The sequence below is a fragment of the Oncorhynchus gorbuscha genome, linkage group LG10 (assembly GCF_021184085.1).
Source record: "Oncorhynchus gorbuscha isolate QuinsamMale2020 ecotype Even-year linkage group LG10, OgorEven_v1.0, whole genome shotgun sequence".
Classification (NCBI taxonomy): Eukaryota; Metazoa; Chordata; class Actinopteri; order Salmoniformes; family Salmonidae; genus Oncorhynchus; species Oncorhynchus gorbuscha.
This window is the reverse complement of record NC_060182.1, coordinates 66279705-66423883: the sequence shown is the minus strand read 5'-3', so window position 1 is coordinate 66423883 and position 144179 is coordinate 66279705. Positions and strand designations below refer to the sequence as shown.

At 44.2% G+C, this 144179-nt stretch overlaps 1 protein-coding gene across 3 annotated transcripts; it reads left to right on the top strand.

Annotated features, from left to right (window-relative positions):
• Positions 1 to 25351: 25351 nt before the first annotated feature.
• On the top strand, positions 25352 to 101747 carry runx3 (RUNX family transcription factor 3). 3 transcript variants are annotated; one of them, XM_046366687.1, is made up of 8 exons: positions 25356 to 25962; positions 26530 to 26651; positions 60083 to 60324; positions 61348 to 61504; positions 62750 to 62869; positions 82656 to 82820; positions 92994 to 93065; positions 100157 to 101747. In XM_046366687.1, the coding sequence occupies exons 2-8, from the start codon at positions 26594 to 26596 to the stop codon at positions 100663 to 100665; spliced, it is 1323 nt and encodes a 440-aa protein (XP_046222643.1). In that variant the 5' UTR covers positions 25356 to 25962; positions 26530 to 26593; the 3' UTR covers positions 100666 to 101747. The 3 variants fall into 3 exon arrangements, with proteins under 3 accessions (XP_046222645.1, XP_046222643.1, XP_046222644.1); XM_046366688.1 differs by having other exon boundaries at positions 25362 to 25962; positions 62750 to 62854; XM_046366689.1 differs by lacking the exon at positions 92994 to 93065 and having other exon boundaries at positions 25352 to 25962.
• Positions 101748 to 144179: the final 42432 nt, after the last annotated feature.

Genomic DNA, 144179 nt, shown 5'->3' with positions numbered 1-144179 from the left:
AGGCAGGTAGTAGGCTCCGGTAGATCCTGGCTGGCTGATCTGGAAGATTCTGGTTGACTAGCATATCTGGAAGATTATGGCTGACTGGCAGATCTAGCTGCTCTATGCAGACTGGCAGATCTGGAAGAATCTGGTTGACTGGCAGATCTAGAAGATCATGGCTGACTGGCGGATCTAGCTGCTCTATGCAGGCTCACAGCTCCTTGCAGACTGACAGCTCTGACTGCTCCATGCAGGCTGACAGCACCCTGCAGACTGGCAGCTCCTTGCAGACTGACAGCTCCTTGCAGACTGACAGCTCTTTGCAGACTGACAGCTCTGGCTGCTTTATGCAGACTGAAAGCTCTGGCTGTTTCATACAGACTGACAGCTCTGACTGCTCCATGCAGGCTGACAGCACCCTGCAGACTGGCAGCTCCTTGCAGACTGACAGCTCCTTGCAGACTGGCAGCTCTTTGCAGACTGACATCTCTGGCTGCTTCATGCAGACTGACAGCTCTGACTGCTTCATGCAGGCTGACAGCACCCTGCAGACTGGCAGCTCCTTGCAGACTGACAGCTCCTTGCAGACTGGCAGCTCAGGCTGCTGCGAACAGGTGGGAGGCTCCGGCAGCGCTGTAGAGGAGGAAGGCTCTGATAGCGCTGAACAGGCGGGAGACTCCGACAGCGCAGGAGAGGAGAAAGGCTCTGATAGCGCTGAACAGGCGGGAGACTCCGACAGCGCAGGAGGGAAGGAAGGCTCTGGCTGTGCTGAACAGGTGAGGCGCACTGAAGGCCTGGTGTGTGGTGCTGGAACTGGTGCTACAGGATCGAGGACACGCACAGGAAGCCTGGTGCGGGGAGCTGCTACCGGAGGACTGGTGTGTGGAGGTGGCTCTGGATAGACCGGACCGTGCAGGCGCACTGGAGCTCTTGAGCACCGAGCCTGCCCAACCTTACCTGGCTCGATGCCCACTCTAGCCCGGCCAATACCTACCTGGCATAGCCATACTCCCTTTAAGCACCCCCCAATATTTTTTTTGGGCTGCTTTTCGGGCTTCCAACCGCGTCGCCGTGCTGCCTCCTCATACCAGCGCCTCTCTGCTTTAGCCGCCTCACCTGTTCCCATGGGAGGCGATCTCTTCCGGCCAGTATCTCCTCCCAAGTGTAACAACCTTTGCCATCCAACACGTCTTCCCATGTCCATTCTCAGAATAATTCATCCTCCTTTCGCTGTTCATGCCATCGCTGCCTGTTAACACGCTGCTCGGTCCGTGTGTGGTGGGTGATTCTGTAACGTCGTTCTTCGTTTGTAGAAAGAGAGTCGAACCGAAATGCAGCGTGGTGGTTACTCATGACTTTAATGAAAAAAGTGACACATGAAATAACTATACAAATACAAAAACAACAAACGGAACGTGAAACCTAATTACAGCCAATCTGGTGAAACTACACAGAGACAGGAACAATCACCCACGAAATACAAAGCGAAACCTAGGCTACCTAAATACGGTTCCCCATCAGAGACAACAAGAATCACCTGACTCTGATTGAGAACCGCCTCAGGCAGCCAAGCCTATACTAGACACACCCCTAATCAACCACAATCCCAATGCCTACAAAAACCCCAATACGACAATACAATAACCCCATGTCATACCCTGGCTTGAACAAATAATTAAAGAAAACACAAAATACTAAGACCAAGGCGTGACACAGTTATGAAAACTTAGAACACTAAAGAGGCCTTTCTACTAACTCTGAAAAACACCAAAAGAAAAATGCCCAAGGTCCCTGCTCATCTTCGTGAACGTGCCTTAGGAATGCTGCAAGGAGGCATGAGGAATGCAGATGTGGCCAGGGCAATAAATTGCAATGTGCGTACTGTGACACGCCTACGACAGCGCTACAGAGAGACAGGACAGACAGCTGATCATCATCGCAGTGGCAGACCACGTGTAACAACACCTGCACAGGATCGGTACATCTGAACATCACACCTGCGGGACAGGTACAGGATGGCAACAACAACTGCCCGAGTTACACCAGGAATGCACAATCCCTCCATCAGTGCTCAGACTGTTGGCAATAGGCTGAGAGAGGCTGGACTGAGGGCTTATAGGCCTGTTGTAAGGCAGGTCCTCACCAGACATCACTGGCAACAACGTTGCCTATGGGCACAAACCCACCATTGCTGGACCAGACAGGACTGGCAAAAAGTGCTCTTCACTGGCGAGTCACGGTTTTGTCTCACCAGGGGTGATGGTCGGATTCGAGTTTATGGTCGAAGGAATGAGCGTTACACCGAGGCCTGTACTCTGGAGCGGGATCGATTTGGAGGTGGAGGATCCGTCATGGTCTAGGGCGGTATGTCACAGCATCATCGCACTGAGCTTCCTGTCATTGCAGCAATCTCAATGCTGTGTGTTATAGGGAAGACATCCTCCTCCCTCATGAGGTACCCTTCCTGCAGACTCATCCTGACATGACCCACCAGCATGACAATGCCACCAGCCATACTGCTCGTTCTGTGCTTGATTTCCTGCAAGACAGGAATGTCAGTGTTCTGCCATGGCCAACGAAGAGCCCGGATCTCAATCCTATTGAGCACATCTGGGACCTGTTGGATTGGAGGGTGAGGGCTAGGGCCATTTCCCCCAGAAATGTCCGGGAACTTGCAGGTGCCTTGGTGGAAGAGTGGGGTAACATCTCACAGCAAGAACATGCTAATCTGGTGCAGTCCATGAGGTGGAGATGTACTGCAGTACTTAATGCAGCTGTTGGCCACACCAGATACTGACTGTTATATTTGATTTTGACCCCCCTTTGTTCAGGGAGACATTATTCAATTTATGTTAGTCACATGTCTGTGGAACTTGTTCAGTTTATGTCTAAGTTGTTGAATCTTGTTATGTTCATACAAGTATTTACACATGTTAAGTTTGCTGAAAATAAACGCAGTTGACAGTGAGAGGACGTTTCTTTTTTTGCTGAGTTTAGGTATATGGGTGATTCCAGTGTCATGGACATTACATTCGCACGCAAATTCACAACTTTAATGTCTTACAGAATGGACCCTTTACTCAGTACTTTGTTGAAGCACCTTCGGCAGCGATCACAGCCTCCAGCCTTCTTGAGTGTGATGCTACAAGCTTGGCACACATGTATTTGGGGAGTTCCTCCCATTCATCTCTGCAGATCCTCTCAAGCTCTGTAAGGTTAGATGGGGAGCGCCGCTGCACAGCTATTTTCAGGACTCTCCAGAGTTGTTCGATCGAGTTCAGGTCCGGGCTCTGGCTGGACCACTCAAGGACATTCAGAGGCTTGTGCCGAAGCCAAACCCTGCGTTGTCTTGGCTGTGCGCTTAGGGTCGTTGTCCTGTTGGAAGGTATACCTTCGTCCCAGTCTGAGGTCTTGAGCGCTCTGGAGCAGGTTTTCATCCAGGATCTCTCTTTACTTTGCTCCATTCACCTTTCCTTCGCTCCTTGTCTCCCAGTCCCTGCTGCTGAAAAACATCCCCACAGCATGATGCTGCTACCACCATGCTTCACCGTAGGGATGGCTTCCAAGTTTCCTCCAGAAGTGATGCTTGGCATTCAGGCCAAAGAGTTCAATCTAGATGTCATCAGACCAGAGAATCTTGTTTCTCATGGTCTTAGAGTCTTTAGGTGCCTTTTGGCATACTCCAAGTGGGCTGTCATGTGCCTTTTACCGAGGAATGGCTTCCGTCTGGCCACTCTACCATAAAGGCCTGATTGGTGGAGTGCTGCAAATATGGTAGTCCTTCTGGAGGTTCTCCCATCTTCACAGAGGAAATCTGGAGCTCTGTCAGTGACCATCAGGTTCTTAGTCACCACCCTGATCAAGGCCCTTCTCCCCCGATTGGTCAGTTTAGGAAGCTCTAGGAAGAGTCTTGGTGGTTCCAAACTTCTTTGATTTAAGAATGATGGAGGCCACTGTGTTCTTGCGAACCTTCAATGCTGCAGAATTATTTTGGTACACTCCTAGATCTGGGCCTCGACACAATCCTTTCTCGGAGCTCTACGGAAAATTCCTTCGACCTCATGGCTTATTTTTTGGTCTGACATACACTGTCAAATGTGGGACCTTATATAAACAGGTGTGTGCCTTTCCAAATCATGTCCAATCAATTTCATTTACCACAGGTGGACTTCAATCAAGTTGTATAAACATCTTAAAGATGATCAATGGAAACAGGATGCACCTGAGCTCAATTTTCAGTCTCATAACATAGGGTCTGAATACCAGGTTTGGGTAGGTTACTTTCTAAATGTAATCTGTTACAGTTACTATTTACCTGTCCAAAATTGTAATCAGTAACGTAACTTTTGGATTACACAAACTCAGTAATGTAATCTGATTACATTTAGTTACTTTAGATGACTTTCCCCTTAAGAGGCATTAGAAAAATAAAAAAATGTATGTCACCAATTGAACGACATCTATTGCAGGATAAATCAATGTTAAAGTTTACATAGCTGGCCATATATGGATGTTAAATTGTACTTCATGGGTTGGTTACGTAGGCTTCTTCTAAACCCATTGATTTCTACTACATATAATAACACGTTAAATTATATCTTTTACATTAAAAACCAAAGTCTATCAGAATTCCAGTCATTCCAATCAATGATATGCACCTTGATCTTTAAGAATAGGACTTTAAAATATGGAAGTATAGATTAGCCAAATTGTGTTACCTGAGCACAAACCCAAAACGAAGGACTTATTAGCCAGCCTTACTCTGTTGTTAATGTTTTGTTGTCATGGTGGACTGATCGGGTTCACTGATTTGAGTTGAAATATAAATGCTGCTCTCATGGAATGGAATGCTTTGAGCACTACTGAAAGTGATATTTACATGTGAAAAATGAATGCCATGTGCTGCATTTGATATAGACCTACTGTTTACCTTTTTGTTGGTGACACTTTGATATCTTGATAACATGCAGCTGTTTAAAGAGCAAATCCACAAATGAAACAATAACACAATCATCGCCCCGTCTCTGTTGGCAAAAAGCTGAGGGAGGGACATGGAGAAATGGGACCACTAAATGTAACCACTAACGAATTACAGTTACCATTTCTTTGTAATCCCTTACATGTAGGGGAGTCTTCATTTCTGTTGAAACCTCAAACACCATTATTATTCTGGGTTATCACTTCCAAAGGTGTGCGTTTCAACATTGTATACAGTGGACTTTCTCATAAAGCAAAATGCATCACATTTAGACTATAGACTCAACATGTGCAGCTGTAGACCAGTCTATGAACACTGCTCCTGGACTAGAACAATGTTTATCATTTCAAAGCACAATAATGCAATAATATTCCCCATCCCTGCTGAACACTAATTTAGATAAGGTATTTCAGTTTTTTATGTTTTATAAATGTGCAAAAATGTCTAAAAGCCTGTTTCACTTTGTCATTATGGTGTATAGTGTGTAGATTGATCAGGATTTCTTTTGTTTTAATCCATTTTAGAATAAAGTTGTAACGTAACAAAATGTGGACAACAGGAAGGTGTCTGACAACTTTCCGATTGCACTGTATACCAACTCCATCCAGTGTCCAGACAAGTGGATTGGCAATATAGGCATATTGTATCATTTGCAAAATTTGGTTACAATACTTCAGAGAAATTGTATTACAAAAAACTCTTATATTTGTGTCTACATTCAACTGGTAAATGTTCATTTTGATACATAAAGTGAAAAAAAAAATGGTTTAAGGTGTGTGGCCTTGCTGTCACGTATACTCCCTCTCTGGCCTCGAAGTCATCAGGCTGCTGATTATCCCGCACACCTGTCACCATCGTCTTGAGCACCTGCGCCTCATGACACTCACCTGTACTCCATCACCTCCTTGATTATCTTCCCTTTCTCGGTCACTCCCCTTGGTTCTTTCCTCAGGTGTTATTGACTCTGTTTTCATGTCAGTGGGTTGTTTGTGTTTCGTGTTCATTGTTTCTTTTATTTATTAAAAGAATCACTCCCTGAACTTGCTTCCCGACTCTCAGCGCACTCATTACACTTGCCTTCTATACTATTGAGCCGTCTGCTGACCTTTAAAAACAATCTCACCAAAAAGATTGTCCACTTCAAATCAAATCTAATTTTATTTGTCACATACACATGGTTAGCAGATATTAATGCGAGTGTAGCGAAACGCTTGTGCTTCTAGTTCCGACAATGCAGTAATAACCAACGAGTAATCTAGCTAACAATTCCAAAACTACTACCTTATACACACAAGTGTAAAGGGATAAAGAATATGTACATAAAGATATATGAATGAGTGATGGTACAGAGCGGCATAGGCAAGATACAGTAGATGGTATCGAGTACAGTATATACATATGAGATGAGGGTAGCCTCATCTAACATACATCACTCTTATTTGCTTTATCTCTCCTACATGCCAATATTTTGAAAACGGATATCTTGGATTTACCCCCCCATTCTTTAAGAAATTACATTTGTGAATTTGCGTGCAAATGTAATGTCCATAACGCTGGAATCGCCCATATACCTACAGTTGAAGTCGGAAGTTAACATGCAGATATGTTGGAGTCATTAAAACTAGTTTTTCAACCACTCCACAAATTTCATGTTAACAAACTTTAGTTTTAGCCAGTCAGTTAGGACATCTACTTTGTGCATGACACAAGTAATTTTTCCAACAATTGTTTACAGCGATTATTTCACTAATAATTCACTGTATCACAATTCCAGTGGGTCAGAAGTTTACATACACTAAGTTGACTGTGCCTTTAAACAGCTTGGAAAATTCCAGAAATGAAGTCATGGCTTTAGAAGCTTCTGATAGGCTAATTGACATCATTAGAGTCAATTGGAGGTGTACCTGTGGATGTATTTCAAGGCCAACCTTCAACCTCAGTGCCTCTTTGCTTGACATCATGGGGAAATCAAAAGAAATCAGCGAAGACATCAGAGAAAAATTGTAGATCTCCACAAGTCTGGTTCATCCTTGGGAACAATTTCCGAACGCCTGAAGGTACCACGTTCATCTGTACGTTCATCTGTACAAACAATTGTACGCTAGTATAAACAGGAGACGCGTTCTGTCTCCTAGAGATTAATGTACTTTGGTGCGAAAAGTGCAAATCAATCCCAGAACATCAGCAAAGGACCTTGTGAAGATGCTGGAGGAAACGGGTACAAAAGTATCTACATCCACAGTAAAACGAGTCCTATATCGGTATAACCTGAAGGCGGCTCAGCAAGGAAGATGTCACTGCTCAAAAACCGCCATAAAAAAAGCCAGACTAGGGTTTGCAACTGCACATGGGGACAAAGATCGAACTTTTTAGAGAAATGTCCTCTGGTCTGATGAAACAAAAATAGAACTGTTTGGCCCTAATAACCATTGTTATGTTTGGAGGAAAAAGGGGGAGGCTTGCAAGCCGAAGAACACCATCTAAACTGTGAAGCACGGGGGTGGCAGCATCATGTTGTGGGGGTGCTTTGCTGCAGGAGGGACTGGTGTACTTCACAAAATGGATAGCTTCATGAGAAAGGAAAATCACGTGGATATATTGAAGCAACATCTCAAGACATCAGATGTTAAAAGCTTGGTAGCAAACGGGTCTTCCAAATGGGCAATGACCCCAATGTCATGAACTGGCTCGAAGCCAGTAACAAAAAGGGAGACAACGTGGAGATAAAGAACAAAATATATTTATTAACTGAATTAAAGTTAATACAATCAACACTGGTGTGTGTTTAGTCCGTAGTCAGTAGTGTAAGTGAGTGGTCGCGTGTATACATGTGATAATGAGGGGTGTTGAAAGGTACCAACGCAAACAAATCAAATAGCCACAAAAATGTCAAAAGCAAAATCTGTCTGTGTCTGCATGGAGAGAGTCTCCTCAATGAATGGGGAAGAGGTGCATTTATCCTGGGACACAGCCCAGGTGTGTCCCATTTCACATGACGACCCTTCCAGCTCCGCCCACCGACATCCTATTAAGGAAAACAAGAGCAAAGAGAAAGAATTCGGCAGACAGAGTGGAAGGGTCGTCACACCAAGCATACTTCCAAAGTTGTGGCAAAATGGCTTAAGGACAACAAAGTCAAGGTATTGGAGTGGCCATCACAAAGTCTGACCTCAACCCTATAGAAAATATGTGGGCAGAACTGAATAAGCATGTGCGAGCAAGGAGTCCTACAAACCTGACTCAAACCTGACCAGCTCCGTCAGGAGGAATGGGCCGAAATCCACCCAACTTACTGTGGGAAGCTTGTGGAAGGAAGGCTACCCAAAACGTTTGACCCAAGTTCAACAATTTAAAGGCAATGCTACCAAATACTAATTGAGTGTATGTAAACATCTGACCCACTGGGAATGTGATGAAAGAAATAAAAGCTGAAATAAATCATTTTCTCTACTATTATTCTGACATTTCACATTCTTAAAACAACGTGGTGATCCTAACTGACCTAAGACAGGGACTTTTTATTTGGATTAAATGTCAGTAAATGTGAAAAACTGTGTTTAAATATATTTGGCTAAGTCTAACACCCATCAATAACTTGTCATTCTTTAAACTTGCCTAAATTTCCTTTCTTCGATGTGATGTTGATGTGGATTATACAACATGAGTAAACAAACAGCATAATCAGTTGGTTGGCAGTTTCTCCATCTCTCAGCAGAGATCTGATAATGGTTCAGACTCAGGCAGGGCTGATAAGAAGACAGGCGGGTGTGAGAGGATCATTGTACCAGCCTCTGTGAGAAAGATAGAGAGGTGTTAACACCAGGAAACTGTTGCAGGGGCATTGCATGTAGCTATGTGCCAAGGGCTACTGCACACACAGTTTAAGTGTGTGTGTGTGTGTGTGTGTGTGTGTGTGTGTGTGTGTGTGTGTGTGTGTGTGTGTGTGTGTGTGTGTGTGTGTGTGTGTGTGTGTGTGTGTGTGTGTGTGTGTGTGTGTGTGTGTGTGTGTGTGTGTGTGTGTGTGTGTGTGTGTGTGTGTGTGTGTGTGTGTGTGTGTGTGTGTGTGTGTGTGTGTGTGTGTGTGTGTGTGTGTGTGTGTGTGTGTGTGTGTGTGTGTGTATGCGTGTGTGTGTGCGTGTGTGTGTGTGTGTGCGTGTGTGTGTGTACGCTCTTCTTACAGAGAATCCGTTTCTCCTCCCAGTTTCAAGTGGGGGCAGTTGTTGGCTTCTGTCTTTTTCTCTTTTATTGCAGGGAGTCCTCATTTCTGTTGAAACCTCAAACACAATTATCATTCTAGGTTGTCACTTCCAAAGGTGTGAGTTTTGACATTGTATACAGGAGCTTTCCATCACACATAAACAAACCATTAGCTCATTTACAGTGAACTTTCTCATAAAGCAAAATGCATCACATTTAGACTATAGACTCAACATGTGCAGCTGTAGACCAGTCTATGAACACTGCTCCTGGACTAGAAGAATGTTTATCATTTCAAAGCACAATGACGCTTAATCGTCTGTAGGTCTCTGTTACAGGGCCGCTGATGTTTTCTCACTATTAAAACCAGGCCTGTCCCTGCCTTACCCTGAGCCACCCTAACCCTCCCTGCACTGCATATGGTTTGATTTGGAGAACAGAAATACAGGAAAATACATGTATTGCTATGTAGGAACAGTTTAAAAATCACAGGCACTGTGTGCATTTAGCATAGCCTACACTGAGCATATTTTAGATATTGCAATCACTCTCTGATTCTAAAGAAAAATTGTTTAGCATCTTTTTTGTTGTTGTTGCTGCGCCCACATACATTGACATGAAAAGAAAAGGCAGCATTTTTTGATAATGTAGCTGTTCAGAGGTGTTTTGGTACTTATTTTTTATGTTTCTCAGAAAGGTGAGTCATGTTGTCACCACAATGGTCAAACTTCTCTGGATCTGTTTTCTACGATAGAGAGTGTTTTCTATGGTAGAGTGTGTGTTCTATGGTAGAGTGTGTGTTCTGTGGTAGAGTGTGTGTTCTATGGTAGAGTGTGTGTTCTGTGGTAGAGTGTGTGTTCTATGGTAGAGTGTGTGTTCTATGGTAGAGTGTGTGTTCTATGGTAGAGTGTGTGTTCTGTGGTAGAGTGTGTGTTCTATGGTAGAGTGTGTGTTCTGTGGTAGAGTGTGTTCTGTGGTAGAGTGTGTTCTATGGTAGAGTGTGTGTTCTGTGGTAGAGTGTGTGTTCTATGGTAGAGTGTGTTTTCTGTGGTAGAGTGTGTGTTCTATGGTAGAGTGTGTTTTCTGTGGTAGAGTGTGTGTTCTATGGTAGAGTGTGTGTTCTATGGTAGAGTGTGTGTTCTGTGGTAGAGTGTGTGTTCTATGGTAGAGTGAGTGTTCTATGGTAGAGTGTGTGTTCTGTGGTAGAGTGTGTGTTCTATGGTAGAGTGTGTGTTCTATGGTAGAGTGTGTTTTCTGTGTTAGAGTGTGTGTTCTATGGTAGAGTGTGTGTTCTATGGTAGAGTGTGTTTTCTGTGGTAGAGTGTGTGTTCTATGGTAGAGTGTGTTTTCTGTGGTAGAGTGTGTGTTCTATGGTAGAGTGTGTGTTCTATGGTAGAGTGTGTTTTCTGTGGTAGAGTGTGTGTTCTATGGTAGAGTGTGTTTTCTGTGGTAGAGTGTGTGTTCTATGGTAGAGTGTGTGTTCTATGGTAGAGTGTGTTTTCTGTGGTAGAGTGTGTGTTCTATGGTAGAGTGTGTGTTCTATGGTAGAGTGTGTGTTCTGTGGTAGAGTGTGTGTTCTGTGGTAGAGTGTGTGTTCTATGGTAGAGTGTGTGTTCTATGGTAGAGTGTGTGTTCTATGGTAGTGTGTGTGTTCTATGGTAGAGTGTGTGTTCTGTGGTAGAGTGTGTGTTCTATGGTAGAGTGTGTGTTCTGTGGTAGAGTGTGTGTTCTGTGGTAGAGTGTGTTCTATGGTAGAGTGTGTGTTCTGTGGTAGAGTGTGTGTTCTATGGTAGAGTGTGTGTTCTGTGGTAGAGTGTGTGTTCTATGGTAGAGTGTGTGTTCTGTGGTAGAGTGTGTGTTCTATGGTAGAGTGTGTGTTCTATGGTAGAGTGTGTTTTCCACGATAGAGAGTGTTTTCTGTGGTAGAGTGTGTGTTCTATGGTAGAGTGTGTGTTCTGTGGTAGAGTGTGTGTTCTATGGTAGAGTGTGTTTTCTGTGGTAGAGTGTGTGTTCTATGGTAGAGTGTGTGTTCTATGGTAGAGTGTGTTTTCCACGATAGAGAGTGTTTTCTGTGGTAGAGTGTGTGTTCTATGGTAGAGTGTGTGTTCTGTGGTAGAGTGTGTGTTCTATGGTAGAGTGTGTTTTCTATGGTAGAGTGTGTTTTCTGTGGTAGAGTGTGTGTTCTATGGTAGAGTGTGTTTTCTGTGGTAGAGTGTGTGTTCTATGGTAGAGTGTGTGTTCTATGGTAGAGTGTGTTTTCTGTGGTAGAGTGTGTGTTCTATGGTAGAGTGTGTGTTCTATGGTAGAGTGTGTTTTCTGTGGTAGAGTGTGTGTTCTATGGTAGAGTGTGTTTTCTGTGGTAGAGTGTGTGTTCTATGGTAGAGTGTGTGTTCTATGGTAGAGTGTGTTTTCTGTGGTAGAGTGTGTGTTCTATGGTAGAGTGTGTTTTCTGTGGTAGAGTGTGTGTTCTATGGTAGAGTGTGTGTTCTATGGTAGAGTGTGTTTTCTGTGGTAGAGTGTGTGTTCTATGGTAGAGTGTGTGTTCTATGGTAGAGTGTGTGTTCTATGGTAGAGTGTGTGTTCTGTGGTAGAGTGTGTGTTCTATGGTAGAGTGTGTGTTCTATGGTAGAGTGTGTGTTCTATGGTAGTGTGTGTGTTCTATGGTAGAGTGTGTGTTCTGTGGTAGAGTGTGTGTTCTATGGTAGAGTGTGTGTTCTATGGTAGAGTGTGTGTTCTGTGGTAGAGTGTGTTTTCTGTGGTAGAGTGTGTGTTCTATGGTAGAGTGTGTGTTCTATGGTAGAGTGTGTTTTCTGTGGTAGAGTGTGTGTTCTATGGTAGAGTGTGTTTTCTGTGGTAGAGTGTGTGTTCTATGGTAGAGTGTGTGTTCTATGGTAGAGTGTGTTTTCTGTGGTAGAGTGTGTGTTCTATGGTAGAGTGTGTGTTCTATGGTAGAGTGTGTGTTCAATGGTAGAGGGTGTGTTCTATGGCAGTGTGTTCTCTATGGCAGAGTGTGTGTTCTATGGTAGAGTGTGTGTTCTGTGGTAGAGTGTGTGTTCTGTGGTAGAGTGTGTGTTCTATGGTAGAGTGTGTGTTCTATGGTAGAGTGTGTGTTCTGTGGTAGAGTGTGTGTTCTATGGTAGAGTGTGTGTTCTATGGTAGAGTGTGTGTTCAATGGTAGAGTGTGTGTTCTATGGCAGAGTGTGTGTTCTATGGTAGAGTGTGTGTTCAATGGTAGAGGGTGTGTTCTATGGCAGTGTGTTCTCTATGGCAGAGTGTGTGTTCTATGGTAGAGTGTGTGGGCACGACCTGCTTTTAGGTTAGTTTTACTGACCTACAACTGGGGGAGGGACTCAGAATTATTGTGCATTTGGAAAGTATTCAGACCCCTTCCCCTTTTCCACATTTTAGTACGTTACAGCCTTATTCTAAAATAGATTAAAGAAAACATTTCGCTCATCAGTCTACACACAATACCCCATAATAACAAAGCAAAAACTATTTTTTTGACATGCAAATTAAAACAGATACCTTATTTACATTAGTATTCAGACCCTTTGCTAAGAGACTCGAAATTGAGCTCAGGTGCATTCTGTTTCCATTGATCATACTTGAGATGTTTCGACAACTTCATTGGAGTCAACCTGTGGTAAATTCAATTCAATGGACATGATTTGGAAAGGCAAACACCTGTCTATATTAGGTCCCACAGTTGACATTTTATGTCAGAGCAAAAACCAAGCCATGAGGTTGAAGCAATTGTCCGTAGAGCTCCGAGACAGGATTGTGTCGAGGCACAGATCTGGGGAAAGGTACCAAAACATTTCTGCAGCATTGAAGGTCCCCAAGAACACAGCGGCTTCCATCACTCTTAAATCAAAGAAGTTTGGAACCACCAAGACTCTTCCTAAAGCTGGCCACCCCGCCAAACTGACCAATCCTGGGAGAAGGGCTGAATGCCACCAATATTGAACTCTTTGGCCTGAATGCCAAGCGTCTGGAGGAAATCTGGCACCATCCCTACGGTGAAGCATGGTGGTGGCAGCATCATGCTTTGGGGATATTTGTTAGCGATAGGGACTGGGAGACTGGTCAGGATTGAGGGAAAGATGAACGGAGCAAAGTACAGAGAGATCCTTGATGAAAACCTGTTCCAGAGTGCTCTGGACCTCAGACTGGGGTGAAGGTTCAACCTTCCAAAAGGACTATGATCCTAAGCACACAGACAAGACAACGCAGGAATGGCTTCGGGACAAGTATTTGAATGTCTTTGAGTGGCCCAGCCAGAGTCCGAACTTGAACCCGACCGAACATCTCTGGAGTGACCTGAAAATAGCTGTGCAGTGACGCTCCCCATGTAGATTGACGAGAGCTTAAGAGGATCTGCAGAGAAGAATGGGAGAAAGTCCCCAAATACAGGTGTGCCAAGCTTGTAGCATCCTACCCAAGAAGACTCAAGGCTGTGATCGCTACCAAAGGTGCTTCAACAAAGTACTGAGTAAAGTGTCTGAATACTTATGTAAATGTGACATTTCAGTGTTTAATATACATTTCTAAAAACCTGTTTCCGCTTTGTCATTATGGGGTATTGTGTGTAGATTGACGAGGAAATAAAACAATTTAATACATTTTAGAATAACGCTGTAATCTAACAAAATGTGGAAAGGTTGAGGGGTCTGAATACTTTCCGAATGTACTGTATATCCTAATCTGTCTTTGGTGCCGGTCACGTTATTCTTCACATTACTGTCTCTGGTGAACACACACTATATCAAATACAATCTATGTTTATTTGTCACATGCACAGGATACAGAAGGTGTGAAATGGATACAGAAGGTGTGCACAGGATACAGAAGGTGTGAAATGGATACAGAAGGTGTGCACAGGATACAGAAGGTGTGAAATGGATACAGAAGGTGTGCACAGGATACAGAAGGTGTGAAATGGATACAGAAGGTGTGCACAGGATACAGAAGGTGTGAAATGGATACAGAAGGTGTGCACAGGATACAGAAGGTGTGAAATGGATGCAGAAGGTGTGCACAGGATACAGAAGGTGTGAAATGGATACAGAAGGTGTGCACAGGATACAGAATGGTACAGTGAAATGGTCACTTGCATAGTAGCAATATCAAAAAAAGAAAATGTCTAGATAAAAATATTTTATAATTATTAGATCATGTTTACCTAGACAGACTTGTCTAAATTGATGGGTCATGTGAAATAAATGCTATAACCACCCCCAGCCACATCTAACTAAGCGGATGGGTCGCTATTTTCTAGACATGTTCATGAACGACAATAGATGGCCGTAATCACCCCCAGACACACCTGGCTATCTTGATGGGTCATGTTATCATCTGTCAAAGTGGATTTTTTTTGTTTGGACATGTAGCTAGCTAAACAATGAACCAGCATAATCCCAACTCACACTAATACCAATACAAACATTGTCATAGCTGTAGTATAAATCTGCAGTTAGCTAAAGCTAACTAACTAGGTTTAATGGTAGCTAGCTAACGATAGGCTATAACTAGCAAATGCAAATTGATTTCTGATTCAAATAATAGTACTACACAGATCATAAGCGTAACGTTAGCTAGCGAGCCAGCAAGCCAGCGAGCTAACGTTCGTTAGCGGGCAAAAAATACACTTTAACTTGCAATGAAAACGACTTTCTGACAAAATTAGAAATGTATAATATCTGAACATTTAGCTAGACTCTTACCTGTATATATGGATGAACGCTTCACGGCAGACTGGAACCATTTAACTCAGTTTTGTTTCTTGCTACATCTTGTTTAGCTAGCATTGTGTCAAGTCACTCTGGTTCACACTGACCGTGGAGTGTGCAGAAAGTATCCCATTACAACTTTTTCCAACTGATCTGTCGATAGTCCATCAATGTTGTTGAGAAAAGCAGCAAAACATTTGTAGTTCTCAAAGGCTAATGTTATTTCTTTCAAAAATGCCATGTAGAAAGTGCCATGTAGAAAGCAGCTCACATTATAGACAGAAGCATACTACATGGCAGACCAATCCAAACTCCTCGCCCGGCATGTCCAGCCCACCCATTAACTCAGCCAATCATGGCTAGCGGGAAGGTTCCTGTTTTTTTCTGTGACTAAACCAACTAGGCTCGTAATTTAACCATTGTATTTGTATATACAGATATTTTACACATTTGTTATTGAGGCACATGAAAGTTCACATGTTCCAGAAGGCATTTCTGCCCAAAAACACATTTAAAGAAGAAGAAAAAATATGCTCAAATGACGTGCGACATATGCCTAACTTCCTTAAACGGGTCACATATGGTCATTATTTGAACTGGCTAGCCAGATAACTTAACGTTCAACTAGCTAGCTAACAAGCTAGAAACGAACCAAAACATTGTTTAGAAAGTTGCTTTTAGTTGCCTAGTTTGCAAGACTGACACACATTAAATTAATTTATAAACGGATGGGTTTATTTTGAACCATCAGGCTACTGATGTTATGCAGCCTGTAGGTTTTGTGTTTATACTTTTTCATAACGGCAACGACAAGTTTGATGTCGGACGACAATAGAATGTTCATGACGCCACTGTGACAACTGTCTACAGACATGTCGATAGACGTAGTTTAAACTTGCCTTTAGTCTTGAAATCTTTGTTTGCTTAGTACACTACCATACTCACTCTGTTTAGCACATGGCCTCACATGTGAATCCTTATAGAGATGGGTGGGGCTAAGACAAGAGGGTGTGAACAATTCTGAATGGGTGTAGACAAAGAAGAGCTCTGCAGTAGGTGTTCCAAAACAGGGACATTTTCTCAGGATTGGGGTTAAAGGTTTATCAACTTTCAAAGCAGAATGACTTTACCTTTGTTCCTCAACTGTAGTGTATGATATACCATTTTCTAGCTCTGAGTCTCTACTTTTATCCAATGTAAAAAACATAATTTCAGATTTTGCTACATAAGACCGAATCGAGCCGGTTGGTCACATATGATTGACTGAAAATACGTTTACTCTGAAATGGCCAAAATTCATGCAATTTCCTCCTTAAACCTTTCATATAAAGCATGAACTCCAGCATATAGACCTTAAAGATAAATGTAAACATGGTTACATTTTGGAAATGACTAATTACTAAATGACTTTATTTGGGCATGCTCAGGTTGACTTTCCCACAGAACCGCCCACATCTGAAAGTGACAGTTTTCCGTAACTGCAACTGAAAGTGACACCTGAAGTTTATTCTGTTTTACACATCACCGTTGTTTGTATGAATGGCACCAGGCTCTGCCATACATGCAGAGCCTGACTTGGACAGGAGCTCACTGGAGCTGAGTACCGGCACCTCAAATGTTCTACTGCTTGAGCTCCTGTTCCTCATAGAATATTAGAGCAAAAGTATTGTGGAGCTCCTGCACCTAAATATAAACAGTATAAATAATATAATATAAACAGAACCTATTTCAGTCCAAGTCAAGTACTGTATACATGTGAAAGAGTACAGGCAGTACGTGCACACACGCACGTACACACGTACACACACACACACACGTACACACACACACACGCGCACGCACACAGACACAGACACAAACACAGAAAGTAAGTCACCGTGCAGCTGTCTGTGCACTAATTGAGTAGCTAGCGTGGAGCAGCATCCTGCCTCCACAGACAGACGAGCGTGTGAGCAGACCAGTCTATCACATCCAAACCTCTGTCTGAACCACAGGAAACACGCACGCACGCACGCACACACACACACACACACACACACACACACACACACACACACACACACACACACACACACACACACACACAGGTAATAAAACACGGTCGGCCTAAATGACTTAGTAACTGTGTAAAACAAATGCTCTGCCAAAACCTCCCTGAAAACAGACATAGTGCGCAATTGACATGAGTTACAAGCAGCTGGAAAGACAGAAACAACAATCATGTAGAAGAAGTGTTTTGATGCAAATGCGCAATGTTGCAGCAATGTTTCCTCTGCGTTTCCTGGCAGCATTGTGAGGTTGGTGGAGAGCACCTGGGTTGATGGTAGACCGTATTCTGGTCTGGGTTAGGTCTGATCTGGTCTGGTCTGAGCTGGGCCCGGCCTGGTTTGGTTTAGGGAATGTGGGCTTGGTGTTTTGGGTGTTTGAGGTCTCGGGGTTGCTGGGGATTTTTGAGAGGCTCCGGAGATTATCGACTGTAAGAGATGGAAACCCCACAGAAGGCAGCTCCACCCACTCAGCGCCCATCAATCACTGTTGCCGCCAGTGAAGAGAAAACGACGCTGACACACACACAGCCATTTTCTGTCCCAGGTACAGCTGCAGTATCGCCGTGGCACTCCATAGTATGGTACCCCACGGTGTCGTTACCATCGCACTGATGGTTAAACCAAAACAAATCAAAACCCTTTCCAAATACACGTGAGACAGCACAGCTTCATACAATGACACCCGTTTAATATTTTTAAGTCACAATCCAAAGTACATGCAAACCGTGAATGCTTTGGCGGCTCGTGAGAAGCAGAGAGTTTAGTGTCTCGGTTGGCACACTGTGTCTGAGAAACAGGAAGAGCTAGGGTAAAGCAAGCGGGGGGGGGGGGGGGTGCACCACAGAACCAGAAAATAGTAAAGAGATTGTAACACAACTAATCTTCAAAACTCTGTTTTATAATTCCACCGTCAGTATTGTACTTTATTATACCTATTTTCAACATGATCTATATCAGAGTGTATTAGTCTGGATCCTCTAAAGTTCCCCTCCACTAAGTCCTACTGCTCCACCACAACATAAAACCTGGCTTGTCTTTAAAGAGTTTCTCCTTCTATCCCTACAGTATGTTCCCCTGACAGTGGTCTCCCAGAGTTCCGGCCCTGCCTGCAGGGTCTGTTGTGCAGGCCTAGCTGCCACAGGGCAGAGCTCCCCTATGGTGTGTGATAGAGCGACACAACGGCCTGCTCTGCTCTCTGTGGGCTCACCACAGTCTCTATGTCTGCTAGAGCCAATAAATAAATAATGGGCAGAGTGATCACTTCCAACCACGATACTGAATTCTCAACCACTGCACTGCATCTGGGAGTACCTTGCTTTAGCAAAAACACACAAGGCCTAGCGGCGTGGGCTTGCTCCGTTTGGGATGGTATAACTGCAGTAACAATGCTTCACAAGGCTCTCAATGAGTTCAGGAAAGGACTGACAGTTTGGCTGTGTTTTTAACTGTATGTTATTTTCACATTTTCACACGTTATCATCATCTGCAGTGTTAAAATGTGTCCCAGATCAATCCTTAATAACAACCTGTGTACAAAACTTTATATGCACAGAAACATATAAAAGTAACAAGCACTCACATCTATTTTCTACAATTACGAATGGGCAGTGTTGGTATAGCAAGAGAAGACAAGGTGGTTGTGAACGGTAAGGATACTAAGCCTGACTACTGTCTAAATCCAATCCAAGCCCAGGACCAGTGGACAAAAGGGCGGCCCATATCCCCGCCGGCGATGGATGCAATGGCGGCCACTTCATTATAAAAGCCTTCTCAAATCCCACAGTGCATTCCACGTTTATGGGGAACATATGGGGAAGCCTGCAATTTTTAGACCACAAAATAAGACCCTTTGCAGCTGGACGCACGACCGCACTCGGTCCTTTTTGCCTCCCGAGCCACACCCGAAAGGCGTAGGACCACTGACAGTGATTAAACAACCACAGTTTTCTCAGCAAAACAGGAGTTATATTGAGCTTAAATACAGGGACTTGATAAACAAGGCATGGGCAGCAGAAAAAATGATCCAAAAGACCACAATGATCTTCTGGCCATTTCTCTCACGGTCATATGGGCAGAGCAACTGGGATGCATTTCAAAACACGGAGCAGATGTTTACCTAGGCAAAGAGGAAATACAGAGAGAAGAGAGGACAAAGACAAAGCCTTGAATCCACTCAGTTGAATTTGTGATTGAGCTAGGGCAAGTAGATGGACAGAGCCAATGGTATTTATTGCTCAGCAACAATATGGTCACATGTAGTATAACTACAGTAAGAGAAAGGCTGGGGTTGATTCCTTTTTCTATGTTCCCCCATGGACAATCCAGATGCAATTTCTTCACACACAGCAACAGCAAAAAAAGGAAACTGTTGATTGTCTGAAGTGGTTTTCTTCTTGTAAACTTCCAAAATACCAATATAATTGAAAAGGAATCAATTAAATGTGAATACATAATATATCATTGACATACCACGAACAACAATATTTAAATTATGCATACAAACCACATACACTGTTGTTCCGATGTAAAGTTTAAACATTGTACACCACTTCTGCTACACCCAAACGCATTGCCACAGACCTAGCCGGCAAAGCCCCTACTGTGAGACCAATGATCCTATTACGGTTCTCTACTACTGATCTTTGGTCTCCCCCTCCATAAACACATACAGATGAAACAGGCCAGGAAGCCACAGAGGCCCTCCATTCCAACAGCTCAGGAACAGAGGAGAGTAGTAGAGGAGAGCTGTAAAGGAGAGTAGTAGAGAGTATTAGAGGAGAGTATTAGAGGAGAGTATTAGAGGAGAGTAGTAGAGGAGAGTAGTGGAGGAGAGTAGTAGAGGAGAGTAGTGGAGGAGAGTAATAGAGGAGAGTAGTAGAGTAGAGGAGAATAGTAAGGGAGTAGTGGAGGAGAGTAGTAAAGGAGAGTAGTAGAGGAGAATAGTAGCGGAGATTTATAGAAGTGTAACAGAGGAGAGTAGTAGATGAGAGTAGTGGAGTAGAGTAGAGGAGAGTAATAGAGGAGAGTAGTAGATGAGGGGAATAGATAAGAGAAGAGTAGAGGAGAGTAGTAGAGGAGAGTAGTGGAGGAGAGTAGTAAAGGAGAGTAGAACAGGAGAGTATTAGAGGAGAGTAGTAGAGGAGAGTAGTAAAGGAGAGTAGAACAGGAGAGTATTAGAGGAGAGTAGTAGAGGAGAGTAGTAGAGGAGAGTAGTGGAGGAGAGTAGTAAAGGAGTGTAGTAAAGGAGAGTAGTACAGGAGAGTATTAGAGGAGAGTAGTGGAGAGTAGTAGAGGAGAGTAGTAGAGGAGAATAGTAGCGGAGATTTCTAGAAGTGTAACAGAGTAGAGTAGTAGATGAGAGTAGTAGTGGAGAGTAGTGGAATAGAGTAGAGGAGAGTAATAGAGGAGAGTAGTGGAGAGCAGTATTGGAGAGTTGTGGAGGAGAGTAGTAGCGGAGATTTATAGAAGTGTAACAGAGGAGAGTAGTGGAGAGTAGTAGAGAGTAGTGGAGGAGAGTAGTAGTGGAGAGTAGTAGTGGAGGGTAATAGAGGAGAGAAGTGGAGAGTAGTAGAGGAGAGTAGTAGAAGAGAGTAGTGGAGGAGAGTAATAGAGGAGAGTAGTAGAGGAGAGTAATAGAGGAGAGTAGTAGAGGAGAGTAGTAGAGGAGAGTAGGGGATGAGAGTATTAGAGGAGAGTAGTGGAGAGTAATAGAGGAGAGTAGTGGAGAGTAGTAGAGGAGAGTAGTGGAGAGTAATAGAGGAGAGTAGTGGAGAGTAGTAGAGGAGAGTAGTGGATGAGAGTAGTAGTGGAGAGTAGTGGAGTAGAGTAGAGGAGAGTAATAGAGGAGAGTAGTGGAGAGCAGTATTGGAGAGTTGTGGAGGAGAGTAGTAGCGGAGATTTATAGAAGTGTAACAGAGGAGAGTAGAGGAGAGTAGTAGATGAGAGTAGTAGTGGAGAGTAGTGGAGTAGAGTAGAGGAGAGTAATAGAGGAGAGTAGTGGAGAGCAGTATTGGAGAGTTGTGGAGGAGAGTAGTAGTGGAGAGTAATAGAGGAGAGTAGTAGAGGAAAGTAGTAAAGGAAAGTAGTGGAGGAGAGTAGTAGTGGAGAGTAGTAGAGAGTAGTGGAGAAGAGTAGTAGTGGAGAGTAGTAGTGGAGGGTAATAGAGGAGAGAAGTGGAGAGTAGTAGAGGAGAGTAGTAGAAGAGAGTAGTGGAGGAGAGTAATAGAGGAGAGTAGTAGAGGAGAGTAGTAGAGGAGAGTAATAGAGGAGAGTAGTAGAGGAGAGTAGAGGATGAGAGTATTAGAGGAGAGTAGTGGAGAGTAATAGAGGAGAGTAGTGGAGAGTATTAGAGGAGAGTAGTGGAGAGTAATAGAGGAGAGTAGTGGAGAGTAGTAGAGGAGAGTAGTGGAGAGTAATAGAGGAGAGTAGTGGAGAGTAGTAGAGGAGATTAATAGGGGAGAGTAGTAGAGGAGAGTAGTAGAGGAGATTAATAGGGGAGAGTAGTAGAGGAGAGTAATAGAGGAGAGTAGTAGAGGAGAGTAGTAGAGGATATTAATAAATTAGAGTAATAGAGGAGAGTATTAGGGGAGAGTAGTGGAGAGTAATAGAGGAGAGTAGTGGAGAGTAGTAGGAGAGTAGTGGAGGAGAGTAGTAGAGGAGAGTAATAGGGGAAAGTAGTAGAGGAGAGTAGTAGAGGAGAGTAGTGGAGGAGAGAGGTAGAGAAGATTAATAGAGGAGAGTAATAGAGGAGAGTAGAGGAGAGTAGTAGAGGAGAGTAGTAGTGGATAGTAGTGGAGGAAAGTAGTGGAGAGTAATAGAGGAGAGTAGTGGAGAGCAGTATTGGAGAGTTGTGGATGAGAGTAGTAGTGGAGAGTAGTAGTGTAGAGTAGTGGAGGAGAGGAGAGTAATAGTGGAGAGTAAGAGAGGAGAGTAGTAGAGGAGAGTAGTAGAGGAACATAGTGGAGGAGAGTAGTAGTGGAGAGTAGTAGAGAGTGATGGAGGAGAGTAGTAGTGGAGAGTAGTAGAGAGTAGTGGAGGAGAGTAGTAGTGGAGAGTAGTGGAGAGTAATAGAGGAGATTAGTGCTCTAGGGAAGACCCTTTCTGCGTTGTACACACAGCCCTCAACACAGAGTTGCTCAGTCAGGCCAGTCAGGCCTGATCGACTCTGAGGAGAGACTGACTGCATCACTTCTTCTTCTTTTTTAGAAGAAACATGAATGTATTGGAAATCCCAAATTGTTTGCATAGTCAATTTACAAACACACACTTACCCCACCAGACATGCCACCAGGGGTCTTTTCACAGTCCCTCCAGAACAAATTCAAGAAAGCGTACAGTATTATATAGAGCCCTTATTGCATGGAACTTCCTTCCATCTCATATTGCTCAAATAAACAGCAAACTTGGTTTCAAAAAACAGATAAAACAACACCTCACGGCACAACGCCTCTCCCCTATTTGACCTAGATAGTTTGTGTGTATGCATTGATATGTAGGCTACATGTGCCTTTAAAAAAATGTATGTAGTTCTGTCCCTGAGCTGTTCTTGTCTATTGATGTTCTGTATTATGTCATTCTGTATTATGTTTCATGTTTTGTGTTGAACCCCAGGAAGAGTAGCTGCTGCTTTTGTAACAGCAAATGGGGATCCTAATAAAATACCACATAGAGGGAGCACCCCACTATCCACATCGATGGGACAGTAGTGGAGAGGGTAGTAAGTTTTAAGTTCTGTGAAAAGACCCCTGGTGGCATGTCTGGTGGGATGTGTCCCGACTGAACAACTCTGTGTTGAGGGCTGTGTGTGCAACGCAGAAAGGGTCTTCCCTAGAGCTGGAATCCATATAGCATACGACCTCTTCACAGAACATGTCAAATATGTCTAACTACCGCCCAGGATGTCTTATCCAGGCTCTCTGGTACAGTACATAACAGTTCCACAGAGCTGTAATCCCCTGGTGGCCTGGCACAGCGTGGGCTGCAGAGGTGTGAGAAGGGGAGGCTGTGCTGTGGGTGTGAGGTTTTGTCGGAGGCCTGTAGTGGCCGAGGAGAAGTACTGAATAAAGCCCTGGGGCCGTGCTGTGACCTCAGCCTTCGGCCACACTCCCCAACGCCATGTCATTTTCCCGTCCCCGCGTTGCCGCCTAACCAACGGCAACTGCTCATTTACAGGGCAGTGTGGGCTCTGAGGCGCACAGATACACACTAACACACAGACCAGAGCATGGAGCATACAGCCCTGTCCAGCAATTAGCACATGAGCACGTGCGGGTCACGAGTCATTCACTACACATAGACAAACATGGCTATGAGTCATAGACATGCAAAATGCTGCAAATCCTAAAATGATTTACAACAGTACTCACATATGCATACAAACTCACAAGTAGCATAAAAAGATACATGTGCGGACACACACAAACAAACACTGGTTGCCCAGGGTAACCGTGGGTCACATGACTGTCCAGACAGTGGTTGTGGGTCCTGTTGTCCAGACATGGTTAGCGTGACTGAGAGAGAGAGAGAGAGAGAGAGAGAGAGAGAGAGAGAGAGAGAGAGAGAGAGAGAGAGAGAGAGAGAGAGAGAGAGAGAGAGAGAGAGAGAGAGAAAGAGAGAGAGAGAAAGAGAGAGAGAAAGTTTGGACAGCTTAGCTAGCTAAGGCACACCCAATTACATGACTCGCACATGCAGTGTCTAGTACTTTAGAGGACAATGTCTGTCTGCAACTCTGTCTGTGTGTCTGTCTGGTTTGCATCTTGTATCATCTTGTAACATACACTGAGTGTACAAAACATTAAGAACACCTTCCTAATATTGAGTTGCACCCCCTTTTGCCCTCAGAACAGCCTCAATTTGTCAGGGCATGGACTCACGTTCCAAAGGGATGCTGGCCCATGTTGCCGCCAATGCTTCCCACAGTTGTGTCAAGACGGCTGGATGTCCTTTGAGTGGTAGACCATTCATATTACATATACACTGTTGAGAGAGAAAAACCCAGTAGCGTTGCAGTTCTTGACACAAACCGGTGCGCCTGGCACGTACTACCATACCCCATTCAAAGACACTTCAATGTTTTGTCTTGCCCGTTCACCCTCTGAATGGCACACACACACGATCCACGTCTCAATTGGCTCAAAGCTTAAAAATCCCTCTTTAACCCGTCTCCTCCCCTTCATCTGGACTGATTGAAGTGGATTTAACAAGTGACATCAATAAGGGATGATCAGTCTATGTCATGGAAAGAGCAGGTGTTCTTAATGTTTTTTTATTTAACCTTTATTTAACTAGGTGTAACGGATGTGAAACGGCTAGCTTAGTTAGCGGTGCGCGCTAAATAGCGTTTCAATCGGTTACGTCACTTGCTCTGAGACCTTGAAGTAGTAGTTCCCCTTGCTCTGCAAGGGCCGCGGCTTTTGTGGAGTGATGGGTTACGATGCTTCGTGGGTGACTGTTGTTGATGTGTGCACAAGGTCCCTGGTTCGCGCCCGGGTATGGGCGAGGGGACGGTTTAAAATTATACTATTACATAGGCAAGTCAGTTAAGAACACATTCTTATTTACAATGACGGCCTACCAAAAGGCAAAAGGCCTCCTGCGGGGACAGGGGCTGGGATTAAAAATTACAAATATATATAAAATATAAATATAGGACAAAACACACATCACAACAAGACAGACAGCACAACACTACATAAAGAGAGGCCTAAGACAACAAGATAACAAGGCAGCAACACATGTTTCGTACACTTGTGTAGTTATGCAATATATCAAATGGAGGGCTCTATAGGCTTCTCTTTTTAGAGCCCTGACCAGATTGTGTTTTCTGAAAGTGTCAAAACCACAATCAGGTTAAATCCGGTTTAGATATTTGAGGGGGGGAAACTCTGACATACCCACAATACACTGGAAATATGCTATTCACTCTCAGGCTGTGCTTAAAGCCAAAATGCTTTTTAGTAAGTTATGTAGTAGTGGATCTATGTTTATATACTGTATTTTCTACATATTTCATCAACCTTTGTGTATTGCTCCTTTGTCCTGTATTACAGGTGTGAAATAAATATTCACAAATAATTGTATTGTGTGGTAGGTAAGAATAGACTTGGTGAGAAGCAGAGTGAAAGGGACAGTGTGTGAGAGAGAGGTAGTAAGAATTAGAGGGGACAGCAGAGCAGAGCAGAGCAGCACTGCAGCTAAGATTACGATACTATCAAGCGGTAAGTGAGGGTGGAGGGTTGGTTTTCCAGGCCCAAAACCACCAGCTCTTACAAACACAGATGCGCAGTGAGTCAGACATACACACACAAACACATACATACACACAGTCTCTCTCTGAAAGCGCTCAGAGACAGAACCCTCTCTACTCTGCTCTGCTCCTTTCCTCTCTCTGCGCAGCGGCAAGCCCCAGTCTCCACAGTCAACGCTCTCTCTCGGTCTCTCTCTCTCCCTCACTCTCACTCTTTATTCTCTCTTATTTCTATTTCTCTTAATGCGTGTTCAATGCTATTCTGGTTGTTCACATTGGGTTTCGGCGCCCTCTGAAAGCCTCACAGACTTTGAATGGCGTAGGCCACTGCCTGGTTTGAACTTAAAGAAAACAGAACATTTCCAAAACTTGGCCGACCAATCAAAAGAGAGAGAGAAAAGAGAGAGGGAAGCAGAGAGCTGAAAAAGTAAAAGCAAAGAGGAAAAATAAGCTACACCGAGTAAGAGCGAAAAGAGAGAGGGGAGAGGAGGAGAGGCCCTGTGACCTCATGTGACATGTGACGTGGGCTCCTCCACTCACGGAGGGGAGTTGGAGGATGGCGAGGACGCAAAGAGAGCTGTGGCTTTAGCCGGCGCTAGCTAACACTGACGCTCCAGTCAGGTCACCACCGTGGGACACCACGTCTCCTGACAGAGAGAGAGATTACCTGGCTAACCTCAGAGCCCCTGCCCACTGACGGACCGGACCAGCACAGCACCACACCTCCCTGCCACCCCACCGTGGCCTGCTAACAAGACATCCAGACCCGATACAACAACGGTGAGTGCATTGGAAGGCCAGAGTCCTGGAGAGGGATGGATACCGCTGCATCTCAGTGTCGCCACACTCTCCCTCTCCCTCCCAGCCTGCCATTCTCTCTCTGTCACTCACACTCCCAGCCTGCCATTCTCTCTCCCTCTCCCTCACCCTCCCAGCCTGCCAATTCTCTCTCCCTCTCCCTCACCCTCCCAGTCTACCATTCTCTCTCCCTCTCCCTCACCCTCCCATTCTCTCTCACTCTCCCTCTCCCTCACCCTCCCAGCCTGCCATTCTCTCTCCCTCCCCCTCATCCCCCCAGCCTACCATTCTCTCTCCCTCTCCCTCTCTCTCACTCCCTCTCCCCCTATCATTCCCTCTTCCTCTCTTTCTTTCTGAATGTCTCATACCCCTGGTGCTGCATACTTATACTGCTCTCTTTGCAGGCTTGTGGCGAGGGATTCCTGCGGTAGTTACAAACCCCAAATTCTTGGTTGCAAATGGGCTCCGAGTTCCAGGATCTATCCTTCTCCCTCGCTCTCCTCTCTCTCACTCTTTCGTTCTCTATTTCAACCACCGTTTCTCTCCAAGGTTGGTCGTTATCGACTGTAGAGAGGGCTGACGACGGCTCTGGCACCACTTCAGCCACGAGGACATGGCTTCCAACAGCATCTTTGACTGCTTCGGGAACTACGGCCCCACTCTACTGAGAGGTAAGCACTCTCTCCTCCCCTCAATACTCTCTCTCCCTCTCTCTCTCTCCTCTGTCATGTCTGTGGCTCGAGGCGTCAGAGAGAGAATGATATTGGCGGCTCTGGCGGTCCACCCGCTCCCAGTTGTTTAAAATGTGTGGCCTCGTCTGTTTGGCAACACGAAGGAGTGTGGGGGTGTGTGCATTTTCCAAAACAGCAGGGACAGCAACACTTCTAAAAGAGAGACTTTGTTTTGGTCTTTGAGTAGACCCTCTCTGAAAGGATCGTACCACACACGCTGAATGCCCTAACATTCCTATTAAATGGGTGTAAAAGGAGGCATGGGTCCATACAGTAGCCGAGGCCGTTAGTGACAGGGCCCTTACAGCTGTGGGCCTCAGGGCTGCGTCTGATATAGTCTTGATGGAGCACACCAATAATGGGCTTCTCACCACAGCCATCAAGAGGTTTTTTTTCTAGCTCTCTGGGAGAATAGAAGGAAGGAAGGCTCCATCGGACCGGCCTTTACTGGAACACAGCGATACGATAAAACAGAAAGAGAAAAAAACATTGGTCTGTCTCCTTCACTACTTACAGGAGGTACTCTTGGCCTGTGTGGTGAGGTGAGTGCATTACACTCAGGCTAAAGACTGCTGTTAATGAAGGAGCCATTTTTTTCCATGGTTACCTCAGTCCTGCAGTACTTGGATTAAAGCCTAGATTGAAGTCAAGTTTAGAGAGAATTTTCCCGCTGATATAATAAAACAATACATTACAAGATTATTAATAACAATGTACTAAATTAGATTACATATAGTAATATAAGATTCAATTGTGTTCAAATTAGATGAATAGCAAAATGATACAAACAAATTTTCAAGCAGCTAGAAAGTGAAGAAACCATGTAAAACGTCTGTTCTGTTTGTCACAGGAGAATATCTGACTTCCACTCTAAATCTAACTGTTGAAAACTCTGATTTAACTGTATAAACTGTTGGCTAAGTTTGGAGAGAATTTTCCCGCTGATATAATGAAATAATAAATTATAAGATTATTAAATAACAATGTAATAAAATAGATTACATATAGTGATAGAAGATTCAATTGTGTTCAATTGCGAAAGGCCTCAGCCAACAGTTTATACGGTTAATTCAGAGTTTTCAACAGTTAGATTTAGATTGGAAGTCAGATATTCTCCTGTGACAAACAGAACAGAAGTTTTACATTGGTTTCGTCACTTTCTAGCTGCTTGAAAATGTGTTTGCATCATTTTGCTATTAATTTAAAAAGTCCCCAACCTGTCATTTTATCGAGGGCATGTTGCTGTGAGAGTATTAATCTGAGGAGGTCTGGGAGATTGGTTCCCTACTACATAAAAAATAAACAGCAACAGAAAATCTACCCTCGATTACATCCTGGTTGCTGTGGTAATTAGAGAACCACTGGATAAGCACTACCAGCTCCTAATTGTTTGCAGAATAAATCTTAAAATCTCTGGAGCCCAGTTTCCCCCTCTATAAACATGCGCACAAGCTGCGCGCACACGCATACACATCTGCCGCTCATATGAGAACAAGCCTCTGATATCCCTACTGGAGCAGTGAGCAGAGTGACAGAGGGTGGTGTTTCAGTGTTCTCACAGCTCAGACAGATACTCAGTCATTTATAGTTTCCTCTTGACAAAGCCGCATCTCTGCACCATGTCTTTCTCTCACTCTCATTCTTCCGCATCACTAAATGTTTCTCTCCCGCTACAATTCAGACTGGAGCATGAGGTCTGGCTGTTGATTATTCTCATTTAAAGCATTACGGCCTTACTTAGTGTGCAACCCTCTAATGTCTGAATAAGGACCGAGTTGGGATCAGATCTTACGCTTAGCGGGCCTCTTATGTAAAGCGCTTCGGATGCTTGAATTTGTATTTTGACTGTAGCGACAGGGGAAAACCAACGTGCATGCAAAAGATAGGATGGAAAAATAGAGTGTTTAAAGCTGTAATCACCATTGGAAATCATTAATGAATATGCAATATCCTTTTACAATTTATTCAGTGGAGAAAATGAAAGAAAACTGTAATAGAACAAAAGGCCAAAAGTCATTAAATCCTCCAGTTCAATTTGAAAGCAATTCAAATAGACTGCCTCATGTGAGAGAAATAGTCTGGCGGTGAGTTTAACAACTTGCATTACACAGGCAAAGCAGTTTGGAAAATACTTTTTAAAAATGGACTGAAATTAAAGAGGATATTGTTTGTGGCTATTGTATGTTTCCAATTCCTGAATTTAATACCATGGAAATACATGTATACATGTTTTCAGAAGTCATAGTGTTACAGTTCAACTCTGCCTATAGATTGTGCTTCTAACGTACTTTCTTTTGAAATTAGCTGGTAAACAAAAAGTCAAATGCCAAACATCTCATGTTCTTCGTCATTTTTGCAAGATCTATATCTAATGATTGGCAACTCAAGAGAGATAGGCTACCCATAGATGAATATGCATCCAGACACGATCATCGGAATACATAAATACAAGTAGACAGGAGCCCTGTCCATAGGCAAGTATAGAATGGTATTCTTAGCTCCATCACATTAAGCAGCAGTATATCTCATGCTGAGAAGTGAACACATGTGAGCACGTGATGTGCAACATCTGACGCGCTTTGTGTGAGAAAAGAGTGTGCTTCACCTCAAAAACCTCACTCCTGTAGCACAGAGAAGAGGAGAGAGAAAAGAGAGAGAAGAGAGAGAAGAGAAGTGAGAGAGGGACGCTGAAGCTCTCACGCTATTTGTAATGAGGAAGAGAGCACCTCCAAAAACAGTTGCGAGGCCCTGACAGTTAGCACACTAGGGCAGGCTGTATGTGAGATGGAGGTGCTCTCTAAACAGCGCTAATCTGATGCAGTCTAAGAGAGCTCCTGCCGTTCCCCGATAACCACAATGAGGTTACACCTGCTCCTCTCTCACAACAGACCAATTATCCAGACACACACATATGAGGTATGCTAAATACTCACCGAACTAACATTAGCAGCTTGGTATCCCAAATTCTTGATACGAGTGAAATACCAGGTGATAAGAGTGAAAATAGCAACTATTTCACTCTGTAGAGAAAAATGTAGAAACTTTTATTGGGTTACAAACCTGCCACTTTTGCTGTCTTCAGCGTTTGAGTCAGGTGAGGTTCCTGGTTTACAGTGACTCTGATTGGGCGTGGGTACTGGGTCATATCCTTGGCTTGGTTCCCTGACCGCTTTTCCTCCTAGCTGGAAAGGAAGCTTTTTACCCAATAGGCCCTGTAGACAGGGGGGGGGTTAGAGTGTAACGCTCATGGGAGCCAGTTCCCTTTGTGGCAGAAAAAAGGCCCCAGTTTATTAGGGTGGGAATGGTTTTATATGTTTGGCTTGTTGCACTGTATGAATGAAAGTTAGGGTTTCTGTGTGAGAAACACGCCATGCTTCGCCACAGTAGTAGTGAGTTTATTTTTGGTGGATTCTGGGAGGTGGTCTGGTTAGTTCTACAACTCGGAAATAAAAAGCTAAAAGACTCACAACTGTTAGAATTGTATGAGAAAAATAAACTTTGGGTAAAACCCTCAAATGAATTCTCTCACATTACAGATAAGCCTCAAGATGAATTTAACAAAATGATGAGATCTGTCAACACCTGTTGATGGATAACACCTTCAGGGGTCGCCAACTAGATGGCTTCCAGGTAGAGGAAGGGAGGCGGCATCTGCTGATTATGTGGTCAACCAATTTCCAAACCCCGTCTCCCCTAAATTGTTTGGCTGAGCACGCTAAACTCTATATAACGTTGGTCAAGGTTAAAGTTGTGCTAAGTGTTGTAGTAAATCAAATGTTCTGGTGGTCGACCGGCAACCACAAGGGCCAGATTCTCTGGAGCTGGTCTCCAATCTGATAATGTGGATATTTCCTGTATTGGTCTCTTGGTAACAATTTAGTTTGAACAAGTAATTGTTTCGGAAGGGCGGACAACTTTCTATCAACAAACAGCACTGGACGGGTGATCAACATATGTTTCTGAAATTCATCTTGAAAACAAACTCAAGGTAGACTTTGCGTAGTATGGCATGGCTGGTGTGTATAGTGAGTCAGAAGGCATTGTGCCAGACTGAAGCATTAAGAAAGCTCTGTGTGGCGTCTCAACCCCTTTAGCACAGTTCATCCAGAGTTAGACTTCACATTAAGAGCAGCTCTCTGATTGTCTATGGCAGTTCTGAGAGGACTGACCTCTGTCAATGTCTATGGCAGTTCTGAGGGGACTGATCTCTGTGAATGTCTATGGCAGTTCTGAGGGGACTGACCTCTGAATGTCTATGGCAGTTCTGAGAGGACTGACCTCTGTGAATGTCTATGGCAGTTCTGAGGGGACTGACCTCTGTGAATGTCTATGGCAGTTCTGAGGGGACTGACCTCTGTGAATGTCTATGGCAGTTCTGAGGGGACTGACCTCTGTGAATGTCTATGGCAGTTCTGAGGGGACTGACCTCTGTGAATGTCTATGGCAGTTCTGAGGGGACTGACCTCTGTGAATGTCTATGGCAGTTCTGAGGGGACTGACCTCTGTGAATGTCTATGGCAGTTCTGAGGGGACTGACCTCTGTGAATGTCTATGGCAGTTCTGAGGGGACTGACCTCTGTGAATGTCTATGGCAGTTCTGAGGGGACTGACCTCTGTGAATGTATGGTAAATACATTACCACACCTCCCTCAGACAAGCAAAAAGGAGAAAATACATATCATGCCCTTACTTAATAACTACGGCGTAATTGGTATGGTGAGAGACACAAATGTCCAAGTTTGTCATGATACAATGCACTGGGATGTCAGCGGAATTCATAACGTCTGGACAAGCTATTTTAACTGGGACCCTCCGATGTGGAAAATAAATATCGGAACAGGAACACTAGCATGCAGGCAGGAAAGTATTCAGACGACAAAAGTATTTGGATAACTGGACAAGGAGATGGAAATGATCACAATATCATTTTCTGGTTGTTTTTTAAAAGTCTTATATCTACTGTTTATAGTTACAATATTCCGATGAGTCATTTCTTTACGCTTAATTACGTTCTCTTATGAGATGGTCATATTTCATTAGGCCCTTACTGTGGTATTGATTAAATCCCTGCTATCATGCTTTTAATAACCTCATTGTCTGAGAGAATTGAATTATGAACAAACCCAGGCTTGTAATGTTTTCACAGGGCAGTTGTATAACAGCTGCCCTGAACCACAGCTAGTTTCATACACTGAGGCAGCTGACAATTAGGGACAAGTAACAGTCTAATACCACCAGTGATTATGCATGGTGACCTAAGTTTGGCAATAATTAAGTTACCAGAAGCTTATATAAGTGCTATTAAGTAATTTTGTCATGCCATTAAGTGTTAATTACCATGTGATTAATTAACTAAATGAGACTCTAGTTGTACTAATGAAGGAGATAATAGATCAGATTACAACCAACAACGAATTTACAGGAAAGTAAAGAATGAAAATGAAGATCCTTCTTGAAAATAAATGAATTATATATTGTTTTTTGAACCGTCTTGTCTATCAAAAGAAGCCAACACTAGACAAACAGAGTCCATTTGAAGTGAATTTGAAGCTTCTACAGAATGTTGTTGTTTTTCATAAGGCATGACCCCTCCCTGCTGAGTAATAGCGTTAAACAGATGTTTCCAACAACATCCGATCTGTAGACACAACATGAAGAAGAATCCTCCCATTTAGCATAGCGTATGAAAACTATTTCAGCATAGTTGTATTTTCACATGCAGCTAATTTCAGTTGCCTATATACAGTATGGTACATCTGGTTTTCAACGTGGAGACATCGAACAATTCAACAGCAAAACAGCTCAACAAGCCAGAATGTGAAACCGAACTAAAGACTGAAGCCTCTTCTTCCTTCATTACGATAAATCTCATGCTCAAAATGTCCATAGCCCATCCCTCTTCCCAAAAGCAATAAAGAAAAAAGTTAATTACGGTGGAGCAAAGATGCAGATAATGATAGGATATATAAGCTGCAGGCTATGAAATTGTTTTTGATACAATATTTTCTCCGTTTTCCCGCAGAAAAATGTCAAGTTGTTTGCATTAGTTAATTATCTTTGGTGCAATAAAACATGTTTTAGGGACGTGACAACCTTCCCAAAAAGTAGAAGAGGTTATTTCAAGAGATCATCTTTTCAGAAATGGGAAATGATTACTTGACTTTTTTTGCAACTTGACTTTTTAGACAGGGGCAAATATATGTGTTCATGTATTCTAAAAACATTTTTCAAATCTGCTCCAAATTATGATTCAAAGATGTCTGCAGGAAGAAGGTGTCAGCTATGACATGACAACTTGGGTTTATCATTTTGGTCATTGAACTGCAGTAAATGAAGTGGATTAATGCCTGGATTACAGTAAAGGAATTTCATCATGGGTCCCTTATCTGTGCTACTCAGAAATGCATAGTTATGGACATGAATGCCATTCTCTTCGTGGTCTTTTTGTTGTATGTGTGATGTAAGTGCCTTAATGTGTTTGGAACCCAGGAAGAGTAGTTGCTGCGTTGGCAGGAACTGATGGGGATCCCTAATAGATACAAATACAAATGGGGATGTATCCTAAATTGGTACACAAATGTAGTATCCTCCTCTGCATATCTGGGTATTATTCTACACACTGACTATTATTTTAATGAGCTCTTCCCCCAAACAAGACCAAATTTGGTTGGTCCAGACCATATCTGAACGAATCATAAACATCTATGTTTCACAAATGTGGACATAAAAGTACAGCACAGTAGAGCACAGAACAGCACAGCACAGTAGAGTACATTACAGTAAAGTAGATTAGAGTTCAGTACAGTACAATACAGTACATTACAGTAAAGTAGATTATAGTTCAGTACAGTACAATACAGTACATTACAGTAAAGTAGATTATAGTTCAGTACAGTATAATACAGTACATTACAGTAAAGTAGATTATAGTTCAGTACAGTACAATACAGTACATTACAGTAAAGTAGATTATAGTTCAGTACAGTACAGTATATTACAGTAAAGTAGATTATAGTTCAGTACAGTACAATACAGTATATTACAGTAAAGTAGATTATAGTTCAGTACAGTACAGTACATTACAGTAAAGTAGATTATAGTTCAGTACAGTACAATACAGTACATTACAGTAAAGTAGATTATAGTTCAGTACAGTACAGTATATTACAGTAAAGTAGATTATAGTTCAGTACAGTACAATACAGTATATTACAGTAAAGTAGATTATAGTTCAGTACAGTATAATACAGTACATTACAGTAAAGTAGATTATAGTTCAGTACAGTACAATACAGTACATTCCAGTAAAGTAGATTATAGTTCAGTACAGTACAGTATATTACAGTAAAGTAGATTATAGTTCAGTACAGTACAATACAGTATATTACAGTAAAGTAGATTATAGTTCAGTACAGTACAGTACATTACAGTAAAGTAGATTATAGTTCAGTACAGTACAATACAGTATATTACAGTAAAGTAGATTATAGTTCACTACAGTACAATACAGTACATTACAATAAAGTAGATTATAGTTCAGTACAGTACAATACAGTACATTACAGTAAAGTAGATTATAGTTCAGTACAGTACAATGCAGTACATTACAGTAAAGTAGATTATAGTTCAGTACAGTACAATACAGTACATTACAGTAAAGTAGATTATAGTTCAGTACAGTATAATACAGTACATTACAGTAAAGTAGATTATAGTTCAGTACAGTACAATACAGTACATTCCAGTAAAGTAGATTATAGTTCAGTACAGTACAATACAGTACATTCCAGTAAAGTAGATTATTGTTCAGTACAATGCAGTACATTACAGTAAAGTAGATTATAGTTCAGTACAGTACAATGCAGTATATTACAGTAAAGTAGATTATAGTTCAGTACAGTATAATACAGTACATTACAGTAAAGTAGATTATAGTTCAGTATAGTACAATACAGTATATTACAGTAAAGTAAATGCTTTTTTCAATCTTTACTAACGACATTCCACAGGCTTTGAGTAAGGCGAGTGTGTCTATGTATGCAGATGACTCAACACTACACACGTCAGCTACTACAGCGACTGAAATGACTGCAACACTTAACAAAGAGTTGCAGTTAGTTTCTGAATGGGTCAAAAGGAATAAGTTAGTCCTAAATATTTCCAAAACTAAAAACATTGTATTTGGGACAAATCATTCACTAAACCCTAAACCTCAACTACATCTCGTAATGAATGGTGTGTACATTTAGCAAGTTGAGGTGACTAAACTGCTTGGAGTTACCCTGGATTGTAAACTGTCAAGGTCAAAACATATTGATACAACAGTACCTAAAATGGGGAAAAGTCTGTCCATAATAATTCACTGATCTGCCTTCTTAACAACACTATCAACAAGGCAGGTCCTACAGGCCCTGGTTTTGTCGCACATGAACTACTGTTCAGTCGTGTGGTCAGGTGCCACAAAGAGAGACTTGGGAAAATTGCAGTTGGCTCAGAACAGGGCAGCACAGCTGGCCCTTAAAAGTACCCGGAGAGCTAACATTAATGACATGCATGTCAATCTCTCCTGGCTCAAAGTGGAAGAGAGATTGACTTCATCATTACTTGTTTATGTAAGAGGTGTTGACAAGCTGAATGTACCGAGCTGTCTGTTTAAAATACTACACACAGCTCGGACACCCATGCATACCCCACAAGACATGCCACCAGAGGTCTCTCCACAGTCCCCAAGTCCAGAACAGACGATGGGAGGCGCACAGTACTACATAGAGCCATGACTAAGTGGAACTCTACTCCACATCAGGTAACTGATGTGAGCAGTGGAATCAGATTTTAAAAGCAGGTAAAAGTACACCTTATGGAACAACGGGGACTGTGAAGAGACGCACACAAAGGTACAGACACATGCATATACACACATTGTGATATTGTTGTATGGTGGTATTGAACATTTGTATTGTGGATATGTGGTGGTGTAGGGATGTTACAGCTGAAGTCGGAAGTTTACATACACTTAGGTTGGAGTCATTAAAACTCATTATTCAACCACTCCACAAATGTCTTGTTAACAAACTATAGTTTTGGCAAGTCGGTTAGGACATCTACGTTGTGCATGACACAAGTCATTCTTCCAACAATTGTTTACAGACAGAATATTTCAGTTATAATTCACTGTATCACATGTCCAGTGGGTCAGAAGTTTACATACACTAAGTTGACTGTATGGCATGGCTTATGGCTTTAGAATGATCTAGAAGAAAAAGAAACGCACACCTATTAAGACGAGGTGCTGGCTAGCGGAGTAGAAACTTGAAAATAAAAGAGCAGCGCACTCTAGGAGCTCAGATGCAAAAATGTTAATACCAACGTTTCGACAGCCAAGCTGTTTTCATCAGGGTATAATCACAAACACTGCGGGATGACTCGTTCATATAGTGTCAAAAGACACAGGTGTCTGTAATCATGGCCAGGAGTGGCCTAATATCATTGGTTAATAATCAAATATTAAAATGTCATACAAAGAACAGCATACAAACAAATGGATAGCATACGATCATAGATTAATTTGACTATACAAGTTTACAAACAATTACAATGGCAAAGTCACAATAATCACAAGAATGGCTTGAGATCAAAGTCTACATTGAGACAGAAGGGCGCAAGGGTCTTTAAATTAAAAATCCAGGCAGCCTCTCGTTTTAACAATAAATTATCAAGGTCACCCCCTCTCCTAGGGAGGGTGACATGTTCGATGCCAATATAACGCAGAGACGAAATCGAGTGGCCTGCCTCCAAGAAGTGGGCCGCAAAGTTTTTACACATAATGGTGCTACGATGCTCTGAGATACGTACTTTATGGCTTTAGAATGGCATGGCTTTAGAAGCTTCTGATAGGCTAATTGACATCATTTGAGTCAATTGGAGGTGTACCTGTGGATTTATATCAAGGCCTACCTTCAAACTCAGTGCCTCTTTGCTTGACATCATAGGAAAATCAAAAGAAATCAGTCAAGACCTCAGAAAAACATTTGTAGACCTCCACAAGTCTGGTTCACCTTGGGAGCAATTTCCCATGTTCATCTTGGGAGCAAGGTACCACGTTCACCTGTACAAACAATAGTACGCAAGTACAAACACCATCGGACCACACAGCCGTCATACCGCTCAGGAAGGAGACGTGTTCTGTCTCCTAGAGATGAATGTATTTTGGTGCGAAAAGTGCAAATCAACTCCAGAACAACAGCAAAGGACCTTGTGAAGATGCTGGAGGAAACAAATGCAAAAGTAACTATATCCACAGTAAAACGAGTCCTATATCGATATAACCTGAAAGGCCGCTCAGCAAGGAAGAAGCAACTGCTCAAACAACACCATAAAAATGCCAGACCACGGTTTGCAACGACACATGTAGAAATGTCCTCTGGTCTGATGAAACAAAAATAGAACTGTTTGGCCATAATTGTTAAGTTTGGAGGAAAAAGGGGGAGGCTTGCAAGCCGAAGAACACCATCCCAACCGTGAAGCACGGGGGTGGCAGCATCATGTTGTGGGGGTGCTTTGTTACAGGAGGGACTGGTGCATTTCACAAAATAGACAGCATCATGAGAAAGGAAAGTGATGTGGATAAATTGTGGATAAATTGAAGCAACATCTCAAGACATCAAGTTGGCAAGTTAAAGCTTGGTCACAACTGGGTCTTCCAAATGGACAATGACCCCAAGCATACTTCCAAAGTTGTGGCAAAATGGCTTAAGGACAACAAAGTCAAGGTATTGGAGTGGCCATCACAAAGCCCTGACCTCAATCATATGGAAAATTTGTGGGTAGAAATGAAAAAGCGTGTGCGAGCAAGGAAGCCTAAAAACCTCACTCAGTTACACCAGCTCTGTCAGGATGAATGGGCCAAAATTCACCCAAATTATTGTGGGAAGCTTGTGGAAGGCCACCCGAAACGTTTGACCCAAGTTAAACAATTAAAAGGCAATGCTACCAAATACTAATTGAGAGTATGTAAACTTCTGAAATAAAATAAAATAAATCATTTTCTCTACTATTATTCTGAAATTTCACATTCTTAAAATAAACTGGTGATCCTAACTGACCAAAGACAGGGAATGTTTCTTAGGATTAAATGTCAGGAATTGTGAAAATCTAGGATAAATGTATTTGTATACTTCCGACTTCAACTGTATATGATGTACTGTTTTATCTTTAGCTCATTCAGTACAAACATAGTTCACTGTTTTATCTTTTTTTATATATATGTAATGTGGGTGCTTTGGTGTTTGGACCCGAGGAAGAGTAATGGGGATCCCTAATAAATACAAATACAAATGTAAGTCAGTTTTGGTGGTCATACTGTATTTTACAGGTGATTCAGCTCTACCAGCCACAGGATTTGAGACATGTTCCATGCGCATGAAAAGTTTACGTCCCTGTTAGTGAGAATTTATCCTTAACCAAGATAATTAATTCACCTGACAGGTGTGGCATATCAAGAAGCTGATAAAACAGCATGAACATTACATAGGTGCACCTTGTGCTAGGGACATTAAAAAGGCCACTCTAAAAAGTGTAGATTTGTCATACAACACAATGCCACAGATGTCTCAAGTTTTGCGGGAGCGTGCAGTTGGCATGCTGACTTCATGAATGTCAACTAGAGCTGTTGCCAGATAATTGAATGTTAATTTCTCTACCATAAGCCGCCTCCAATACGTCCAACCAGCCTCACAACCGCAAACCATGTGTAACCCGCCAGCCCAGGACCTCCACATCTGGCTTCTTCACCTGCGGAATCATCTAGGACCAGTGACACAGACAGCTGATGAAACTGTGGGGTTACACAACCGAAGGATTTCTAACAAACTGTCAGAAACCGTCTCAGGGAAGCTCATCTGTGTGCTGTCGTCCTCACCAGGGTCTTGGCCTGACTGCAGTTCGGCTTTGTAACTGACTTCAGTGGGCAAATGCTCACCTTCGATGGCCACTGGCATGCTAAAGAAGATTCACGGGTGAATCAGTGTGTATGGCGTCGTGTGGGGGCGAGCGTGTATCAACGTGTATGGCATCGTGTGAGGGCAAGCGGTTTGCTGATGTCAACGTTGTGAACAGATTGCCCCATGGTTGCCATGGGGTTATGACCCATTATCCATTGTCATGCCATTACCTCATGTTTCAGCATGTCGCAAGGATCTGTACACAATTCCTGGAAGCAGAAAATGTCCCAGTTCATCCATGGCCTACATACTCACCAGACATGTCACCCATTGAACATGTTTGAGATGTTCTGGATCGACGTGCACAACAGCGTGTTCCAGTTCTCGCCAATATCCAGCAACTTCACACAGCCATTGAAGAGGAGTGGGACAACATTCAACATTCCACAGGCCACAATTAATAGCCTAATCAACTCCATGCGAAGGAGATGTGTCACACTGCTTGAAGAAAATGGTCACACCAGATTCTGACGGGTTTTCTGATCCACGCCCCCTACTTTTTAAATTATTTTTACTTTACCTACTTTTCCCCCCAACTTCGTGATATCCATTTGTTAGTTACGATCTTGTCTCATTGCTACAACTATCCTACAGACTCGGGAGAGGCGAAGGTGGAGAGTCATCCAAAGCACGACCCTGCCAAGCCGCACAGCATCTTGACACACTGCTCGCTTAACCCTGGAAGCCAGCCGCACCAATGTGTCGGAGGAAACACCGTCCATCTGACGACGAAGTCATTTGTATTGGTATTTGTAACCAACAGATGCATATCTGTGTTGCCGTTCATGTGGTATCCATAGATAAGGGCCCTGTGAATTTATTTCATGTCTGATTCCCTTATATGAACTGTAACTCACTAAAATCTTTGAAATGATTTCATGTTGCGTTATATTTTTGTTCAGTGTAGTTACCATGGCAAGGCACAGTTTCTGTTAAAAGGGTAGTTCAAAACGAACAACAATGCTGGCATACTGAAACTTAATACTGAAATGCCCATTGACAGTAAACATGACAAGAATTCTAAAAAACTATGTAATATGAGTTGTGCAGAATGAAATATATGAATACATTTCCCCCCCTAAAAGACTGACCTAAGGTAACCTTAGTGTGGATCTGTTGCTGTACTTTCTCTCCAGCTGCTCAGTTCTGTAAAAACTCAGCAGAAAGCCCTACACGAGGGAATCCCCTCTCGACTATGGAGCAGAAGTGGTCTCTCTATCCCTTCCCATTCTCTCTCCCTTCTCTGTCTGGTGCTAGGTCACTCTGTCTGGCTCTGAAACTCTTCTCACGGACACACACACACACACACAACATACAGACACACACATACAGACTTTGAGTCAGAGAGGAGTGATGTACAGTGTGTCAACGTGATGACCATCTCTCTCTCTCTCTCTCTCTCTCTCTCTCTCTCTCTCTCTCTCTCTCTCTCTCTCTCTCTCTCTCTCTCTCTCTCTCTCTCTCTCTCTCTCTCTCTCTCTCTCTCTCTCTCTCTCTCTCTCTCTCTCTCTCTCTCTCTCTCTCTCTCTCTCTCTCTCTCTCTCTCTCTCTCTCTCTCTCTCTCTCTCTCTCTCTCTCTCTCTCTCTCTCTCTCCTGACCTCAGTGTAATAATCTGTAAGAGCTCACAGCCTCCTGCTGCTTTTATCACAGTCAAGGACAACCCACAGTTGGAGTAATCACAGACTTGAAATGACTAATACTGGTGTAGTAAATTTTCAAACCGAATTTTTGAAAACCTAAATTATAACAGAGATTTGATTGTACATGCATATTTATTTTGTTTTGTTTTAATGTATTTTGTTTTGTATTAATGTGATGGAAGCTGTCCTACCTGGCAGTGGTGAGAAATCAGGTACTATCACCACTGAGATTTAAAGCCTCACAAACCAGACCATCACTAGAGTTAAACCACTGAGATTTAAAGCCTCACAAACCAGACCATCACCAGAGAGTTAAACCACTGAGATTTAAAGCCTCACAAACCAGACCATCACTAGAGAGTTAAACCACTGAGATTTAAAGCCTCACAAACCAGACCATCACTAGAGAGTTAAACCACTGAGATTTAAAGCCTCACAAACCAGAACATCACCAGAGAGTTAAACCACTGAGATGTAAAGCCTCACAAACCAGAACATCACCAGAGAGTTAAACCACTGAGATGTAAAGCCTCACAAACCAGACTCCCCTTTTTGCGGCCACACAACCTACACTGAACCTTAATTTCACCATCAACACAAAACCTCTTATCTTCACACCATCTCATCAACCATCCCCTTGGCTTTCATGCACGATAAAGACTACTGCAGGGCTACCTCTGCTAACTTAACCAACCCAGCAGAAAGATGTGTGTTACATGTAGCTAGGGACCAACCGAGGCTCCTTTAATCAGCATAATGACACAGCGAACAGTCAGCCAGTCAGTCAGTCAGCGAGCGTTTGATCAGGCTAATCACCACACGACAAGCCAGACTCTAGCCTCCTAATTTGGTTTATAAACGCTCACTGTCGTCGTCGTTAGCCTGTCGTTAGCCTGGCCCGCCCTGGCGCTGAGGAGCCCGAGGGGCCAAACACAGCAATCAGAGGATTAGCGAGCAGTTAGGGCTCCTCAGAGGCTCTGAGTCACAGAGAGAGTGAGGAAAGTACGCTACATTGCACTGCATGGGGCAGGGTGCTAACCACTCATGGGCAACATCACTAGAGATTAGTCACAAAGATTATGAGAGGAAACATTCAGCCACATGGACACATGGAACTCATAGAGAGACAGAGAGAGCTGCATGCAATGGAGAGAGATAGTGTCCCGTCTGTCCGGACACAGTAAAAGTTCAGAGAAGAGACGAGAGTTCAAGTAAAATCACAGTGATGACAGCTGGTCTCTTCTCTTCTCATGATTTCATTCAAACTCAATTGGGTTCAATTTGATGATTGACAGTAATGATTTTGTGTTCAAAGGAGTGGTTTTATTGCAGGTGATGAAAATAATGTATGTCTGTGAGACTCTTTAAACTCTCTGACTGAGAGGAGCCACACCCTTCCTGCATCGGAATGAAAGCCTTCAGGCCCAGTGCAGTCGCTCGCTGCTTTCAGAGTTGTCTCAAGTCTGCAGTGGAAAGTACCATGGACAGTTGTCAGGAAACAGGCGCCGGGTCACGGTTTTATTCTAGTCTCGCTCTCCAGTGAGCTAGACAGGGCCGAGGAGATTGAACTCCAGTGAAGAGAAATACGTGCAATTTCAATATCTAGAAACTATTTGAGGCGTCTTTACACTTGAATGTGTGACAGAACCTGGGATGACCTCCGTTAAATACCCAAACAAGGATGAAGGAGTTTAACAGGGCAGGGTAGCTACTTAGACAGCAAATGAGATAGTGAGTGAGTGAGTGAGTGAGTGAGTGGGTGAGTGAGTGAGTGAGTGAGTGAGTGAGTGAGTGAGTGAGTGAGTGAGTGAGTGAGTGAGTGAGTGAGTGAGTGAGTGAGTAGGCAGTACAGACAGTGGTGGAAAAAGTACCCAATTGTCATACTTGAGTAAAAGTAAAGATACTTGACTCAAGTGAAATAGTGAAATTGAAAGTCACCCAGTAAAATACTACTTGATTAAGAGTCTAAAAGTATTTGGTTTTGAATATATTTAAGTATTAAAAATAAATATAATTTCTTCAAATATAAAAATAAAAAAAGTTATATTATGCAAACAAGAATGCATTTTTATTTATTTATTTGCAGATAACCAAGGGCACACTCCAACACTCAGACATCATTTACATTACTTAAGTTATACTTTTAAGTATTTTTACTTAAATATATTGTATTTTACAGTAGGCACCAATGTGTTAGAATGTCCTGAAGGCAAAGGGGGTGGTGGCCAGTTTATGGTCCAAAATGTTTTTAACAACATGAACCAAATATTATCATATTGGCACAGTCAGGATTGTTTGGTGAATACCACTCATACGTGACATACCTTGTCTTGTTCCTTCATATTTCCATGGGGACAGCCTATACTCTACAAAAAAATAAAAACATGTGGCTTTTGTTGCAGGAAGGAATGAACAACAGCATTCCGTGAGTAACCACATGAAAGGTTCCTCTGGCCATGAAGGCAGGCTCCCCTGCCTCCTGCTGACACGACTGTGACTAATTAACTAGAGAACAGAACTGACACTCCAGTCTATACATCCTCTTTCCTCTCCACCTCTCCTCCCCTTTCTTCTGCTCTCCTCTCCCCAATCTCCATCTTTCTTCTCTTCTCCTCTCCTCTGCTCCCCTCTCCTCACCCACACTGTTTAATTGTACAGGGCTCCTCTCTGGGTTCCGGCAGAGGGGACAGCCACACACGAGGACAAAGGGGCATTGTCTGCTGGTGAAAATGTGGTTAACAGGCCCGGCTATAATGGCTTGGCGGCTGTTGGCAGCCATGCACACTTCCTAATATTCGGTTCACATGCGATTTCATTTGGGGAAAAAACTGAGTTATGGGGCTTTGCCTTTGTGCGAGAGGGACGCCTCAACTTATTTTCAGAGCCAGCGGGCTAGGGTTCACCCCTCGCTGGGTCTCTCATTGCGCTTCTATATTTGTGTGCGATGTCGAGCTACAGGATCACAGACATACTCCCATTTTGGCAGGGGGAAGGGAAAAAATGTCTCTGTTTGCCAGTCAAACGTGCTTGGCTGTCAGACTGAAAGGCTTCCAGAGCTCCGAGCTGTCTCCTCTTCTCGTCAGGGTGACATGTTTGATCTCTCAGAGACCATTTAATACACCGAGGGAAGTTCAACTGCTGGGTGGTTTGATAGGCAGTGCTGTGCAGCAGGGCACCAGGCAGCAGCTCAGAGAGGAAAGGGTTGCTCACCTCACTGTGGACAGTCTGGATGTAATCACAGTGTCTGTACACTGAATCTATAAATGTCTCATGGCATTACTTTTGTCCCTGCCCACCATAGGTGTGTGGTTACCCAGTGTGGAGTGAGGAAATGCAGCATCAGTGAGCTAACATGTCTTGGGGCTGTGTTGAGTACAGGGGTGGTGATGCAGTGCGTAATGACTTCACAAACGTGGGCCACGTCTAGCCACAGTTACACATCGAGAAGCTGTTTGTTGGATTGGTGAAATGGTGGGCGAGGACTTCATCGACTCATGCCACAGTCTCACAGTACAGTGTGTGGGACGTGGGGCGGAGGTGGAGGGGATTGATATGGTGACCTCATAAACATGCGCCACAATCACACATAGCAAACCAGCGTGGTGGAGTGTTAGAGTGGTGGAGTGTTAGTGGTGGAGTGTTATAGTGGTGGAGTGTTAGAGTGGTGGAGAGTTAGAGTGGTGGAGTAGTGGGGTGTTAGAGTGGTGTAGTGTTAGAGTGGTGGAGTGTTAAAGTGGTGGAGTGGGGAAGTGTTAGAGTGGTGGAGTAATAGTAGTAGAATTTTAGTGGTGGAGTGTATGAGTGATGGAGTATTAGAGTGGTGGTGTGTTAGAGTGATAGAGTGTTAGTGGTAGAATGTTAGTGGTGGAGTGTTAGAGTGGTGGAGTGTTAGAGTGGTGGAATGTTAGAGTGGTGGAGTGTTATTAGTAGAATGTTAGTGGTGGAGTGGTGGAGTGTTACTGTGGTGGAGTTTTAGAGTGATGGAGTTTTAGAGTGGTGGAGAGTTGGAGTGGTGGAGTGTTAGACTGGTGGAGAATTAGAGTGGTGGAGTAGTGGGGTGTTAGAGTGGTGTAGTGTTAGAGTGGTGGAGGGTTAGAGTGGTAGAGTAGTGGGGTGTTAAAGTGGTAGAGTGTTAGAGTAGTGGGGTGTTAAAGTGGTAGAGTGTTAGAGTAGTGGAGTTTTAGAGTGGTGGAGTTTTAGAGTGGTGGAGAGTTGGAGTGGTGGAGTGTTAGAGTGGTGGAGTAGTGGGGTGTTAGAGTGGTGGAGTGTTAAAGTGGTGGAGTGGGGAAGTGTTAGAGTGGTGGAGTAATAGTAGTAGAATTTTAGTGGTGGAGTAGTGGGGTGTTAGAGTGGTGTAGTGTTAGAGTGGTGGAGTGTTAGAGTGGTGGAGTAGTGGGGTGTTAAAGTGGTGGAGTGTTAGAGTGGTGGAGTTTTAGAGTGGTGGAGTTTTAGAGTGGTGGAGAGTTGGAGTGGTGGAGTGTTAGACTGGTGGAGAATTAGAGTGGTGGAATGGTGGAGTTTTAGAGTGGTGGAGTGTTAGTGTGGTGGAGTGTTAGAGTGGTAGTGTGGTGGAGTGGGGGAGTGTTAGCGTGGTGAAATGTTACTGTGGTGGAGTGTTACTGTGGTGGAGTGTTAGAGTGGTGGAGTGTTACTGTGGTGGAGTAGTGGAGTGGTGGAGTGTTAGTGTGGTGGAGTGTTAGACTGGTGGAGTTGAAGAGTGGTGGAGTGTTACAGTGTTAGAGTGATGGAGTGTTAGTCTGGTGGAGTGTAAGAGTGATGGAGTATTACTGTGTTGGAGTGTATGAGTGATGGAGTATTAGAGTGGTGGTGTGTTAGAGTGATGGAGTGTTAGTGGTAGAATGTTAGTGGTGGAGTGTTAGAGTGGTGGAGTGTTAGAGTGGTGGAATGTTAGAGTGGTGGAGTGTTATTAGTAGAATGTTAGTGGTGGAGTGGTGGAGTGTTACTGTGGTGGAGTTTTAGAGTGATGGAGTGTTAGTGGTGGAGTTTTAGAGGGGTGTAGTTTTAGAGGGGTGGAATGTTATTAGTAGAATGTTAGTGGTGGAGTGTTAGAGTGGTTGGGTGTTATAGTGATGGAATGTCAGAGTGGTGGAGTGTTAGAGTGATGGAGTGTTAGTGGTAGAATGTTAGTGGTGGAGTGTTAGTGGTGGAATGTTAGAGTGGTGGAGTGTTAGTGGTAGAATGTTAGTGGTGGGGTGTTAGAGTGGTTGAGTGTTAGTGGTAGAATGTTAGTGGTAGAATGTTAGTGGTGAAGTGTTAGTGGTGGAGTGTTATAGTGATGGAATGTCAGAGTGGTGGGGTGTTAGAGTGGTGGAGTGTTAGAGTGATGGAGTGTTAGTGGTGGAGTGTTAGTGGTAGAATGTTAGTGGTGGGGTGTTAGAGTGGTTGAGTGTTTGTGGTAGAATGTTAGTGGTGGAGTGGTGTAGTGTTAGTGGTAGAATGTTAGTGGTGGGGTGTTAGAGTGATAGAGTGTTAGTGGTAGAATGTTAGTGGTGGAGTGTTAGTGGTAGAATGTTTGTGGTTGAGTGTTAGTGGTAGAATTTTAGTGGTAGAATGTTAGTGGTGGAGTGTTAGAGTGGTGGAGTGTTATTAGTAGAATGTTAGTGGTGGAGTGGTGGAGTGTTTCTGTGGTGGAGTGTTCGAGTGATGGAGTGTTAGTGGTAGAATGTTAGTGGTGGAGTGTAAGAGTGGTGGAGTTTTAGAGGGGTGGAGTTTTAGAGTGGTGGAATGTTATTAGTAGAATGTTAGTGGTGGAGTGGTGGAGTGTTACTGTGGTGGAGTTTTAGAGTGGTGGATTGTTAGAGTGATGGAGTGTTAGTGGTAGAATGTTAGTGGTGGAATGTTAGTGGTGGAGTGTTAAAGTGGTTGAGTGTTAGTGGTAGAATGTTAGTGGTGGAGTGGTGGAGTGTTAGTGGTAGAATGTAAGTGGTTGAGTGTTAGTGGTAGAATGTTAGTGGTGGAGTGGTGGAGTGTTAGTGGTAGAATGTTAGTGGTGGAGTGTTAGTGGTAGAATGTTAGTGGTGGAGTTTTAGAGTGGTGGAGTTTTAGAGTGGTGGAATGTTATTAGTAGAATGTTAGTGGTGGAGTGTTACTGTGGTGGAGTTTTAGAGTGGTGGAGTGTTAGGGTGGTGGAGTGTTAGAGTGGTGGAATGTTAGTGGTGGAGTTTTAGAGTGGTGGACTATTAGAGTGTTGGAGTGTTAATAGTAGAATGTTAGTGGTCGAGTGGTGGAGTGTTAGTGGTAGAATGTTAATGGTGGAGTGGTGGAGTGTTAATGGTAGAATGTTAGTGGTGGAGTGGTGGAGTGTTAGAGTGGTGGAGTGTTATTAGTAGAATGTTAGTGGTGGAGTGGTGGAGTGATAGCGTGGTTGAGTGTTAGTGGTAAAATGTTAGTGGTGGAGTGTTAGAGTGCTGGAGTGTTAGAGTGGTGGAGTGTTAGAGTGGTAGAATGTTAGTGGTAGAATGTTAGTGGTGGAGTGTTAGTGGTAGAATGTTAATGGTGGAGTGGTGGAGTGTTAATGGTAGAATGTTAGTGGTGGAGTGGTGGAGTGTTAGAGTGGTGGAGTGTTATTAGTAGAATGTTAGTGGTGGAGTGGTGGAGTGATAGCGTGGTTGAGTGTTAGTGGTAAAATGTTAGTGGTGGAGTGTTAGAGTGCTGGAGTGTTAGAGTGGTGGAGTGTTAGAGTGGTAGAATGTTAGTGGTAGAATGTTAGTGGTGGAGTGTTAAGAGTGGTGGAGCATTAGAGTGGTGGAGTTTTAGAGTGGTGGAGTTTTAGAGTGGTGGAGTGTTATTAGTAGAATGTTAGTGGTGGAGTGTTAGTGGTGGAATGGTAGAGTGGTGGAGTGTTAGTGGTAGAATGTTAGTGGTGGAGTGTAAGAGTGGTGGAGTGTTATTAGTAGAATGTTAGTGGTGGAGTGTTAGAGTGTTGGAGTGTTAGTGGTAGAATGTTAGTGGTGGAGTGGTGGAGTGTTGGAGTGTTAGTGGTAGAATGTTAGTGGTGGAGTGTTAGTGGTGGAATGTTAGTGGTGGAATGTTAGTGGTGGAGTGTTAGAGTGGTTGAGTGTTAGTGGTAGAATGTTAGTGGTGGAGTGTTAGAGTGGTGGAGCATTAGAGTGGTGGAGTTTTAGAGTGGTGGAGTGTTATTAGTAGAATGTTAGTGGTGGAGTGTTAGAGTGTTAGAGTGTTAGTGGTAGAATGTTAGTGGTGGAGTGGTGGAGTGTTAGAGTGTTGGAGTGTTAGTGGTAGAATGTTAGTGGTGGAGTGTTAGTGGTGGAATGGTAGAGTGGTGGAGTGTTAGTGGTAGAATGTTAGTGGTGGAGTGTAAGAGTGGTGGAGTGTTATTAGTAGAATGTTAGTGGTGGAGTGTTAGAGTGTTAGTGGTAGAATGTTAGTGGTGGAGTGGTGGAGTGTTAGAGTGTTGGAGTGTTAGTGGTAGAATGTTAGTGGTGGAGTGTTAGTGGTGGAATGTTAGTGGTGGAATGTTAGTGGTGGAGTGTTAGAGTGTTGGAGTGTTAGTGGTAGAATGTTAGTGGTTGAGTGTTAGTGGTAGAATGTTAGTGGTAGAATGTTAGTGGTGGAGTGTTAGAGTGGTGGAGTGTTATTAGTAGAATGTTAGTGGTGGAGTGTTAGAGTGGTGGAGTGTTGGAATGTTAGTTGTGGAGTGTTAGAGTGGTGAAGTTTAGAGTGGTGGAGTGTTAGTGGTGGAGTGTCGGAGTTTTAGAGTGGTAGGGTGGTGGACGATGTCTTGATAAACAGTGTTAGAGTGGTTGAGTGTTATTAGTAGAATGTTAGTGGTGGAGTGGTGGAGTGTTAGAGTGTTGGAGTGTTAGTGGTAGAATGTTAGTGGTGGAGTGTTAGTGTCGGAGTTTTAGAGTGGTAGGGTGGTGGACGATGGCTTGATAAACATGCATCAACAGCCCAGCCATAGCCCGAAGCAGCAGACATATCTACCTTTATCTGACCTTAGCTCGATTCACAGAATTCCTCACCAGTGGCTCAATTATGTCTATTAACAATGATTAAGCAAAGAACATTTTATGGAAAGTAACTAAAGGGAATTTGGTCGCAAGAATAACTGTCAAAGAAACGGAATATCGGTATGTTCATAATATCCTTTTAGCCTATTTGTGCGATGCACAACTAAACACATTCTGAAAACTCTACCACACAGACATAGAATTGGAGCTGCCTCCCTGTCCCAAGCGGTTCCCTGGCCCTGGCCTCAGCCTGCGTGTGGTAGCTGAGGCTAGCTGGAGCTGTGATCTGGCTCCGGCACGGCTCTGGCAGTGGTGTGGAATGGCAGTTAAACTGTCACTGGGAGGAACTATAAATCTGCTGCTGAAGGTGAATGTAGCGTGGTGCTGCTGCTGCCACAGGTGTGCTGCCTGCCAGTTAGTTCCTCTGTATTCTACAGCCGTCTGTCTACCGTATCTCCCCCATCCAGAGGAGGCTAAGATCACGGCTCCTGTAGCCGGACACAGTTGGCTGAGGCTAGCCAGAGTGAGTCAGCCAGTCGAGGGTGTGTGTGTGTGTCTGTGTGTTGGGGGTGGGGGTGGGGCTGCTGTCACTTTGGCAATGCCGAGGCACATATTGCAGCGATTACCACAGCGGAAAAATGTTTTTCTGCAACATGCAATTACTACAGATTACAGATTGCCTTCCTTGCATCAGAAGAACTCACCAGAGAGAGGAAGAAACACTGGGATGGGTGCCTGCACAGACAGACAAACTTATAGACAGACAAAGAGACAAAGAAAGAAGAGAAATGATTACAAGTCATACTAAAAAACCTCAAACGATGGATGAGTTGGTGCATTCACGAGACACATTTAGAGACTAAGGTCATGGACAGTTAGGGCCAAGTAAGGATCACTCTAAATACAATCAGCTACTTCACCATGAAGCTAAATATTCCTATTGGAGGATAAACAAGTCTCTTCAAGTTTGCAGAGTGCAGAAGTTGGAGTGTATGATTTACTAATTACAAAATGACGTCAATGTATACAAAACATGGTTCAAAGCCTAATCAGACGTGGCAGTATAACGGAGTTGATGAGGCAACCTTCAGGTCAGGTCATCAGTCTACTGCCCTCAACAATACATCATCCTGGATCCGCTAGCTCGGCAAGAAAGGGCCCACAACTCACACGCAACCAACTGGATCAAAACTCAAGCAAACGTGCTCCTATAATAACACAGCTCTTTTCGTGACTTTATCATCCAATGGTACTCTTAGTGGCTTTCCAATGAATAAACACCATGCATAACCACATCACAGCCTTCTAACTGTCATCGTGGAGCGAGTGTACCCGACAGATGATGTGTGAGGGCGGACCAATGGTGACATGAGAGTTCACAGAGAGAGTCCTCAGGGCAGGCCTGGAGGTGTCCCCTTGAACTGCTACTAAAGGACAGGGGTGACAGGGGTGGGGTCTAACCACGGAGTAAACCCTACACCCTGATCTAAACCTTCAAATCAAACACGCACCACTTGAAACTATTTCTTACACAAGATCTTTGATCTGGTATTGACAAAGCATGTCAATGTGAGGTCACACTACCGACAAGTCAATTGATCTTTGTATACCGATAATGTTCATGCTACCAAATTGAATTATTATGCAATCGTTATGGTGTAGTACTTTTATGTCTGGTTTAGTGCAGCCTTTATAAGAATTGGACACATGCTAGGATGTATCAGAGGGAGAGTATATGAGTACTACTACAACAGAACATACAGTACAGTCACCTCACCCCTAGTCACGTCTGCAGCAGCCCCCTCTAGAGGAGAGGCTCTCTCTCTCTCTCTCTCTCTCTCTCTCTCTCTCTCTCTCTCTCTCTCTCTCTCTCTCTCTCTCTCTCTCTCTCTCTCTCTCTCTCTCTCTCTCTCTCTCTCTCTCTCTCTCTCTCTCTCTCTCTCTCTCTCTCTCTCTCTCTCTCTCTCTCTCTCTCTCTCTCTCTCTCTCTCTCTCTCTCTCTCTCTCTCTCTCTCTCTAACATTGTCAAAGCAAGTGATATACAAAGGTGAAATAAACAATAAAAATTCATAGTAAACATTACACTCACAAAAGTTCCAAAAGAATAAAGACATTACAAATGTCATATTATGTGCAAATAGTTAAAGTACAAAAGGTCAAATAAATAAACATAAATATGAGTTGTATTTACAATGGTGTTTGTTCTTCACTGGTTGCCCTTTTCTTGTGGCAACAGGTCACAAATCTTTCTGCTGTGATGGCACACTGTGGTATTTCACCCAATAGATATGGGAGTTTATCCAAATTTGGTTTGTTTTTAGAATTATTTGTAGATCTGTGTAATCTGAGGGAAATATGAAATATGTGTCTATAATTTGGTCATTGTGATAGTGTTGCGTTTAGGAGGTAGGTGTAGGAGTCAGGCGCAGGAGAGCAGAGATGTCTGAGAAGTGTACTTTAATAGGAAAGTCCACCAACACAAGAATGGCACAATCAAAAAAGGTACAATGCCCTCGACAACAGAGAACCCGCAACAAACGCACAGAGGAACAAACAAAGTTCTGACAATAACACTCTTAAGAATCCATGAAAACAAAGAACGGCATAACCTCACTGAGCACATCACAATGAAAGAATAATCCCGCACAAACCTAGGCAGGCAACAGGGTAAATATATACACACAGAAAATAAAGTAAAGGAAATCAGGTGTGAAACAAAACCAAAGACAAAACAAACAGAAAAGGAAAAAGTGATCGGTGATGGCTAGTAGACCAGCGACCGAGCGCTGCCGGAACAGGGAGTGGAGCTACCTTCGGTAGAAGTCGTGACAGTCATACATTTGGCAGGAGGTTGGGAAGTGCAACTCAAATTCCATCTCATTTTGTGGGCAGAGTGCACATAGCCTGTCTTCTCTTGAGAGCCATGTCTGCCTATGGTGGCCTTTCTCAATAGCAAGGCTATGCTCACTGAGTGTACATAGTCAAAACTTTCCTTAAGTTTGGGTCAGTCACAGTGGTCAGGTATTCTGCCACTCTGTACTCTCTGATTAGGGCCAAATAGCATTCTCTGTTTTTTTGTTAATTCTTTCCAATGTGTCATGTAATTATCTTTTTGTTTTCTCATGTGTTGGGCCTAATTGTGTTGCTGTCCTGGGGCTCTGTGGGGTCTGTTTGTGTTTGTGAACAGAGCCCCTGGAACAGCTTGCTTAGGGGACTCTTCTCCAGGTTCATCTATCTGTAGGTGATGGCTTTGTTATGAAAGGTTTGGGAATCGTTACCTTTTAGGTGGTTGCAGAATTTAACGTCTCTTTTCTGGATTTTGATAATTAGCGGGCATGGGCCTAATTCTGCTCTGCGTGCATTATTTGGTGTTTTACATTGTACACCGCGGATATTTTTGCAGAATTCTGCATGCAGTCTCAATTTGGTGTTTGTCCTATTTCTCTCTCAAATGCTGAGAGTTAAATGTCAAATGTCTCGGAGTGTGTTGATAACAGTGATCAGACTGGCCTCTTCATCGCGACCAATGTCTTCACTCAGTTACTGTAGCTAGCTGTAAGGCCCAGAGACAAGACAGAGACAACCCCAGCCCCCATTATTTTACTTTAATAAGCCCATGGCTACACTCCGCACCTTTTGAAACATGTAGGCTGTGGATTAAAGATGAATGAGCTGAATGTGCTGGTTGTCTATCTCTGCGACTGCACTATTTCAGCTCGTCATGCTTACATAGTAATTAGCTGCTGGTTTTGGAAATGTTACAGGCTCATTCATCAGTTTATGGGATATATATTCTGACTGCCTAAACGGATCCCCAATGAGACCGTGACTTTCTCATGAATCACATGCATATACTCAAGTGAAGGCCTACAGTATTCAATTTGTGATTTACCCCAAATTAGTTTAAAGTCATTAGAAAAGACAGATTGTGTAATCTCAATAAAGGAGTAGTGGTGCTCGTATCTGAGGCAGCTAAATGGAACATCGTATGATGAAGGAGTAATTGGCTCACACTTTAGATCTGAGAAGAAGGTATGATAAAAACTAGCAATGTGGCTCCTATTTGCTGGTCTACATCATAATGGACAACAATGACCACCAACTGCAAACACATTATATAATCATCATTTGAGAAAACATCAGCAATCGGAGATCAGAATCCCCATACAAAATGAAACAATCTTTACTGTTTCTCTGTGAAGGATTACTTCTAAAAGTCTCTCTATAGTCTGTGTGTAAACATCCAAATGCTAGAATATGATTTTGGCTTTGGGACGAGGGACAGAATGCTTTGATGACTTACGTCATGCTTGGAAGACTAATCACTGACACTCTTGTCATATCAAGCTGCAGAAGTCCATTTCATAGCAAACTGCATTTAAAAAAGGACAGCGGGTAAACAGCTCTGGCATTTCAACTGTACCACAGAATCCATCATTGGTACAGAAAAATACCCTGATCCCAAATGTAGAGCTCATTTCATCTTAGAGGAATAAAACTCCATTTCATAGGAGTCGTCCATTCAGAACACTCATATTTCCACTGAGCAGAAAACCCCCGGCTGAAATTCGAGCAGACACTTTTCGGAAGGAATGCGTTCGGTGGGTTGAGGGCCAGACTCGCCCTGTAATTTGTGAATGTACAGAAATGTGCGACCGCCACAGCAGCTAAAGATAGAAATCTTAGTCTTATGTCATCATTGAACCTCAAACTATTTCTAATTGCCCCATAGCCCACTTTTTCAAAAGAAAAGATCCCCTCCAATGGCACATGTGCACACGCCTGAAAATAGCTTGTGTATTTATGTGGTTATTCATATACATATTGAGAATGAACATTTCACTTGTGTATCTCCTCACATATCTGAAAGTGTCTCCCCATCAAAGGCTCTTTAAAGTGACATCAGCCATGGGAGATATGGCTGGGTGGCGGGTATGATAGCGTCGGGTATGATAGCGTCGGGTATAGGTTTACAACTCAAAGGCTTGTGAGGGTTTCTCAGCTAATGGGGATGATATTCAAACTATTAGCTTTTACATTCTGTCTCATTATTAGCCAAACCATATGAAAATGGAGAGGAAGAAAACTTTGCCACTCCCCTTGATCTTCCATGGTTCGGGGTGTTGGTTGGCGACTGCAGGGCAAGGCAGGCCTGAGTACGCTCATTTGAAAACATGCCTCAAGTGGGAATGAAAGGGCTGAAAGTGTGTGATGCTTTCTCCTGTGATTTCTCTTCTGAAACCCTTGATGGTAATATGGTCCTAAGTTCTTGAAAACAGAGAGGGACAGAAGGGCTGGAGGTTTATATACCAGTGCACAGTTCACAGTAAGAGTTCGTATGATTTAAAGGAGGAAACTTAAATGGGAATCTATTCATTTTGGTTGGAGCTCTCCCTAACCATTCTTACTCTAACCCCCCAAACTCTTTCCAAACTGGAGGCATGTAGTGTTTTGACTGGGCCTATAGAGGCTAGTGCTGAAAACTCTGGGTTTTAAAAGTAGAGGGTAAAAACTAGTCTAGCGTCTGCGTGAGGTGGGTCTGGGGTTAGACATCCTCCTGGAGTTCTGCGTTCGGTTGAGCTGAACCCACTTGGATCATTAAAAATCGTTCAGGGGCACGACAGGCTACGTCCTCAGTGTCTGTGTGGCTGAAACTATAGAAACTGCGTGTTGCAATGTAGGAGTATAAATATGACAGGAACCCGAAGCGCGTGTTACCGCTGCGCAGGGTAGCTGGTCGTGTGGTCATATATTAATAATAAACGGAGGCAGGAGGATGACTGAAATGTTGCCAATGTCATTGTCCCACTTTAGTTCTTTCATTGCCTCAAAATAGCGAACAATGATAGGCGATACTTTTGAAGACATGAGGTCCTGAAATATGCACCCTGCAGCTTCAGCTAATTTAGCCTACATTTTGAGATCATATAGCATTTACATTTTAAGATGTTATTATTGTATTCAACAGTTGGTTGAATAGTTACTTTCTAACTACTCAGATAGAAACTCAGAATATCTTAGGCATATGAGTTTATAATTAGAAGAATGACCTGTTTTAGACAAATGTCCCTTGTTCTCCAAAAGCCACAGGCCTTGATCTTTGAGGTAATTTGGCAATTAAGAATTTTCTCTCTTCGTAAAGAAACAGGTTTGCTGACAGCTCACCCCGTTGAGGGCTCACATCACCATGCAGTCTGCACTCTAGACAACCGCCTAGCAGAAGTGCCTTCAGAAAGTATTCAAACCCCATTTTGTTGTGTTACAAAGTGGCATTAAAATGGATTAAATTGTCATTCTAAGATTTGGAAAAATATATATATGACAAATAAAACACTAATATATCTCGATTAGACAAGTAGTCAACCCACTGAGTCAATACATGTTAGAATCAGTCTTTCTGGGTGAGTCTCGAAGAGATTTGAACACCTGGATAGTACAATATTTGCACATTATTCTTTAAAAAATTATTCAAGCTCTGTCAAGTTGGTTGTTGATCATAGCTAGACAACCATTTTCAAGTCTTGCCATAGATTTTCAAGCCGATTTAAAAAAAAGAACTAGTCAACTCAGGAACATTCATCTTGGTAATCAATTCTATTATATATTTGGTCTTGTGTTTTAGGTTATTGTCCTGCTGAAATGTGCATTTGTCTCCCAGTATCTGCTAGAAAGGAGACTGAACCAGGTTTTCCTCTAGGATTTTGCCTGTGATTAGTTCTATTCCATACATTTTTATCCTAAAAAACTTCATAGTCCTTGCAAATAAATGACAAGCAGACCTATAACATGATGCATACACCACCATATTTGAAAACATGAACAGTGGTACTCAGTTATGTGTTGTATTTGCCACAAACATAATGCTTTGTATTCAGGACATAAAGTAAATCTATTTGACACATTCTTTTGCAGTTTTACTTTAGTGCATGTTTTTGAATATTTTTATTCTGTACGCAGCGTTTCCCAAACTCTCTCCTGGGGACTCCAAAGGGTGCACGTTTTGGTTTTTGCCCTAGTATTACACAGCAGATTCAAATAATCAAAGCTTGATAATGAGTTCATTATTTGAATCAGCTGTGTAGTGATAGGGCAAAAAAGTAAACGTGCACCCCTTGGGGTCCTGAGGACCGAGTTTGGGGAAAACTGCTGTACAGGCTTCCTTCTTTTCACTGTCATGTAGGTTAGTAATTTGGAGTAACTACAATGTTGTTGATCCATCCTCAGTTTACTCCTTTCACAGCCATTAAACTGTAACTGTTTTAAAGTCACCATTGGCCTCATGGTGAAATCCCTGAACTATTTCCTTCCTCTCTGGCAACTGAGTTAGGAAGGACACCTGTATCTTTGTAGTGACTGAGTGTATTGATACAACAGCCAACGTGTAATTAATAACTTCACCATGCTCAAAGGGATATTCAATGTCTTCTTTATTTTTTACCCATCTACCAATAGGTGACCTTCTTTACAAGGCATTGGAAAACCACCCTGGATTTTGTGGTTGAGTCTGTGTTTGAAATTCACTGCTTGACTGAGGGACCTTACAGATAATTGTATGTGTGGGATACAGAGTAGCAGAGATGATGTAGTCATTTAAAAAATAATGTTAAACACTATTATTGCACACTGAGTGAGTCCAAGCAACTTACTATGTGACTTGTTAAGCACATTTTTACTCCTGAACTTATTCAGGCTTGCCATAACAAAGGGGTTGAATACTTATTGACTCAAAACATTTCAACCTTTTTTTATTTGTATTAATTTGTACAATTTTCGAAAAACATAATTACATTTTGACATTATGGGGTATTGTGTGTAGGCCAGTGATTAAAAAAATATAAATGCAATCAATTTAAAATTCAGGCCTTATGTAACACAACGAAATGTGGAAAAAGTCTAGGGGTGTGAATACTTTCTGAAGGCACTGTATGGACAGACAATGGCTGTGTGATAATTGTTATCAATGTGTTTGGCGCCAATTCGTGTTGTTAAAATATGATTTAAAATGGCTTCCCTCCTAACGGTCTCGGCCTTGGCAGGCGTGAAGAGTGTATAATTTTCTCATCCCATCTCCCTCGCCACTCTACCCGCAAGACTTTGGCTTCGTATCTGTCTGACTGACATCAGTATAATAAAGAAAATGAAGGGTACATCTAAACCCACTCCCATCTCTTCCTTACCACAATTTCCTTACTATCTCAAATAAAAAACAGAAGAAACGTACACGCGCTACACGCGCGCATGCACGCACACAAACAAACACACACACACTTAGTATATTCAACATAAGTGGGAAAAATACATTTAAATGTACATTTAAATGGTCTAATTATGAGTAGTCTAATTATTGTCATGGATAATTATATATCAAACACTATTAACCTACATTAGTAATCGCATTGGGAATTAACTTCAGTAACGCAATAATATAACAACTAAACAGTACTTTGGAAAATTGAAGGCGAATAAATTGACCTTAGATCCACACTTTGGGAGATAGATTGACCTTAGATCCACACTTTGGGAGGTAAATTGACCTTAGATCCACACTTTGGGAGGTAAATTGTAACAGCTTGCATCAATGAATCGTTGCAAGGTATTTATTCCATCCTTGGATGTGTTTTGTGTTATTCATTTCTGACATAATTCTGATGGGAGCGGTTTTTAATATCTTTGTGGTTTGTGTGCATCTATGGATCATTTAACACCACAAAATAGCCCCAACAATCAAATGCCTCTTGATTTAAAAAACAAGTTATCCACAAATATTTGACATTTCATTTTAATTTTGGATTTGTATTAATATGTACTCTAGGCCTATATCGAATGCGATTGTAGGTAATCACCATAATGTTTTTTGCTGACTTTTGTATGCTTACTAAATAACTGCTATTTGATATGTGGGCTATACAGTCATATATTTGTTTATTCCATAATTTATTGTGCGTTGGACAAAATGGTAAATAACCCCCCATACACCTGCGGTGGAAAAAAGTCAAAATTCTAAAACAAAATCCACGTCCTTAATCGAAATGATCGGCTATGGGAGTAAAACAACACATTTATTCATAACTTCATTAGAAAGTAAAAGGTGACATTAAACGAATAAAGCTTGAGTGATTTTTACTTCCCCTTAGAAGCCTATACATCAATTCAGAAAATAATGTAAATGTTATTATTTGGGATCCCGAGTACAATTTCTGATTAATTTTCAACAACAAAAAAACGTCAAGTTCGACACAGGTGATAATAGGTCGTCTATGACTCACATTTTCTCGTCTTGGTGCAGGTATATAGTATATATGTTGTTATTTCTAATTTCTCTGATGGTATAAATGCCGTTTCTCTATCCAGACCCCCTCTGTACTGAAGGCAGGTCCATTTGACAAAGACAAATTGCGCCAACTAGCGCCTGCGAGCCATCATTGCCTGGGAAGGAGTGAACAGGGTGTGTCGTTTCTTGTGCAGTACATAGTAACCTATTAATGGATGGAATTCCAATTAATAATTGTCTGTGGCTACTGTACTTGGCACAATTGTAGTTGTTATGTAAGCCTATTAGTTTCAATTTGGCGTGATCGAATGAAAGTGATAAGACAATTATATGTAATTATATAGGCTATATTTACAAAGATGCACCTACTATGCATATTGTGTCAAATGGAGGCCAATATTATTTATTTATAGTACTCATCATTAGCCTAATTCAGCTCATTTCCCTGGATATGGGGGTAACAAATCATATTTTAAAAGGAAAAGAAAGAGAACAAAACGTATATTGCTAATTTCACATATTATGTCAATAGGTCTCTAACCCGAGCAGCACTACGGTTCATTTAATCTAGCCCAAGCCTATTACTCTATATTACATAATACTAAACCAAACACATTCATCCATAGATGCCTTTGATGTTCTCTGAAAAAAGCAGGGGTAAATTGCAGGGACAAGAATGGGAAAATCATATCAAATTCACAACTCATATTGATCAACCATATGTCATTTGAAAGGTGCATGAACTCCTGACATGATAAATAGCACATTGCAGTTGATTGACAATTATGCATTCAGATGTAGCATCCTATTCATTTTAGTAAAACTACATTTAGCTAATAGTGAGTATAAGCCCATAACAATATCATAAGTAGACCTACGCTATATTATATGACTGGCCTACTTATCATCAAAATATGAATGATATATGTTTCCCTAAATGTCTCTTCTGCAGTCACCAAATAAATGCGCCAGCTTGAATTATTGTTATCTTTTCACACTGTATGTAAACACACTGCGGTGATGTGCTAATATAAGCAGAATGCATTATGTGATTCTATTTCTTCGAAGGTAGTAGCCTATATAATTTGACCGGTGTCATATATAGGCATACAGAAGGAAGACAGAGCAATTATAACACGACGTTTTTAAAAATCTTCAATAAACAAATAGGCCGAACTTTTATTTAGCATTATAACTTCACCATTCAGCCGCGATGCCGGATGTAATTTCAACACTATAACGAATGCATGAGAACAGTTGTTGTAATTTTACGTATAAATGTAGCCTAACTGTGCAAAACATTAAAACAACTCAGCACATAGTGTAGAAAAGCACAAGATACGTAGTCTGTCAATAATATATCGTGTGAGTATAACAGAGTAAGCAGAGAGCGCTTCACTTCGTTTATATTCCGGAGACGTTGATTGGTCTAATGAAAGAAAGTCCAACCCAGGCGACTCATTGGTCGAAGTCATCCGCACACTCCAACCACTAAACAGTAAAATGACTTGAGTAAATAATATCACGGCAGTCTTCACTCTCGCACCACCACTCAGTCAAGCGCCTATTTCAACCTAGAGAGAGAATAGTTCACAAGAAAATAGTTTTGGGATCTCGAATTACTTTTTAGTTTCATTAAGGATAATATGTGGCAAGTGGCAGGACATTTGATACCGAGGAACAAAAATCATTGAATAAAAAGAAACTTCTTCACTTGACGTCCGCGTGTAACCATCGGAATTCTTCGTATCAAACTCTGCGTCGAGAACTGTGAATTACTGAGTACACTCTAGCCTACTTTGGCGAGACTCGATGAGCATAATTCAATTGAAGGAGCTCATTCAGTCACCGAGGGTGAAACAAGATTGAGAACATTCTGCTGTGAAGTTGAAGCGCAAACAAGCAGCACTCGAATCGTCAGCTTCCGTGAATATTGCAAAAACCACTGGATTTTATAATTTGCCTTAGACCTTTATTTTCTAATATGCGGCCAAAATTGTAGTGTGGAGGGGCGTCGCATCAAGTGCTGAATAGTGCAGAATAGAAAGTGAGCCATAGCATAGGCAACCAGAACAGAGCACAGTGAGAAAGAGGTTAGATCGGAGTTTGCGGTTTCTTGGTTTTGTTGTAGTCAGTGAGAAACAGAAACCAACTTGATGTTTGTCAGGTAGCTACATCCCGAGCAGATGATATAACACGCAACCATTAAACTGTATCGTCTCTGCAAGGTACGACATCTACTACACACACTGGACAGTCCAGGACTCATCGTGATAGATTAACCGGGGGCTGCGTGCGCTCAGCTCCATCATCGCGTAAACCACTGGACTTCGCCGACCCCAAAGGAGCAAGTGTCAGAGAACGAGAAAATATACATATATATTTTTTTTAAAGAGCCCCGAACACTCGTCAAAAGCCCTAGAGAAGTGGCCGTGACCCAAGCTGTTGTGATGCATATTCCCGTAGACCCTACCACCACCAGACGGTTCACACCGCCCTCCACGTCGTTCCCCTGCAGCAAGATTGGAGACGGCAGCGGGACCATGGGCACCCCTGGACCGCTGAGGACACGACCCGAGGCCAGGAATGTGGTGGACGTCCTGTCAGACCACGCTGGCGAACTGGTCCGGACGGACAGCCCAAACTTCCTCTGCTCCGTGCTGCCCTCACACTGGAGGTGCAACAAGACACTCCCTGTGGCTTTCAAGGTAAGGCAAATTACTAATTACAAATGGGCACTTGTAAAATAATGAACGACCTAATGACGTATTACTGCTACCGCAGAATAATTTGAACTCAAGTGTCAAATGCCATTTTTTATGTTTTCTTGAGCTTCATATAGCCAACAGGGCATAAACTGGCATTAGTATTACAAAGTTTACGCAGATCCATGTTATGTAATATAAATAATGTAATTCAATCAAGTTGTGAAAATCCTAGTGGCCTACTAAAGTGATAACTTGGCAGTAGCTTTTTTTTGTAGCTTTTTTGTTGTTGCATTTGACCTAATTGAATATGACATTTACACAGCCTAGTGTTTGGATTTGCACGAACTGCAAATAGGCCTACATACAATGAAGGAACAATTAGCATACAACATAATACAAATAATTATAATTTAATAATAATAATGATAATAATACAATTAATTAATTATATTTGATAAACTAGTTATTATTAAATTGCTATTTTGAAAGGCCTTTCAGTGCAGAATAAAATCTGCATATTTCGAAGCAATGAAACGATGCTTCACTGAACGTTATCAATTATATTTATACACCAGGAAGTGATAGAATTCGTGGGCTAAAAGTGTAATGTTTTGTAAAATAGCCTAAATATATTTTATTGTATCACATCCAAATGTAAAAATGCTTGTTGAGGTCGTATTCTTATTTATTAAAATGTGCTAACATTCTTTTTAAAAGCCATTTGGATATTGGTCGATCAAATGTAAAAGTCATTTCCATAGCTTAAAATATTGTTTCAATTGCAAGCTTGCTTCAAGGAAGCATCTTACCATGTAATTTAACCCACCTATAGCACAATAGGCCTTTATATTTGGACCCAAATATTTTTTTATTAAATATAAAAGTATTTTTTTAATGGATTGGAAATCAGGTGTAATATTTTAGTTTTATGGTGCGTTTTCTTTTCTTCCACCGGATGTGGTTTGGTGTAGTCTGTGTTTGTTTAGCATGGTGATCCAGGTTGACCGCGTTGTGTTCTCACAGGTTGTCGCACTCGGTGATGTGCCCGATGGGACTTTGGTCACAGTGATGGCGGGGAACGACGAGAACTACTCAGCGGAGCTTAGGAACGCGTCTGCGGTGATGAAGAACCAGGTCGCCCGCTTCAACGACCTGCGGTTCGTGGGCAGGAGCGGACGAGGTGAGCGCAAGGAGTCACGCACCTCTATCTTACATCATTAATAATGAAGAGTTTACTTCACATACAAAACACCTTCCTGCATGCGTCATTGCTCTGACTATAGCCTGAGTATACCTCATTTTGGTAATCGATTTTAAACAAAGAAAGTGATCAAATAAATTAATGGATAAAATAAAAAAGTTTAGGGGACGTGAGAATCAGATGAAAACCACGTCGAAATTCATATCCTGGTGTAATAGCTTTAAAGAGCGTACAACCATTACCATTGTTTATTGGAAGACGGGAAATCCAGAGCACAATATAATTATTCCAAATGTTAAGATTTCGTTTGAAAATGCTTAATAGACATAGAGCGAAACCCAATTTCAAACTACAGCCTAATGCTGAGTGAGGCATTACCACAGTTATTTCTATAATTGACCATCACGCACGCCCCTCTCAAAAGATGAGCGGGTTAGTAGCCGCAGCCTGTATATTATATGAACATTATACCATTGTCTTTACATGTCCAAATCACCAAAATGCCTGGACCAGAATATTCCGTTCAAGGCTTGGGACTTGCTTGTTTACACACCTTTAAAAACTAGCGCTCACATAGCTGACGTTCGACCAGAACCTTCTCTCTTCCCTCTCCTTCCTCCTGGCCCGCGCATTCACACTTTAAATAGTTGCTGACTGATGAATGGAAAACGCTCTAGTAGATCCTTTCATTTTTGTAGTCAATTATCCCACCCCAGGATTCCCTTTTCCCCAACAGTCTCTTTAACAAGATAGGCTATGCCTTGTTTTTATTAAAGCGCCGCTTCATAGCCTGAGATGAAAAACGGACCGTTGCATGATCCAGCCGCTCTCCCCACGCCTTTCATGCAGATGGAGAGCTCAAGGATGAGAGCTCAAGTTTATTGTTCAACAATCGGCCTTGTTGAACAATAAACTGTTGCTGTAAGCCTTTCAGAGAATCTGGAATACATTCTCTCAATAATTCAAATCATGCCCACAGTTCAGCTCATCAAAGAGGTGGTCCCTTTAATTCACAAACTTAAAAGGGAGGCATATCAGAAGGCACTTTTAATTCAGCAAGTTGACTGTGGTGGTCATTACCAAAGTGCTTGTTCCACAAAAATCTGCTTATTTCCACAATTAATTACCCATGCCTATAAACCTTCACACATGATGTTCCTCCTGAATCTATGTCTTACTGATGCATTTCACTTACCAAGGCCCTCTATATTCTGTCTAACCCAGGAAAGAGCTTCACTCTAACCATCACAGTCTTCACCGGTCCTCCTCAGGTGGCCACCTACCACCGTGCCATTAAAGTGACTGTGGATGGGCCCAGGGAACCCAGACGTGAGTACTTACAGGGTACATGAGAATATTTGTCTTGTCAGAAGTCTAATGTGCTGCTATATCAGGAGCTGCGTGTAGAGGGATTCACAGAGAAAGAGAGAGGCTATTCTTGGTGTTAGGGGATGAGAGAACAGGGTGCCATCATTGGAGACTAAAAGAGATACATGAGTCATATGCAGATGATACAAGAACATGTAGCCGTGTGAGTGTGTGTCCATGTGTGTGTGTGTCCGTGTGTGTGTGTGTGTGTGTGGGTACGGTCAGTGTGTGGGAGGATCAACAACAGTTGACCAGCAATTGCAGTTAATGGGAGACAATGCTGTGTATTGGATGGTGCAGCAGTGTTCGTGTCTGTGTGGTATTAGGGTGTGGGGAGTGGCACTGTCAGAGGAAACGGTAAAGTGTATTAATGCATAATCAGAGACCGCTAAGAGGAGCTGTGTGTCTCCAAGCAGCTAATACCAAACGCTTATGGCCTCACCCTGCTGCCTCTGGTCAAATGGTCATACCTGGGTGACCACATACGTGGCTCCTTGACTTAATACTCTTAAAGAGATGGTTTATGCTAACAGATTTAGCCCAATATGCTAAAGCCGTTAGAGCCATCATTTGGGTAGTGATGCATATCAAAGTGGTTTAATGTGTGATCATGTGAAAGACTGGAAGATTGTGTTACAAGGATGAGTCAACCTCTAAAGGCTGCTGGTGTGTGTGTGTGTGTGACCATGCATGGCTGACACCAGTCAGATCAGATGGATATAGGGTTTAATGATCCTTCCTGTTGAGAAATCATGTTTATTATGGTTCTACTGTACAGGTTTTTAGTGGCTGCCCCGGATGGGTTAATTGCTACGCTTATTTGGGATAGGGTGGATTCAGCCCAGTCAAAACCGACCAACTGGCCAATGCGGGGAGCCAGGCGGTTCTGTATGCCACATGGAGGGGACATGGGGATCCTAACAAGGGGCGAGGGGGTGAAGGGCGAGGGGTGGCGCATCGCCTGCCAGGCTGGAGGCTATTTGAGGAGGCGTTGAAAATGGAGGAGAACAGTGTGGAGAAAGGGAAGGGGGAGGAATAGATAATAATATCCTTTGTGTTTGTGTGAAATGTGATAGAGTTGCTGGCTATGTCTGTATGTAGTAAATTATATGTACTGCATTTTGTTTGTCTGCGTGCATGCACTGCTGAAGAAAAACAGGCAGTGTGTTGGCTTCCTGTAGTTAGAAACAAGCATGCACATACGGTAAAGCAGTCTCCTCTCTGTCTACATGTCATGTCTGCACTCAAGGCATCAGAGTGGCCTTTTATTCACTATACACCCTGGTGGCCAGGCCCCATCCTGCTATACAGCGACATGGTTTAATCTAGGGAAGGGGAATTTTGTGTTAAAAAGGTTTAAAAGGATGATATGAGTGGACTCAAATAGAGAATGGCACCACCCCGTTTGTACTTTATAATGACAATCCTTACATTATTCCTTCCTAAATATTTCAGTGTAAAAAAAATACATCAAAAATTAAAAACACACAACACAGACTTTATGATATCCTCAGTTAACCAGCTGTCTGCATATACGTTTAAGTATAACATCAAAGCAGATGACCATCCCTCTATCCCATTGTGAGATGAATGAGAGCCTGTTCCCTGGTTGGCCTGCATATGTTCACCTGTCGGTTGGCTGGCTGGCTGGCAGAGTAGAGCGTGTCAGGCTGCTCAGGGCTTTACTGTGTGTTTGTGTAGGGCCTGCATTTCCATGGCTGCCAGCAAAGAGGCTGGTACGGGGGAGGGAGGCGTTTTATTAACGTTTACAAATCCAGCTAGGAAACCTGACGGACAGGAAGGAAGCTCCCCTGCGGCAATGATCTGCCAAACACACAACGCTCACCTCACACAGCATGATCCAAAAACCCATACACAGAAACACACACAAATACACACACAAATGCTTTGCAGACACACATAATTTTTTCCAACTAATGTTGAAAGTATTAGACATTTTCCTCTTCCCCTCAAATACACTATGTTGCTTTTGTGTCACTTCGTCCCAAAACAGTCCACTTGCTGTCCAGTAGGCCTATGAGCAACATTTTACAAAGTGAACCCTACAGCACAGTCTCTTTGATTAGAGCCACCCCGTGCTTTCTGAGAAGCAGCTTTGTGTACGTCAATGTTCTGCTGACGATCAGAGAGAGAGAAGGAAGACGTGCGATAGGAAGCAAGATATGACTGAAGTGTTGAGACCCTCCCTGTCACTGCTCGCATGCAGTTGCCCCCCCCCCACCTTTCCCTCCCCCTTTCCTCTCTCTCTCCCCTCTCCTCCCTACCGAGTTCAGCTGAATTAATCCCCTAACCGTATTTAGCCTCCGTCTTCTCTCTCTGAGTGATAACATCACCCGTCACATATCCTCCGAGGGAAAGGGCTGTTAGTACTTTATGTATCTCACCCAGAGTTAATCAGTTCCTGAGAAAGAGGAACTCACCAGAGACGAAGGACACAGGGCTGGGCCGAGAACATACATGACTATGAGAAAAACAGAGGAAGAGGACCACTTGTTTCATAGCTCAACCCTAGGTGAGAGGCAGCAGAGGTAGCCATGGTGCACGACACTGTGTGTACAGTTCATCAGCTTGCATACATGCAAACAGAGACATGTGTATGCACATTCATGCATTCAGTCATGGCAGGCCCTTTACTGCTGTCTCTCCTGTTTCTATGATACTACCACACTCTTTCCCACACACAGTATTGTACTTCTACATAATTCACTTGATCATTGCTGTGTTTTGTTGCCAATATTTATTCTGTTGGGTGTGTTCACACAGCTTCAGAAGATTGGGGGGGCAGGTAGATTCTATTTGCATTTGGCACGCAGACTGTACAAAGAATGCAAATAGACAATGACATTTGCATTGCTATTTTTCTTGACAGTGCAGTCTCTCTTCATAGTAAACAAAGAGAGGCGAGTGTTAATGTGTTTATATGCACACAGGTGTGTGTGTGTGTGTGTGTGTGTGTGTGTGTGTGTGTGTGTGTGTGTGTGTGTGTGTGTGTGTGTGTGTGTGTGTGTGTGTGTGTGTGTGTGTGTGTGTGTGTGTGTGTGTGTGTGTGTGTGTGTGTGTGTGTGTGTGTGTGTGTGTGTGTGTGTGTGTGTGCACCTGCCAGGTGTGTCCATACCCTAAGTCAGCAGCTCGGCCACGCCTATGCTCCACAAATCACATGAAAGGTTCGCCCTCGGTGCCAATTGCTATCTCAAAGGCCACTTTGATGTTGAAATGGAGATGGGTGTTTTTGAAAAAGCCTACAGGTGTACCAGTGCCAGGAGAGAAAAAAGTGTCACGTCTGTCTGACGTTGGGTGCTTTCCTGCCTAACCACATAGCCAGCCCAGCCATCCTCACTAAAACTCCCAGATGCACAACCTGCAGACATGGTGACATAGCAGCAGCACTTATGTCAAAGAAGAAAAACACCTCCTTTAAGAGACCCGTGATGTCATCAGATGTGGAATTGGACAGGGGCTGTTAAAGACATAAAGGACACACATTTCTAAGGCCAGTCAAGCCGGAGGTATGGAGAGAGTGTTGTTTGGAATGACGTGAGGCAATGGCGAGCGCTCTCTCTGGACTCAGTCTCTCCATCACACTTGGCCTCTGCGATTAGAAACAGAGCAAATATTGACTGACTGACTGATAAATCCGCTGGAATGCAGTCTGTAAATTGAATATGTTCGATTGGTTTCAGAAGAAAACTATATTCTGGGACAAACATTCACATCATTCACTCTGACTAGGTACAGGAGTGGGGCAAGAGGGAGCTGGCATATGCCATGTATACAGTGACTCTGCTATAATACTTCCATCTGCAAGTGTCCTCGGCCATCCAGTTAGAGGCCTGAGGTGAGGCCTGTAGAACCATGGCATGATTAAGTTCCTTCATTAGTGGAGAGGTACGGCTGAGAGGATGGAGGTGATGCTTCTTTGACCCTGGCTGATGCGACCTATACACCCATCCATCAGCATCGAGTACAACCTCCTAAAGGGAAACACTCGGCCTCAGCTACCCACAAACCTCTCAGCTACCCCCAAACCCTCCATACACGCACTAAGAGAGACAAACAGGCAGACAGAAACAGACACAACACACCACTGTAGATAATCCCACTAAAGCTCCCTTGTGAAAGCACTGCAAATGAGCCTAAATACCTCAGCCTCGTCCAGACGAAGAGAAAGAGCCCATCACAGGCTCTTTTTCCTCAGTTCTCCCCATCTGTGTCTCTCTGTTTGCTTTTCTGAAAGTCGTTGTGACATGACTGCAGACGTTTCTATCAAGGAGGAGAAAGGGACGAGCATAACATTGTCTACTGCTTTGTTATGCCCCCTTTCTACTCCTCATGTTAGTTATATAGGCTCAAGTCTGCTCCTGTCTGGGTGGACACACACACCTCGCTATGTGCACACACATGCCCCGGGGGGGTTTCCTCCAACAACCTTTTCACTTTGTATTCGCTGACGTCATACGCAGCAAGTGGACACGCAAAGAATTACAGAATTATTTACAGAGGCCTCTGCCCGTACTTTTAATTCTGCCTGATGGTGCAAGTGAGGCAACCTAGACGCTTTTTCTCAGAAACAGAGAGAAGTACGGCAAATTGCATACCCAAACTCGGCCCCCTTTCATCCCCAAATGTCTTTCCTGTTTACCTACCAATGGAGGGAAGTATAAGCCCACTCTGTTTACTGCTTCTTCCTTATTTACACTCACCCATACAGGAGGGAGTCATGACCACCTTTTAGACCTAATTTAATAAAAGTTCAGATCTCCATTTAGACAAATAAATAGCCCATGATTTGGAATGTTTTCTCTCTTACTGCATTATGACAAACAGTTTTTCTCTGGAGAGGGGAGGGGGTGAATAGTGTGAAGGAGTACCTGTGGCTTACTGGAAAACGCTGTGGATGACTGCGGTTGACATATTTATTTTTCTGAGACTTAATGGTAAGGAACAGTCAGCAAATAATAGGTGTTTTGGAGATGTTGGTTCCAGAGCTGGAGGAGTCAGTAATCCCTTGGGTAAACATGGGGGAGAGAAGCCTTGGCTCTTCAGCCTCTGGTTCAAACATCACTTTAACAAAGGCAGCAAATACTAACCACTGGCCAGTCTGTTATAGCATATTAATGTCTGGTCTGGACTATGGGCCCAATTCAGACTTAGGAAATCTATTCCTTTTTTACGCGTTTTGATTTAAACTCTTCTCAGTAGTTGGTATTCAGACTTAACATATACAGGTGCATAATGGGCTTTGCAGACGTGGTTCTCTTACGCACACTGAATAAATGTAATTCAACTGCTGAAAACCATCCAACTTGCTGGCCAAAATATTTTCTTGTGGAGTTTTCATTGAATAGTGTTTTCAGTAAGGACATTTATCTAAAGCCATCCCCTGTAAATATGGTGTACCTTTTAAATATAATTTTCTCGACAGACAGGTTCAGAATAGGAATCAATGACAGAAAGCCATCTAAGTACACACATATTCATCTCCTTTCAGCGCCAATCGGTAGATTTAAAAAAAATACTCTGATCTTGTACATTATTTAGGGTTAGGAAAATATGTATTAATCATACATAAACAGGGTTGGAGAACCTGTATGAAGAAAATACATTGTTGAATAAAAAATACAGGGGTTTGATTCATCCTGAAATTTGCCATATTCAATTGTTCAATCCATTAAATATTGGAAGTATAGAAAAGTGTACAACAGGGGTTTAAGCAACAGTCTACCCTAATCCTCATTAACCACAGAACTGTGAGACTCCAGGTTTAAACTGCTAGGTATGGTCTGCGTTCCAGAATTATTCAAATAGGCTACATGCCCTTAATTATTGACAATCATGTAATACGCCATAAGGCACACGGACGTGACGGAGGAAAGAAAGGTCAATGGAATGGAATGATGCAAAAAGTAGGCTACAAATGGAGGAAAACTAACAGTCATTGCACTGTATGTGTGTATTACTGACAGTGGCTGCTGATAGTGTTTCATATTTAATATGCTAGAAATGGTCATTAAAAAAAGAGGAAAGGTCTGGGCATATAATGAAGAACATTCTACAGTGCATAAATCAAGTCTGGAGGTTCAACGATACTGTCAGTGTGAACATGTTTCCATAGGCTACAGCCTGGGCTTGGGTCTCCAAATGTCATCCCCCCCCCAAAATGATGAAGCTATAGGCCTACAATTCAAATTCTGAATAAATACAGCTATTTATACTTTACTGTGGAAAAGAGGCCAAAATTCACTTTTCAGTGATCATAGGGTAAAATAGATCAAAAATCATTGTAATTTATATTTCCAATCCCCTTATCCAAACGGATTAGTCATATACCCAGGTCTTATCAATACAGTAGTTCTAATCAATGTACAAATTACAGTGCATGGAGATAGGTGTTATTTCTATCGTACATTTTTTTTTTAAAAGTAAACGTTTTTCCGCAACCTACAGGTCGCTCGTCCTTATTCGTGGTGTCCTCTCATTGTAAAGGGGGTGGAATTATGAGGGCATTAAGTCAAGGTCAGAATACGGTATATCTGTAGACACACCTCTGCCAAACCTTCAATTCTTAGATCTTCAACCCAAAGGAATAGCGGGTGAATAGCATGCTATTCTCATGCTTAAGTTCGAGGTCAGAATATGTGTAGAGAGAAAAGGGCATAAAAAAAAGGAATTGGAATTTCCCCTTATGAGAATGTGGACAGGGCTTTTTCCTGTGGCACTCTGCTGACCTTGATCGGAGTCAAGATTAAAGTGTAGAACAACATGATATTGCAACAATAAAACAAACTCGTGCTTGTAAACATTCACATGCACTTACACACACACACAAGAAAATTCACACCTCCCATTTGACACATCTGGAGTCTACCTTCCTGTCATTTGTCACTGAGCAGTGTGTGTGCGACCCATGAGCGCATGTGTGCAGACATGCCTTGTGTGTCTGCAGACGGGTCTTGTGTGCGTGCAGACGGGTCTTGCGTGTGCTCGTAGCTAAGTTCATGCGCCCCGAGGTGTGAATAAGAAACCGTTTGACACATCTGCTAGCATTGCGTTGACGCATGTGACGACGATGGTTGCTTTCCTTTCACACAGGTCTGAGAGGACACCTCCCCTCCCTCCTACCAACACCTCATTGCGTAGCAAGCCCTGGCTACCCCTGCACACACATCCCTGCAACCCCTACAGCCTCGCACCTCCAGAGCTAAAACAACACTCTCAGTGCAGCTTATTTCTTTAATAGGATCTGTCACCGGGGCAAAAAAGGGCCCTCTCTGTTCTGCAGCAGAAGTGCTGAAAAACAACTCCCCTCCTCACCCACCTTTACTGCCTCCGCCCTACTGACACACATCACCCCTCCCCAGAGGAGAGACACACACGTACAGTAGTGTAGTGGGACAAAAGAGGGCTGATTGCTCAGTGCTACAGGCCTCTCTTTATTGTTAGTGGATCCGGATGTATGGGGCCTAGCCTACACCCCTCCACTCACACTGCCTGCCCTGACCTGCACCACTGTAGGGCTGTCCCTGTGTGGCATAGCCCCTATTCCTCACTAATCACACACACACACACACACACACACACACACACACACACACACACACACACACACACACACACACACACACACACACACACACACACACACACACACACACACACACACACACACACACACACACACACACACACACACACACACACACACACACACACTACCAACTACACTACCAACTACACTACCAACTACACTACCAACACACACACAGCCTTATCCCTTCATCAAGACGGGAAGACTGGATCACGGTCTTACATTCTCTCTCAGCCCTGCTGTAGACGGGAGGATTTCAGGCTGAGGATGGTCCCCAGGGGAAGCATAGCTAGCATCTGCTCAGAGATAGACAGACAGACAGACAGCAGTAACAGGCTGGGAAGAGAGCCAGGCTTAGCTAAGCTTCCCCTGATAGATTGGTGTAGGCTGTGGAAATCCCACCAGTACACAGACCTCAGTGTGCAACATGGGCAGAGTGACAGTCGACTAGTCACAGCCACGTAAGTATCATGGAATCCCATGGTGGAATTTACTACTTGCTAAAGGCCCTCCGTCTCATGGTGATAGTTTACAGTCTGAAATAATGCATCCATTCAGTTCATGACGTGGACACCGGACGTCAATATATATAACAAGAGACATTAAAAGAGTTCATTGTGTGTGTGTGTGTGTGTGTGTGTGTGTTTACGTGTCTCTGTGTGTGTCTGTAAAACTCATTTAGCCAGACTAGACAGCCACAAACACTACTAAGAAATAAACCTCACATCCTTCTGGGTCAGCCTTAAACTGATCTATGATTGGACAGCCTCTAAAACCCAACTCTGTCATTGATTTGAGTTGTAGGGGCAGTGTGATCGCTAAAGCCTCAGGCGTCTCGATGGCACCAGTAGTAGAGTGAAAGGGGAAGTCAAAGGGGGTAGGGAAAGGCAGGAGGCAAAATAGTCAAGAGAGGAGGAAAAGGAAGACAGGTGCGCAATGCTTCGCTCAACAGATGTTGAAACGTCTTCGAGCGCCAACACAAAGCGGAAGTTTGCTAGCGAACCGACCGACGCCACTCCAACACCCTCTCAACTGTCATTCTGAGGCAGGTTGATGTTTCTGACTGACGAAGAAACCGTTTGAGAGAGTTCATAGTTCAGGATAGAAAGTACAAGGCCTATTGCCTTGAAAGGTTCCTCCCTTAATACACGCATATTCAGACACATCACTGAACAGAGTCAACAGCAGCATGTTAGTTGTATGTGTTGTTTTTGTGACTCTATGAATCATCTCAGGAGCTGTATCCACACACTATAGACAGGGAGAGGCTGACATCAACATGTCATAACAATAGAGTGACAAACACAGAACTCTGCTCTACAGCTGTTGGTACAGTGCCAACATATAAAGGTACCTAACTTACTATGTAGACCTATATTATATAAAGGCAGAGCTCTGGTCCGTCTGTGGAGGCTAATATCAAGGCCAGGGTGGACTGACCAAATGTCAACGTCCATGGACGTCCGGCGTCGGTCGGTGCCCAGTGGGTGAGGAAGCTGTTAATAGTAAATGGAAAGAAAGGGGGCTCATGGGTAGGTGTCAGTAAGAAAGAAAGAAAGAGAGAGAGAGAGACAGAGAGAGAGACAGAGAAACAGAGAGAGAGAGAGACAGAGAGAGAGAGAGAGAGAGAGAGAGAGAGAGAGAGAGAGCAGAGAGACAGAGAGAGAGCCAGAGAGAGAGAGAGAGAGCCAGAGAGAGAGAGAGAGAGCCAGAGAGAGAGAGAGAGAGAGAGAGAGAGAGAGAGAGAGAGGTTGTCCAGACTCAGACTATTAACACTTGGTTTGACAGAAAGAGAAATAAAACAGTTATGAGCTGAACATAACAGTGTGCCAGTGGAAGGGCGGATAGTAGCAGGTGACCTAACTGTGGTTTGTGATGATTTCCCATTGTAGCCAATTCAGTTGCAGTAATTCCGTTAGCAATTTGGAGTTTTTTATGAGTTTTAATCACTTAATAATTCATAAACAAAATGTATATCAGTAAAACACTATAACCAATTGATAGGCCTACCTTTACTTGTTACTTCTGTGAACTTTTATTATCCTCCCTCATGAGGGAGAGAAATGAGAAAATGTTGTTTTTTGGTAAGACCCCTTTTAAATCTGTTTATCCAGAAATCAAAGCCTTTACTTATGCAATTGTTTTTTTTCTAAATGTAACTATGCCTTAATTTCCCCAAAATATAGACTCTTAGCTTTCATTTGACACCCAATTTGATATGCTCCTATGAACTTGGGTCCATTTACATGGACATGCCCATGGTCCTTATAGAGGTGCGCTAGACGTTTTCAGTCTGATATAGGCACTCAACCAATTCTAGTCTGTTATCAAGTGCCTTTCAAGTCCATTTATACGATGAATACAAATATTTACACTTCAAATATATTCAGCACAGACCTGGGTCCGGGCCAAGGCACGTAATGCCCTTTGCAGTCCAGATAGAGTTTCACTTTGCCCCTGAAAACTCGCCCAGCCCTTTACTAAAAAAAGCTTGTGTTCAATGTGTCTCTCTTTGGAAGGGAACATATGTTTCTTTCTTTCAATGTTAGAAAGAAAAGCTGTATCGTGTGATCATTCAGCTGGACCCGGGCCGTGTTTATGAGCTGTCATTAACACTCTCTGAGCAAACACTGTCTATGTGTTCCACTGATATGGGCTTTAGAGGGTTAGGGCGGGACTTGCTGAGATTGGCTCGTCTGAAGGGGTTGTGAGCTCTGAGTAAGAGTTGCCCATAGGCACAGCTCTAGAATTCCCAAATACTAACCTTCATCATCCCGCTCCTTGTGGCTCAATGCATAGTTCAGGGTTGATCAGGGTTGATCATTTCGCTAATCAGTGTTTCAATTCAAAGGGACCAGTCACAGGGTCAGTTTCCCACACTAATGTATCTTATCTGTTATACTTGAACCTATCTACATGTTCTGAAGAGCACAGAAAAACATTGGGGACATCAAGGCCCTATGTCTTTAGTTAATCTGCTGATAAAATGGTATTGTATTGGGCAACAAAACAAACACAAACGCTGGGTGGGTGGGAAGGACACAGCCATTATTTCTAAAGCGATTTTCAGTGAAATGGATTTTCAGTACATCATTAATACCAGACATTTTGTATCAACCTTTTTATGTGTTCGTCACAGTCCTCATAATGCTGTAAGATGATGCAACAGCCATCTAGAGAGGAAGCTAGTAAATCTACAGCTTCTGGCATCCATTTGACCTCTTCCATGTATTGAGGGCTGGTGTTTGAACCACATCATCCCTGCCTCCCCATTGGCCTCCATCTCCCAGCTCTATCTTGTGGTTATGATATCATAGAGAAACAACGGTGCATTCTCTCCTAAGTGCACCCTGACACATAAAATATTCATCCACCACACAATCCCCTCCGAAATGGGTCCGTGGTACGCAGAAACCCATGGTCAAGACCCTGCAAAGTGGGAGTCAACCTCTGGCAATCTACCAGACACACTCATGGAAAAGCTGGGGTCAGACCCGAAAAGAGGTTTAAACACTGCGTTGAACAGCAAGCAGGCCATGGGCTCTGTCGGTCTCTTAACCAAGGCCAAGACAGGGACTAGAAAAGCCAATCATCCATTCTCCCTCCATCGCACCAATCCATTTCCTCTCTCTGAGGCTTAGAGTGGTGATGATATCTAACAGAAGAAAACAGGAGGAAGGTTGTGTATACTGTATAAACTGTGTTAGCTTCCAGATGGGAAACTGCTGAAGTTTTCTCTTCTATAAAAAAAAGTAAATGAGAGGGAGGGAGGGAGGGCGAGAGAGAGAAAAGGAGAAAGAGGGGACAGACAGAGAGGAAGTCGGGAATGAAGAGGGGGAAGAGAGGAGAGCTAGAGTCGACCATGTGAGTTGATTAGTGGTGTTAACAGTAACTGTGGGGTTTGGGGTAATGAGCACCAGGCATGGTCCTAATGAAGCCTCAGCTCTGCTCCTATAGTTCTCTCTCATGGCTGGCCAAACCCTCTACTGGAAGTACAGTACAGTGTGTCGCCACACACTCCCTGCCAGCTGGACCTGAGCCACTAGATCCACTGCTGTGTGTGTGTGTGTGTGTGTGTGTGTGTGTGTGTGTGTGTGTGTGTGTGTGTGTGTGTGTGTGTGTGTGTGTGTGTGTGTGTGTGTGTGTGTGTGTGTGTGTGTGTGTGTGTGTGTGTGTGTGTGTGTGTGTGTGTGTGTGTGTGTGTGTGTGTGTGTGTGTGTGTGATTGTGTGATCATGTGGTACAATCACTTTCATCCCCAAAGCGCCAACCAATTCATCCCAGACCACCACAGGCCACAGAAAAAGTGACCAATTCTACATTTTTCCCCCTGGTTGTTTTTTTCTTCTTCCACAGAGCTGGGATGTATCATTTCCCTGACCTCAGCCGTTTGAGGTGGTGTAAATCTCTTAATAACTGCACTAACTATTGGTCTATATTTGGAGGGCCGTTTCTCCTGGCCTCCCCTGCTCTGGGGTGGAGCAGACAGTAGCCACAGTGTCTGTGTGGGAGATGGAGCCAGCTAAGCTCTGTAGCTGCCTGTGTGTGTCCCACTTTCCTTCTCGGTGGTGTGGGGACTGGGAGGGGGACTGGGTTCAAAAATGTGTGAATAACAAGATACTAGTTGTAAAAGTGTGTGAGTATAAGTGTGCTAAAGCGGGTGTGTCTGGAGTAGACTGTGTCCCTGTGTCATAGTGAGATGGTGGGTGTATAGGTGGGGTCACTCACTTTTACTGCATCCTACTACAAGTCTGACTTCCAACACAGGGAACACAAACAGCTGGAGATGTCCAACAGCCCTGGTCTCCACATTCAGACACATTTCTCATCCATATGCACACACAAACACACACAAACACACACACACACACACACACACACACACACACACACACACACACACACACACACACACACACACACACACACACACACACACACACACACACACACACACACACACACACACACACACACACACACAGTTGGGTAGGTTACTTTTTAAATGTAATCCGTTACTAGTTACCTGTCCAAAATTGTAATCAGTAATGTAACTTTTGGATTACCCAAACTCAGTAACGTAATCTGGTTACATTCCATTACTTTTAGGTTACTTTCCCCTAAAGAGGCATTAGAAGACAAACATTTATATGACCAATTGAAAGACATCTATTGCAGGATAAATCAATGTTAGAGTTTACATAGCTGGCCATAAATGGGTGTTGCATTTTACTTTATGGGTTGGTTATGCAGGCTTCTTCTAACCCATCACTTTCTACTACATATAACAATAATAATGCAATTGTATATTTACATGGAATTCCAAAGTCTGTCAGATTTCCAGTCATTCCAATGAATGTAATACCCCTTCCAAAATAGGACTTGGAAATATGGAAATATAGATTAGCCAAATTGTTTTACATGAGCATAAGCCCAAAACTAAGGACTTATTAGAAAGCCCTACTCTGTTGTTTATGATTTTTGTTGTCATGGAGGACTGATTGGATTCATTGCCTCGAGTTGAAAAATAAATGCTGCTCTCATGGAATGGCTTGCTATGAGCACTACATAAAAGTGCTATTTGAATGTTAAAAATGAATGCCATATACTGCATTTGCTATAGACCTATTGTTTACATTTTTGTTGGTTACACTTTGATTTCTTGATAATATATGCAGATATGTAAGTCTATCAAAAGTGTGCAAGTTTGAGCATTTGTCCATTAGGCCCATGTTTTTTATCAGCACACATTCGATTTAACAATAAACGCCCCACTAGTCTTCTTAAATGAAACTAGTGGTTGACGGTATGGAACACAATACCTCAGAGGACTTTAGATGGAGGGACCCCATGAAACCTTTTTTTCATAGACTTGTATCTGCACTAGTTGCAAAAACAATGATTGATAGGCAGTTTAAACGTAATCAATTCAACCGTTACTGGGTTAAAACACACATACACATTTGTGAACAGCCATCCACAACAACCACAATCCGTAAGGAGCAAATACCTAAATGAGAGAGCAGCAGTGTGATTCACATCAATGTGCTATGTAGATATCAATTATAAGTGATATCCATATCACCGTAGGCTACACCACTACTGTCATCCTTACCTCTTACCTTTATTCAAGTTGGATAACTATTGGTCGCATCATTGGAAGACACAGCTTAGCCTACTAAAGCCGATTCCTGCTATTTTCCTGTGATCCATCAAACACATGTGGTGTGTCATCATAGTGGTCTCTGACTTGAAGTTTCAAAAGTATCTGTCATCAGATTACAATATTTTAGCTGGTAACGGAATGGATTACAGCTTTTTTTTTAACATGTAACGGATTACACACACACACACACACACACACACACACACACACACACACACACACACACACACACACACACACACACACACACACACACACACACACACACACACACACACACACACACACACACACACACACACACACACACACACACACACACACACACACACAGGGGAGGGTGTTGATCCCAGTGTGAGTATGTGAGTTAACATGTGTGGGTGTTTTTTTTACTGGCAAGAGAAAATGTGTTGGTGTGTGTGATGGGGGAGGTGATTGTGCGGGTTATGGGTATTTATCTATGTTTTGTTATGTGCATGCATGTGAGTGTTGATTTGAATGTGTCTGCATCTAGCCATTGGAAGCATTTTATTCTGTTCAATTCTACTTGGGAGCCAAGCTCAGTCCACATCATTGGTGTGTGTACGTCTGTGTGTGTGGGAAGGGGGGCAGGGGCGAGATAGAGAATTCTATATTGTATGAAAAGAGAAGAGGGAGTGGTAAACGGGAGGATACATTACCCTTGGGTCAAGTCGCAGGGTGGGAGGATATATTACCCTTGGGTCAAGTCGCAGGCAGGGAGGATATATTACCCATGGGTCAAGTCGCAGGCAGGGAGGATATATTACCCATGGGTCAAGTCGCAGGGTGGGAGGATATATTACCCATGGGTCAAGTCGCAGGGTGGGAGGATATATTACCCATGGGTCAAGTCGCAGGCAGGGAGGATATATTACCCATGGGTCAAGTCGCAGGCAGGGAGGATATATTACCCATGGGTCAAGTCGCAGGGTGGGAGGATATATTACCCATGGGTCAAGTCGCAGGCAGGGAGGATATATTACCCATGGGTCAAGGTCCCTTGGGTCAAGTCGCAGGGTGGGAGGATATATTACCCTTGGGTCAAGTCGCAGGCAGGGAGGATATATTACCCTTGGGTCAAGTCGCAGGCAGGGAGGATATATTACCCATGGGTCAAGTCGCAGGCAGGGAGGATATATTACCCTTTGATTCAAGTCACAGGCAGGGAGGATATATTACCCTTGGGTCAAGTCGCAGGCAGGGAGGATATATTACCCTTGGGTCAAGGCAGGCAGGGAGGATATATTACCCATGGGTCAAGTCGCAGGCAGGGAGGATATATTACCCATGGGTCAAGTCGCAGGGTGGGAGGATATATTACCCATGGGTCAAGTCGCAGGCAGGGAGGATATATTACCCATGGGTCAAGTCGCAGGCAGGGAGGATATATGGGTCAAGTCGCAGGATATATTACCCTTGGGTCAAGTCGCAGGGTGGGAGGATATATTACCCTTGGGTCAAGTCGCAGGCAGGGAGGATATATTACCCATGGGTCAAGTCGCAGGCAGGGAGGATATATTACCCATGGGTCAAGTCGCAGGCCCAGGGTCAAGTCGAGGCAGGGAGGATATATTACCCATGGGTCAAGTCGCAGGCAGGGAGGATATATTACCCATGGGTCAAGTGCAGGGTGGGAGGATATATTACCCATGGGTCAAGTCGCAGGCAGGGAGTCGAGGCAGGGAGGATATATTACCCATGGGTCAAGTCGCAGGCAGGGAGGATATATTACCCATGGGTCAAGTCGCAGGCAGGGGAGGATATATTACCCATTAAGTCCAGGGTGGGAGGATATATTACCCATGGGTCAAGTCGCAGGCCCAGGGAGGATATATTACCCATGGGTCAAGTCGCAGGGTGGGAGGATATATTACCCTCGCAGGGGGAGGATATATTACCAAAGTCGGGCAGGGGGAGGATATATTACCCATGGGTCAAGTCGGGTCATATTACCCTTGGGTCAAGTCGCAGGGTGGGAGGATATATTACCCTTGGGTCAAGTCGCAGGCAGGGAGGATATATTACCCTTGGGTCAAGGCAGGGAGGATATATTACCCATGGGTCAAGTCGCAGGCAGGGAGGATATATTACCCATGGGTCAAGTCGCAGGCAGGGAGGATATATTACCCTTGGGTCAAGTCGCAGGCAGGGAGGATATATTACCCATGGGTCAAGTCGCAGGCAGGGAGGATATATTACCCATGGGTCAAGTCGCAGGCAGGGAGGATATATTACCCATGGGTCAAGTCGCAGGGTGGGAGGATATATTACCCATGGGTCAAGTCGCAGGCAGGGAGGATATATTACCCATGGGTCAAGTCGCAGGGTGGGAGGATATATTACCCTTGGGTCAAGTCGCAGGGTGGGAGGATATATTACCCTTGGGTCAAGTCCAGGCAGGGGAGGATATATTACCCTTGGGTCAAGTCGCAGGCAGGGAGGATATATTACCCATGGGTCAAGTCGCAGGCAGGGGAGGATATATTACCCATGGGTCAAGTCGCAGGCAGGGAGGATATATTACCCATGGGTCAAGTCGAGGCAGGGAGGATATATTACCCATGGGTCAAGTCGCAGGGTGGGAGGATATATTACCCATGGGGGAGGATATATTACCCATGGTCAAGTCGCAGGGTGGGAGGATATATTACCCATGGGTCAAGTCGCAGGCAGGGAGGATATATTACCCATGGGTCAAGTCGCAGGCAGGGAGGATATATTACCCAAGTGGGTCAAGGATCAGGGTGGGAGGATATATTACCCATGGGCAGGGAGGATATATTACCCATGGGTCAAGTCGCAGGCAGGGAGGATATATTACCCATGGGTCAAGTCGCAGGGTCCCATGGGTCAAGTCGCAGGGTGGGGAGGATATATTACCCATGGGTCAAGTCGCAGGGTGGGAGGATATATTACCCATGGGTCAAGTCGCAGGGGAGGATATATTACCCTTGGGTCAAGTCGCAGGCAGGTGGGTCAGGATATATTACCCTTGGGTCAAGTCGCAGGCAGGGAGGATATATTACCCTTGGGTCAAGTCGCAGGCAGGGAGGATATATTACCCATGGGTCAAGTCGCAGGCAGGGAGGATATATTACCCATGGGTCAAGTCGCAGGCAGGGGAGGATATATTACCCATGGGTCAAGTCGCAGGGTGGGGAGGATATATTACCCATGGGTCAAGTCGCAGGGTGGGAGGCAGGGAGGATATATTACCCATGGGTCAAGTCGCAGGCAGGGAGGATATATTACCCATGGGTCAAGTCGCAGGCAGGGGAGGATATATTACCCATGGGTCAAGTCGCAGGCAGGGAGGATATATTACCCATGGGTCAAGTCGCAGGCAGGGAGGATATATTACCCATGGGTCAAGTCGCAGGGTGGGAGGATATATTACCCATGGGTCAAGTCGCAGGATATATTACCCATGGGTCAAGTCGCAGGCAGGGGAGGATATATTACCCATGGGTCAAGTCAGGCAGGGAGGATATATTACCCAGGGTCAAGTCGGGAGGATATATTACCCATGGGTCAAGTCGCAGGCAGGGAGGATATATTAGTCGCAGGGTGGGAGGATATATTACCCTTGGGTCAAGTCAGGGTGGGAGGATATATTACCCTTGGGTCAAGTCGCAGGCAGGGAGGATATATTACCCTTTGATTCAAGTCACAGGCAGGGAGGATATATTACCCTTGGGTCAAGTCGCAGGCAGGGAGGATATATTACCCTTGGGTCAAGTCGCAGGCAGGGAGGATATATTACCCATGGGTCAAGTCGCAGGCAGGGAGGATATATTACCCATGGGTTAAGTCGCAGGGTGGGAGGATATATTACCCATGGGTCAAGTCGCAGGGTGGGAGGATATATTACCCATGGGTCAAGTCGCAGGCAGGGAGGATATATTACCCATGGGTCAAGTCGCAGGGTGGGAGGATATATTACCCTTGGGTCAAGTCGCAGGGTGGGAGGATATATTACCCTTGGGTCAAGTCGCAGGGTGGGAGGATATATTACCCTTGGGTCAAGTCGCAGGCAGGGAGGATATATTACCCATGGGTCAAGTCGCAGGCAGGGAGGATATATTACCCTTTGATTCAAGTAGCAGGCAGGGAGGATATATTACCCTTGGGTCAAGTCGCAGGCAGGGAGGATACATTACCCTTGGGTCAAGTCGCAGGCAGGGAGGATATATTACCCATGGGTCAAGTCGCAGGCAGGGAGGATATATTACCCATGGGTTAAGTCGCAGGCAGGGAGGATATATTACCCTTGGGTCAAGTCGCAGGCAGGGAGGATATATTACCCATGGGTCAAGTCGCAGGGAGGGAGGATATATTACCCTTGGGTCAAGTCGCAGGCAGGGGGATTTATTACCCTTGGGTCAAGTCGCATGGAGGGAGGATATATTACCCTTGGTTCAAGTCGCAGGCAGGGGGATATATTACCCTTGGGTCAAGTCGCAGGGAGGGAGGATATATTACCCTTGGTTCAAGTCCCAGGCAGGGGGATATATTACCCTGGGTTAAGTCTGGAGAGAGGATGGGCAAAATCCATATCAGTCTGTCTGCTGGCCCCCTTTATATAGTGATAAAATATTCAAATCCAGCCATTACTTCACATTAGAGATGACAGGGAGAAAACCACAATGTTTACATGCTCTTTCAGACATGTGTCTGTTGCATTGATAGTTACATATTACATATCCTCCATTAGACGAGTCCCTCATCCGGACTCACGTATGGCATTTAGGTGTCTGTAGAATATACACTGGCAATATTTATGTAAACTATTTCATTTTCTATTGTGACACCACATGTTAAATACATGTCTTTTTTTATTTCACCTTTATTTAACCAGGTAGCCAGTTGAGAACACCTTTATTTAACCAGGTAGGCCAGTTGAGAACACCTTTATTTAACCAGGTAGGCCAGTTGAGAACACCTTTATTTAACCAGGTAGGCCAGTTGAGAACAAGTTCTCATTTACAACTGCAAGCAAAGCTGGAGAGAGATTGCACTGGAATTAGCATTTCCAGTATAACTTTTAAGAAAAACTATTCAAAGTGATTGGGGTTTGAGTGTAGTGATTTGTCTTTCTGATCTTGTTCAAATCAAATGTAATCGAGGTGCCAAATATGCTTTTTCTTGTACATTCCCACCTCTCATCACACACACACACACACACATATGCACCACCGTCCACACAGTGTGTTCCAGTCTGATGAGTAATATAGTCTAGGAGCAATTCCTGGGTGTTTCCCTCACTGAGTAACTGCTTGGTCAGACCTGAGTCGCTGTATGACGTATAGTTACCATTTCGACAAGCAGACCCAGTCTGGGGTTGTACTTCTGAGTGCAGAATTTTCTCATGCCGTAAAGTTAAACAATTTCATACTATTATTACCATACTATAATTATATTATTGTGCTGGTACTATTGATATACACCGGAATATTAGTGCTATTCCTATATGAATGTTTATCTGATTTTAACGTAAAGGCAATTGCAAGTTTAGCTCAACCACAAGTCCAGTGCCTGTCAACATTCTATGAGTATTGTTATATTTCTAAGAAAGCTTTTGTATAATCTGACTGAATCAGATTAGTTGGTGGAGGTCAATGGCCTTTATTCATGTATATAATTCTGTCACTGTACTATTTGTTTTCACACTAATTATGTCTTAGAATAGAATGGGATGCCATTGCCAATATAACCATTCCACTTCTAAACAAACCCTCACAAAACCTAATAAGCTGTAAACTGCTTGTGCCCATGGACAGACTTGAGGAAATAAAACTCAAATATTACAGCAGACCTAACATTTGGATGTGTTATTGCTTTTACTATTTTTGACCATTTGGTACCGCTGGGAAAAAAAATAATAAAGAGCCATGATTTCCCGGCTGTGTAGGTGGTAAACTTGGCTCTCCTCTCTCTCTCTTTTTCTCTCCCTCTCTCGCTCTCTTTCAGGACACAGGGTGAAGATGGAGGACCCCCAGAAGATGCAGTTCTCTGATAGGCTGACAGAGATTGAGCGCTACCAGCGGGCCAGCCTGAGGATGGGGCCTGGTAACCCCCAGCCCCGGCCCATGCACCAGAGCCACCTGGGGCCCTCTACCCAGTCCCAGATACAAGGTAGGACCGCTGACCAGACAGGAACAACTATCACACTGACTCACTCACACCGTCTGTCCCAAGTCAGTGTTGCTCACTCATCACAAAACACTCCACCTTCTGCTACAGCACTGTATACAGGGGTTAGCGGTACAAATGATTCTCCCTGCCGACAGTGAGAGCTGACTTTGCTATCAGTTTCAAGTTTTATTAGTCGTATGTACAGGATACACATGGTATACACTACAAGTAAATGGTTACATGCAGCTTCCTTCTGGACAATGAAACAACATTAAGAAATAATAAAAGAGAAGAATAGGAACATAAAGTAAATGGCTCAGTAGAATAGAATAAACCTTTTGGAATAAGTATAATACAGGAGTTTATGTGTGTGTGAATGCTTGCTAAGGTGTAGAGAGTCAGGGGTCAGTCCAGGTGGTCCAGTCGGTCAGTCCAGTTCAAGCGTTCAGCAGTCTGATGGCTTGTAGATAGAAACTGTCTCTGAGCCTGTATCAGACCTCATGCTCCAATATCATCTGCCCTGACGGTAAGGGAGTGAACAGCTCATGGCTGTGGTGTTATGAGCCGAGTTAGCCTGTATGGTCTGACTGTGACACATAATGAACTGACGGTGTTGTTCTCACTTTATGGGTTAGCCTTCATGAGTTAGCCTGTATGTGGCAGGCTGAAGCCCCAGGTTGAGTACAACCCTCCCTACTGATATGAGAGCCCAGACCCGGGGGAGGGTCCAATACAGTTACTGGCAGGGGCCGCTCACTCATGCCAGCTCTGTCCCCGGATGCCCTGCATCGGTCACAGGGTCCAGTCTGGGGCCAGGTGGCAACCTGATCACTGCCAAACAGCCTGGCCAAGGCACTGGGGCTGGAGCTGGTTCACCACACCACTCTACAGCCTCAGGAATCTCACAGCCGCCCGCTTCCTCCGCAATCACGTCAGTCTCAGACTGACTGGCACAACAGGACAGATCTGCAATGGAGACAGGGGGAAGGAGGTGTGTGTGTCTTAGGGGAGAGGGGGTACGTGGGTGGAAGTTCGCTCTCAGACATACAGTACCAGTCAAAAATTTGGACACACCTGCTCATTTAAGGGTTTCTTTATTTGTACTATTTTCTACATTGTAGAATAATAGTGAAGACGTCAAAACTTTGAATTAACACATATGGAATCAGGTAGTAACCAAAAAATGTTAAACAAATTAAAATATATTTGATATTTTAGATTCTTCTTCTTTTAGATTCTTTTCCATTTGCCTTGATGATGGCTTTGCACACTCTGGCATGCTTTAAACCAGCTTCACCTGGAATGCCTTTCCAACCGTCTTGAAGGAGTTCCCACATATACTGAGCACTTGTTGGCTGTTTTTCCTTCACTCTATGGTCAAACTCATCCCAAACCATCTTAATTGGGTTGAGGTCGAGTGATTGTGGAGGCCAGGTCATCTGATGCAGCACTCCATCACTCTCCTTGGTCAAATAGCCCTTACATAGCCAGGAGGTGTGTTTTGGGTCATTGTCCTGTTGAAAAACAAATGATAGTCCCACTAAGCGCAAACCAGATGGGATGGCGTATCGCTGCAGAATGCTGTGGTAGCCATGCTGGTTAAGTGTGCCTTGAATTCTAAATAAATCAGACAGTGTCACCAACAAAGCACCCCCACACTATCACACCTCCTCCTCCATGCTTCATGGTGGCAACCACACATACGGAGATCATCCGTTCACCTACTTTGCGTCTCACCAAGACATGGCGGTTGGAACCAAAAATCTCACATTTTGACTCATCAGACCAAAGGACAGATTTCCACCAGCCTAATCTCCATTGCTTGTGTTTCTTGGCCCAAGAAAGTATCTTCTTATTGGTGTCCTTTATTAGTGGTTTCTTTGCGGCAATTTGACCATTAAGGCCTGATTCCCACAGTCTCCTCTGAACAGTTGATGTTGAGATGTGTCTGATACTTGAACTCTGTGAAGCATTTATTTGGGCTGCAATCTGAGGTGCAGTTAACTCTAATGGATTTATTATCCTCTGCAGCAGAGGTAACTCTGGGTCGTCCTTTCCTGTGGTGGTCCTCATGAGACAGTTTCATGATAGCGCTTAATGGTTTTTGCGACTGCACTTGAGGAAACTTTCAAAGTTCTTGAAATGTTCCATATTGAATGACCTTCATGTCTTAAAGTAATGATGGACTGTCATTTCTCTTTGCTTATTTGAGCTGTTCTTGCCATAAATGGGGCTATCTTCTGTATACCACCCCTACATTGTCACAACACAACTGATTGGCCCAAACACATTGAGGAAAGAATTCCTCAAATTAACTTTAAACAAGGCACACCTGTTAATTGAAATGCATTCCAGGTGACTACCTCATGAAGCTGGTTGAGAGAATGCCAAGAGTGTGCAAAGCTGTCAAGGCAAAGGGTGGCTACTTTGAAGAATCTCAAATATAAAATATATTTTGATTTGTTTATCACTTCTTTGGTTACTACATGATTCCATATGTGTTATTTAATAGTTTTGATGTCTTCACTATTATTCTACAATGTAGAAAATAGTAAAAATAAAGAACCCCTGGAATGAGTAGGTGTGTACAAACCTTAGACTGGTACTGTGTGTCAGAGCTTCTTAACGTGATGGCATGTCTGGATGTGTGCAGACAAAACACGAACAGACACACACGAGGCACACACACATACACGCTGTCCTCTTCCACCCACTCCCTAGTTCTCATGCAGGGGGTTAAGGCTGACAGACAGAGTAAGGCTACTTCCCAGTTAATGAGTCTCTATCAGTGTGTTTAGGAGTGTTTTGCTATCTGTGGGTGGAAGTGTATCTCTCAGGGGGTTTAGCCTTGTGCTCCTGACTCACCACTGTGGACCTACCTATCGTACAGCTCAGCTTACACAACTGTGGTTATCAGCACCAGCTTGGACTTAGTTTCACTGATGCTGTTGTTCCTCTATAAGTGTAATGTACTGAACATGGCCAAGGAAAATCATCTGCCAGTGCTATGGACCAGCAGGACCAGGATTAGTTGGCATTTAGACAGAGATACAATATACATTTCATGATATTAAGCTTGGGTTCTGTACTTTACTGCGTGTTGTCTGCCAATGGAAGGGCCATGGCAGGTAAGCTTATCCAGAGGAACTTATCCATAAGGGATTTCTTAATATCTCCAAACTGTCTAGCAGGAGAGGTGTACAGACAATGCTGGGATGGCATGTGAAGAAAGGCTCTGTACTTGTCTGCATAGCTGCAGGAGGATTAGGGCAGGAATTACTTCTTCATAGGCCTGTCAGATCTCAAAGACCTGCACCAGTAGAACACACACACACACACACACACACACACACACACACACACACACACACACACACACACACACACACACACACACACACACACACACACACACACACACACACACACACACACACATACACATACACATACACATACACATACACATACACATACACATACACATACACATACACATACACACAAACACTGGGCACATGCTCACAAACACGTGGGGCGTATATATATGCACAAACCCCCACACGCAAACACACACACCTCCAACATAGACACAACACATTAATGTGTCTCAGAGCCGCCAGGGATGAGAGGTATAGAGCTCCAAACTGATTCCACACAACACCTGCAGGTGCTAGGGGCCCTCTCTGAAGAGTGTGTGTCTGTCTGTCTCTGTGTCTCTGTGTGTGTGTGCGTGCGTGCGTGGAGGACTGTAAAACCACACACCTTAATCTCTGATATTACCATCATGACTTTGTAGCTCAGGGCTAGTGCCAAAATAATTCAATAACAATGAAGATACATTCGCCCTCCTCTTAGCTACCCAGTGACATATATCACTGGGCATCTCCATGCATAATAATTCATTAACTATGAAGATACATTCGCCCTCCTCTTAGCTACCCAGTGACATATATCACTGGGCATCTCCATGCATAATAATTCATTAACTATGAAGATACATTAACTACCCAGAAGATACATTAACTATGAAGATACATTCGCCCTCCTCTTAGCTACCCAGTGACATATATCACTGGGCATCTCCATGCATAATAATTCATTAACTATGAAGATACATTCAAACTCAAACTAAAATAGTACCTTTTGTGATAAATACATTTGGAAACAGGGATGTATTTACATATAAACACGACACACGCCTCTGCTTTTGGCAGTCGTCGCAGGCAGAGTTGTATTTTGCGGAGGATCACAGGGTAATAGATGAGTGAGCCGTCAACACTTCATAATTAAATTGATTCCCATCTTGCTGTTGCAAAAAAAACATGTTTTCCATTATCCACACATAAACCTGGACTTTCCAGCTGACGACAACGTGAGAAAATACAATATCATCTCCTAGTGAAGCCCTTTGCTTCACATTGTTGTCTGAGCCATGAAACAGAGACAGAGTTTTGTTGTCAACACAACACTTTTGAGACGTCTGCTAAACGCTGCGCGGGATTCTCAGACGTACACACACACAAACAGTATGTGGTAACAAACACGCACACACACAGTATGTTCTAACAAACACACACCACACACACCGTTACGTGCCAATGTTGCAAGCTCTGCTAGCGCTCTAGACAGCCAGGATAATTAAGAGCTCATTACAGCGCATGCAGTGACAGGATTCAAGCCCTGGCAGACACTGCGCTTGCTCGGCTAGCCGCTTGTTTTTGTTCAGCCGTGACCACAGGTGAGGCTGCCGTGAGGAATGATCCTACGGGAGGGCGTGTGGGGAGCTGTGTGTGTGGCTCTGCCAGGGCAGTCAAGCAAATCTCACACTCAGACAATCGACAACAAAATTGTTATTCTGGTTTACTAAATGTCAGGTGTGTGGTGTGTGTATGTGTGTTTTAATGATTTTTAGAGAATGCCATCTCCTTAACACACCCTGGGTATAAAGTCTTACAGCTCATTCCAGTCTTACCAGCCAGACAAAGATGTTAAGTTTAAATGGAAAAAATATTTGATCTCAACGGGACGCTACAGAAATAATCCTGATTTCAGTTTTCCTCTTTCCCTTTTCAAAAGGAGACTAAACTAAACAAGCTCACCAGAACAAAGTTGCTCTTTTAACTTAAATGTGTTTTAAGAAAAAAAGACAGCAGCAATTGAATCATCCAAAAGAAAGTAGTTTGCCTTTTGAGGTAGTATCATTTAACATGCTATTTGTTCCGACACCTGTGTTTTTCTGACTGGAGATGAATATCAGATACTAGCATACCTTTCGGCCATCTAGTCAAGTGCTCCACTGCTTTGATGAGGGCCCAATAAACTGTGTGTGTGTGTGTGTGTGTGTGTGTGTGTGTGTGTGTGTGTGTGTGTGTGTGTGTGTGTGTGTGTGTGTGTGTGTGTGTGTGTGTGTGTGTGTGTGTGTGTGTGTGTGTGTGTGTGTGTGTGTGTGTGTGTGTGTGTGTGTGTGTGTTGGCTGTGAGTGATAAAACACACTCTAGTTGTATTAATTATATAATAGTGTTCACAAGGTCGAATGCTAAGCCGTGGCACCTGTATGGTATAGGTTACAAAATAGCAGGGGTCAAAATAAAACAATTTACTGGTGGTTACCGTAGATACTCCACCAATAAACCACAACTCTTCCAATGGCATACATCTGCAGCAGTTCTTCTGTGGTGAAAGGTCAAACAGGTGAATCTATCCCGGATTCTCTCTGGTTGTGAAAGTCCTGCTAGCTAGAGGGAGGTCCTACCCCTCCTCTCCTGTCCACAGTGACCACACTGTTTACTTCACATAAACAAGCCGGCTGGCCCCCCAAGCGAATGCCTGCTCCAGTCTACCACTAACAGCCCTGATCAGACCCAGAGCCCCTAACCACTAGTCCAGGGTCAGATATTATTTAATCCTCCTAATGGTAAATGTTAGGATGTGGAGTTGGGTAATCTGATCCTGGATCTGTGTCTACCTCAAACCTCAAAACCAAAACCAACACCCAGCAGGACATTATCAACCAATTATAACCAACAAAGAGTCACTGTAAGACACAAGTATGCCAGTCCCTGGAACATGCAGCCGGGCACATAGCACATGCTTATAGAGGGAAAGGTCAAAGCATCGTGCCTCCATGTCTCTGTTTAGTACCAGATGTGCTTACTAGGTTATTGTGTTGGTTTGTGGGTCATTGACTGTCTGTCAGGACAAGACCAGAGAGAGGTGGCCATGCTGTGAGCCTGGTGGAGATGCTGTTGGCTCCAAGCTCCATTTGGGCAGCAATGCATGCTGGTCCGTGCCAAACCCATACAGGAAAGGAGCTCTCAGGCCAAATGCAACCAAAACTAGCGGGAATCCAGACCAGCGACGAGAGATTCTGTTTTACTTCTCCAGCGCTGTATTTACATAATATATCAATGGTCGCCATGGGGTTTATTTGTTATGGTGCCTAAGAGCTGCACTTGTGGTTACTCTGTTTTTGTGACCTTAGTTAGATCTGAATTATTCAAACTGAAAATGTTTTTGTTCTCCAATTTTTTAAAAAAAAATCTTTTGAAGCCATCTCTAAACAGTAAGCTGGAAAAGGAGAAAAGAGAGCTTTTTTTTCCCAGACTCAACTGTTTGTGTTAGTTATAATTTAACATCAGAGCCGGGTCGAGCTTTACATTTCGGCAATTACAGAAACTACATGTGCGCAATGAACAGTCTCTATTGAGTCTGAGGAGAGGGGGAAGGGAGGCCGGGCAGGGGGCTCTCAAATAGAACATAGGATTTTTCAGTCGATGTGCTTGTTTTTACTCATGTTTAAGTGAGGGCTCAAAAGACATATCAAATGTCCCACATAGCTGAGCCAAGGCCATGTTCCTCCCCTCTCACTCGCTCTCTAACACGCTCTCTCCCTCTCCCTTCCTCGCTGGCGTCTCTCTCTCTCTCTCTCACTCTCTCTCTCACATTCTATCTCTCCGCGGTGACGCCTAGGGCCTAAGCGAAACAGGAAGCTAGCACAAGGCCCAGCATTCACTGTGTCTCAATGACACGCTTCATTACGACAGGCGCATTACATGTCTCTGAGGCGCTGCCGAATCCGGAGTCATGAGGACAGACGCCATTTTGGCCCTTTCATCTCCAAATGCACTTCAAAAAGCAGAGCATGTGTTTATTTGGGTCTTCCCAGCCATCACTGATGCCACCCCAAAAACGTTAATATTTGTGACGCGGCCGTCGTCTTCTACCCCTAATGCACCTACCCCCTTCCCCCAATCTCTATCCCCACCCAGGGGGCTGAGACTCATATTAACAGGGGTAATCTGTGCCGCTGGTATTGACGTTGTCAACCAGCCAATCAAAATATTTGAAGGAAATGTTTATTTTCTTGAGCGGATCGCACCAGCTGCTTCGAAACCTTTCTGAATAACCCCATTTATGTGTAAGAATTTCCCATTGTGGGGCGAAGCGCGGGACCTCTCAGAGGCTAAGTGCTGATCCGGGCCTTTGGAGAGGAAGTTGAGTAGCTCCGGGGGTGAGAGAGCTTTTACACACCCCAACCCCAGCCAGCCTGGGCCCAGTGTGGGCATAGGTGAACATCCCCCTCCACCTCCTCCCCCTGTTCCTGGCCCCTCTCAAGGTCAGGATCACAACTGCTAATATAGCGGTTAGGATGTTGTTCCTCAGCTCATACTATAGTGTAGTGTTACTGTAGCCCGGCTAGGTACAGGGACATGACCAGGAACTCTCCAGGCCTTAGTTACTGTATGTTCATGTCAAAACGGCAATATAAATATATTGAACAAAAATATCAACGCAACAGCCAACAATTTCAACGATTTTACAGAGTTACAGTTAATATGAGGAAATCAGTCAATTGGTATAAATTCATTAGGTCCTAATCTATGGATTTCACATGACTGGAAATACAGATATGCATCTGTTGGTCACAGATACAGTTCCTTTAGAAAAAGATTTGGGCGTGGATCAGAAAACCAGTCAGTATGTGGTGTGACCTCCATTTGTTTAATGCAGCGCAACACATCTCCTTCTCATAGAGTTGATCAGGCTGTTGATTGTGGCCTGTGGAATGTTGTCCCACTCCTCTTCAATGGCTGTGTAAAGTTGCTGGATATTGACGGGAACTGCAACACACTGTTGTACACATCGACCCAGAGCATCCCACACATGCTCAATGGGTGACATGTCTGGTGAGTATGCAGGCCATGGAAGAGCTGGTACATTTTCAGCTCACAGGAATTGTGTAAATATCCTTGCGACATAAGGCCGTGCATTATCATGCTGAAACATGAAGTGATGGCAGCAGATGAATAGCGAGACAATGGGCCTCAGGATCTGATCACAGTCTCTCTGTGCATTCAAATTGCCATCGATAAAATGCAATTGTGCTCGTTGTCCATAGCTTATGCCTGCCCATACCATAACACCACTGCCACCATAGGGCACTCTGTTTACAACGTTGACATCCCCAAACCGGGCGCCCACATGACGCCATACACGTGGTCTGGTTGGATGTACTGACAAATTCTCTAAAACGACGTTGGAGGCAGCTTATGATAGAGAATTTAACATTCAGTTCTCTGGCAACAGCTCTGGAGGACATTCCTGCAGTCAGCATGACAATTGCACGCTCTCTCAAAACTTGAGAAAATACTGAACAAAAATACAAACGCAACATATAAAGTGTTGGTCCCATGTTTCATGAGCTGAAATAAAATATCCCAGAAATTGTCCAGACCCACAAAAATCTTATTTCTCTTACATTTTGTGCACAAATTTGTTTACATCCCTGTTAGTGAGCATTTCTCTTTTGCCAAGATAATCCATCCCCCTGACAGGTGTGGCATATCAAGTAGCTGATTAAACAGCATGATCCTTACACAGGTGCACCTTGTGCTGGGGACAATAAAAGACCACTTTAAAATGTGCAGTTTTGTCACACAACGTCACAGACGTCTCAAGTTTTGAGGGAGTGGCAATTGGCATGCTGACTGCAGGAATGCCCACCAGAGATGTTGCCAGAGAATTATGTCCATTTCTCTACCATAAGCCGCCTCCAACATTGTTGGCAGTACGTCCAACCGGCCTCACAACTGCAGACTACGTGTCACCATGCCAGCCCCAGGACTTCCACATCAGGCTTCTTCACTTGCGGGATCGTCTGAGACCAGCCACTCGGACAGCTGATGAAACTGACAAGTATTTTTGTCTGTAATTCTAATTGGCTGAGCCTGGCTCCCCAGTGGGTGGGCCTGCCCAGTCATGTGAAATCAATAGATTAGGACCTAATTTATTCATTTCAATTGACTGATTTAATTATTTGAACTGTAACTCAGTAAAATCGGTGAAATTGTTGCATGTTGCATTTATATTTTTGTTCATAACAGGAGATACAGTATATGACTGCCAACATCTAACCGTTTCTCTGCTATCAGTATGTCTGAATCTGTATATGAACTAGTGTTTTTTTGAGAATGTGTGGGCATGTGTGTGCATGTGTGTGCGTGTACAAGTAAAAGCATAAAGTGTTTGAGGTCCACGGTTCATTCATGCAGTTTGGCTTGTAACAATTGCCCCATCTCTGTCCGAGAGCAAACTTAACACTCTTTGCATGTCAAATTGTCAGCTTCCTGCGGTGTGGCCATTGAGTGTGAACCAGGGTCTCACGCGCTGCGCTTGTAAGGATTCTTCTCACCCTGACAGGCTGACTGGACAGGCCAACAAAGGCCTCACACCTCCTCCTCCCAGACCCCTGAGAAACCAAAATATCTCTGTTAGCTCCATCAGCCCCTCAGCCCTGTTTTCCCAAGCCCTCTCTCTAGTCTCACTCCAGTGAGAGCTCCCCTTCTGCCCTCCTCTCTGCTCAGTCAGCACAGGCAAGCCTGTCACAGGTAGACAGCCAAACCACCACACTCAGATAGCTTTGACATGTTGCTGGCTTTTTTTAGGGCATTGAAGAGATCTGCACTCCCCTCACTCGAACACAGTACATGCACAGAACCTACAGAATCATAACCGGAAACAATTCTCTCTAATCCTCTTCTACTGTGCATCAGAATTAGAAACACTCATGTAATGAGGTCGTTGTCATACACGCCCAGACTACAGTAGTGTCAGGCTAGTGTCACGTCGAAATTCTCCTTCATTAACACATACCATCTATGTCCATTGCAGCCCTGTGGTCTGACCAGATTGACCCACCAACTCTGAAGACATGCAAGGTGGAGGACGACCTCAGATGGTCAAGTAAGAGAGATATTATATCTACTCTACCTGGGGCCCCTATCCCAAACTGCTCTACGTCGCCTTACTTCTCACTTGTGCTTTCTCTCTATTGTTGTCGCTCGTTTTTGTTGTTTTGCTCTCTTTCTTTCGGCCTCTCTCAGTCACACACCCTCGCACAGCGGTAGGAAGTGAACAAGTGTCCTGTTCTGCTTATATGACCCCGGTTTTAGAGTCATATCTCTGTGCAGGCCTATATGGGAAAGAGGTTTGCTTGTGTTGTTTGTTTGTTTCTGAGGCTTGATCATAACATGCCAGGCCCAATCACTGAGCAGTACGACAGGCGTGGTGAGCAATAAGAGATGGCCATAATTACCAGTCTGAGAAAACAGGCATGAAATGTACAGAGAGGGGATGATTGAGGAGGCTTGGGCTACATACACCACATTACACTTCAGAGTAGCTGAGGAACAACAATTAAGACACTCTGCTTCATATCAATAGTCTGCAGGATAACATCAAGTGGGCAATGAAAATCAAGCCCATACCCGATACCAACGGTGTCTGAGCAACCCATCAAGAGCCTGGGTAGATGGTACAACGAAAGCCTCCGGGATACCACATTACCCTAGCCAATGCACACTATCCAACATCTTCAGGAGTAGCTGAGAACAACAATTAAGACACTCTGCTTCATATCAATAGTCAGTCAATCATCTCTTTGACAAGGTGGAATTAATATAGAGATAATGGAAGAGCTGGGACGAAGGATATGCAATGGGCGTTCCACTCGTTGTGACATTTTGGGGAATGCGTTTTGGTTTGCCTTCAGAGCTCTGGATCCCAGAACATTCCAAAACACCCCCTTTCCTCCCTCCCTCCCTGGTGTTTTGGCACTCTTCTTCTCCTGCCCCACAGCCACCCACCCGTTCTCTTCCCAGAAACCACCGAAGCACACTGCACCAGACCTGCTGAGTCATCTGCTTACACACCATTCAATGTTACTCCTTGATGATCCTCATACTAAGCCCCTTCTGTATGACTCATCAATTAGGCTTGTTGGAAAATCATGGTTTTCAAAAGGTTTGATAAGAGAAATCCCCCGTTGTAAAACAGACTTTAGATGTGACTGTCAGTGATTTCCAAACACAATGCAGCAGTTTCATAATTTTTCAATGACTAGAAGATGGAATGTACGCAGAGATGGAATGTATAGATTGACATATTTACTTTTGACACTACGCGAGCGAGACATTCCCTTGACAGATATTCACTTCAGAGCAAAATACTCACTAGGGTGTGAAAAGTGGAATTGGCGTTTGATGGGGACTAACGGTAGTGGGCAGAAGTCCTAATGTCTAATCATGAACTTCATATCCAATTCCAGAGAGACAGATTTTTAAACTATTACAATCAATAATAATATTGAAGAGTGCACATGCCACCTGGCCAGAACTCATTGACCAGCAGCATACCACTCTGCATTCAACTGCTGGCTTGCTTCTGAAGCTACGCAGGTTTGGTCCTGGATGGGAGACCAGATGCTGCTGGAAGTGGTGTTGGAGGGTCAGTAGGAGGCACCTTTTCCTCTGGTCAAAAAAAATGCCCCAGGGCGGAGATTGGGGACATTGCCCTGTGTAGGGTGCTGTCTTTCAGATGGGATGTTAAATGGGTGTCCTGACTCTCTGTGGTCACTAAAGATCCCATGGCACTTATTGTAAGAGTAAGGGTGGTAACCCTGGTGTCCTGGCTAAATTCCCAATCTGGCCCTCATGGTCACCTCATCATCCCCAGCTTACAATTGGCTCATTCCTCTCCGCTGTAACTATTCCCCAGGTTGTTGCTGTAAATGAGAATGTGTTCTCAGTCAATTTACCTGGTCAAATAAGGAAACAACAGTTGATTTAGTTAACAAACTCATAAATCACATCTGGTTCATTGATGCATTAGGAACATCTTGGTGTTGTATCATCACAAACTCCCTAATGCCTCAATCGTGTTGCTAGTGATAGGTAGAGCCATGCAAAACCTGCTGGGCTCACATGCTACAGTGGCTGCAATGGAGAGGGCTTTGGGGTTGTTGACCGTGTTGTTCTAGTTCAGAAGAGCCACGGTAAGAGGTGAAGGCTATTTGCATCAGATGCGGAGCTCCAACACCAAGGCCTGAGCGCTTAAACAAACATCTAAGGATCATTTGTGTTCATTTGTGTCTCCAATTCTTTGGCTTGTGGACCAACATTATTTCCCTGGCAATGTATTTCTTGGCCAAACTTTCGTAACATAACTTTTCATTCTCACAACTCATCAACAAAAAATTTAATCTACTCTTAAATCAGTGATGGTCTGGGAAGCATGGGACAGTCACTCCTCTCTGGCTGCGGTCTGAGGGAAGGAGATGAAAGGAGAAGAGATCTCTCTCTCCATCTCTCTCTCTCTGGGCCAGTCTGGTCTGAGGTTTCCTCCCCCTCTCCCACCCCTCCGGTCTGAGGTTTCCTCCCCCTCTCCCACCCCTCCACTTATTTGCCTGAGACACCATTCCCTGGACGCTGCTCGTCACAGTTTGCATTCAGCCTGAGTAAACATTTCACAGGTGAGGGCCTGGATTTGCATCCCCCCCCCCCCTCCACATACACACACCTCACTGGCGAACTCAGCTCGCCCTTATGTTAACAACCAAAATCAGTTTCTCCCCTAGGCAAATGAGGCAAACCTCCCTCCATATCTGGGTTACACGCTTGACTGTGGACTAGTGGACCTCAGAGAGCAAGCGAGAGAGACAGAGAGAAAGAGATTTCCCCCGCTCCTGCGGTGTGGCAGAACTCAATATGGGAACGTGCACACAAGCAAGGGAGCGAGAGAGAGAGAGAGGAGAGTGAAGGAGGAAAAAGGAGCGCGCTAGAACAATGTGTTCTCTATTAAAAAAACTTGATTCCCAGCCGCCACCCCTTTTAGAGTGGGAACATCACAGACGGCAGGCTGCACCAACTAGCCCTCTGGGGTCCATCCCCTCTCCTGTCCCTGCAATTTAGTCAACACGTTTCAGCTGAGCCTAATGGAGATCATGTGTTGGGTGGGCCGCTGCTACCAGCTAGGCCGCATCAGGACCAAAGATCCAACCCTCCTCCTCCCCTGTACCCACAGCCCCGCTGTTACCACAGCCCCAGAGCCCCAGAGCCGCAGAGCCTCAGCCTATAATTAGCTGGCAGAGAGATGAGGAGGGGGCTGTGTGTAGATCAGGGTAGCTAACAGAAGATTGCAAAACTGTGGTTCTGTGTGTGAGTAGAGAGTTGCTGATCTACCCGTCTCCTCTAGAGGGAGCAGCTGAGCTGCTGAGAGGTAAACCGTGGTGGTGACTGGCTGGCCCACCGCCAAGGTTGTGACGGGACACAACCCCATTAAGGTGTTGTGATAAGTGTCCAGTTGAGTTTCTCCTGACAAAATACAGGAGCCTCTCCCCGCCGCAATTTAGTCAACACGTTTCCACTGGCGACAATTAAATAGAGATCATGTGTGGGGTGGGCCGCCAGAGCCATCAAGTCCCCGTGCCACAGATACAGGCTCCACCCTGAAGCCTATATTTATCAGGGAGGCAGAGATGGAGAGAGACAGAGAGAGAGAGAGAGAGAGAGAGAGAGAGAGAGAGAGAAAGGGAGCTTTTTGGGAGTCCGGTAGGAATTAGTGGGCCGACTCCACTTATACTGAATCAACAGCAGCTGAAGGTTTGGATTTTCTTTGCGTGAAATCAGATACGGGGCCCGACTCTGGTGCCTGGTAGACTCTGGAAAAAGAAACAACACCCCCAACCCTCCTCACTAACCCCCCTTCATCCGAAAAGGAAGAGATTTTCAACTGCATAAAATAAATGTGTTCTTGAGAAAAGAAAGCAGGAGCCGTGGAAATTGCAAAGGAACATATTTTTTGTTGCTGAAAATGGACCCAATTCTCCAGACGTAGGGGAAAGACATTTCAACAAGACTATGGCACGCAAGTTCAGCATCTTCCCCCCTCGGGGCTGTGGCGTGCAAGCGCTTGCTGTTTCACAAATACAGCCTGTCTTTTCTCTGCCATCCAAATCCACATTTTATACTAGAGTCATGTGGGAACACTGAGCCCATCCAAACCAAATCCAGTGGAATTAGACAAACAAATGAGTAGGTTCAGACGGGGGGGGCAGGTGCAAGGAACCATGTCACACCTGTTGACAATCACAATGTAGGTTGAGCACTCCCAAGCCACGGCAAAAGACAAGGAAGTCAATCAAATTCCAGAGCATACATGCATACCTGCATGCCCACCTTACCCAATAACTAACTATTCATCAGTACACATATGCCATTCTTTCCTATGTACTAGAAAATCACCCATGCTACAGGCCACAAAAAGTTCTACTGACAAGATCAGCATCCAGCCCATTACCCTATGTACATCTAGATTAAAACATACACCGATTCTACAATACATTAGGAACACCTTTTGCCCTCAGAACAGCCTCAATTCGTCGGGGCATGGACTCTACAAGGTGTTGAAAGCGTTCCACCGGGATGCTGGCCCATGTTGTCTCCAATGCTTCCCACAGTTGTGTCAAGTTGGTTAGATGTCCTTTGGGTGGTGGACCATTCTTGATACACACGGGAAACTGTTGAGCGTAAAAAACCTAGCAGCATTGCAGTTCTCGACACACTTAAACGGGTGCTTAAATCTTAAAAGGCATTTAAATCTTTTGTCTTGCCCATTCACCCTCTGAATGGCACACACACACAATCCATGTCTCAATTGCCTCAAGACTTAAAATTCCTTATTTAACATCTTCATCTACACTGATTGAAGTGGATTTAACAAGTGACATCAATAAGGGATCATGGATTCACCTGGTCAGACTATGTCATGGAAATAGTAGGTGTTCTTAATGTTTTATACATCAATACACTGTGGGCAACAGCATACAGGGAAGGAATGGAATGATTTACACTGCAGTAGGATAGCAAGAGGGGGAGACTTACCAATGATGACACAGGTGAGCATTGGCAAAACCAAAATCCATAACAAAGTCAAATGCCATAATAAGACTCAGATATAGGCCTATGCTGCATATTTAATGTCATACAACATATATTTCTTATTCCAAAAACCATGGCTTCAGTTACAAGAAAACCGTGAGACGTGACCTAAGAGATGAGTGACAGTTGTCAGGTGTTCTATGGCTCCCGTTGGCCTACTTTCTCAGAGGTGATTGACTGCCGCACCCTGAGCAAACCTTCATTCCTGATTGCCTGCCAAAAAGAAGTGAAACTGATCGAGTAGAGAGTTAAGGTTTAATGTCACGTGCACAAGTACAGTGAAATGCCTTTCTTGCAAACTCAATGTAGTATTGAAAATAACCTAACGTAGAACACAAACCACACAATAAATACAAATTGAAGAACGGGGGAAAGTAAGAAGCTATATACAGGATAAACAGATTAGTAGCAGCGTAAACGAAGGTTGTGTGTGTGTGTGTGTGTGTGTGTGTGTGTGTGTGTGTGTGTGTGTGTGTGTGTGTGTGTGTGTGTGTGTGTGTGTGTGTGTGTGTGTGTGTGTGTGTGTGTGTGTGTGTGTGTGTGTGTGTGTGTGTGTGTGTGTGTGTGTGTGTGTGTGTGTGTGTGTGTGTGTGTGTGTGTGTGTGTGTGCATGTCATGTGCGTGTTGGAGTGTCAGTGTGCGTGAGTGGGTCGAGTCCTGAGAGTGTGCATAGAGACAGTCAAAACCCAACTAAAATACAAGGGTAGTCCGTTTAACAGAGATATTAAACGTCAGTTTATTGGTTTACAGAAGTCTACATCACACGGAATGAAGAAGAAAAATCACTGTTGTCAATATTGGTAATTGTAAGTGGAGCCTTTATGGGTTCTCTACCTGACTGATCCAACAGGTAGGCTAGCTGAAGGCCTAGGTGCATACATTCAATGCATGGTGTGTGTATCTGTCCCTGTATGTACCTATCAAACCCAGATACTACAGTACAGTAGGTGGCAGCATGCTGTAGCCAAAACAGCCAGCTACCAGATCAATGGTAGAGAGAGACACATAAACACACGAATGAACTGGCTGACCCTGTATATAGTATGCTTACTTACTTTCTCGTGTTCTTATTTGTATTTCTTGTGTGTTTTTGTTCTCTTGCTATTTTTAGTATTACATTCTTATTGATTAGTGCATTGTTGGGGTCAGAGCAAGAAAGGCATTTCACTGTACGTGACATTAAAACTTGAAACACACACATTTGGAAAGAACTGCCAAATCAGCCTAACCCTGCAGTCATGCATGTTTTTTGGGGGGCGGTATGGTGTTGTGTTTAAGGAAATATGCTGGTGACAGGAGCTGCCCCAAATCCCAGCGAGAAAAACTGCAGTCAAACCCTTGAGCAAGATCAGTTGAATAAATTAGGGAATGTTTGGCTGTGAAATTTAAGTCAAAACAGCTGGCTTTTGTGTGCTGTGTTACCTATGCGACTACACTTCAGGATAGTTTAGCACTGACAAGAATGTGACATTGAGACGGCTTGCATTACTTTTACAAAATACACAAATACATAGAAATCTCTCCCTTTCCCTCCCTCTGTTTGTCTGAATGGGATGGTTACCTCTTTAGTTTCCTGTTCTCTCTCATCAGTTTGATGTACGGTATGTAGAGTTACACAACAGCACACGCTGCACAACAAGCTGTCAGTGTTTACTCAAAGCACCACTCTGCTCTGACAATACCTCTTTTCATTCCTCCAAACAACAGAGAACGCTGTTCCTGTACATTACTCTAGTTCAGCTGGTAGGGTTCTGTAGGAGGGCTATGTTAAAGGCTGAGAGGGAGGACACTCATAACTTCATCTGGTTCACAGAGCTGTGTGGTGATGTGCTGTCACAGATTGATGTCTCAGTTTATTATTTGTAGCTAGTGTTTGCAGGGTTGTAGACTGGAGGCCCCACACTGTCAGTTGGGGATGTGGTACTTCACTACAGCTTCCTGTCAAAGGAAGGAACTCTGTCCCTATCTCACTTTGACTCTGAAACATTTCCATGAGTTCGATCTATGTGCGCCAGGAGTTTCTAAACCAAATCTGTCGTTTCTCTCTCCCTCGCTCAGGTCCCACCGCTGACCTCTTCCCCCAGAGGACCACCTTCCCTTCTCTGTCCCCGCTGACCGACCCCCGTTTCTCAGACCCACGTATGCACTACCCAGGGGCCTTCACCTACTCAGCCAACCCCTCCAGCACGGGCATCGGAGGCCTCAGTGTGACAGGCATGTCCGCCTCCTCCCGCTACCACACCTACCTGCCCCCGCCCTACCCTGGAAACCAGAACCAGGGCAGCCACTTCCAGTCCAACTCCTCCCCCTACCACCTGTACTATGGCACCGGGTCCGGCTCCTACCAGTTCTCCATGGTGGGCCCGGCCGGGACCGGGGGTGAGCGTTCCCCCACCCGCCTGCTGCCTTGCTCTGGAGTCTCAGCCTCTGGAGGGGGCAACAGCCTGATGAACCAGGGCCTGAACAACCAGAGCGAGGGTGTGGAGGCAGACGGCAGCCACAGCAACTCCCCCACGGCCATGAGCGGCTCTGGACGCATGGACGAGTCTGTCTGGAGGCCTTATTGACTGTCAGACAGCTAGAGGAAATGCAGGAGAGAGAAGAGAGAAAGAGCAAAAGTAAAGAAGATGAACGAACAAAAAAAGATGAATCCTCCCCCAAAAATAAATGCTGCATGTTTGTATTTTATTTCTCGCGCACTCGCTTCGTACCCTTTTCCTAGTTGACCAAAGACATTCACTGTCTGTCAGGATGCCATGGCCAGAGGTGGCCTTTATGCAAGCCATGGATATATCCTGCACTGTGACAGGGACTACTCTCTGAGGCTCTGAAACCATACAAATCTCATGCTTTTCAATTTATGAGTAAGAAATGCAAAATAACTGTAAATAGATGTTATGGTGTTACAACAAAAAGCCATAGTAATAAATCAGGATCTTTTGAAAAACAGGTACATGCATACCAAAGACTATGAAAGGCAAAACCTTCATAGCCATTCACTCTATGTAGCTGATGAACTGACAAAATGCTAGTGCTATTGTGGTTAACTAGCCAACACGACCAAAACGATCCTTTTCCCTCAGATGACAGTACCTTTCTTGGCATTACAAGCTAAGCATCCAGACCAGTGACTGTACTGCCTCAACGGCCTTTCACTGTCAGGTGATAACAGAGGTCAAATATGATGTTTGCTTCACGAGTGTCTCAGAACCTGCCCTAGATGGCTTGTGGCTGTATTGCTAATGTAACATAACAGTTGATTCTGAAGCTTTTATTGGGTGTGAGGTTTGGAGATTCACCCTTCAGTCCATGAAACATCATTAAAAACAATACATGGTCTCAAAGTAATTCTGCATTGCTTGGCAATTTAATGTACTATTTGTACTGATGTCCGAGTGATGCTCCCCTGTAAAGTTGTTAATGTATTGATAATCTATGCAGTAGAATAGCTGATATTTTGAAGACTGTACAGGACATTAGCAGATTTTTTTATTTTTAAGCAGGAATTTTATGGATTCCTTTTGTTTTAGTTTGTTGGACTGTTTTCTTTATTTTGACTTATGATATATACACTGAGTGTACAAAACATTAAGAACACCTGCTCTTTCCATGCCATAGACTGACCAGGTGAATCCGGGTGAAAGTTATTATCCCTTATTGATGTCACATATTCATTTCAATCAGTGTAGATGATGGGGAGGAGACAGGTTTAATAAGGATTTGGAGACATGGATTGTGTACGTGTGCCATTCAGAGGGTGAATTGGCAAGACAAAATATGAAAGTGCCATTGAACGGGGTATGGTAGTAGGCTCATCGGTTTGTGTCAAGAACTGCAACATTGCTGGGATTTTCACGCTCAACAGTTTCCAGTGTGTATCAAGAATGATCCACCACCCAAAGGACATCCAGCCAACTTCACAAAACTGTGGGAAGCATTGGTGCCAACATGGGCCAGAATCCCTGTCGAACGCTCTCAACACCTTGTAGAGTCCATGGCCCGACAAATTGAGGCTCAATATTAGGAAGGTGTTGTTAATGTTTTGTACACTCAGTGCTTTTTTAGTATAGTATGTTTGAACTGGATAACACAGTTTACTTTTTTATATTTATTTGAGCCAAATTTAAGGAAATGTTCACTTATGCCCAAAATCATTTAGCATTCTCTCCAACTTCTCTTTTTATATAACTATTTTGTTCATTTGTTGTTTAATATAAAAATTTGAATCTGTGTAATATATTGCTCCTAAATTATGAAAAAAATACACTTCTATTGTTATTATTTTGTATTCCAATGTAGCGTAGATGCACTAAAAACTTTCATGATATTCCACCATCAGAACCACAGATCTCAACATTCATTTCACCAATCACATTACTTATAAAGATTAAAGATCCCCCCCCCCCCAGCCTCCTCAAGGCCCCAAAGTCATCGCACTGTTCTAAACATTCAATTATCATAATAAACTTTTACGTACACAGATGTTCCTTTCAGAGAGAGAAAAAAATGGTTAAATACCTAAGGCACACAGTTGTCAATCCAACCCACATTATGTGGCTATGCAGATCTTGTTTCTTTGTATATCAGACAAAGATACTAACCTGCACGAAGAATGACTGAAACCTCAGACTTTAATTGGCTTCATCTCAAACCATTTTGGCATGTCTGAATAAACTGACTCACAAAACATTAGAGATGAAGTGAGCTCATTTTCAAATGCACACACACACACACACACACACACACACACACACACACACACACACACACACACACACACACACACACACACACACACACACACACACACACACACACACACACACACACACACACACACACACACACACACACACACACATGAGAACAGGCTTCTGATATCCTTACTAGAATCACAGTAGATTGAGCAGTGACAGAGGTAAAGGTACAGGTCTGCACATTCTCAAGGGCCTTTCCCCATGTGGTCGCAGCCATGATCCCTGTACCCCAGGGGGACACCTAGAGTAGGGATGAAGATAAGGGAGGTCAAAGTGGGATCCTCTTACCAACAACATGGGCAATCCTAACAAAAAAACAAGCCCCTTTGTTCTTCATGAGCTGTAGGATGGAGGATCTCTCTCCATCCTATTGTAATTTACTGCTCATTAGTGCCAGCAGCTCAGGGCTCTGCCCAGGATTAAGATGTTGTCAGGACAGAGCATCATTGTATGAGCTGTGTTAAAGCCACTTAATTAAGTCATGGTGACAGGTGTGTCTCATCTTACAAACTGGCAGAGTTTTTTGTTTTTGTGATAATGAGGAGGATGAGACTTGTTGGGGCTTCTTGGGAGCCCATGTTCTACCATTTAGGGATGGTTAATCACATACAGTATCTACTTCCCTATGCCTTATTCTTGTTCAAGACCATCAATAATATCAATGTTCATTCCTATCTCCTGGTGAGTGGAGGGAAAACATTGCATGTCCTAGACTGTGTTCCTACTCACCCCTTTGGGTTTGAAGGCCTAACTTTAGATTGGGCAAAATTCATGCAGCTATGAGAAACCAAAGATGTACCTGATATGATGTGGTTCTATCAAAACCAAAGAAATGCCTGTAATATTGTTCCATTGCAAGTTTGGATCTGTTGTTTACACAAATTGTTTGTGGTAACTTTTGTAAAGCCTTGGGTTGGTTTCCAAGATCTGTCGAAAACATGTCCACAGCTCTTATGAAAGCGGTTGTGTGTATATCATATGACATTTGCAAAACAGGGGGAGGTCAAATGATACAATTTAATTGTCTGTTGGATCTTTTGTTTATTTTAAAGACGCTCCTCTTCATTTTGTTATACCATAACGTTCATTCATTTTGTTATACCATAATGTTCATTCAGTTTGTTATACCATAATGTTCATTCATTTTGTTATACCATAATGTTCATTCATTTTGTTATACCATAATGTTCATTCATTTTGTTATACCATAATGTTCATTCATTTTGTTATACCATAATGTTCATTCATTTTGTTATACCATAATGTTCATTCATTTTGTTATACCATAATGTTCATTCATTTTGCTCTCTTCCCTTTTTCTTAATGCTCAAAGCATGTATGTCTGAAGCTGATATGTTAATTTAACTTTCATCCATGTAATATCTTTAAAGACTGTATTAAGTGCTTGTAAAGTGTGCGGATAATGTCGTTTTTAACCATTTTCATTAAAAAAAAAAAAACATCAATTTCAGCTTTTTCTCGTGATAGTTGTTTTTATTCTAGTTATGATATAGTCTAGTAGCCTAGTGGTTAGAGCGTTGGACTAGTAACCGGAAGGTTGCAAGTTCAAATCCCCGAGCTGACAAGGCACAAATCTGTCGTTCTGCCCCTGAACAGGCAGTTAACCCACTGTTCCTAGGCCATCATAGAAAATAAGAATTTGTTCTTAACTGACTTGCCTAGTTAAATAAAGGTAAAATTTAAAAAGGAGAAAAGTTATGTCAACACAAGTTATAGCACAATAGAACCATTGAGTAATACTGGAGGGGTCTCAAATATTTACGACCAAATTCTTCAACATGATTAGCTTCACTGCAAAGACATTCCACTGGATAATACTTCTTCAATTCTGACATTCAATATTGAAAAGTCTGGATTGTAAATACCTCTATGGTTAGCAAAGGGAAGGTGTTGAAAGTGAACACGGTAACATGTAGGCAAAGGTTATAATTCAACCCCTAGAAATACAAACAGGATCACCTCAGCAGACTAATGGGTACAAAGCAGGAAAACATCTCAAAGTTTAATCAAACTCAATGCATTCTAATTCATGACTTTCTGGCAAATTATGTTCTCATCCAATGCCCTCTTAGGCTTAGACCCAGAAATACAAAACCCTTCTCTCTGTGTTGTCATCTCATCATCTCAATGGTGGTGCATTACCCAAGCCTACCCTCTTAATTATCCCCCAGTCTACCATCAGTACGCCTCTCATTGGCAAATTACCCACACTCCTCAGTGCCTCACAAACGCCGCAGCTGTCAACACGGCAGTACCCAGGGCGTAAATAAAGCACGTCCCAGGAATCTGACACCACCCTGGCAATCTCAGCACAGTGCACCTTGGCAAGTTGTCACTTGTTAAAAAACAAAAGAGTCAAAGTTAGGAATGTCGGCGTTCTTTTCCACTGTAAGGTTGGGTGTTAATTTATGCAGTGCTGATGGCATCTATTTGGGCCATTTGATGTCTGCCCACAGGATTAAACACACTCTCTCGTAGGGTGGTCTGATATCAGTTCTGTGGTTAACCTGAAATACAATGCCCACAATCTCTAACTCTTAAACTAGTTCTACCTTTTGAGATGCCATGAAAAGATCCGCTGCTTCCTTCACTCCCTTGTTTCTTTCTCCCTCCCTGGTATGCTGCTTCCTTCACTCCCTTGTTTCTTTCTCCCTCCCTGGTATGCTGCTTCCTTCACTCCCTTGTTTCTTTCTCCCTCCCTGGTATGCTGCTTCCTTCACTCCCTTGTTTCTTTCTCCCTCCCTGGTATGCTGCTTCCTTCACTCCCTTGTTTCTTTCTCCCTCCCTGGTATGCTGCTTCCTTCACTCCCTTGTTTCTCCCTCCCTGTTTGCTTCCTTCACTCCCTTGTTTCTCCCTCCCTGGTATGCTGCTTCCTTCACTTCTCCCTCCCTGGTACTCCCTCCCTCCCTGGTATGCTGCTTCCTTCACTCCCTTGTTTCTTTCTCCCTTCCTGTATGCTGCTTCCTTCACTCCCTTGTTTCTTTCTCCCTCCCTGGTATGCTGCTTCCTTCACTCCCTTGTTTCTTTCTCCCTCCCTGGTATGCTGCTTTCTCTCTCTTCCTTTTTACCTTTAAACTCTTTCTTCTCCTCCCAAGCTACTCTTTTCTCTCATCTCTCTCATCTCCTCTTTTATTATCTCCTTTCTTTTCACTGTACAGATGTAGGATCTTAATTTGATCACCACGTTGAGGGAGAACTTTCCTGCTATGCGGGAAACTAAAAACTTGGTGTATTTGAGGTTTAAAAAGGCTTCTAAAGTTTGTCATTTCTAATTAGAAATTTCAGACTTGATTTTCCCTTACAAAAAAATGATCAAACCCTACAAAAATATCCATTACTTACTCCCCATAATAATTCATATTTCCTGTTGCTGCAGGATAATTTTCCTGTTGTAGCAAACTGGCTCAAATTAAGATCCTACATCTGTATGGGTTTAGCTCTGTCAGGCCTTCTGTGGGCAACAAAGCCTCTGGATGCGCACACACAGGCTCCAGACACCACTGCATTCAATTAACTCAGAACACCCCCCCCCCCACACACACACACACACACACACACACACACACACACACACACACACACACACACACACACACACACACACACACACACACACACACACACACACAGAATCCCCGCTGACAGATCTCACACCGGTTAGATTCTCACACAGAATGAGTGGCGCTCCACTTCACAGTGTATGACAGATCTGTGCTGTCTAAAACACTCCCATCCACTTCCTTTAGTCTCATCACAAAGCCAGTGTCCCTCCACGCTGCTCCCCCACGGCTCAGGAAATACAAAGAGAAGATGGTAAGCTTTCAATTAGCTAGAGCTCTGGGGAATTTTACAGCTGTTTTCACACACTCTGTGAGCATGTGCTTCACATGTGAGGGCCAGAAGAACTCCCATCTGGCTTTGGCATTGTCATAGACATACGACGAGAAAAGTTCCGTGTTTTTAATGTTCCCTCTGTTCCCTCGTTGTTGCCCTCTTCCTAAAACTGTAGCTCTCCATGAAGACGGGAAACACACTCAAAGTTGAATGGATGTGATAGAAGTCAGACGGCTTGATGAATGGTCTTACAGTATGAGGAGATTGGGAGATTTATTCTTCAGTGAGCAATCTCACAGATACATGGCAATCAAACATACTGGTACACAAACACCAAAAATGTATGTGAGCAAACACACAACTCATCAGCTAGATGACAGTAATACAACATAACACTTTGGATTACGGTATGTAACCTCGGTTCTCTGAAGGAGACATCTCACCATTGGACATGTCCTCTTTTGTGGGTCATTGGTTGAAGCCTTATTCAATCACGCCTAACAGGCCAATCAGGCTCTGCATGTCTATATAACACCCTGCACTACTCTAGTTTCCTCATTCTAAGAACCACCTCTTACACGATTTGTGCAAGAGGGTAAATCTTGTGAGATGTCTCCCTCATCTTCTTCACAGAACCGGGGTTAAATACCGTAACCCAAAGTTCTCTTTCAGTCGACTAAGTTCGACATCTCACTATGGGACACTTGCAAAAATTCCCGATAGCCAACAGCTTGTTTCCTGAAAAGCCTGTTGTGGTACATAATAATGTACATAATCCATCCTACTCAGCTCCAGCGCCAAGGAGTGTGTGTACCAGGGAGGGCGCAGAAACGTCCAGGCAATAGAACCTCACAAAAGTGTGAGGGGAAGCCCAACTAGCGGCAGCACATATCTCCAAGACAGATGCCTCTGAACAGTGCCCTTGACGTGGCAATTCCTCTAGTGGAATGTGCCTGGACAACCAGGGGAGACTGCAATCCCCGACAACTGTACGCCTTGGCGATAGCCTCCAATGGGAGAGGCATTGTTTGAACCAGAGGCATTGTTTGAACCTGTTGTTTTGGCAAAGCAAATCAACTGTTGGTCACAACTCCAGAATGGCCTCGTCCTGTCCATGTAGATATGGAGGGTGCGCACCGGACACAACGTGTTAATGCGTCACTGCTCTGGAGAAAGGAACGGTGGTGGGTGGAGGAGAAATAGGTCAGTGGCTTGACTACTATAAGTCTTGGGAATGACCTTAGGAATGTTAGGACAAATCATAACCTTGGAGTAGTCAGGGGCAAACTGAGTGCATGAAGGATGAACCGAGAGTGCATGAAGGCCGCTAAACGCACTTGGCCGTAGCCAAGGCGAGCAACAGGGCTGTCTTATAAGACAGAGTCTTAAGATCCACTGTCTCCAGGGGTTCAAAGTGATTGCCTGTAAGTGCATCCTGAACCAGTCCCAAGTCCCATGATGTGGCAAGTGGCTTGGAGACTGGATGGAGACGGCACGCTCCCTTCATAAAATGCCAAACCAGAGGGTGTGCCCCAATCGTCGTCTCACCTCGTCCTACATGTCAGGCTGAAATCGCCACCAAGTAGACCTTAACGACAAAGGCCTTGCCCTTGTCAAGCAATTCCTGTAGGAAGGAGAGAACGGCAGGGATGGAACACTGAAAGGAGACCAATTCGCGTCTCTCACACTGCCTCTCGAATACCCTTCACTTCAGGTTGTAAAGACTCTGGGGCTCTGGCGCTCTGAATTGTGGCAACCACGTTTGGAGGCAAGCCCACCGTACTCCGTTCGTGGACTGCCCCCCATCCCTTGTCACTACTTTGCGCATGAAGGCTCTCACAGTAGGGCAGAACGGCCTTATGGGTCTCTCCAGCATTGAAGTGCTGATAGACACTTTGCAGAGAGAAGCACGCGCCTGTGCCAGTGGAGAGACAGGTCCAAGCAGAGTGAGGTCACCCAATGCTCCTCATGAGGAGAAGACCAAGCAGAACTACCATAATCATGGAGGCCATGAGCCCAAGAAGACTCAGACACATCCAGTACATGACTGATGTTCCCAGGCAAACTCAGAGGCAGTGACGAAAAGCCGTCGCTCTCGCCACGTCGAAGGCATACCTTAGATATCTCCTGTGTGCAGGATAAACTCTGATGTGGAAATAAGCATCCTTGAGGTCTGTGGTGAACCACTCATTTGGCAGAATTTAATCTAACAGCATGCGATGTGTTAGCATCAAAGCCCAAATGGGAGCTCCAGTGGAACAACTCTCATCTAAATATTTTAAGAACCATTCAAACGGCTCTCTGAGAGGGATTCCAACCAGAGCAGCTTTTGACCCTTGTGGAATTGTAGTCTGTACTCCTGGTCTACGGTGAGTAGGACTGCACACTCATGTCACTGCTCTCTGTGAGGAGCAAGGGAACCCGCCTGTCCTCTGGGGGGGACAGGGGAGCCCTGTGGCAGTCGTCCCACAGGGGGCCTGCCAGGCCTGGTGGCCAAACAAGGACGCCCTCGAGAGGTTGATTGTTCAGAATGTTCCTATGCAAAACAATCATCCTCGGCCGTGGGCCTGGATGTGATGGAAACTCTTTATTTGAGAACTGAACTTGGGGAACAGTGGTGCTGACCCGCCCCAACGAGGGTTTATGGATCTTGAGGTGGGGGGCTTCAGTTGTACACCGCTGCCGTGTGTGACCTGTCGCAGGACTCCCGAGGAGACTGGCCTTTCTTTTCCTAGCCACCGTGCTTCTACACCTGCATTGCTTGCTGTTTGAGGTTTTAGGCTGGGTTTCTGTACAACACTTTGAGATATCAGCTGATGTAAGAAGGGCTATATAAATAAATGTGATATGATTTGGTCGGAAGGTCAGAGGGGCTCTGCCGGCTCCTTGAGCCGCCGCACCTTGTGCTAGGTGTGCCGCTTCTTTCCCTTCCCTCTAGATGGAAGGGATCTCCACTGCTCGTTGCTTGGAGTGAGGCCTGTGCCCTGAGGCACCATGTTTCTGGTGAGCGGACTGAGTCTGTCCCTGGGTCGGAGCTGCCAGAGAAGGCTGCTGAGACTTCTTAGGGATCCTCCAGTTCTGTGAGGGAGGCCTCATGGTGACAAACTGGGAGAACGTGGCTTCTGGGGCTTTGTTTCTGTGGTATCAGGAAGCCCTGAGCCTCAATCTCCTTTTTCTTAGACTCAAACCTGGTGGGATCAATCTTCCCCTTCTCAGACACCCTTGCGTTGTTCAACCAGAGGGCTCTCTGGTCGACGTTTGTGTGCGCCATGACCCTCCCAGAAGCCTCAGCGGTACACTTGAGGGTCCAGGTGGTATGATCGGCAAGGTGACTTTGCTCAATTAGCTTCTCCTGGGTGATGGTGCAACCATTCACCAGGGAGTTGCACAGCTCCTTAGCCTGCACCGCCATGTAGATGAACAGGAGGGCAGCTGCGTTCACGGAACACCCCACCTGAGCTGCAGATCGGTAGATCCTCATACATAGACATGGTGAAGCAGTCATTGGGATGAGTGAGCTTGGGGGCAGAGGAAGTAGAGCTCAAAGCATTCGGGTCGAAGTGCTCAGCCAGGGAAGGCTCCACAGAAGGCGGGCTGAGCCATCCCGATGATTCCATGCCGTGCCTTGAGTGGCTCCACCCAGGAAGACTGGTACACGTTGTCAGACGGATGTATAATTTCTCTGAGAGGAGATTGTATCTATCCTAGTCTTCTTAGAAGTTGGGGAGGCGTGAGATTCTCAAAATCAAGTTGGGTGGCAGCATCTGATTGCCTCGAATAAGGGGAGGTCAGTTTTGACTCCTGCCCTACCTCTTCAGTCTGGCTGGGTAGCACAAACTGAGCAGAGAGGATAAATTATTCAAGGGCGTACTCCATCTCCTGGTCAGAGAGGGCACTGCCTGATGCGGCAAGAGACATGCCGTCGTCCTCACTTCCGGATTCGTTGGAATTAAGGTCCGCCCCCTGGGAAAGGTGAGGGTTCTCCAAAACAGCCTGAAGCACAGACAGAGGGGATGCCTGAGTAGCTTCTCCCTCCTGGGGAACTTCGCTGTCAGCAAAGTCGTCCTCGAGCAAGGATGAGGCCTGGGCAATACTTTCCGTGTACTTCGCTCTAAGGACACCGGAGCCCATACGAGCACAATGCACACAATTTGTGTGGTCGACAAGAGCCTCCATAGCGTGTTCAACGCCGAGGCAAGTAGTACAGAGCAGATGGGAATCCGTACCGGACATGTGATGCCCACAATTGCCAGAGCAAGCTTTGCTAGGCTTGTGCTGCTTTTTCTCCCCCTTCCCTGATAACTTGGCAGGTAAGCCTGTTGACATCTCGTTTCGCCCGGACAGACTAAAGCCAATCGAGTTACCAGGGGGCTAGCTAGCCACTCCATGCACTGCTACTACAACGGAAAGTCCGAAGAAACACAGGTTAATGTGCGCTTGAGCAAGGTAAGTAGAAACAGAAAACTTTATTTAACAGGGTGGTGGGAAACAAAATGCCGTATTTATACTTTCAGTGTAGTGAAAGTAGTGCCAACAGCGACGCTATCTTCACCTGAGTGATGATAGCCAGCTAGCCGAGCCACCGCTTGAGATACCAAGTGCCGACTCTGTGTGTAAACCAAGTATCTCGAGGTAGAACGGACGGCTGGGTTATCTTTCACAGGGAAATGTAAAAGGCTTCAATGGTGTGGTAACACACTGAAGAAACAATACCGCTCATGCTAGCCAAACACACCGAATGGGGGTTTCGCCCAGAGATTGCTAGCTAAAACACCAGTGGTGCTCAGGTCACTCAAAAGTTCAGGTAGCTAACTCTGAGTGATGGGAACCGACAGAGAGCTAGAGACCCTGGGTAGAAGTAGCTAAAATGTGTGGGAACCTGATATTAGCAGGATGATAAAGCAGTGGAGCTAGCTAGCTAACAATGCCAATTGTGAGTTGGCCAGGCAAAAGGTGAACTGTAGCTGGCTAACGACAAAAAGCTCTGCTAACAAGCTAACCCAGGTAACTTCACTCTGTAAAGTGAAGCTGAATTCCTGAAAATATAAAAATTTGCCACTCAACGCTCCATGGTGGGGTAGTAACCCACACCGAAAGGAACAGTTAAGTTGAGAGCTAGTTTTCTGAAGAAAACTGCTTAACAGGCTAGTAACCAAAGACACGTGAAGAACCAAAAAATTAGGAAACCAGAGCAGTGCGGGGTGTTATATAAACATTTGGGGCGTACATCCACAAAGCTCTTATTGGACTGTTAGGTGTGATTGAATAAGGCTTCAACCAATGACCCGCAAAAGAAGGTGTGTCCGATATTGAGATGTCAAACCGAGTCAATTGAAAGAGAAAATACTATTTTTCAGTTAAAGAAGAAGAAAAGATGAGAAACGCTATTTATAAATTCAAACTGGGAAGAAGTAAGTAAAAGTTTTTTTGGGGAAAGAGTGCATGATCGTAAAGCCATAATTTCTCATGACCACAGCGGCCCAGCGGTACCTGCATACGAAACCCATTAGAGTTTATTCTGGAGCTGCTGATCTCTCCTCCCAGAACTCGTGAGAAGAGGCAAGTGGGCTAAAACTGGTTTGATTTGGGTGCTTAGTATGACTGGGTCTATTTTTTAACTGGACTGGTGGTGGGAAAAGCGGCTGCTGTCCAAAATCACGGTTCCCACACATTGACCGAGAATGGGAAGAGCCAAGGGCTCTTGGTCTATCAGAGTAGTGATACAACCCCTCTCACACTGAGGAACATGATATATGAGAGAGAGAGAGAGAGAGAGAGAGAGAGAGAGAGAGAGAGAGAGAGAGAGAGAGAGAGAGAGAGAGAGAGAGAGAGAGAGAGAGAGAGAGAGAGAGAGAGAGAGAGAGAGAGAGAGAGAGAGAGAGGGAGATGCAGAAGAAGAATGGGTGAGAATCTCCCACTTAAAGTAGTTTCTCATACAATGTAACTCTACAGAGACAGTTCTCGGTTTCTCCAAACACCATGCAGTTCCCACAGCGGAAGAACTCTCCATGGAGCTAAACCTCTGTTACCACGGAGACCCATGAGGATCATTGGCGAAAGACCAGCTCAGAAAATAATCTGACAAAATCACACTATGAGATGTAGATAAACGTAATGCCCCTGTGTGGAGAGACACAGTATCAGAGCTTAGTTTGAAACAAAATGGTTGGGAAAGCTTAGAAAATCTGCTCTCATCTTTGATCAGACTGTCCAGTTCTCATTGTATGTGGTGCAGGTGAAGTGCTGTTGAATAATTATGTTACAGTTGCATGCACTTCTCAATTTGCTACTTTTATATTATCATCAACTGCCTACATGAATTTGAGTTGAGGATAAAAAAAACTTCATGAGAAGCAGCGCTATTTTATAGACAAAAAGAGCTTTTCCCTTACTCCCCTGCAAGACCACTACAGCAGGACAGACGATCAGACCGCAAGTTCCTTAACTAAGACCATGCCTACTGGGCACACATGGTTGAATCAACATTGTTTCCACATTATTTCAATGAAATGATGTTGAACCAACGTGGAATAGATGTTGAATTGACGTCTGTGTCCAGTGGGTGGTCATGGGGTTTACTGACCAAGACCACAACATACACATTCTTAATTATGACCACTTAATGGGTTTGAGTTGTTCCTTGTGGGTTCCTTCATTACATAATGTCCACATAGCTTCATATTTTCATACCAAATTACCCTTCATTTGATTAGGCCACATTCATTGAGTAAAACAGAACATTTGAAATAGAGTGCAAAGCAAATCTCTTTCAGACCATTTCAGAACAACACTGATGCACTGTATTAGGTTCTTGAGTTAGATTCCTTATTTTGGATTCAACTTTATATATCTGTGCATCATCAGTGACCTACAGTAGGACAACTAATTAGAGGGAGAAAAAAAAAGGTTTCCCAGAAATGTCTTAAAAAAACCCTGATAATCGATACACATTGTCCTCTTTCTCACACAGTAAACTCTGAATAACAATCGCATGTTCATGTGAAGAGCTAGTGCTTCCTTCATACAACATTAAATTACACACGCACACACACACACTTCTAGCCTTTGCCAGGCTCTTCTCGGGCCTCCCTCCATTACCGTGGAATCTAGAGTTGAGTGGGGGGGGGGGCGAGGCGAAAAGGGGAAACGGGGATCCCTGTGGACCAGGTCTCTGTTCACTTCCTGCATGAGAAGTGAACATGCTCACTCTCTAGTTCACATACACAATCTCTCGCTCTCTTTCTTTATCTCTATCGCTTTTTACATCTGTGTGCACAGGCAGTGAGTAAAATGATGATTGTTTTAGTCTGTTTTCAGTCACATGGGAAAACAAAGGCTTGTTAAAACTGGATATGCGAATCCTCCTTTCACTTTATGCTTCCCAGTGGAAGCTGCTATGGAGAGGCAATAACGACAGTGCCGTTTTCAATATAAAATGTCATACTGTACTCATGTTTTCTGTTTAGTGTGCGTAACCTCATGTTTTTCTCTGTAGATAATCTGCGGTCACACTTTATTTGGATAGTCCATCTGTTGATGCTCTACAGACAATTAGTAACATTTCAACTAACTATCTACTAACCCTAACCTTAAACCTTACCCTAGACCTAACCTTATTCTAAACCCAACCCTAACCATAACCTTAGCAAGCAGTTGCTAATCAACAAATATTTTGTTGATAGTATCTGTAGAGCATCTACAGATGGACTATCTGGTCTATCCAAATAAAGTGGGACCTTATCTGCTCCTTTGTAGATGTAGATAGATGCCACACAAGGGTGGTCTGCAGATCTATTGACCCGTGTCTTCTAATAACTGAGGACTGACACAGAGGGATCATTCCAAACCAATCCACAGCCTCTGATAAATCATTATCACTCTGCTCTTCTTCATCGTCACCACTGTGATCATCATCATCTAGCACGAGCACAATTAACATAATCGTCATCATCCTCATGAGCAGCAGTATCACACAAACATCCAGACAAGACTGGTAACTTTGAGCCTGAATCTGCAGGTGTGAATATCAGACACTGCTGTGTGGCCCTCCTATCCACAACAGTGTTTCTTCATTATAGAGTCCTATCTCATCTTGTGGCCAGCACGTGACTGTGTTCCACCCCCCCCTCGTCTGGCAGTTAAATCAAATTACATTTTATCTGTCACAAGCGCCGAATACTACAGGCCTTACCATAAAATGCTTACTTACAAGCCCTTAACCAGCAATGCAGTTCAAAATTACATAAAAATAACGAGGCTATATACAGGGGATACCGGTACTGAGTCAATGTGCTGGGGTACAGATTAGTCGAGGTAATTTGTAAAGTGACTATGCTTAGATAATAAACAGCGAGTAGCAGCAGTGTAAAAACAAATCGGGGGGGGGGTCAATGTAAATAGTCAAGGGTGGCCATTTGATTAAGATTAGTTGTTCAGCAGTCTTATGGCTTGGTAGCTGAGCCTTTTGGTCCTAGACTTGTCACTCCAGTACCGCTTGCCATGTGGTTAGCAAAGAGAACAGTCTATGACTAGGGTGACTGGAGTCTTTATCGCTGGGCTCAGAAACAGTTCCCATGGTTCCTCTGCAGTGACGTGGTGCATCCCCATTGTTTTGATCTCATCCTTAACGTGAGATCACATTGCAACAACTCTTTTTTTGCAGCTGGGGAGTGAGATCTTCAGACACCAGACACCTTGACTGTCCTCCCTTTGATTTAGCCCATAAGGCAAAATGGAGACAGATGAAGGGAGGAAAAATACTTTTGAATAGCAACGTCTGTTCGAAAGTATTCATATTTAGGGTATAATTGCTTTTAAGTGCTGAGATAAAAAAAAAAAATGTTAAAAAAAGCAAAATGGTAGAGGCAACAAAGCCTGCTTGTGGGGGGGGGGTAAAATTGCGCATTTACATTCTGGGCTCAGTCATGAGGGGATTTTCCTGAGAGATGACAGTACGGAGGAAGATCAGAGAGAGAGAGCGCTAGAAAAGTGCTAATGTCCCCGACCAAGGTGGGCAATTACTGCTGATCCCAGACAAGCTTTCTGGCTCTAAAGATCCCCTCAGATCAACTCACACATATTACACTCCTTCAGACACACTCATACTGACAGCCCACTGGATCAGGCACCACTATCACACTCCATAGACACACTCCACACTCCTCCTCACTGTTCAGCTCCAGGGGGCTCTGTGCTTTCACAGAGGCCCCTCTCTTCCAACCAGGGGCTTAGACAGAAGAGCCAGAGTGGATTTGGCCCCTGTAGTGTCCTGGCTAGGCTCCATACACACATTATGAAGTGCTGCTTTCTGTCTATACTCTACATTGGGCCAGATCTCACAGCAGGCATGGACAAGAGGAGAAGAAAAGCAGCCATGCATCCTGGTCAGAGTCATTATTGAGCATCCATCTCTCCCTGATCCTCTGTTTCGAATAAGAAACACCATTGCCAAGACCAGATTCACATGATTAATGGGTTATATTTAAACTCCAATTTGCCACAGCTAGAATTATACAGAGGATACATTTCCAGACAGACTTTCAGCACAGGGAACACTGTATTGGTAAAGAGTAAGAGACAAAGTATCACAGTATCAAAAGGGAAAATCTGAAAATATTTTCAACACCATCAACCCCCAAATGTGCCATTCCATTTTTGTCCTGCAGCCATTCCATATTTTGCCAATGAGTGGCCCTGGACTTTTCCTTTTGTAGTTTTTGGAAAAGCCCCAACTTATCCGGCCTTGCTCCAATTTTCTTTAAATACCACCTTAATTGGGTTCAATTCGAGGGGGGGTGCTGGGGGTTCTGGTGGCAGGCAAGGGTGGGGTGGGTGAAGGAGAACCAGCCGACTGCAGGCGATCTGCACACTTGGGTAGCTTTACAGTCTGGGCCTCCATGGCAGCACTACCAGTCCTGTGTTTAAAGGCTGTTTTGGGCAGACCTTGGAACTAAGAGGTCTTCACGGATCCACCTGCACCAGAGTACTCGAGACCTGATCTGGGACCCGAATTCTAGATAATGTCACAGGTCTGGGTCTGATTTGATTGGGTATGTGTAATTTTAACCGACTTGTCCGGAAGGGCCCATACAGATCCACATTTCGACAGCTGCAGACGAGAGAGAGAGAAATGTGATAACTTATGCTGCTGCTCTTGCTTTCCACGAGAGTGGAGAATGGCGCGTGTAGCTTGTTGTTGGCCAATCATAAGTCATCAAAGCGGCAATAGGCTACATTCATAGAGCCTCCGTGTGGGGCAAAAGTTAGGAGATATCTAATCAATGGGAGATTAAATTAAAATGACAGAATTAAAAGTTAAAAGAGAAGGATAGGCTATACCGACCAAGAGCCAACTGGGCTGCTACTTAATATTCTGAATGGAGTTGTTATTTGTAACTGTAGGATGAGAAAGTGCATGCACTGCAGTCTCAATTACACTGGCAAAACATTAGCAGTGAGTCACTGCGATGTCATTTCCGGGCCAGAGTATATGCTGGCTTGACTGCCGCTTCTCCCTGGTACCTGTTTAGTAACAGTGTTCACTCGTCTGCTTTTCGTTAAGTGTTGGTTTTGTCTACTTTTCGGCCTGTTGTTTTTGTCCAATTTAAGGCTACTGGAGTGTTGTGACTCTTAGAAACCGTGGAAGCTTGTATATTAGTGCTAGCTAGCTTGCTAGTTGGATGTTGGCCTACCTCTGAGTCTGGATGGCGTTGCTGTGATCACCTCCACCTGCCTGGATTCTTCCTCTGATCGCTGGGCTCTTGGTTCCCTGACCCACCTCTGGTTTATTGCCTTGAGAATTTATCTATTTTGGATTTCCCTCGCCATATACCTCCCTCTGGAATACCTATTGGATTACCCTCTTTGACTCTCCCACGGCTCGGTGTAGCTCCTGCCTTCTCCTGCTTATTCGCCGGCTAGCACTTCTCTCCCTGGCTCTTGCTCTGGTAACCCAGCCACCACTTTGCTATCGCGTGGGCCCAGCCGCCAATGTCATTGATTACGTTTCCGCTCTCTCTTTGCTTTTGCTCTGCTGGCAAAGGTTGTGTTTCAGATGTGTTTTGACTGTGGGTTCTAATGCTAGCTGGTTATAAGTAGGTTAGTCCCCCTCCCTGTTCCCACTGTCTGACTACAAGATCCTTAATTTCTCTCCACCTCATCCTCACCCCACAACACTGACAAACGCCTCATCTCCTTCCGCAACATCAAAGAGGTTGACCCCCTCAAACTTTCTGATACCATCTGCTCTGCCCAGCCCTTTGACCACGTCCCCAACTCATTCAATCTCCCCTATCCCAGTCTGCTGTCCCCACATGCTTTAAGGTGGCCACCATTGTTCCTGTACCCATGAAGGCAAAGATAACTGAACTAAATGACTACCGCCCCCGTAGCACTCACTTCTGTCATCATGAAGTGCTTTGAGAGACTAGTCAAGGATCATATCACCTCCACCTTACCGGCCACCCTAAACCCACTTCAGTTTGCTTACCGCCCCAAAAGGTCCACTGCCCTTTCCGATCTGGACAAGAGGAATACCTATGTAAAAATGCATTCAACACCATAGTACCCTCCAAGCTCATCATCAAGCTGGAGGCACTGGGTCTCAACCCCACCCTGTGCAATTGGGTCCTGGACTTTGACGACCGCCCCCAGGTGCTGAAGGTAGGAAACAACATCTCCACTTAGCTGACCCGCAACACTGGGGCCCTACAAGGGTGCGTGCTCAGCCCCCTCCTGTGACTCCCTGTTCACCCACGACAGCGTGGCCATGCACGCCTCCAACTCAATCATCAGGTTTGCAGACGACACAACAGTAGTGGGCTTGATTACCAACAAAGACAAGACAGCCTACAGGGAGGAGGTGATGGCTCTGGGAGTGTGGTGTCAGGAAAACAACCTCTCAATGTCAACAAAACAAAGAAGATGATCGTGAAACAGCAGAGGGAGCACACTCCTATCCACATCGAAGGGACAGTAGTGGAGAAGGTGGAAAGTTTTAAGTTCCTCGGCGTACACATCACAGACAAACTGAAATGGTCCACTCACACAGACAGTGTGGTGAAGAAGGCGCAACAGCACCTCTTCAAACTCAGGAGGCTGAAGAAATTTGGCTTGTCACCCAAAACCCTGACAAACTTTTACAGATGCACAATCGAGCATCCTGTCGGGCTGTATCACAGCCTGGTACGGCAACTGCACCTCCCTCAACTGCAAGGCTCTCCAGAGGGTAGTGCGGTCTGCACAACACATCACCGGAGGCAAACTACCTGCCCTCCAGGACACCTACAGCACCAGACGTCACAGGAAGGCCAAAAAGATCATCAAGGACAACAACCACCCGAGCCACTGCCTGTTCACACCGCTACCATCCAGAAGGTGAGGTCAGTACAGGTGCATCAAAGTTGGGACAGAGAGACCAGAAAACAGCGTCTATCTCAAGGCCATCAGACTGCTAAACAGCAATCACTAACTCACAGAGGCTGCTGCCTACATTGAGATCCAATCACTGGCCACTTTAATAAATGAATCACTAGTCACTTTAAACAATGCCACTTTAAATAATGCCACTTTAATAATGTTTACATATCTTACATTACCTATATCATATGTATATACTGTATTTTATACCATCTATTACACCTTGCCTATGCCGCTCGGCCACCGCTCATCCATATATTTATATGTATATTTATATTTAACACCAAAGTACCCTCCAAACTCGTCATCAAGCTAGAGACTTTGGGTTTCAACCCCGCCCTGTGCAACTGGGTAGTGGACTTCCTGACGGGCCGCCCCCAGGTGGTGAGGGTAGGAAACAACATTTCCACCCCGCTGATCTCAACACTGGGGCCCCACAAGGGTGCTTTCTGAGCCCTCTCCTGTACTCCCTGTTCACCCACGACTGCGTGGCCACGCACACCTCCAACTCAATCATCAAGTTTGCAGACGACACTACAGTGGTAGGCTTGATTACCAACAACGACGAGATGGCATACAGGGAGGAGGTGAGGGCCCTTGGAGTGTGGTGTCAGGAAAATAACCTCTCACTCAACGTCAACAAAACAAAGGAGATGATTGTGGACTTCAGGAAACAGCAGAGGGAGCACCCCTCTATCCACATCGACGGGACAGTAGTGGAGAGGGTAGTAAGTTTTAAGTTCCTCGGCGTACACATCACAGATAAACTGAATTGGACCACCCACACAGACAGCGTTGTGAAGAAGGCACAGCAGCGCCTCTTCAACCTCAGGAGGCTGAAGAAATTTGGCTTGTCACCAAAAGCACTCACAAACTTCTACAGATGCACAATCGAGAACATCCTGTCGGGCTGTATCACCGCCTGGTACGGCAACTGCTCCACCCACAACTGTAAGGCTCTCCGGAGGGTAGTGAGGTCTGCACAATGCATCACCGGGGGCAAACTACCTGCCCTCCAGGACACCTACACCACCCGATGTCACAGGAAGGCCATAAAGATCATCAAGGACAACAACCACCTGAGCCACTGCCTGTTCACCCCGCTATCATCCAGAAGGCGAGGTCAGTAGAGGTGCATCAAAACAGGGACCGAGAGACTGAAAAACAGCTTCTATCTCAAGGTCATCAGACTGTTAAACAGACATTACTAACATTGAGTGGCTGCTGCCAACATACTGAATCAACTCCAGCCACTTTAATAATGGAAACTGATAAATTGATGTAAAAAATGTATCTCTAGCCACTTTAAACAATGCCATTTAATATAATGTTTACATTCCCTACATTACTCATCTCATATGGATATGTATATACTATACTCTATATCATCTACTGCATCTTTATGTTATATATGTATCACTAGCCACTTTAAACTATGCCACTTTGTTTACATACCCTACATTACTCATCTCATATGTATATACTGTACTCGATACCATCTACTGCATCTTGCCTATGCCGTTCTGTACCATCACTCATTCATATATCTTTATGTACATATTATTTATCCCTTTTCACTTGTGTGTATAAGGTAGTAGTTGTGGAATTGTTAGGTTAGATTACTCGTTGGTTATTACTGCATTGTCGGAACTAGAAGCACAAGCATTTCGCTACACTCGCATTAACATCTGCTAACCATGTGTATGACAAATAAAATTTGATTTGATGTACATTTCTCATTCACCCCTTTAGATGTGTGTATTAGGTAGTTGTTGGGAAATTGTTAGATTACTTGTTAGATATTACTGCATTGTCGGAACTAGAAGCACAAGCATTTCGCTACACTCACATTAACATCTGCTAACCACATGTACGTGACCAATCAAATTTGATTTGATTTAACTAGTTGCCCAATCCAATACTGCTCTCCCTCAACTCTCTGGCCCCCCTCCAAACTAAACCGGTCTCCTTTTCCTCCCCCTGGTTTACCCCTGAACTTCGCACCATGAAGCAAGCTAGCCGCTGCCTGGAGCACCTTAGCAGGTCGTCTGGGCTCAAAATGTCCACACTGAGGCCTATAAACTCTCCACCTACAGAGATGCCTTCAGTGCTGCAAGGATAATACCCTGATGAAGACAGCTTGGCTGTCGAAACGTGGTATTAAATATTTGCATCTGAGCTCCAAGAGTGTGCGGCTCTCTTTTATTTTCAACCACCTACTACTCCAACATCACCAACAGCTCCAAAAAGAACTTCCAGACTACTTCAGCCCAGTGACAACAGCTTCTCTACTACCTCCAAGATCACCAAAATAAACTCATCATTGATCATCATCTCCCTCAGCTGCCCCTCCCAGTCAGCCTCCCAGTCAGCCTCCCAGTCAGCCTCCCAGTCAGTCTCCCAGTCAGCCTCCCAGTCAGTCTCCCAGTCAGTCTCCCAGTCAGCCTCCCAGTCAGCCTCCCAGTCAGTCTCCCAGTCAGTCTCCCAGTCAGCCTCCCAGTCAGTCTCCCAGTCAGCCTCCCAGTCAGTCTCCCAGTCAGTCTCCCAGTCAGCCTCCCAGTCAGTCTCCCAGTCAGTCTCTCAGTCAGCCTCCCAGTCAGTCTCCCAGTCAGCCTCCCAGTCAGCCTCCCAGTCGTCACACCTAAGACCCGGCTGTCCAAATTTGCTCCCATTGACTCTCCCTACATCTCAAAACTCATCATGTCATCCAAGAGTACAACTTGCTTCCTGGACCTTCTCCCACTGTTCTCATCAAAGCCTGCCTGCTCCCTGTTTATATATCACACACATCGTCAACCTCTCCCTCGCCCATGGAACCGTCCACTCCAACTACAAAACAGCTGCAGTTACTTCTTTCTTATAAAAGCCAGGCCTGGACACCACCATCCTCAATAACTTCCGCCCCATCACTCTCCTTCCTTGCTAAGACTCTGGAACGTACTGTTGCCTCCCAATTACAAACCTCGTTATGAGTAATATAAAACCAGTCTGCACACCACCAAGGTGAATTGGTTCAGTCTTGACTCTTAGTTGACAGTGTTGGGGTATGGGTAATGTATTGATGCTCGAGTGTCAAATCAGCACAAATGGATAAGAAAAGGTCTAAGCCACCAGGTGTCCAGTTTAGTAAAAAGAGGAAAGAAGAGGAGAAACGCACTAAAGATAAAAGGTATGCAGCTATGTCATCTCTTTATGAGTATAATATTATGATTGTAATGATGTAGGCTAGTATAATATTTAGGTTTGTTAGCCTATGTTGCTTGCTATGCTATTACACATAGGGCAACAATATTCAGTTTTCTGTCCAACTAGCTTACATAACATTGGATATAATTTCACAGTTTCATCATGATAATGTGTGTAGCCTGCAGCAAAACGATTACAACCTAAATAGCACATTATTGATTTGGTTCACTTTCATTGAGGTGACATCATAAGTGTTTTCTGTGATTGTATTGACTAGGTCCTGAGCTCAGCAAGGGGAATTTCCAATGCTGTAGGCTAACTTAAAAGACATCTGTATTATGCATATTGTGTGATATATTGAGTCTTTTGGGGTGTCTTATGCCTAGAATTAGCCAAGGAGATTGTATGGTTCATTTGATAAAGTTTGATAAATTGTGCATAATGACAGATATATTTAATTGTGCAACAAATGTATTTAGGGGCACTCCTGAAATATTTTGAAGCACACTCTGGCACTGGCCAGGATGAGGAGCCATCCACCTCCTCAGCCACACAGGCCTCTTCAGAATTAATAATTTTAAAAAATCATCTCAGAGCCTCAGAATGAGGAGCCATCTACCTCCTCATGTTATGCTGGTGAATGAGGACCCAAAAGCGACTTAACGAAAACAGAGTCTTTATTCCAGTTCTAGACAAAAGTGATAATCCTGGATATTATCAAGGTGAAAACAAAACAGGAAAACTGAAATCCACTCGTCAGTAGAGAGGAATGACTGGAGACTCGACCACAGACTGCAGGTTGTTTCGGGAAGGCACCGGCCGTAGCTGACACTGACACCTGCTCACACGCAGCATCTGAAGAAGGTAAAACACGACAGGGCGTAACAAGGACACAGAACAGCGAACATCAAGCAAGGATCCGACAAGGACAGAAGCGGAAAACAGAGGGAGAAATAGGGGCTCTAATCAGAGGGCAAAAATAGGGGACAGGTGTGAAAATAGTAAATGAGGTAGTTAGGAGAATGAGGAACAGCTGGGAGCAGGAATGGAACGATAGAGAGAGAGAGCGAGAGAGGGAGAGAGGGAGGGGGAAAGAGGGATAGAAAGAGGGAAAGAACCTAATAAGACCAGCAGAGGGAAACGAATAGAAGGGAAGCACAGAGACAAGACATGATAACCAATGACAAAACATGACAGTACCCCCCCACTCACCGAACGCCTCCTGGCGCACTCGAGGAGGAACCCTGGCGGCAACGGAGGAAATCATAGATCAACAAACGGTCCAGCACGTCCCGAGAAGGAACCCAACTCCTCTCCTCAGGACCGTAACGGGAGACGATGAAGAGGGAATCTAGGGCTATTACTCTTATAAAAATGAGACATGGGTAGAGAACTGTAAGCGTTAGAGCAATCAGGACCAAACAGGCCAGGAGAGTAATAACTAGGGACAGACTGAGACACAGCAAGGCTAAGACCAGGAACAGGAGAGAGGCGGTGGCTGTGGACAGACTGAGACACAGCAAGTGCAGGAGCAGAACCAGGAGAGATGCGGTGGCAGGGGACAGACTGAGACACAGCAAGGGCAGGAGAGATGCGGTGGCTGGGGACAGACTGAGACCCAGCAAGACCAGGAGCAGAAGCAGAAAAAAAGTTACCGGACTTATACTGCGCGCAGTCCGAACAAGCAGCCACGAAACGGCGCGTGTCACGCTCCTGAGTAGGCCACCAAAACCGCTGGCGAATAGAAGCAAGCGTACCCCGAACGCCGGGGTGGCCAGCTAACTTGGCAGAGTGAGCCCACTGAAGAACAGCCAGACGAGTAGAGACAGGAACGAAAAGAAGGTTACTAGGACAAGCGCGCGGTGACGGAGTGTGAGTGAGTGCTTGCTTGACCTGTCTCTCAATTCCCCAGACATTCAACCCGACAACACGCCCCTCAGGGAGAATCCCCTCGGGATCGGTAGACGCTACAGAAGAACTGAAGAGACGGGATAAAGCATGAGGCTTGGTGTTCTTAGTACCCAGGCGATAAGAAATCACAAACTCGAAACGAGCGAAAAACAACGCCCAACGAGCATGACGCGCATTGAGTCGTTTGGCAGAACGGATGTACTCAAGGTTCTTTTGGTCAGTCCAAACGACAAAAGGAACGGTCGCCCCCTCCAACCACTGTCGCCATTCGCCTAGGGCTAAACGGATGGCGAGCAGTTCGCGGTTAGCCACATCATAGTTACGTCCCGACGGCGACAGGCGATGAGAAAAATACGCGCAAGGGTGGAGCCCATCGTCAGTATGGGAGCGCTGGGACAGAATGGCTCGCACGCCCACCCCCGACGCGTCTACCTCGACAATGAACTGTTTAGTGACGTCAGGTGCAACAAGGATAGGAGCGGATGCAAAACGCTTCTTGAGGAGATCAGTACAACAATCATACGACCGGTGAGGAGGAAGGGAGTTGGCTCTGGACCGACTGAAGACCGTGCGCAGATCATGATATTCCTCCGGCACTCCTGTCAAATCACCAGGTTCCTCCTGTGAAGAGGGAGCAGAAGAAACAGGAGGAATAGCAGACATTAAACATTTCACATGACAAGAAACGTTCCAGGAAAGGATAGAATTACTAGACCAATCAAAAGAAGGATTATGACACACTAGCCAGGGATGACCCAAAACAACAGGTGTAAAAGGTGAACAAAAAATCAAAAAAGAAATGGTCTCACTATGGTTACCAGATACTGTGAGGGTTAAAGGTAGTGTTTCACATAATATACTGGGGAGAGGACTACCATCCAAGGTGAACATGACCGTGGGCTCCCCTAACTGTCTGAGAGGAATGTCATGTTCCCGAGCCCAGGCTTCGTCCATAAAACAGCCCTCCGCCCCAGAGTCTATTAATGCACTGCAGGAAGCTGCCGATCCGGTCCAGTGTAGATGGACCGGCAAGGTAGTACAGGTACTTGACGGAGAGGACAGTCTAGTAGCGCTTATCAGTCGCCCTCCGCTTACTGATGAGCTCTGGCCTTTAACTGGACATGAAATGACAAAATGACCAGCAGAACCGCAATAGAGACAGAGGCGGTTGGTGATTCTCCGTTCCCTCTCCTTAGTCGAGATGCGAATACCCCCCAGCTGCATGGGCTCAACACCTGAGTCAGTGGGGAAAGATGGTAGTGTCGGGGAGAGGGGGACACAGTTAACGCGAGCTCTCTTCTATGAGCTCGGTGACGAAGATCTACCCATCGTTCAATGCGAATAGCGAGTTCAATCAAAGAATCCACGCTGGATGGAACCTCCCGGGAGAGAATCTCATCCTTAACCTTAGCGTGGAGTCCCTCCAGAAAACGAGCGAGCAACGCCTGCTCGTTCCAGTTACTGGAGGCAGCAAGAGTGCGAAACTCTATAGAGTAATCCGTTATGGATCGATTACCTTGACATAGGGAAGACAGGGACCAGGAAGCTTCTTTCCCAAAAACAGAACGATCAAAAACCCGTATCATCTCTTCTTTAAAGTTCAGATAATCGTTAGTACACTCAGGCCTTGCCTCCCAGATAGCTGTGCCCCACTCCCGAGCCCGACCAGTAAGGAGTGATATGACTTAGGCAATCCGTGCTCTCTCTCTTGAGTATGTGTTGGGCTGGAGAGAGAACACAATATCACACTGGGTGAGAAAGGAGCGGCACTCAGTGGGCTGCCCAGAGTAACATGGTGGGTTATTAACCCTAGGTTCCGGAGACTCGGAAGACCAGGAAGTAGCTGGTGGCACGAGACGAAGACTCTGAAACTGTCCTGAGAGGTCGGAGACCTGAGCGGCCAGGGTCTCAACGGCATGACGAGCAGCAGACAATTCCTGCTCGTGTCTGCCGAGCATCGCTCCCTGGAACTCGACAGTAGAGTAGAGAGAATCCGTAGTCGCTGGGTCCATTCTTGGTCGGATCCTTCTGTTATGCTGGTGAATGAGGACCCAAAAGCGACTTAACGAAAACAGAGTCTTTATTCCAGTTCTAGACAAAAGTGATAATCCTGGATATTATCAAGGTGAAAACAAAACAGGAAAACTGAAATCCACTTGTCAGTAGAGAGGAATGACTGGAGACTCGACCACAGACTGCAGGTTGTTTCGGGAAGGCACCGGCCGTAGCTGACACTGACACCTGCTCACACGCAGCATCTGAAGAAGGTAAAACACGACAGGGCGTAACAAGGACACAGAACAGCGAACATCAAGCAAGGATCCGACAAGGACAGAAGCGGAAAACAGAGGGAGAAATAGGGGCTCTAACCAGAGGGCAAAAATAGGGGACAGGTGTGAAAAGAGTAAATGAGGTAGTTAGGAGAATGAGGAACAGCTGGGAGCAGGAACGGAACGATAGAGAGAGAGAGCGAGAGAGGGAGAGAGGGAGGGGGAAAGAGGGATAGAAAGAGGGAAAGAACCTAATAAGACCAGCAGAGGGAAACGAATAGAAGGGAAGCACAGAGACAAGACATGATAACCAATGACAAAACATGACACCTCAGCCACACAGGCCTTTTCAGGAATAATCTCGGACCCTCAGCCCCACAGTTGTCTTCACAAATGTTGTCTGAGCCTGAGGAGGAAGACCCATTTGCTTCCACTTCTCCCCAGCAGGATTCTTCAGGTGTGTTTGTGCGCACGTGTGTGTATGTGTGGGGACACGCACATGTGTTTGTGTATGCATCCCTGCATAACATAAAATAAAGAATTTCCCTTTTGCAAAGTTTTAAGTTTCGATATTGTAGGTAACAATGATGATTTTATGATTACTGTGTATGTATGTATGTGGGAGGTTCCACCACTATAAATGCTATGAATAATGTGTGTAAACTAATGCCCATGTGCTCTCCATTAGAAATGCCTGTAGCAGCATCCCCACCAAATCCTGCTGCTGAGGATGAACCACTGTCTACAGATCCTGCTGCTGAGGATGAACCACTGTCTACAGACCCTGCTGCTGAGGATGAACCACTGTCTACAGACCCTGCTGCTGAGGATGAACCACTGTCTACAGATCCTGCTGCTGAGGATGAACCACTGTCTACAGACCCTGCTGCTGAGGATGAACCACTGTCTACAGACCCTGCTGCTGAGGATGAACCACTGTCTACAGATCCTGCTCTTGAGGATGAACCACTGTCTACAGACCCTGCTGCTGAGGATGAACCACTGTCTATAGACCCTGCTGCTGAGGATGAACCACTGTCTACAGACCCTGCTGCTGAGGATGAACCACTGTCTATAGACCCTGCTGCTGAGGATGAACCACTGTCTATAGACCCTGCTGCTGAGGATGAACCACTGTCTACAGATCCTGCTGCTGAGGATGAACCACTGTCTACAGATCCTGCTGCTGAGGATGAACCACTGTCTACAGACCCTGCTGCTGAGGATGAACCACTGTCTACAGACCCTGCTGCTGAGGATGAACCACTGTCTACAGATCCTGCTGCTGAGGATGAACCACTGTCTATAGACCCTGCTGCTGAGGATGAACCACTGTCTATAGACCCTGCTGCTGAGGATGAACCACTGTCTACAGACCCTGCTGCTGAGGATGAACCACTGTCTACAGACCCTGCTGCTGAGGATGAACCACTGTCTACAGACCCTGCTGCTGAGGATGAACCACTGTCTACAGACCCTGCTGCTGAGGATGAACCACTGTCTACAGATCCTGCTCTTGAGGATGAACCGCTGTCTACAGACCCTGCTGCTGAGGATGAACCACTGTCTACAGACCCTGCTGCTGAGGATGAACCACTGTCTACAGATCCTGCTCTTGAGGATGAACCACTGTCTATAGACCCTGCTGCTGAGGATGAACCACTGTCTACAGATCCTGCTCTTGAGGATGAACCACTGTCTATAGACCCTACTGCTGAGGATGAACCACTGTCTACAGACCCTGCTGCTGAGGATGAACCACTGTCTATAGACCCTGCTGCTGAGGATGAACCACTGTCTATAGACCCTGCTGCTGAGGATGAACCACTGTCTACAGATCCTGCTGCTGAGGATGAACCACTGTCTACAGATCCTGCTGCTGAGGATGAACCACTGTCTACAGACCCTGCTGCTGAGGATGAACCACTGTCTACAGATCCTGCTCTTGAGGATGAACCACTGTCTATAGACCCTGCTGCTGAGGATGAACCACTGTCTACAGACCCTGCTGCTGAGGATGAACCACTGTCTATAGACCCTGCTGCTGAGGATGAACCACTGTCTATAGACCCTGCTGCTGAGGATGAACCACTGTCTACAGACCCTGCTGCTGAGGATGAACCACTGTCTACAGACCCTGCTGCTGAGGATGAACCACTGTCTATAGACCCTGCTAACTGGCCTTCAGTTCTGACTGACAGAATTCGGACACAACTAGTTTTCAGAGGACCAAGTGAGGTACCATCTAACTTTCTTTTCCCAAGGAATGAGAGTGATGGAAGAAGTTGCCACCACCAGTATTTCGGGAAGACCTTGGTGAGTGGTGAAAAAAATCCCTAGAAGTTGTTGGTGTATTCTGAAAGAAATAACAGCCTCTTATGCTGCAAACTCTTTTCTAAGAAGAACAATAATTTAGCAAACTCAGGACTGACTGACTGGAATCATGCAAGTCTTTGCTGACTTCAGATGACGGCAGCCCAGAACACCAAAACTGCATGAAAACATGAAGATAACTGGCAATGAGGATAAAAAGAAGGGAAACAATTGAAAGCATGAGATGGCACTTATGGAGGCTGAGAGGATAAGATGGAGAGAGGTGTTGACACGTCTGATTGCTATTGTGCAGTCTCTGGCAATTAGAAATCTGGCACTAAGACAACACACAGAAACACTGTGCTCTCCATCAAATGGAAATGTCCTCAAAGAGGTTGAACTGATGGCACAATTTGATCCAGTCATGAAAGAGCACCATAACCATGTCCAAAAAGGGACCTCGTGTCACACCACCAGCTACCTTGGCCACCAAATACAGAATTAACTCATTGATTTGTTGAGCAGCAAGGTCTTTTCAATAATGGTGAGTGACATCAAGCTGGCAAAATTCTTCTCTATGATTCTAGATTGCACCTCAGATGTCAACCACACTGAATAGTTGTCAATTGTGATTAGAATTGTGTCACTGAAGGAGCCCCACATAAAGGAGCATTTTAAGGGTTTTTTTGGAGGCAGAGAAGTCCACATTTGGCATCCCTGATTCTCAAAAATTCCTTTTGAGGACTGCAGAGGACAGTCTTAAGGTATTGGGGCCAACATGAGAGGCAAAAACAAAGGTGTCCAAGCCAGACTCCTGGAAATGAATCCAAGAGCTCTATTTGTGCCACGTGGGGCTCACACGTTGAACCTGGTTGTGCCTTATGCTGCTGAAAGCTCTGTCGATGCCACAGGTCACTTTGGCATCTTACACAAACTGTACTCCTTGTTCTCAGCCTTCACACAGCGATGGGCCATCCTGAAAAAACATGTGGCCATCATACCGCTTCAGCATCTGTACAGTGGTGTTGTATGACATCTTGAGCCAGATCCAACATGTGAGCAAGCTGATGCAGTCTCCCAGTATGCACGTGGATGTTGCAGTCAGTCTTCTCAGAAAGACAGAGAGAGGTCTACAGGCCAACAGGCTTTATGGCCGCACAAACATCAGCCAAAGATATTTGCGAGGGTATGAATGTAGAGGCCATCTACAGTACAACAACAAAAAGACTGAGGTCTACAAAGTGGCACTTTTCATGCGAATCATTTGATGAGCCTTTGAGTGATGCCCTGTAGAAGCTGGAGGTGACATTTTTCAATGTCATCGTTGATGCTGCAACCTCAGCCCTTCAGGAAAGATTTTCCACATTGGAAAATATGGGAGAGATGTTAGGAGTGCTGTCATCCTTCCAAAGTCTCTCAAATGAGGAGCTGACAGAACAATGTGAGGCCCTTAGTTTGACACTGCACTATAAAGAACACTCAGACTTGGATGGCAGAGAGCTTGCACAGAAACTGAAGAACTTGCCTGACATGCCATCGAAGCCCATGGCCCTGCTTGAGCTGCTGATATTTAAACAAGAAAGGGAGCTCTCAGAAATGTATCCACATTTGTGGACTGCTCTCAGAATGTGTCTTACTCTTCCAGTGACCGTAGCTGAAGCAGAGAGGAGCTTTTCAAAGCTGAAGCTCATCAAATCCTACCTGAGCTCCACCGTGTCACAGGAACGCCTTAGTGGCCTTGCTGTCATCAGTATTAACCATGCAATTGCTGGGCAGATTTCTTATGATGATGTAATTGATGACTTTGCATCAAGGAAGGCAAGAAAAGTCAAGTTTAGATGACAGTTGTGCAATTTAGTTTGTGTGTTTCTTGTTTGAAGTGCAGTAGTGTAATAATCAGGTTCTCTTCTTTATTAGTGTTTTATTCTATTTGTGTAATATAGGATTTGTCACGTACGTGTGGAGAGACGGACCAAGGCGCAGCGGATGTAGAGTTCCACATCATTTATTAATAAAGTGAAACTTAGCAAAAACAATACATCAATAAACTAACAACGAAACGTGACTATGTGGTGCACATGCACAAAACCTAAAATAATATCCCACAAACACAGGTGGGAAAAAAAATGCTACCTAAATATGATCCCCAATTAGAGACAACGATTATCAGCTGCCTCTAACTGGGAATCATACAAATCACCAACATAGAAAAATAAACTGGAACCCCACATAGAAATAATAAACTAGAATACCCCCCAGTCACACCCTGACCTACTACACCATAGAGAAACAAGGGCTCTCTATGGTCAGGGCATGACAGGATTTGTGAAATTTAGTTTTATTTGTGTGTTTTTTTGTTAGCAATAGGGTAATAGGGTAATAATTAGTTTCTCTTTAATTGCATTTATAAACTACAATTTGTTTCTATTTGTCTTTGTTACTTCTTGACATTTATGAGTCTTATTTGTCTATATATTTTTCTATTTATATAGTTTTAAATCTTATGATTATTTATTTGTGTTGTTCCAAATATCTGAATAAAATGTACAGTTAGTGCAGAACAGTGCTTTTCTTCTGCTTTCCAACAGACATTCAAGAGACAAATTCACCTTTCAGCAGGACAATAAACAAAAACACAAAGACAAATATTCACCGGAGTTGCTAAACCAAGAAGACATTGAATGTTCCTGAGTGGCTTAGTTACAGTTGTGACTTAAATCTACTTGAAAATCTATGGCAAGAGCTTGTAGACATTTTTAAAGAATGTGTATATATTGTACAATCCAGGTGTGCAAAGTTGTTAGAGACTTACCCAGAAAGACTCCTGTAATCGCAGCCAAAGGTATTTCTAACGTTGACTCAGGGATGTGTATATTTATGTAAGTGAGATGTTTCTGTATTTCATTTTCAATCAATTTGAAAAACATGTTTTCACTTTGACATTATGGGGTATCGTGTGTAGATAGGAGAAAAAATGATAAAACGTAATCAACTATGAAATCAGGTTGTAAATGTGGAATAAGTCAAGGGGTATGCAACATGATCATAAAAGTGTTCCAGCCTCAAAAATCTAAACCAGTCACTGACAAAAAGCCTTTTCTTTGTCATTTCTCTCACGGACAAACAGACAAGCCTGTGAGTGTGCCTACCGCTCGTGAGGCAGGCAAGAGTAATCAAAGAGGAAATAAGACGTAGCGTCTGGGCGAGGCCAAGCACAGCTCTACAGATCTGGAACCAGCCCATTGTTCTGGCCTGCTATTGTTTCCTCCACTGCCTTCCGAGTGGATACCTCTCCACCAAATACTATACTGTACTGTACAGGTCTCAGACAGGGTGGGCAGACGCTACCTGGCTGGGTGAATGACAGGGGAGAGGAGGACATTATGTCACGTCAGGTGTGTCACAGGTAGAGTAGCAGGGAGAAGAAGGAGGGTACTGGCACGTCAAAATGATAGCAGAAAGACAAGAAATACTATAAAAAGGAAAAACAGGAAATAAAAAATATGGAAAATGGAGAAAAAAAAAAAGTGGTTACATGAGGCATCTCAACATTAAACAACGTCAGTAACAGTATATCACCAACGCCACTTTATGAGGGGTGCACAGCACAGTCTGTAATACCTACAGGTATTCATGCAGACCACCATAGTCCCTGTGCCCAAGAACTATCGCCCGTAGCACTCACATCTGTAGCCATGAAATGCTTTGAAAGGCTGGTCATGGCTCACAACACCATCATCCCAGACACCCTGGACCCACTCCGATTCACATACCGCCCCAACAGATCCACAGTTGATGGAATCTCTATTGCACTCCACACTGCCCTTTCCCACCTAGACAAAAGGAACACCTACGTGAGAATGCTGTTCACTGACTACAGCTCAGTGTTCAACACCATTGTGCCCTACAAGCTCACCACTAAGCTAAAGACCCTGGGACTGAACACCTCCCTCTGCAACTGGATTCTGGACTTCCCCCAGGTGGTAAGGGTAGGCAACAACACATCCGCCACGTTGACCTTCAACACATTGGCCCCTCAGTGGTGCGTGCTTAGTCCACTCCTGTACTCCCTGTTCACCCACGACTGCGTGGTCGCGCACAACTCCAACACCATCATTAAGTTTGCAGACGACACGTTGGTGGCTTGATCACTGACAACAATGAGATAGCCTATAGGGAGGAGGTCAGTGACCTGGCAGTGTGGTGCCAAGACAACAACCTCTTCCTCAATGTCAGCAAGACAAAGAAGCTGATTATGAACTACAGAAAACGGAGGGCCGAGCACGACCCCATTCACATCGCCGGGGCTGAAGTGGAGCGGGTCAAGAGCTTTAAGTTCCTCACACAAACACAGTCGTGAAGAGGGCACTACAACACCTCTTCCCCCTCAGGAGGCTGAAAAGATTTGGCATGGGCCGTCAGATCAAAAAGTTCTATAGCGGCACCATTGAGAGCATCTTGACTGGCTGCATCACTGCTTGGTATGGCAACTGCATGGCATCCAACCACAAGGCGCTACTGCGCACGGCCCAGCTAAGCTCCCTGCCATCCAAGATCTCTATACCAGGCGGTGTCAGAAGGCCCTAAAAATTGTCCAGTCACCCATCATAGACTTGCCTGCTACCGCACGGCAAGCAATACCGATGCACCAAGTCTTGAACCAACGGGACCCTGAACAGCTTTTTTTCATCAGCTGTCCGGGTGGCTGGTCTCAGACGATCCCGCAGGTGAAGAAGCCGGATGTGGAAGTCCTGGGGCTGGCATGGTGACACGTGGTCTGCGGTTGTGAGGCCGGTTGGACGTAGTGCCAAATTATCTAAAATGACATTGGAGGCGGCCTATGGTAGATAAATTAACATTAAATTATCTGGCAACAGCTCTGGTGGACATTCCTGCAGTCAGCCAATTGGATGCTCCCTCAAAACTTGAAACATCTGTGGCATTGTGTTGTGTGACAAAACTGCACATTTTAGAATGGCCTTTCATATCCCCAGCACAAGGTTCACCTGTGTAATGATCATGCTGTTTAATCAGCTTCTTGATATGCCGCACCTGTCAGGTGAATGTTTTATATTGGAAAATGAGAAATGCTCACTAACAGGGATGTAAACACATTGCTGCTCAACATTTTTGAAAAATAAGCTTTTTGTGCATATGGAACATTTCTGGGACCTTTCATTTCAGCTCATTAAACATGAGACCAACACTTTACATGTTGCATTTATATTTTTGTTCAGTATAGTTAACCAAATAGATACCTGTTCTGCATTGACCCTTTTTGCAGTAACTTTGACTCACCACATCCACTGCTGCTACTGTTAACCATCTGTAATTTTATTCCTAGTTATATATACATGTCTACCTCATTTATCTTGTACATCGACTCAGTACTGGTACCACTTGTATATAAGCCAAGTTATTGTTACTCATTGTGTATCTATTATTACTGTTTTACTTTTGTATTATTTCTCTATTTTCTTTCTCTCTGCATTGTTGGGAAGGACCTGTAAGTAAGCATTTCACTGTTAGTCCACACCTGTTCTTTACGAAGCATGTGACGAATAAATGTCATTTGATTTGACAGCAGACAGTGACTTTCATTGGGTCATCATCCATCAAATGCAGATAATTGTAAATGAGTATGATGCAATGGCTGACACTGTGGTCTACTACTGATGAGATGGTTCCAAGTCAGACACATGCTCATCAGCACGTTTACAGGGAAAGAAATACAGCCCCCTTTCTCAAACTCCCTCAGAGGCTGCAGTTACAGAGCTTCAGAGGTAGAGGAGAGTTTTGGCCCAGGCACTGGAGTGGCATACACACAGACCTGCTGATGATTGAGCAGAGATGGACACACACACACTGAAATGCCTCAGTCTGGGGCAGACGAGGTGTTGATTTTTTTACTATAACCAGCGGCAACCAGGCCAATGGAGCTGTTTAATATGGGCTGGAGAGAACGGGGGAGGCTCTCCGTTTTATGATCTGTGGAAAAAAAGACACATTCCAACCGATGCTCCGTCCCAGGTTATGCGGTTGAGCCACGGGAGAAATGGACCTGCTGGGCTTCCGTAGCTCAATGAGTCTACTGAGCATTGGGGCAGACAGAAAACAGGGACTCTTCCAAAAATGGCACAGACACAAGCACGCACACACAGACAAACGTCCCTTTCCAGGCAGACATCTCAGTGGAAAAATGTGGTCACAAAGTGAAGGCCCAGGAGCATGAGGGAGAGCAGGACAGAGTAAGAGAAGGAACAGGGACATGGTGGCTCTCTTATGGACAGGCCTGGGGAGAAGGCACCACACCCACCATGGACAGAACCTAGAGGGGCAAGCCTGGGCAGGATATCCCATCCCAGGTCTCGGAACTCTCTATAGAGGATTTACTGGGATAGTGAGAGAAGATCAAACCAATACACTGATTTTCTGAGGCTGTCTTTCAGTTCAATTTATAGACACTACAACAAGGAAGTATCATGAAATACAGGTGGACTGGTGTGTGTGGGGGGGGTGGCATGCATGCGTCAAATGTGTGTTTCTCTGTGAGTCTGTGTGTCTAAGGCCTAACCCATGGCTGTTGTACCATCAAAGCCAAACTTACCCAAAAATCGTCATGATTTGAAACAGTGAGGCTACAGCGCATTTCACTACAACCGAGCGGGACCTCACTCCTAATAAATAGCTTTTATAAAAACAAGATGACCGCCTCTAAGTCCCGGGAAACAGAACCAGACACAAGTGAACAACAAAACCGACCGGGCTCCTCCAACCTACGCTGCCTTTCAAGCGCGCCAGCCCTGCGGCCCAGCTCCGGGTTCTGGTACCATATAACACTGATCCACTTCAGACCCTGTTCCAGATTAGCCCAACCTCTCCTCCATCGTTAAAGGTACTGAACCACACCATTGTACAACCTCCTATTCTTTCTGTGCCGAGCCAGAGCCTTTACTGCAACATGTCCTGTGAGATTATGAGCAGACAGGGTTGAGTCTGGCCACAGAGATCACAGCTCCCTGCAACAAAGGAACAGGCTAATCTAGGCTTTGTGGAGGTCTTATGTGCAGAGCAGGCCTCCTGGTAAACTGACATCCTTCAGGAGTAACACTTTCCATCTTATCAATGGTTAAAGCATTTTGTCTAGCCATCTGTTACTTACGTAAAGCCTGCACTGGGCCTAATTGAGAGCTAAAAGCCATTAGGAGAGACAACCTGCCTCAGACACTCACGGAGGCCCTGTGTATTGTCTACTGTGGTAAAGCGGCAGGGCAATGGATATAGGCCGGGTTTTCCTTCCTTCTCCCCCTCCAGTGTTAATTTTAAATGCGATGGCATCCATTATGGCTCCTGGCGAGTAAAGTAGACACCTTGCTTTGGAGATCAGAGGACTGAGAAGCTGGGGGCGGAGGAGCACCTGCGGTAAGAGATCAGAGGTTCACTTTGGAGAGTGTCACACGGATCTCATGCGCCTGCTGTGATCTACTCCAGGGTTTCCCAAACTTAGTCCTGGGTGCACGTGTTGGTTTCTGCCCTCGCACTACACAGCCGATTCAAATAACCAACTCATCATCAAGTTTTGATTGTTTGAAATCAGCTGTGTAGTGCGAGGGTAAAAAAACAAACGTGCACTTAGAGGGACAGCCAGACTGAGTTTGGGAAACACTGCTGTACTCTACTAACTGTGCTATGTTTGACTGTACTCTATTCCACTGAACAATGATTCGTGCACTGTATTCTACTAACTGTGCTGTTTGACTGTACTGCTGTACTCTACTAACTGTGCTATGTTTGACTGTACTCTATTCCACTGAACAATGATTCTTCTCTACTAACTGTGCTATGTTTGACTGTACTCTATTCCACTGAACAATGATTCTTCTCTACTAACTGTGCTGTTTGACTGTACTCTATTCCACTGAACAATGATTCGTCTCTACTCTACTAACTGTGCTGTTTGACTGTACTCTATTCCACTGAACAATGATTCTTCTCTACTAACTGTGCTATGTTTGACTGTACTCTATTCCACTGAACAATGATTCTTCTCTACTCTACTAACTGTGCTGTTTGACTGTACTCTATTCCACTGAACAATGAGTCTTCTCTACTCTACTAACTGTGCTATGTTTGACTGTACTCTATTCCACTGAACAATGAGTCTTCTCTACTAACTGTGCTATGTTTGACTGTACTCTATTCCACTGAACAATGATTCGTCTCTACTCTACTAACTGTGCTGATTGACTGTACTCTATTCCACTGAACAATGAGTCTTCTCTACTAACTGTGCTGTTTGACTGTACTCTATTCCACTGAACAATGATTCTTCTCTACTCTACTAACTGTGCTGTTTGACTGTACTCTATTCCACTGAACAATGATTCGTCTCTACTCTACTAACTGTGCTGTTTGACTGTACTCTATTCCACTGAACAATGATTCGTCTCTACTCTACTAACTGTGCTGTTTGACTGTACTCTATTCCACTGAACAATGATTCGTCTCTACTCTACTAACTGTGCTGTTTGACTGTACTCTATTCCACTGAACAATGATTCTTCTCTACTCTACTAACTGTGCTGTTTGACTGTACTCTATTCCACTGAACAATGAGTCTTCTCTACTAACTGTGCTATGTTTGACTGTACTCTATTCCACTGAACAATGATTTGTCTCTACTCTACTAACTGTGCTGTTTGACTGTACTCTATTCCACTGAACAATGATTCTTCTCTACTCTACTAACTGTGCTGTTTGACTGTACTCTATTCCACTGAACAATGATTCTTCTCTACTCTACTAACTGTGCTGTTTGACTGTACTCTATTCCACTGAACAATGATTCTTCTCTACTCTACTAACTGTGCTATGTTTGACTGTACTCTATTCCACTGAACAATGATTCTTCTCTACTAACTGTGCTGTTTGACTGTACTCTATTCCACTGAACAATGAGTCTTCTCTACAAACTGTGCTATGTTTGACTGTACTCTATTCCACTGAACAATGATTCTTCTCTACTCTACTAACTGTGCTGTTTGACTGTACTCTATTCCACTGAACAATGATTCTTCTCTACTCTACTTACTGTGCTATGTTTGACTGTACTCTATCCCACTGAACAATGAGTCTTCTCTACTAACTGTGCTATGTTTGACTGTACTCTATTCCACTGAACAATGATTCGTCTCTACTCTACTAACTGTGCTGTTTGACTGTACTCTATTCCACTGAACAATGATTCTTCTCTACTCTACTAACTGTGCTGTTTGACTGTACTCTATTCCACTGAACAATGATTCGTCTCTACTCTACTAACTGTGCTGTTTGACTGTACTCTATTCCACTGAACAATGAGTCTTCTCTACTAACTGTGCTGTTTGACTGTACTCTATTCCACTGAACAATGATTCTTCTCTACTCTACTAACTGTGCTGTTTGACTGTACTCTATTCCACTGAACAATGAGTCTTCTCTACTAACTGTGCTATGTTTGACTGTACTCTATTCCACTGAACAATGATTTGTCTCTACTCTACTAACTGTGCTGTTTGACTGTACTCTATTCCACTGAACAATGATTCGTCTCTACTCTACTAACTGTGCTGTTTGACTGTACTCTATTCCACTGAACAATGATTCTTCTCTACTCTACTAACTGTGCTGTTTGACTGTACTCTATTCCACTGAACAATGAGTCTTCTCTACTAACTGTGCTGTTTGACTGTACTCTATTCCACTGAACAATGAGTCTTCTCTACTCTACTAACTGTGCTATGTTTGACTGTACTCTATTCCACTGAACAATGAGTCTTCTCTACTAACTGTGCTATGTTTGACTGTACTCTATTCCACTGAACAATGAGTCTTCTCTACTAACTGTGCTATGTTTTACTGTACTCTATTCCACTGAACAATGATTATTCTCTACTAACTGTGCTGTTTGACTGTACTCTATTCCACTGAACAATGATTCTTCTCTACTAACTGTGCTATGTTTGACTGTACTCTATTCCACTGAACAATGATTCTTCTCTACTCTACTAACTGTGCTGTTTGACTGTACTCTATTCCACTGAACAATGATTCTTCTCTACTCTACTAACTGTGCTGTTTGACTGTACTCTATTCCACTGAACAATGATTCTTCTCTACTCTACTTACTGTGCTATGTTTGACTGTACTCTATCCCACTGAACAATGAGTCTTCTCTACTAACTGTGCTATGTTTGACTGTACTCTATTCCACTGAACAATGATTCGTCTCTACTCTACTAACTGTGCTGTTTGACTGTACTCTATTCCACTGAACAATGATTCTTCTCTACTCTACTAACTGTGCTGTTTGACTGTACTCTATTCCACTGAACAATGATTCGTCTCTACTCTACTAACTGTGCTGTTTGACTGTACTCTATTCCACTGAACAAGAGTCTTCTCTACTAACTGTGCTGTTTGACTGTACTCTATTCCACTGAACAATGATTCTTCTCTACTCTACTAACTGTGCTGTTTGACTGTACTCTATTCCACTGAACAATGAGTCTTCTCTACTAACTGTGCTATGTTTGACTGTACTCTATTCCACTGAACAATGATTTGTCTCTACTCTACTAACTGTGCTGTTTGACTGTACTCTATTCCACTGAACAATGATTCTTCTCTACTCTACTAACTGTGCTGTTTGACTGTACTCTATTCCACTGAACAATGATTCTTCTCTACTCTACTAACTGTGCTGTTTGACTGTACTCTATTCCACTGAACAATGAGTCTTCTCTACTAACTGTGCTGTTTGACTGTACTCTATTCCACTGAACAATGAGTCTTCTCTACTCTACTAACTGTGCTATGTTTGACTGTACTCTATTCCACTGAACAATGAGTCTTCTCTACTAACTGTGCTATGTTTGACTGTACTCTATTCCACTGAACAATGAGTCTTCTCTACTAACTGTGCTATGTTTTACTGTACTCTATTCCACTGAACAATGATTATTCTCTACTAACTGTGCTGTTTGACTGTACTCTATTCCACTGAACAATGATTCTTCTCTACTAACTGTGCTATGTTTGACTGTACTCTATTCCACTGAACAATGATTCTTCTCTACTCTACTAACTGTGCTGTTTGACTGTACTCTATTCCACTGAACAATGAGTCTTCTCTACTAACTGTGCTGTTTGACTGTACTCTATTCCACTGAACAATGAGTCTTCTCTACTCTACTAACTGTGCTATGTTTGACTGTACTCTATTCCACTGAACAATGAGTCTTCTCTACTAACTGTGCTATGTTTGACTGTACTCTATTCCACTGAACAATGAGTCTTCTCTACTAACTGTGCTATGTTTTACTGTACTCTATTCCACTGAACAATGATTATTCTCTACTAACTGTGCTGTTTGACTGTACTCTATTCCACTGAACAATGAGTCTTCTCTTCTCTACTAACTGTGCTGTTTGACTGTACTCTATTCCACTGAACAATGAGTCTTCTCTACTAACTGTGCTATGTTTGACTGTACTCTATTCCACTGAACAATGAGTCTTCTCTACTTTACTAACTGTGCTGTTTGACTGTACTCTATTCCACTGAACAATGAGTCTTCTCTACTCTACTAACTGTGCTGTTTGACTGTACTCTATTCCACTGAACAATGAGTCTTCTCTACTAACTGTGCTATGTTTGACTGTACTCTATTCCACTGAACAATGATTCTTCTCTACTCTACTAACTGTGCTATGTTTGACTGTACTCTATTCCACTGAACAATGAGTCTTCTCTACTAACTGTGCTGTTTGACTGTACTCTATTCCACTGAACAATGAGTCTTCTCTACTAACTGTGCTATGTTTGACTGTACTCTATTCCACTGAACAATGAGTCTTCTCTACTAACTGTGCTGTTTGACTGTACTCTATTCCACTGAACAATGAGTCTTCTCTACTAACTGTGTTATGTTTGACTGTACTCTATTCCACTGAACAATGAGTATTCTCTACTAACTGTGCTATGTTTGACTGTACTCTATTCCACTGAACAATGAGTCTTCTCTACTCTACTAACTGTGCTGTTTGACTGTACTCTATTCCACTGAACAATGAGTCTTCTCTACTCTACTAACTGTGCTGTTTGACTGTACTCTATTCCACTGAACAATGAGTCTTCTCTACTCTACTAACTGTGCTGTTTGACTGTACTCTATTCCACTGAACAATGATTCTTCTCTACTCTACTAACTGTGCTGTTTGACTGTACTCTATTCCACTGAACAATGAGTCTTCTCTACTAACTGTGCTATGTTTGACTGTACTCTATTCCACTGAACAATGAGTCTTCTCTACTCTACTAACTGTGCTATGTTTGACTGTACTCTATTCCACTGAACAATGAGTCTTCTCTACTAACTGTGCTATGTTTGACTGTACTCTATTCCACTGAACAATGAGTCTTCTCTACTAACTGTGCTATATTTGACTGTACTCTATTCCACTGAACAATGAGTATTCTCTACTCTACTCTTTTCTATTGAACACGATACTGTGCTCCAACACTCTACTCCACTGTAGTTCTCTATATTGTGTTCTGCCCTACACTAAAGCATTCTGACAGTATAATCATCTCCTCACCATATCTTTAAGTTGTGCTCCGAGTAAGTGGCCTCTAGTACTCTAGCTGTAGTTTCACCATGGAGACTTGGTAGGCAGGGGTAGGAGCCGAGTGAGCGTCTCTCTTTAATAGCCCTGGCCTCTGCAGTAGCTGGCGTGAAATGAAAGCCAGCAATTTGGAGATGGATGGCAGACCCAGCACTTCAAAGACCTCTTTCCCCTGTATACTGTATGCCACAGGTCTAAAAAGGGAACCTGCTCGTTCACTTTAGTACAAAGACACACACAAACACGCACTCCCAGACACACACACGCCTCGGATGATCTGTTTGCTAAACATACTGGTTCTTTCCCAGGGAATCACATTGATACTTTATGTTTCTATATGCTAAAGACAGACATACAGGCTTCAATAAACGCACAAGCATGCACGCACAGACGCACACAGCAATAGTTTGCCACATACCAGACAGATATGCCCTGAGGGCAACTCTGACACACTAGCATAGCATATAAATTGCAAGGTAAATCTTCTCGTGGGGGCGCATAGAGGGGTGCTGACGGAGTGAGTCTTTTATGTCTAATAGTTTGTCACAGACAAAACAAAACAGAACGCTATTGTAATCTCATAAAGCCACCCACACAAATGACCAGACATACCAATCAAGAAGAAGATACTAAACTCATGTAGAAGGCATGTAACTTATACACAAACTTCCTACAAAAGTGCTAACCGTAGAGGAGATAAGAACAATGGCAGGTTTCCCAGTGGTAGTTTCTTAAGTATGGGTAACTGCTAGCCGACTAAACTCAACTCCACAATTTACAATGGAGTTGAGCGGCGACTAGTGTAGGCGGACTCGAGTCCGACTTCACATAAAATTAAGTTTTAATCAAACACTACTGATTTCAGCACCCAAAGAATAGCCCACAATAACATAGAACGTCAGCGCTCCAGGCCGCACACATTAGTCGCCACTCAACTTCATCTTAAATCGTGGAGTTGAGTTTAATCGGCTGGTAACTGTGTGTCTGAAAGCGGGTGTTACGAAAGAAGTGGGTAGATTAACATCGATGGGTGTAACACCAGTGGGTGGATTAACAGCGATGGGTGTAACACCAGTGGGTGGATTAACAGCGATGGGTGTAACATCAGTGGGTGGATTAACAGCGATGGGTGTAACACCAGTGGGTGGATTAACAGCGATGGGTGTAACACCAGTGGGTGGATTAACAGCGATGGGTGTAACATCAGTGGGTGGATTAACAGCGATGGGTGTAACACCAGTGGGTGGATTAACAGCGATGGGTGTAACATCAGTGGGTGGATTAACAGCGATGGGTGTAACATCAGTGGGTGGATTAACAGGGTGGATTAACGATGGGTGTAACATCAGTGGGTGGATTAACAGTGGGTGGATTAACAGATGGGTGTAACATCAGTGGGTGGATTAACAGCGATGGGTGTAACATCAGTGGGTGGATTAACAGCGATGGGTGTAACATCAGTGGGTGGATTAACAGCGATGGGTGTAACATCAGTGGGTGGATTAACAGCAATGGGTATAACATCAGTGGGTGGATTAACAGTGATGGGTGTAACATCAGTGGGTGGATTAACAGTGATGGGTATAACATCAGTGGGTGGATTAACAGCGATGGGTATAACATCAGTGGGTGGATTAACGGCGATGGGTGTAACATCAGTGGGTGGATCAACAGTGATGGGTGTAACATCAGTGGGTGGATTAACAGCGATGGGTGGATTAACAGCGATGGGTGTAACATCAGTGTCTGGATTAACAGTGATGGGTGGATTAACAGCGATGGGTGTAACATCAGTGGCTGGATTAACAGCGATGGGTGTAACATCAGTGGGTGGATTAACAGCGATGGGTGTAACATCAGTGGGTGGATTAACAGCGATGGGTGTAACATCAGTGGGTGGATTAACAGCGATGGGTGTAACATCAGTGGGTGGATTAACAGCGATGGGTGTAACATCAGTGGGTGGATTAACAGCGATGGGTGTAACATCAGTGGGTGGATTAACAGCGATGGGTGTAACATCAGTGGGTGGATCAACAGCGATGGTTGTAACATCAGTGGGTGGATTAACAGCGATGGGTGTAACATCAGCTCTCCATTATTGGTTAGACCAGCCATAGCCCGGAACACCGCTGTTCAGCTTAAATGTTTACATAGCAGTTTAGGAAAACTAACGTAGCAGGTTAGGAGACTCGTCGTGCAGCCCAATCAGCCACGAAAAACCGCCTTGAGCAGCAACAAATCTGCCCAATTAGCTTATTCACTTTCCATACACCCACTTCTGTTGATCCACCCACTTATTTACCACATCCACTTTCACACACACTACATGTATGCAGTTATCCATCAGTGAAGTGAATCCCAACCACCACAACCCCCCCCCCCCACCCCCCACCCCACTCCTACCAACTCGCTCAGAGAACCCTCTGTTTTCACATGTTGCTGACGAAACTCAGAGGGTGACTTCCAGGGAGTGGCGATGGGGCCACTAACCTCATCAACCTCAGGACACACTGCTGACTTGAAGGATGCAATTCATGTTCCACTTTCAAATGATAAAACAAGCATGAAATCCTAATAAACAAATCACCACTGTTGTTTTTACAATATATTAACCTCCGTAACATGTGTCAAGTCTCACAATCAGAGATAAACAAATGCACGTGGCATAATTAGGCACGCCTATCCTTTATTTTGTATGAAATT

Bases quoted from the DNA above. Each gene is read 5' to 3' on its own strand.
- runx3 (XM_046366687.1), top strand. From the start codon at position 26,594: ATGGCTTCCAACAGCATCTTTGACTGCTTCGGGAACTACGGCCCCACT. The intron at 61,505-62,749 runs GTGAGCGCAAGG...TGTCTAACCCAG, and splicing joins CGTGGGCAGGAGCGGACGAG to GAAAGAGCTTCACTCTAACC. The intron at 93,066-100,156 runs GTAAGAGAGATA...TCCCTCGCTCAG, and splicing joins GGACGACCTCAGATGGTCAA to GTCCCACCGCTGACCTCTTC.